At 39.8% G+C, this 144,179-nt stretch overlaps 1 protein-coding gene and 4 pseudogenes across 1 annotated transcript; 3 read left to right on the top strand and 2 right to left on the bottom strand.

Moving 5' to 3' along the window:
- The first annotated feature begins 12,600 nt into the window (after nt 1-12,600).
- LOC121434587 lies at nt 12,601-13,194 on the top strand (annotated as a pseudogene).
- A 51,628-nt stretch (nt 13,195-64,822) lies between these two features.
- Nucleotides 64,823-118,317, top strand: LOC121434586 (annotated as a pseudogene).
- On the bottom strand, nt 70,046-73,374 carry LOC121434567 (zinc finger protein 431-like). Its single transcript, XM_041633509.1, has 3 exons — nt 73,341-73,374; nt 73,081-73,141; nt 70,046-71,690 (listed from the first exon to the last, which is right to left on the bottom strand). Exons 1-3 carry the CDS (start codon nt 73,372-73,374, stop codon nt 70,046-70,048), a joined length of 1,740 nt encoding a protein of 579 aa, XP_041489443.1.
- An 8,488-nt stretch (nt 118,318-126,805) lies between the features above and the next one.
- LOC121434585 lies at nt 126,806-131,450 on the bottom strand (annotated as a pseudogene).
- A 3,962-nt stretch (nt 131,451-135,412) lies between these two features.
- Nucleotides 135,413-136,053, top strand: LOC121434584 (annotated as a pseudogene).
- Nucleotides 136,054-144,179: the final 8,126 nt, after the last annotated feature.

Raw genomic sequence — 144,179 nt, 5'->3', positions numbered from 1 at the left:
ATCTGGGTTAGCCAACAGAAAAAGCATTTTGCCCAGCTGAAAGAGTCCATTTTTTCTACTAAGATTTTGGCTAGTGTTGGCCAGACAGGGGCACTCCTTGTTAGTTATTAGAAGCTGCTTAGCTGAATCAGATAATGCACAGGTTTGAACTGCCTCCAAAAACAGTGCAGGAAGGTGGGGAGCTGTCTGTACTGCTTTTTGATCTGCCTTTTGGCTATATTTAGTATATATGCTGGCTGAGAAATAAACTCAGGCTGTTTTCTATTGACCTTTCATCCTCTAGGTCTAACCTATGATCCTGTCTTCATTTCTCTTAGTCTAACTTTTCCTAAGCCTCAGCATCCCCTCCAAGGGAAGCCCTAGGTGAATTTTGCTAGACTGATTAAATGGGGTATCCTGTCCCTGTAAGTCCTCAGACTGAATGCTGTTTCTACAAAACACTCAATCCTCAGCTCCTCTCTCGTACCACCTTATATTCCTCTCTGTGTCCAGACATGTCACTTCCTATCTGCAAATCCTTAGTGATAGGATTAAAGATATGAGACACCAGCATTTGACTCTACCACAAACTAGTGTGACTACTGGGATTAAAGCTATGTGTCAGCCTTGCCTGTGGTGTAAGGCTGGCCATGGCATCTGTTTCACTTTATGATCATCAGGCAAGCTTTATTATTAAAATATAAATGAAAAAATAAAATTAAATAATTAGAAGCAAGCATCTGAGATCAAGAAGAGAAATGTAGAACTGTTTATCATCCAAGAGTATAAGAAATATTCTGAGTACAAAATGGTGAAGGTCCATCATTTTCAAAGACAATGAATGATATGATTAAATTATAGTTCACAAAATCAGCAATATAGATGATACTATTGACAAAACAAGACACAAACACAAATATATATACACATATATATATGTTTCTTATTTTTTTGTGTGGTTTTTCGAGACAGGGTTTCTCTGTGGTTTTGGAGCATGTCCTGGAACTAACTCTTGTAGACCAGGCTGGTCTCGAACTAACAGAGATCTGCCTGCCTATGCCTCCCAAGTGCTGGGATTAAAGGCATGTGCCACCACTGCCCGGCTCCTCTTCTCTCCTTTACCAATAATAGAAAATGGGTTGTGTATTTCACCAAAATTTATAATATTCTCTTGAAGTCTTCTGATGTTTTTACTTTACAGAAAATAGTTTTGATTACTGAAAGCATCTCATTCTCTTTTGATAAGGAAAATGATGTCTGTTAGGATCACTACCATGTTGTTTCCTAAAATTGGTGATTGAATCCAAGTCTGCACCACAGTGAGGAAATGAAATCTTTTTAAATGGAATTTCAAGAGAACAAATTTTTAAAGAATCAGTGTACATGTAAAGCAACTTGCTTTACTCCAACTGCTCTATAAGTTCCAAGCACTTTTGAAAATAAGGTTACTGATATTTTTGTGTGTTTGTGCATGACAGAGAATATCACATACACACAGACACACACACACATACACACACAAACAGGTGACATACAGAAAGGAAGGTTGCTGAATTGGGAATATTAGAGATTTGTTAACTGTAGGCCCAAATTTCTGTATGGTGTAGCAGCCAAGCATAAAATCCATAGGCCTGGTATGAGCTGATCACATAGCTCATCAGACAGCTGTCTCTGCGTAACAATAGCAAGTATGTATAGTGCCTCTCTTCTTTTGGTAGAAATGTAGATCTCCTGAGGAGAGGTATTGGCTGAAACTGGTCAGAATGTTTGGTGCCTATTTCTTGGTAATTTGGAGTAAGTCTTATAGAGATGCTAATTCATGGCCTGCTAGACAGCTAGCATACACTTAGGTGAGGACCTGACTAAAAGCCCATTCACCTGGTTGCCTAGGAGACAGCCTAATGTGTTTTCCCACTCAATAAGGTGTTTGGATAATAAACAATAAGAGATCTTCGAGAGATCTTGCCCTACCAGGATGACCCTGTAAATTGCGTCTGATCATTCTTTGTGACTCCATTCCAGTCCAGTTAGGGAAAATAATTATCTGTGTTGGACCCACACGGGCTTCAACAATTAACCTATCAACTAGCATGTAGGTATCTGAATTCAGGTCATCCACAAAAAGAATATGTGCTGAGCCACCTGCCCAGACACAAAAAAGCTTTTATCCAGTAAGTCAAGTCTTTCTCAGATTAATAAAAACAAGAAAAACAAAACATAAAAAAGAAAAAGATGACCCTTATGAAGATGATCTATAAAAATTATGATTTTGTGTATGATAAGTTTTTACCATTAAATGAATACAAATAGCTTTGCCAAACAATTTATAACTGGACAACTGATAACAAACCAATATTCACAGTGGAAACACTCAGAAAGCTCAAGGGATTATGTATTGATTATACCAACACTTAAGTAGCAAAGATACAGACATGAAGATAGCAACAACTGGAAAACATAGAAATGGCGGGAAATGGAAAGACGCAGGCATCAAAGATGAATAAAAGCAGTCTTTTAACATAAACTTTCCAAAAAACAATAATGACCTGATGAAATTAGAAATTTTCTGAATAAAATTGATGAAGGTCCATTATTTTATTTTATTTTATTTTTATTTTTTTTAATATAACTTTTTTTATTTTTTTTTAACTTTTTTTTTAATTGAGAAAAGGAGAAAAAAAAACAAGTTTCCTCCTCCTCCCAGCCTCCCATTTCCCTCCCCCTCCTCTCACCCTTCTCCCCCTCCCCCCACTCCTTTCCTCCTCCCTCTCCAGTCCAAAGAGCAGTCAGGGTTCCCTGACCTGTGGTAAGTCCTAGGTCCTTCCCCCTCCGTCCATTTCTAGGAAGGTGAACATCCAAACTGGCTAGGCTCCCACAAAGCCAGCACATTATGTGGTTCAAAACCCCGTGCCATTGTCCTTGGGTTCTCATCAGCCCTCATTGTTCGCCATACTCAGAGAGTCCAGTTTTATCCCATGCTTTTTCAGTCACAGTCCAGCTGGCCTTGGTGAGCTCCCAATAGATCAGCTCCACTGTCTCAGTGGGTGGGGGCTCCCCTCGTGGTCCTGACTTCTTTGTTCATGTTCTCCCTCCTTCTGCTCCTCATTGGGACCTTGGGAGCTCAGTCCAGTGCTCCAGTGTGGGTCTCTGTCTCTGTCTCCATCCATCACCAGATGAAGGTTCCCAATGCTGGGTCTCCTGGCGCCGAGGGTCCATTATTTTAAAGATAACCAATAATATAATTAGATTACAGTCAGATTACAGAAAAAGTAGTATAAAAAATCATGTATAATTACTTCTATACTTTCCACAATTATACATAAATAAAAAATGTGCACAATTTTTGTGAAAGAATTAAGGGGAAGGATAAAAAAAGGCAAAAGCAGATGCAGAAATATAGTCAACTTTTAATAAAAAGACCAAAGAAAACTTAGGCAAAGAAAAGTGTGATCTTGACCAATGTTACCCAGCTACCTTTGATTATATGTGTACAGAAACTAAATAAACACTGGGCTGGAGAGATGGCTCAGAGGTTAAGAGCACTGGCTGCTCTTCCTGAGGTCATGAGTTCAATTCCCAGCAACCACATGGTGGCTCACAACCATCTATAATGAGATCTGGTGCCCTCCTCTGGCATGTGGGCATACATGGAGGCAGAATGTTGTATGCATAATAAATAAATAATTTTTTTAAAAAAAGAAATTAAATAAACACAAACTGCACAACTCTCACAAACTTATCTCAAAGTAACACTTAAAATGTCGTTTCTGGCTGGGCGGTGGTGGCACATGCCTTTTATCCCAGCACTCTGGAGGCAGAGACAGGGGGATCTCTGTGAGTTTTAGGCCACCCTGGTCTAAAGAGCTAGTTCCAGGACAGGCTCCAAAGCCACAGAGAAACCCTGTCTCTAAAAACAAAAAAAAAAAAACAAAAAACAAAAAAAAAAAACCCTGTTGTTTCTGACCTCCAATTACTGATATGTCTTCCAAAGACAGAAACCTCATGATATAGCTGCTCTCTTTGCAAACAGAGGAGATCTATTGTGATGGCTCTCTAGCCCCTTGTGCTTTCTTCTGGTTTCAGATATAAGCTGCTCCACTGATGCCCAATCCCAAACAACCTAGAAAAATGATTTAAGGAGTAGTGGGGGAAGAGGTGGTTGGAGATTCGTGCCTGAGATGTGGGTCTGGGGCCTTTGTGTAGGCTGGGAAGGAGACCAAGGGGCGCAGGGGACCATGGGAACAGCCTTCGCAAAGAGCACTGGTCCTGTGCCCCCGTCTACAGGTTCTGGGCACACCTGGAGACTTAAAACCACTTTTTGACATTCTGCAGGGGAATCCAGACCCAACCTCCTTTCGTGAGTTAACACCTCAAGCAAGGCAATGTATTACTTTAATTGAAGAAAAGCTTGCCTCTGCTCATATTAATTATATTGATTATAGTCAGCCACTGCTGTTGATAATTTTCCCCTCCAAGCATAGTCCTACTGGAGTTTTTTGGCAGCAAGGACCCATCCCTGTGGGTGCATGAACATGTGTCACCTGTAAAAATTGTTATCTCATATCCATCAGCTGTGCTACGTGTTATTCAGAAAGGATATAAGCTTAGTTTGCAAACTTTTGGAATGTTACCTGATAAGGTTATTACACCTTATACCCAGGCAGAAATAACTTGGTTTCAAAATTTTGCTGAAGATTAGACTTTATTTTTATGCACTAATCCCTGCAAGTTAGACAATTATTATCCTTCTGATGAGTTAGTCACCTTCTTTAAAAATCATCCGGTGTGTTTCCCTAAAATTATTTCTTTGCAGCCTCTGGCAGGGGCACGAAATGTGTTTACTGATGGATCTTCCACCAGGAGAGCTGTAGTAGCCTCCCCTCCTGATTTTGATATTCAGTCTGTTAATACTAACTCTGCTCAGGTGGCTGAATTGGATGCTGTCCAGATGGCCCTAGAGAAATATGCTGATATTCCATTTAACCTTTTTACTGACAGTCAGTATGTAAGCAATATTCTTGCACCATTGGAAACTGCAGCTTATGTTGCCTCTGTATCTCGAGTCCAGATGCAGTTATTGGCTATTCAAACTTTGCTTTGGGCAGGATCTGTACCCATTTACGTAGGGCATTTGCGGGCTCATACTGACCTCCCTGGTCCTTTGAGTGAGGGAAACGCTTTGGCTGATCAGCTTACTCGTCAAATTTATGTAGTGAGTCAGGAATATTATGAAGCTACAGAAAAAGCTCATAAACATTTTCATCTCAATGCTGGATCTTTAAGATTTCATTTTAAGATATCTCGAGAGCAATCCACTAATATTGTTAAAAAAAAGTGCTCTCTGTGTACAGAACTTTAAACTGTTCCCCATTTGGGAGTTAATCCTCGTGGGCTTGCCCCTAATCATTTATGGCAAATGGATGTCACCCATATTCCTTCTTTTGGGCACATGCAATATGTACACGTAACCGTGGATACATATTCTCATCTCATTTTTGCCTCAGGTCACACAGGAGAAAGATTACGAGATGTTAAAAGTCATTGTCTCCAGGCTTTTGCCTACATGGGAGTTCCTAAAACTGTAAAAACTGATAATGGACCAGCCTCTACTAGCTTTGCTAAATTTTGTTCTGAGTTTTCTATTTCTCACAAAACGGGTATACCTTATAATCCTCACGGACAAGCTATAGTGGAGGGAGCGCATCATACGCTCAAAGCCTATTTGCATAAAAGTAAAAAGGGGGAATATGGTTCCACCCCCAGAGATCATTTATCTTTTATTTTATACATTTTAAATTTTTTGACTGTTGATGCTCAAACTCATACCACCGCTGACAGGCATTGGTGGCCAGATTCTTCCGGGATGCCTCATGTCAAATGGAAAAATCTATCAGATGACACCTGGCATGGTCCAGATCCTGTACTGGTGTGGGGAAGAGGGGCTGTTTGTGTTTTCCCGCAGGATGCTGACAATCCAATATGGGTACCTGAGCGACTGGTGCGTGCTGTGGATTTTCCTGTCCAGAAGCCTGAAGACAGGACAGAGCGGAGAGATCAAAGAGATTCTGGCTTGTCAACTGAAGAGTTGCTGGTTTCCTGAGGAGCTGGCACGGTGGTCCGAGTGCCAAGGATTGTTCCTCTACCTGTCTACCCATCTACCCATCCCAGTGCCAAGGATTGTTCCTCTACCCGTCTACCCATCTACCCATCCCATGGTATCGGCAGCCACAGCTGTTGCTGCCACAGCAGCTAAGCTGCTGGATTTTTCATTAGTCAGTCAGTTGCTTCCTGCTAGCACAAAGGATACCTTCTCAGGGCAGGTTGCAAATGCCATAGCATTCAAATTGAGCTAAATTTACAAATGAATATTACAGTTAATTTTGCTCTTGGTTGTGGTTAAAGACCACTGCTAGATGATACAGTAATAAGCTTATTGCTGTTATTCACGGACCCTGAGGTGTACAATTTACAAATTGGCTCTTAAAATTATTCTAGTTAGCTATAACAGGGTTATTTTCACCACCGCTGAGACCTTACTTAAAGGGCTCCAATTTGGGCAGAATTATTAAAGATTGAGCAGGCACAGTCTCCTTAAGGGATGCTTACCTGTGCTGGAGCATCATCTTCATGGTTATGATGCCAGAGCCAAAGGCAAGCTCAGGTCAATATTGCCACATGGCAAGTCCTCTTAGCTATTGCCCCAGAGAATCTTTCAGCACAAATCTGGCTGAACTCAGTGATGGATAACTAGTGAGCCAAAGACGGGAAAGACTTTTGGGGGGCTGCCTCAACCTAAGACAGGAAATGTGTTTTGACCTGGATACTTTCCCATGAAGGGTAAGGGGTTTTGCCTGACGTCCAATGCCACCCAAGACAGGCCTAGTCATAATTTATACAAAAGGGGGACCTGTAGAGCCCTGGTCTCCCTTATTCCTGTGGTGCATTTGCGGGGACAGTTTATGATCAACTAACTAAGCTTCCTGTGTGTTTCTGTGCTATGCCTGCCCCACCTGGTGGTTAGCTGCAGGGCATTTACTCCATTGTTAATATGGTAATTTCCCACCTGCCTGGGCGGAGATCCTTGTGCTACAGTCAGGTAGATAAGGACTCCCCCAATGCTGAATAAAGTGGCATTCTGCTGATCTCCTTTCGAATGACCCTGGTCTCTCTGTGTCTTCTTTTCAGTCTCCAGGCCCTTACTGGACTCGCGCTGGGTACAGTGTACCGAGGGTGTAACACCAAATTGGGTGTTACAAGCCTGGTCTACAAGAGCTAGTTCCAGAACAGGAACCAAAAAGCTACTGAGAAACCCTGTCTCGAAAATTCAAAAAAAAAAAAATTGAAATAATAGGAGAAAAATGTAGATTATTGAATCTTCTCTTTAAACCTATAATTTGCTAAGCAATATGGCTATGGATAAAGCCTTGGCTTTGGCAGCTGGATCCACCCAATTCCTTAGATTTCTGAGATTCTAGTCTCATGGCTGAGGTACTGGCAGGAGCCATGTTTATTGCCACAATTCTATGGAGTTTCAAGGTCCTTATCACCACCAAGAAGCATGATGGTGACTGTACATAAGACACCATTTAAGTGTTTGGTGTGGTGCTTCTTAAAAGGGCTGCAAGGTTTTTACAGCTAACGCTGAGTCAGGAAGCTTCTCTTAAATGAGAAATGCTTGCCTCTAGCAAACAGAGCCCAGCTAGGAAAATGCTGATACCAAGAAACCATGCTTAACTCTGTTCCTTTATGTCTAGAATTAATTTCCAAGCCCTCTCAGGTTTAAATTGGATTTAGTTATCCACATTGACAACATTTGTTAACAGAGGTTTCTGTTTCACCTGGTCCAGTAGCCATTCAGTCCCAAAAAAACCAAACAGAGGTCTACATTGATTATAAACTGGTGTGCCTATTAGATCATGCTTCCTATTAACCCTTACATCCTACAATCACCCACAATTCTTGTCTGTGTCAGCCACATGGCTTGGTACCTTTTGTCAGCAAGGCAATCTCATCTTATGTCCTCTGCCTCTGGGTGATAACTACAGGCTGAACCTTTGCTCTTCCCAGAATTCTCCTGCTCTGATCTGCCCTGCCTATACTTCCTGCTTGGTCACCCAGCATATAGTTCCTGCATGGCTAATGGCCAATGAGCATTTTGTTAAAACAATACAATTGACAAATCTTTAAAAAGCCCATGACCATTGCCCCACAGCAAACTTTGTCTAAATTAGAATCAAAGAAATAGGTAAGGAACAGTTCAAAAGGACCCAAATTACATGATCACATACTTGTACCTGATTTCAGTCTGGGAGAAAATATAGCAAGAGAAGTATAAATAATAGTCTCTGATGGAACCTTGTAAATTTCTCATAGTTCTTGATTACAAAGAGATCAGAATTTTGGTTCTTAAACTCTTATTAGTATTTTTGTCTATTATGCTAAAAAAAACACATTTCAAAAAATCAGAATGGAGTCAGGGCCATTGGGAATGTCCATATGTCCCTTTCCATAGATGACAGAGAGTTTTCCCTGAAATTTCCTTTGGAAATGATATGGAAGCTGAGAGGAATTCACCATGGTGATAAAATGAGACAGTGACAGCAAAGACACGAAATGAATGGGAAGTTTGTAAACTCTCTTCAAATCTAGTACCAGTGCATCAACTCTCCCTAGACTTTGTGTTTCATACAGAGTTTAAGAGAACACACTAATTCTAATTCATGCAAAATTACATCTGGAAACGCAGTCAGTAAAACCATGCTCCTTTAATTCAGAATGAATTACTTAGAATAGCTAGTACAACATTGGACCCATTTCTCCTGTGTGGTATGCAAGTGTAAAGATAGTTTCTATTGTATAAAATCACACAATAAAATATTACCATATTTTCACACAAAAAGGGATATAAAGAAATGCAAGTTTGGCCAGGAAATAGTGGTGCATGCTTTAAACTCCTGCACCTGGGAGGAAGAGACAGGCAGATCTCTGTGAGTTTGAGAACAACCTGCTGTATGGTTTGTGTGCCAGCAGAGCCAGATATACACAGAGAAACCCTGTCTTGAAAAACCCACTAAAGCCTTGTTGGCCAGAGAAGGGTGATGTACACCTTTAATCCAAGCACTCGGGAGGCAGAGACAGGTGTATCTCTGTGAGTTTGAGGCCAACCTGGTCTACAAGAGCTAGTTCCATGCCAGGCTCTAAAACAACCTAAAATCCTGTCTTGAAAAAAAAACAACAAAAAAACAAAACCCAAACCAAATCCTGTACCAGAAAACCCATTGGAGAGAGTCTTAGTCCAGCAACAGATGGAGATAGAGACAAAGTCCCTCATCAGAGCACTGGACTGAGCCCCCAAGGTCCAGTTGAAGAGCAGAAGGAGGGAGAAAATGAGCAAGGAAGTCTGGACTGCGAGGGGTTGGTCCACTCACTAAGACAGTCTTCCTGTTCTAATGGGAGCTCACAAAATCCAGCAGAACCAGGACTGAGTGAGCATCCGATCAAACTGGACTCTCTGAATGTGGCTGAAAATGGGGGCTGACTGAGAAGGCATTGATAAAGGCACTGGGACTTGTTTCTACTGCATGTACTGGCTTTTTGGGACCCTAGTTCAATTGTCTATTTGGATGCAAAGCTTCCTAGGACTGGATGGGGGGGGGGGGTGTGCTTGGACTTCCCACAGGGCAGGATTCCCTGCCCTCTCTTAAGGAGGAATGGGGAGGGAAGAGGGGGTGTGGGGGAGCGGGAGGGGAATGGGAGGAGGGGAGGAAGTGAATGGAAAAATAAAAAAAGAAACAAAAAAAAAACCAAACCACCAAAAACAAAAAACAAAAAGACTTCAAAGATACAGAAACCCCAGTCTTGTGAAAGTGAAAAGCAAAGAAACAAGCAATAAGTGAAGAAAATTAAAAACTGAAGTTTAAGAAATATACTCATGATCCATTGGACCCTGAATTCTACAAGTTCCATTCTGCCCTAAATCTCCAATTATACCCCTACAAACCCCTGCCACAACCTCAATGGAACACTGAAACACAACCTGCTACTCCTCAGAGGGGACCAAGAGGTGAGTGACTACCCATGCAGCAGGACACCCCACTCTCTAGGCCCTCCATACCAGAGCAAAACCCCAGGACCTCCCCCAGTGGCCTCAGCTTCCCTAGCCAGCTAGCCTTTGAGTTTCCTGAAAGGAGGCTGCTCCAACACCCCCATCCCATCCATTGAACCTTGAAAGCTACAAGTCCCATTGTGCCCCAAGCCCTCCTATCCATGCACCCGCAACCTAAGTGGAACTCTGCAGCACAGCCTGCTATTACACAGAAAGGACCAAGAGGTGAGTGATGACCCACCTAGCAGGACAACCTCTTTAGGACCTCCATACTGGGGCAAAACTCTGGGCCCAAACACTACCTGCTTCAGTTCACTAGCCAGCCAAATGGTAAGTTTCCTCCAGGTGTGCTGCTCAAACACCTCCACACCATCCATCAGCCACTGAAAGCTACAAGTCTCACTCCACCACCAAAACTTCCCATGCTACCTCCCAGCACCTTGCAACTTCAGAGGAACATTAAAACACAAGATGTAGTTTCACAGGATGGCCTAAGACAGGGACCCTGAAGCACAAGCTGTGACTGCACAGACTGGACCAAGAGTGTGACCCAGGAGTGCAGACCAAAAGAGCAGGCCAAGAAGAGAGAGTACAAAGACAGACCTCAGTGGCATGGCTCTCTGAAACACAGAGTTGGCCAAGAACAGGTCTCAAAGACACAAACCATCACTTTAAGGATTGGAACAAAAGGAAAAGACACTGCTGGCACCAATTGAAGGATGAGATGGATAGGTGCCAATGCAAGAATTCATCCAATAACATAGAAAGCAACATGGTAACACCAGAACCCAGTGGTCATACTACACAAAGACTTAGTCATCCTAAGCCAGGAGAAACAAAAGAAATGATTTTCGATGTAGCTTTGTGAAAATGATGGGGTCCCCAATGTAACTCTAGGAGGATGATGAAGGAAATAAAAATTCCCTTAAAGAAACCAAGGAAAAGACAGACAACAAATTGGAAGACATCAAAGAAACCAAGAAAAAACAATCAAACAGATGAAACAAACAGCTCAAGACTTGAAGACTGAAATAGAGGCAATAAAGAAAACATTAATGCAGGGAATTCTGTATATGGAAAATCTGGTTAAACAAATGGGAACTATAGCAGGAAGTGTAACCAGCAGAATACAAGAGATAGAAGAGAGACTCTCAGATGCTGAAGATACTATAGAAGAAATCAAATCATTGGTCAAAGAAAACAACAAATCCAACAAATTCCTTACACAAAACATCCTGGGAATCTGGGACACCATGAAAAAAATTAAAACCTAAGAATAGTAGGGATAGAAGAAAGAGAACAACACCAACTCAAAAGAACAGAAACTATATTTGACAAAAAAAAAATCATAGAAAAAAACTTTCCCAACCCAAAGAAGAATATCCCTATGAAGGTACAAGAAGCTTAGAGAACACCAAATAGACTAGACCAAAAAAGTCTCCCCCAACATATAATGATCAAAATGCAAAATAGAGAACGAAGAAAGAATATTAAGAGCTGCAAAAGATAATGGCCAAGTATAATATAAAGGCAGACCTATCAGAATAACACCCAAATTCTCCATGGAAACCATGAAACCAAGAAGGCCCTGGACAGATGTGCTGAAGACACCAAGAGACCACAGACACCAGACCTACCAAAGCTTTCAATCACCATAAATGGAAAAAATATGATATTCCAGGGCAAAACCAGATTTAAACAATACCTATCCACAATCCAGTCAAGCAGAAAGTACTAGAGGGAAAACTCCAACCCAAAGAAGCTAACTGTAAACACCGGCAACAGATATCCTAACACCCACAAACCCCAAAGAAGGGAAACACAAACACCGCTACTGAAAAATACCAGGAACTAGCAGTCCCTTGTTATTTACATCTCTTAATATCAATAGACTCAATTAACCTATAAAATGGTACAGGCTAAGAAAATGGATACAAAAGCAGGATCCATCCTTTTGCTTTATAAAAGAAACACACCAAGATGCTCACCTTCCCGGACCTGGGGGGAGCAGGGAGGACCTTGGACTTCCCATAGGGTAGGGAACCCTGACTGCTCCTTGGACTGGAGAAGGAGAGGAAGGGGGTTGTGGGGAGGGGAGGGAAGTAGGAGGAAGGGAGGAGGTGGAAATTTTCAATAAAAAATAAATTAATTAAAAAAAATTAAAACACACCTAAACCTCAAAGACAAACACTGCCAAAGAGTAAAGTGTTGGAAAAAGATTTTCAAATCAAATGGACCTAAGCAGCACACAAGTATAGGTATCCTAATAGCTAACCAAATAGACTTCAAAGTAAAGCCGATCAGAATAGATGAAGGACACTTCATACCCATAACAGAAACAATTCATCAAGATGAAGTCTCAATCCTGAACATCTATGCCCCAAATATTAGAACACCCACTCATGTAAAAGAAACATTACTAAAGCTTAAATTGCACATCAAATCCCATACAAGAATAGTAGGAGGAAGTTGCTTTTTCGTCTCCACACTCCTGTTTCGCTGCCTGCGTCCTCTGGATGGCCTCGCAAAACTGCGACCCAGCTGCTGCCAGCATTCCGGCAGTTCGCAAGGGAGCCGAGCCCAGCGGGGGTGGTCCCGGCCAGTGGGCAAGAGGCTACAACAGGAGCTGATGACCCTCATGATGTCTGGTGACAAAGGGATTTCTGCCTTCCCTGAATCAGACAACCTGTTCAAATGAGAAGGGCCCATCCATGCATGGAGCAGCCGGCACAGCATATGAAGACCTGAGGTATAAACTCTCACTCGCGTTCCCTAGTGGCTACCCTTACAACGCACCCACGGTGAAGTTCCTCACACCCTGCTACCACCCCAACGTAGACACCCAGGGGAACATCTGCCTGGACATCCTCAAGGATAAATGGTCCGCGCTGTATGATGTCAGGACCATCTTGCTGTCTATCCAGAGCCTGCTAGGAGAACCCAACATCGATAGCCCATTGAACACACACGCTGCTGAGCTCTGGAAAACCCCCACAGCATTTAAGAAGTACCTGCAAGAAACCTATTCAAAGCTGGTCTCCAGTCAAGAGCCCTGTCACAAGCTTCTCCTTGTGTCGTCTTTTTTCTTAGATGGTCTGTCCTTTTCTTGATTTCTACGCTGTGGTGTTACTTTTGTTTTATTTGTCTTTTTAACTTAAGTCTGCTTAAGTTCTTACAATGTATATTAAATAAATACATGTTGATTGTTTTTGTATAAAAAAAAGAATAGTAGGAGACTTCAACACCCCACTCTCCCCAGTGGGCAGGTTATACAGAAAAATAAGACAACTAACAAATGTCTTGACTTAAATGGAATCAATGGACATCTACAGAGCATTCCACCCAAACACAAAATATACCTTCTTCTCAGCACCTCAGGGAACCTTCTCTAAAATGGACCACAAACATGGTAACAAAGCAAACCTCAACACACACACAAAAAAATGGAATAACCCCCTGTGTCTTTTCAGATCACCATGTTTTAAATTTAGGATTTAGTAACAACACTAATCACAGAAAACCTAAAAACTCATGGAAATTGAACAGTGCTCTATTAAACCACCCCTAGGTCAAGCAAGAAATAAAGAAAGAAATTAAAGACTTTGTGGAATTCAACAAAAATGATGGCACAGAATACCCAAATCTATGGGAAACTATAAAAGCAGTGCTAAGATGAAAGTTCATAGCACTAAATAAAGAAAGTATAGAAAACTCACACCAGTGACTTAACAGCACACCTGAAAGCTCTAGAACAAAAAGAAGCAGACTCACCCAGGAGTAGAGGATAGGAAATAATCAAATTGAGGGCTAAAGTCAATAAAATACCAAAATTAAATCAACACCAGATGAACAATTCAAATCAGCTTATAACCTGCAAGGAAAGAGAAGAAGTTATCAAAAGCCTTCCAGCCAAAAAAAAAAAAAAAAAAGCCTAGGGCAAGGCAGTTTCAGTTCAGAATTCTGTCAGAACTAAGAACTAATAACTATACTCAAAGGATCCACATAATAGAAATAGAAGTAAGGGCCGGGCGACGGTGGCGCACGCCTTTAATCCCAGCACTTGGGAGGCAGAGGCAGGTGGATCTCTGTGAGTTCGAGACCAGCCTGGTCTACAAGAGCTAGCCAGGACAGGCTCCAAAGCCACAGAGAAACCCTGTCTCAAAAAACCAAAAAAAAAAAAAAAAGAAAGAAAAAGAAATAGAAGTAAGATTGCCAAACCCCTTTTATGATGATACAGTTACTCTTATACCAAACCATACAAAGATTCAACCAAGGAGAATTCCAGACCCATCTTACTGATGAACATAGAGGCAAAAATACTCAATAAAATACTAGAAAATAAAATCCAAGAACACATTAACAAAAAATCATTTACCATGATGAAGTCAGTTTCATCTCAGAGATGCAAGTACGGTTCAACATACAAAAATCTATTAAGAATCCTGCCCTCTAAAATATCCAAGTTATGTTAAAAAAAAATCCTGTCCTCTTTAAGTTCCTCTCCTAACATCTTTTAAGAGTGAACAACAGCCAGGCAGTGGTGGCACACACCTTTAATCCCAGCACTTGGGAGGCAGAGGCAGGCGGATCTTTGTGAGTTCAAGACCAGCCTGGTCTACAAGAGCTAGTTCCAGGACAGGCTACAAAACCACAGAGAAACCCTGTCTCGAAAAACTAAAAAAAAAAAAAAAAAAAAAAAAAAGTGAACAACAATATGGCAGTATAGGCCAAATTAACCCTTTTCTCCTAATCCTGGGTTTTGGTCATGGTATTTCATCACAACAATAGAAACCACAATTAAGACACCATGTGCGGTTGATATGTATGAGAGACCTGCTATTTTCTAAAGGTAAACAAAGAAGAGAGATTTGGGGGAAGGTTGGGACAGAGAACAATGGTGGGAGGAAAGACTGCAGTCAAGATGAAAGAATAAATAAAAGACAAATGAAAGAGAGGAATGAGGAAAACTGAGGGAAGATTGGGTCAAGGAAAGGTGAAAATTTAGCAGGGCAAATGACAAATCTTGTGGCTCTATCTCAGGTACATGGGCTTTATTTCCAAAGGGTTTAGAAAGTTCTGTACCTGCTGAAGCATTAATCTAATTGACATTTAACAATAAGAAATCAGGAGTCAGAGAGCAGGGTAAGAAACTGAAAGATCAGAGAAGCAGTTAACCAGCAAATTGTGACTACCACCTCTTCAGTCTCTCCATGTTAGTAAAGTGCTAATATTCTCCTAGGCCTGCCTTAGGAATCCTGACTCCTATCTGCCCAAAGTCCTCCAAACCTCTATGGTAAATTTTGGTCAGGTAGTGATTAGCTCTGCTGTAATGCTTAGCAGGCTTTATTATCAGAATATAATCAATATATCACACATTTCCCTATTTGTCTTATTAAAAGGTGAAGGTTTTAACTAACACAGTAAAGCTATATACACTAAATACAATAACTATATATAATATATACAGAGGAGAATTATACTAACAATGTCCAATCCATTTGCATTTGGTAAATTTAGAGAAAATGTTTGATCATCTATCCTATCTTAGTAAGCCCAAGGTGTTGTACCTAAAGTACTTTTTATCCTAACTGGTATTACTAACCTTAAATAATGTTTCTGCCGCTTAGCCTTATATACATTATACATTTTTTAATTCATTTTTTTCAATTTGTTAACATGCATAATTACAATTATTGAGCTTTTGGCTCCATCAGAGAACTCAGAGGGATATAATATTCCCTGAGTAAACAGGAAGTATAAAGCAAACAACATTTAAAATGAAGAAACAACACCACCTGTCTATGTAAAATAAATTTTTGTCAGGCTATAGTGGTGCATGCCTTTAATCCCAGCACTTTCATAGCAGAGGCAGATATATCTCACTAAGTTAGAGGCAAGCCTGTTCTACAAAGTGAATTGAGGAAAGCCAGAGGAATCTGTCTTTTAAAAAAAAGGAAACAGGGGCTGGAGAGATGGCTCAGTGGTTAAGAGCGCTGTCTGCTCTTCCAGAGGTCCTGAGTTCAATTCCCAGCAACCACATGGTGGTTCACAACCATCTGTAGTGAGATCTGGCGCCCTCCTCTGGTGTGTGAGCATACATGGAGGCAGAATGTTGTATACATAATAAATAAATAAATCTTTAAAAAAAAAAAAAAGGAAACAAAATGTCTTTTTGTTTCACCTTGAAAACACACCTAACATGATTATAATAAGTGACTGTTAGGCCAATTTATTCTTTTGAAGAGGATATTTTATTTGGATGATGTGTTATTTTTTAGATACCTCGGTTGTCTAGTGGTTCTTAGATTCCTTAGATCAATGTTTTCATACTTTTGTAAAGATAAAACAAAACTCTGCCATAACCCTATCTTTATGAAGATTTATTGTTGGAAATTATATTTAATCAAAAGGAAGACATCTGTTAATCTTACGAATTAGTTAAGATTGAATGGTAATGCTCTCTGATGAACTACTGTTTCTTTTACTCAAGAGATTTTTTATTTATTTATTTATTTACTTATTTATTAAAGATTTCTATCTCCTCCCCGCCACCACCTCCCATTTCCCTCCCCCTCCCCCAGTCAACTCCCCCTCCATCATCAGCCCGAAGAGCAGTCTCAAGAGATCTTTTTGTTTGAAGCTAATCTTTAAGGATTGAAGTGGTATCTATAACTTTATTCCCCAATTTAATACATATCGTGGTTTTTATTCTGAATGCAATGTATCTTTAAAGCATACAGGTTGGTTAATTTAGCAGGGCTTTTTTATTATCTAAGGTCTCCCCACAGCTGTTGTTTCCTTTTTACTAGCATTTAAAACTGTAAAAGTTAATAATCTATTCTGTAACCTATCTTTATGGCCTTAATTACTCCTTTCTGCTAACTGAGCATATATTTTAAGATGCCTGATGAAGTGTTAATCTAATTAATCTTTTTCAATCCCAAAACAACCTAAAAATTGTTTAAAATCTGCTTCCTGCTACATGGCATAGAGCAGAATATGTGGATTGTGCCCTATCTACCTGTCTACCACATTGCACACCTGAGAAATCTCTGCACATCAGAAACTCCTTTTGTCCTCTGGAACTAAGCTTCACTGGATCCCACCATTGCAGCTAGTGGTAACACCATGTTAAAAGCACTCTACTCTACTATTGCTTTACCAGGTCCTAAACAATTTGTAATATTTATAACACAAACCTGAAACTGGAATGCAATATTCAGAACTTCTAGAAACTAAACCTTCAGTTTTCTAATCTCTCTTCCCACTGCACAGCAAAAGCAGTGCCCATGTGTGTACTCTGGACAGAGATACAACCAGCATCATTTCCTTCCATTCCAGGGCTGTAGTATTTATATACAAAAAGAGGCTCAGAGAACAAGGGCCACTGCCAACATGAACCACATGGACCAACATAACTGCAGTCTAGCTCATGGTACTTCCCAGTCTCAGCAGAAATGACATTTCAACAGACCTGCTCTGATACGCCCCACTCATTACAGGATTGCTTATGGTCTTCCTTACCACCCCCTACAGCAGAGACAGAAGAGAATCATGGAAAGAACTGACAAACTGTCTGCCACTAGTACTCTTGATGTCTAACCCTTCCTAGAATCCCTCACTGGCTAGGGCCACTCAGCTAGGCCTCTCAATATTAGCAGCTCCTCTACAGGAGGATCAGAGATCAAATGACTCAGACAGCACAATCCTTCCAGTGCTGCCCTCCCAGCCCAGCAGACAGGGCCCCAGTTTAGACAGTTTGTATTTAGTACACATTTTCCCACTCTACTAGAGCACATCCTCTTCCTCATCTAGAGCACAGGGTCCTTTGTGTGCACATTCCATTACATACCCACTCTCCAGTTCAGCCATCCTACTGCCTCAGAGATGGAAAATCCTGCAGACAAACAGGTCACATTCATAACATAACTAATGTAACTGTGTAACTGTGGTTACTTTGTAACTGTTGTTAAAGAACAGGCAGGGAATTAGAAAACAATCCAGGTATCTTAGGGCTTGGAGGCAGCAAGGAGAATGTAAATATGATGTAGTTGTCATCTCAAAAACGATTTTGAAAACTTGAGACAGACTTTATGGTCATGTACTCCAGAGACTAGGGATTTGTATTAAAGCACATTAAAATTTTTTTCATGTATTTTCTCAAAAGATCAATGTCTTAATAGAGAAAAGTCCTGTTAAGTAGGGCCACAACATTTTACCCTGATTCTTGTAGATGAACTACTGTAAATATAGCAATTAGGTTTAAAGATAAGGTCACTCCCTTTCCCAGATTCCTTTTTGCGCTGGTCTGTGGACTGCAAACAATGGTCAATCAGGACATTCATAGAGCATCTACAATTGACTACCTGATTCCACAGAGCTAATCTCAACGACTTATGAAGGAGGAAAGCTCTCACCCTCAGTCTGACCTTTCCCTTCCTGTGCTGCATCTCCACCAGCTTCACTAAACTCCTCCCCCTATTGTGGTCTGAGGACAGAAAGAATGCTCCATATGCAAATCCTTTCCCTGCAATTGTAATGCATAGTCAACTACATGCCTCACATGCATAATTTTAAAACTGTGAGGTGGTGCGATCCTTTTTGAAAGGAATTTTGAAAGTGTATCATACAGGACAGCAAGGTCATTGCCCTGGACAGCAGCAGACCTAGGGCACCTGAGTCAACATAAGAGAACTTGTCGCAGAAACTATTTTTCAAACAGGGTGGAAATGCAGCTGTTCTAGAATTAATATGCCTTTTTATTAACAAATCACTTCACACATTTAGGGTGCCAACCTGTAATGCCTCCTTGAAAGGCTTGATAGAGGTTGTTCTTTGATATGGAGATATGCCTGGTGTCTGGTTTTAAATCAGTGGTGGCTTCTTTGTTTGTAATGGTTTGGAGCCAAATATCTGGACAATCCAGTTGAGCAATGTGTACCCTAGCAACCTAAACTCTAAGAGCCCTGTTTAAAACACATTTATTTCTGGGTGATGTAGAGGCAGCCCTCCCTCAGCTAATTCTACTTTCTGAGACTGAACTATTTCCAAGGCATTGGAAAATTCTTTACATCAGCAATTATCCTCTTCTACATTGCGGATTAGAAGTGCAGCGCTATCCAACAGGTGAGATGCCTTAATACCGTCCACATAGTTAAATATAAATGGAGATTGTATGTAAGGATGAATGCAAAGTGCTCAATATCGAGAAGATACTTGAGAAAGTAGGCTTCTCCGACTTTAGCACTTTAAAGTTGACAAGAAAGATGTTTGTACACACAGCACCCTGCTCCCAATTCTCTAAGCGGATTAAGCCCAAAGCACAAAGTTATTCAGAGTTCCATACCTAGGTCTAGGAATTAACAAAGACCGCATGGGACTTCACAATGCAGGGAATCTGGTGGTAGGTTCCCACGTGGATCAAAGGAGGACGCACCACGCTGTCTCCCGCACCTCACCCTCTGCTCCTCCCATCTGGAGACAGCATTCCCTCACTCACCATGTTGTGGTTTCTCAGCTTGCCAAATCTCTCAGTTTATCAACTTCCTGCAGCAGCAACTTCACCTCAACACAGGGAACCACCCGTGTGTGCTCCTCTGCAAAATCGAGACTAAATGCGGATGCCCGGAAGAGCCCTGCAGAACATCTGACTGGCAGGTCACCTGGAGGGCCTGATTGGCTTGTGAGACCTGAGTGACAAGAACACCTCCCACAGGACTGAAGAGGACTTAAAGAGACAGCACAGATATTTCAGGCCATTCCATCCACCGGAGTCAAATATCTTTTCTTGATTGGCCAAGATATGCACTTCAATAGCCCTTGCTCCTGGCTATAAAAGCCAACACCATCATAATCTTGCACTCCATAGGAACTTTCCCTTTTGCCTCCAGAATACGACGTGGCCAGTTAGCTTGTACAGTGCACTGTGCTGTGCTTGGTGAGTGTAGGGCTTTCCTGTCCCACGGGGGAAAGAATGCCCAGAATATTAACAGCTAAAGAGAGTTTTTAAGGTCACAAAAGGAGATGTTTGTTCTGTGGCTTCATGCTGAGGTCAGATGAACTGAAGGTACTTTTTACATGGTTTTCACAGGGATTCACACAACAGAAAAGAGAAAAGCAGGAGCCAGATCTCAATCAAGATGATTTGTCTTGTGCTGGAGAGATGGCTCAGTGGTTAAGAGCATTGCCTGCTCTTCCAAAGGTCCTGAGTTCAGTTCCTGGCAAACACATGGTGACTTACAACTATCTGTAATGAGGTCTGGTGCCCTCTTCTGGGATGCATACATACAGACAGACAATTGTATACATAACAAATAAATAAGTAAATATTTTTAAAAAAAGATGATTGGTCTTTCCCCCATCGGAAAGCTGAATGATGACTCCATTGTTTATGGGTTTTATTCCTTAAATTCGAAGCAAACTCCAGGAATATGAATAATAATAAAAAGAGTAGTGTTCATGGAAATGTGAATATGTAGAGAATAATTGAGCTAGAAAAATGTCTTCATGAGCACTATTGTTAGCCAGGACATCTCCCTCCATGGTCAGGTGGATAAAATATACAACTGCAGTATTCAAGATTCTCTACGTGAACAGGACAGGTAGAATGAATCTCAACATGTAAATAAAAAGTGGGACTAGTAGAACGTCTCATGAGCTGTGTTTCAGGTTGTTTTAAAATAGCTACTTATAATAGAAGAATCCAGTAGATTTTGCTTCTCAGCCTTTTCCCAAAGATCAAGTCAAGAATCCAGTAGTTGTTCAGCCCATGAGGCTTGATGTCTCAACTGATTTTAAGTATTCACCAAAATTTCAAAGAAGTAGTCTCTAGTACTAGTAAAGGAATGAGCTTGGTAGCCAGAGCAAGGTGATAAAAAAGAGACTTTTCTACTTCAATATACTTTATATGCAATTGCTGCTACCAGAAGGTGAGAAGGTTAAAATTAGATCATAATCTTGTTTGATTCAGATTTTCTTGCTTTTGTGATTTAAGACAGGATTTTTCTGTGTAGGTGTGGAACACATTCGGTAGGCCAGACTGGTCTCAAACTCAGAAAATCCCAGTGCCTCTTGTTGTGCCCAGATTATGACCACCAGAGAGAGACCACCAGATAGGTTCAGTCTGTAATAAGCAAGGTTTAATCAGCATAATACAAACATGTTTGGAACTCATCTCCATCCCCCTTACAGCAAAGTAGAGAGGAGTTGTAGCTCCTCTGTGGGGTAAGCTTTTAGAGAAATAACTACAAAGAGAATCTTTGACACTGCTTTGGCATGGGTACAAGGACTTTTGCTCCCTCCCATTCTGTTAAGTCAGCTTTCTCCTTGTTCTTAGAGCAAGGCCCCTGTTCTTGAGTTAGGCCATCTTTATCAGTCTGTACCAGGTGGCTGGGTGGGCTGAGCTAAGTGACCTTGTGCTTGGAGTCTCCTGGGTGGGAGAGGGGAATGCCACTATCTTCCTGGGAAAACATTCTGCTGGGAAATTTCTTTTTGCCCCTTTGAGAATAAGGGGTGAGGGTTCCACATACCCCACTCCTTTTGGTCCTAAGCTCAATCATGGGCTGGCTTTGCTAACATTGGCCAAATTGTCTTTTACAATTACAGAATTGTTTTTTATGGTTTTTTTTTTTTTTTTTTTTACTTAGCATTTTAACCAGGGATAATTGGATGATGTATTCTTTTAACTGCTTCTAGCTGGCTTTAGGGCGTTGTTGATAAGGGTTAACAAAGGTGAATGAAATGCTAGTCAAAAAGAGAAAATTTTAGGAACGTTTGGTTTGTGGACTTTGTTGAAGAGGCAGGGAGCACTTACATCGACTAGACTGGTCCACATCAGTTTTTAACAAGTCCATGGTCCACAGTCATTTGGAGCAGGTTGTAGTAAGCAATTGATGCTTGTTTTTATCCACCAACCAAGGCAAAACCTGTTGAAACAAATTTAAACTAGGAACAGAAGTTAATACATTTGAAACTTTTAGGCCCATATTAAAATTCATATTATAGAAATAGCAAATAACAGATATCTATAAAACAGTAAAAATAGACTTATACCTTTGAGTCCCAGCAAAAACACAGAAAATCCTGAGCTTGTAACCTAACTAGTATATAGTCATTGTTTTATTGTTTATGAACTTTTATATCCTCAGATTTTATATATAATGAGCTAACAAGCTGGCTATAGCTTTGTGTAAGTATCTGGATATCCTTTTTGCTCTTAAATTGATATTATAGCTGGCCTAGCCATTAATACAGAAATCTTAGAAGGATAAATAAATTATATTTAAATACAGACAAACGGAAAAATGACAGAGACCAGCCCATATAAAGTCATACCCAGGTCTCCATAGCACTGGAGGCAGACGTATCAGAACAGCAGGCTTTACCAGACCTCTAGGGTGATTGGTTACTGTGGAAGAGTGATGTGGAAAAGACTGACCTTATTTTGTCTAGGCAAAAGTGGTGCAATCAATTCTCCAAGGTTCTACTGTTTGTTCACAGTCTGGGCTGGGTCCTGACAGCCAGTGCTGTACTGGGGGTCATGGTTCCCAGTGGTCAGCATAATTGTTATCCAGGTGGAGACATTGTGGGGTCCCATAGTCTTCTTTGGAGACCTTGGGTCACTGTTAGGATCTCAGGGTCTCTGTCTGACACAACCTTTTTAAATTTTATTTTAAATGCCATTTTTATAGATCTCTGAAGTATTTGGGGCTGCTTAGGTATCTCTCATTAGACAGATTTTATTTTAAATTACTTGTTTTAAGCTTTGGAACATATATAGGGGACTAAATAAGGCTTATCCCTGCATTTATATTAGTACTTTGAGGATGATTGATTATTAACTAGTATTTTTAACAGAGCAGAATTATATACCATATTTTTGTCAGCTTGAACCTTTAAATTAATGATTTTAGCAAAGACAATGAGAATAAAATCTAAATATTAACAATATGAAACATTTTATAAGCATATATGTTTTATAACCTAATTTATTGTAGCTGATGTTTTTGGTGACTATCACTTGGCATTGGTGTTTTTTCTCGTAACTTTTTTTGGGGAGTCTAGTCCCAGCTATTCTGGGTGGTAACTGACAATCTTATATATCAATAAAGAACAGCATAAAACAGTTTCTAACATTATATATATCAAAAAGACATTTAAATTTTTGTGAACCCAAATCTAATGACCAGAGCTCAGAGAAAAATTACAAGTACAAAACTTATAATTATCAAAGGCTAATTTTTTAATAAAACATACAAATGTTCTTAAGAAATAAACATGACGTTTTAACAAAACAAACAGAATTTAAAATAAACAGAATTAAACGTTAAACATTTAGGTACAAGAAAATACAGCAAACATCTATTGGCCTTTTATAATTTTTTTTATATCTTTTGTGACTTTTTATATACCTTTTGTAATTTTTTATAACCCATTTTCCCCCTGTGGAAACAAAAGCATTTTTAGACATAATGTATCTTTGAAATTTATTTTTAAATCAATATTTTTTAAAGTTACAGGTTGATAAAATTTAAAACTTCTTGTAAGCAATATCAGGACAGGAAAGGGTTAAGAGGAGAAACTGCTGGGCAGCAGAAGAACCTTGAGTGTTATCACACTAAAGAACTTGGCTCAGACAAGAAAAGAGGCACAGAGAGTGTCCTTGGCTGCCAAAGCTTTTGTAAAAGAGTTTTTTTTAACCTTTTTTTGACCTTGAACTCAGATTCTCTGTTTTACATTTACCCAGGTTTTTAATTGCAAGCAGTCAATTCCATGTCACGCGCCTGCATGTCCCTCTCTCCTGTCAAAGCAAAGGCCCTCAAGATACAGAGAGAGAACAAGGGAAAGGGGGCTGCCCTGTTCTGCTGCAGCCAGCCTCTCTGGCACTAGCTCCACCTCCTGTCTTCTGAAGAGGCATTCCTCTGCCCTCAGCAGGGTGCTTGACGACTTTGTAGCCTGCTCTGTCCCAGGTGACGCTGCTCCCTGGCCTTGGAGCCCCGCAAGCCCCAAAGATCCTCTGCCACGTAGCATTTTCCAGGCTCAAGGCTTAGCTCTAAGCATCCAGGCAGTGTATTCTCTGCCATCAGACCTGGCTCAGGGCTAGGGATACAGACCCTAGATGGGCTGCTGTCAAGTCAGCTGTATTTTTACATTTAAGTTTTGTCTTATTTTTTCTTTTTAGTCCTCGTCAGTCCAGTCTTAAACATAATAAGCAAAGAGACAACAGTTTTCTGGAACTCCAGGGGATCATCATTAACCGGATGTAGTGGCCCCAAAGACATTCCAAGTCATAGGCATGCACCCCCTACCCTCTCCACACCCAGTTTCTTTCTGGTGCTCTATAAGATTTTGCCTCTCTCTTCTCCATCCCTAGGGTCTGCAGGGGAGGGGGCTGGGGCTCCAGAGGAGCTGAAGGATCCTCTAGGATAGAAGTTGAGAGAAATTAAAAACAAAGCAACAATTACCATAACATAACACAAAGAGATTTTGACAAATTCCTGGGACAAGACACAGTGACACTTTCTCCCACGGTGGAAGAAACCCAAACAGCTTTCTTTGAGGTAGCTGCAAACGACCCAGGGATGGGAGAATGCTGGCCCCTGTCTATTGACCCGGAACTGGGAGAATTCCCATCTGGGAGCAAAACTCCCAGTCTAAAAAAGACCTGGGGCCAGAAAGGCCCCTGTCTGGAAATGGAAGACAAGGCATCCCTTGCTGATCCAGGGTCTCTGTACAAGCGTGTCCGCTTCAGAGAACACCTGTCAATACCAAAATCCCAAATCAGCTGACCGGTACTAAACCAAAGCAACCATAGTCAGACAGACAAGATGACAGAGACAAAGAGACAAGAGACAAAAGACAAAGAGAGCTCTCTCACCGGTAGATGCTAATAAACGTCCAGACTTTCATCATTCCGGTGGAATCCCTGGGGTTCCAGGCCAATGCACTAAATGTTGTGCCCAGATTATGACCCCCAGAGAAAGACCACCAGAGAGGTCCAGTCTGTAATAAGCAAGGTTTAATCAGCATAATACAAACATGTTTGGAACTCATCTCCATCCCCCTTACAGCAAAGTAGAGAGGAGTTGTAGCTCCTCTGTGGGGTAAGCTTTTAGAGAAATAACTACAAAGAGAATCTTTGACACTGCTTTGGCATGGGTACAAGGACTTTTGCTCCCTCCCATTCTGTTAAGTCAGCTTTCTCCTTGTTCTTAGAGCAAGGCCCCTGTTCTTGAGTTAGGCCATCTTTATCAGTCTGTACCAGGTGGCTGGGTGGGCTGAGCTAAGTGACCTTGTGCTTGGAGTCTCCTGGGTGGGAGAGGGGAATGCCACTATCTTCCTGGGAAAACATTCTGCTGGGAAATTTCTTTTTGCCCCTTTGAGAATAAGGGGTGAGGGTTCCACATACCCCACTCCTTTTGGTCCTAAGCTCAATCATGGGCTGGCTTTGCTAACATTGGCCAAATTGTCTTTTACAATTACAGAATTGTTTTTTATGGTTTTTTTTTTTTTTTTTTACTTAGCGTTTTAACCAGGGATAATTGGATGATGTATTCTTTTAACTGCTTCTAGCTGGCTTTAGGGCGTTGTTGATAAGGGTTAACAAAGGTGAATGAAATGCTAGTCAAAAAGAGAAAATTTTAGGAACGTTTGGTTTGTGGACTTTGTTGAAGAGGCAGGGAGCACTTACATCGACTAGACTGGTCCACATCAGTTTTTAACAAGTCCATGGTCCACAGTCATTTGGAGCAGGTTGTAGTAAGCAATTGATGCTTGTTTTTATCCACCAACCAAGGCAAAACCTGTTGAAACAAATTTAAACTAGGAACAGAAGTTAATACATTTGAAACTTTTAGGCCCATATTAAAATTCATATTATAGAAATAGCAAATAACAGATATCTATAAAACAGTAAAAATAGACTTATACCTTTGAGTCCCAGCAAAAACACAGAAAATCCTGAGCTTGTAACCTAACTAGTATATAGTCATTGTTTTATTGTTTATGAACTTTTATATCCTCAGATTTTATATATAATGAGCTAACAAGCTGGCTATAGCTTTGTGTAAGTATCTGGATATCCTTTTTGCTCTTAAATTGATATTATAGCTGGCCTAGCCATTAATACAGAAATCTTAGAAGGATAAATAAATTATATTTAAATACAGACAAACGGAAAAATGACAGAGACCAGCCCATATAAAGTCATACCCAGGTCTCCATAGCACTGGAGGCAGACGTATCAGAACAGCAGGCTTTACCAGACCTCTAGGGTGATTGGTTACTGTGGAAGAGTGATGTGGAAAAGACTGACCTTATTTTGTCTAGGCAAAAGTGGTGCAATCAATTCTCCAAGGTTCTACTGTTTGTTCACAGTCTGGGCTGGGTCCTGACAGCCAGTGCTGTACTGGGGGTCATGGTTCCCAGTGGTCAGCATAATTGTTATCCAGGTGGAGACATTGTGGGGTCCCATAGTCTTCTTTGGAGACCTTGGGTCACTGTTAGGATCTCAGGGTCTCTGTCTGACACAACCTTTTTAAATTTTATTTTAAATGCCATTTTTATAGATCTCTGAAGTATTTGGGGCTGCTTAGGTATCTCTCATTAGACAGATTTTATTTTAAATTACTTGTTTTAAGCTTTGGAACATATATAGGGGACTAAATAAGGCTTATCCCTGCATTTATATTAGTACTTTGAGGATGATTGATTATTAACTAGTATTTTTAACAGAGCAGAATTATATACCATATTTTTGTCAGCTTGAACCTTTAAATTAATGATTTTAGCAAAGACAATGAGAATAAAATCTAAATATTAACAATATGAAACATTTTATAAGCATATATGTTTTATAACCTAATTTATTGTAGCTGATGTTTTTGGTGACTATCACTTGGCATTGGTGTTTTTTCTCGTAACTTTTTTTGGGGAGTCTAGTCCCAGCTATTCTGGGTGGTAACTGACAATCTTATATATCAATAAAGAACAGCATAAAACAGTTTCTAACATTATATATATCAAAAAGACATTTAAATTTTTGTGAACCCAAATCTAATGACCAGAGCTCAGAGAAAAATTACAAGTACAAAACTTATAATTATCAAAGGCTAATTTTTTAATAAAACATACAAATGTTCTTAAGAAATAAACATGACGTTTTAACAAAACAAACAGAATTTAAAATAAACAGAATTAAACGTTAAACATTTAGGTACAAGAAAGTACAGCAAACATCTATTGGCCTTTTATAATTTTTTTTATATCTTTTGTGACTTTTTATATACCTTTTGTAATTTTTTATAACCCATTTTTCCCCTGTGGAAACAAAAGCATTTTTAGACATAATGTATCTTTGAAATTTATTTTTAAATCAATATTTTTTAAAGTTACAGGTTGATAAAATTTAAAACTTCTTGTAAGCAATATCAGGACAGGAAAGGGTTAAGAGGAGAAACTGCTGGGCAGCAGAAGAACCTTGAGTGTTATCACACTAAAGAACTTGGCTCAGACAAGAAAAGAGGCACAGAGAGTGTCCTTGGCTGCCAAAGCTTTTGTAAAAGAGTTTTTTTTAACCTTTTTTTGACCTTGAACTCAGATTCTCTGTTTTACATTTACCCAGGTTTTTAATTGCAAGCAGTCAATTCCATGTCACGCGCCTGCATGTCCCTCTCTCCTGTCAAAGCAAAGGCCCTCAAGATACAGAGAGAGAACAAGGGAAAGGGGGCTGCCCTGTTCTCCTGCAGCCAGCCTCTCTGGCACTAGCTCCACCTCCTGTCTTCTGAAGAGGCATTCCTCTGCCCTCAGCAGGGTGCTTGACGACTTTGTAGCCTGCTCTGTCCCAGGTGACGCTGCTCCCTGGCCTTGGAGCCCCGCAAGCCCCAAAGATCCTCTGCCACGTAGCATTTTCCAGGCTCAAGGCTTAGCTCTAAGCATCCAGGCAGTGTATTCTCTGCCATCAGTCCTGGCTCAGGGCTAGGGATACAGACCCTAGATGGGCTGCTGTCAAGTCAGCTGTATTTTTACATTTAAGTTTTGTCTTATTTTTTCTTTTTAGTCCTCGTCAGTCCAGTCTTAAACATAATAAGCAAAGAGACAACAGTTTTCTGGAACTCCAGGGGATCATCATTAACCGGATGTAGTGGCCCCAAAGACATTCCAAGTCATAGGCATGCACCCCCTACCCTCTCCACACCCAGTTTCTTTCTGGTGCTCTATAAGATTTTGCCTCTCTCTTCTCCATCCCTAGGGTCTGCAGGGGAGGGGGCTGGGGCTCCAGAGGAGCTGAAGGATCCTCTAGGATAGAAGTTGAGAGAAATTAAAAACAAAGCAACAATTACCATAACATAACACAAAGAGATTTTGACAAATTCCTGGGACAAGACACAGTGACACTTTCTCCCACGGTGGAAGAAACCCAAACAGCTTTCTTTGAGGTAGCTGCAAACGACCCAGGGATGGGAGAATGCTGGCCCCTGTCTATTGACCCGGAACTGGGAGAATTCCCATCTGGGAGCAAAACTCCCAGTCTAAAAAAGACCTGGGGCCAGAAAGGCCCCTGTCTGGAAATGGAAGACAAGGCATCCCTTGCTGATCCAGGGTCTCTGTACAAGCGTGTCCGCTTCAGAGAACACCTGTCAATACCAAAATCCCAAATCAGCTGACCGGTACTAAACCAAAGCAACCATAGTCAGACAGACAAGATGACAGAGACAAAGAGACAAGAGACAAAAGACAAAGAGAGCTCTCTCACCGGTAGATGCTAATAAACGTCCAGACTTTCATCATTCCGGTGGAATCCCTGGGGTTCCAGGCCAATGCACTAAATGTTGTGCCCAGATTATGACCCCCAGAGAAAGACCACCAGAGAGGTCCAGTCTGTAATAAGCAAGGTTTAATCAGCATAATACAAACATGTTTGGAACTCATCTCCATCCCCCTTACAGCAAAGTAGAGAGGAGTTGTAGCTCCTCTGTGGGGTAAGCTTTTAGAGAAATAACTACAAAGAGAATCTTTGACACTGCTTTGGCATGGGTACAAGGACTTTTGCTCCCTCCCATTCTGTTAAGTCAGCTTTCTCCTTGTTCTTAGAGCAAGGCCCCTGTTCTTGAGTTAGGCCATCTTTATCAGTCTGTACCAGGTGGCTGGGTGGGCTGAGCTAAGTGACCTTGTGCTTGGAGTCTCCTGGGTGGGAGAGGGGAATGCCACTATCTTCCTGGGAAAACATTCTGCTGGGAAATTTCTTTTTGCCCCTTTGAGAATAAGGGGTGAGGGTTCCACATACCCCACTCCTTTTGGTCCTAAGCTCAATCATGGGCTGGCTTTGCTAACATTGGCCAAATTGTCTTTTACAATTACAGAATTGTTTTTTATGGTTTTTTTTTTTTTTTTTTACTTAGCGTTTTAACCAGGGATAATTGGATGATGTATTCTTTTAACTGCTTCTAGCTGGCTTTAGGGCGTTGTTGATAAGGGTTAACAAAGGTGAATGAAATGCTAGTCAAAAAGAGAAAATTTTAGGAACGTTTGGTTTGTGGACTTTGTTGAAGAGGCAGGGAGCACTTACATCGACTAGACTGGTCCACATCAGTTTTTAACAAGTCCATGGTCCACAGTCATTTGGAGCAGGTTGTAGTAAGCAATTGATGCTTGTTTTTATCCACCAACCAAGGCAAAACCTGTTGAAACAAATTTAAACTAGGAACAGAAGTTAATACATTTGAAACTTTTAGGCCCATATTAAAATTCATATTATAGAAATAGCAAATAACAGATATCTATAAAACAGTAAAAATAGACTTATACCTTTGAGTCCCAGCAAAAACACAGAAAATCCTGAGCTTGTAACCTAACTAGTATATAGTCATTGTTTTATTGTTTATGAACTTTTATATCCTCAGATTTTATATATAATGAGCTAACAAGCTGGCTATAGCTTTGTGTAAGTATCTGGATATCCTTTTTGCTCTTAAATTGATATTATAGCTGGCCTAGCCATTAATACAGAAATCTTAGAAGGATAAATAAATTATATTTAAATACAGACAAACGGAAAAATGACAGAGACCAGCCCATATAAAGTCATACCCAGGTCTCCATAGCACTGGAGGCAGACGTATCAGAACAGCAGGCTTTACCAGACCTCTAGGGTGATTGGTTACTGTGGAAGAGTGATGTGGAAAAGACTGACCTTATTTTGTCTAGGCAAAAGTGGTGCAATCAATTCTCCAAGGTTCTACTGTTTGTTCACAGTCTGGGCTGGGTCCTGACAGCCAGTGCTGTACTGGGGGTCATGGTTCCCAGTGGTCAGCATAATTGTTATCCAGGTGGAGACATTGTGGGGTCCCATAGTCTTCTTTGGAGACCTTGGGTCACTGTTAGGATCTCAGGGTCTCTGTCTGACACAACCTTTTTAAATTTTATTTTAAATGCCATTTTTATAGATCTCTGAAGTATTTGGGGCTGCTTAGGTATCTCTCATTAGACAGATTTTATTTTAAATTACTTGTTTTAAGCTTTGGAACATATATAGGGGACTAAATAAGGCTTATCCCTGCATTTATATTAGTACTTTGAGGATGATTGATTATTAACTAGTATTTTTAACAGAGCAGAATTATATACCATATTTTTGTCAGCTTGAACCTTTAAATTAATGATTTTAGCAAAGACAATGAGAATAAAATCTAAATATTAACAATATGAAACATTTTATAAGCATATATGTTTTATAACCTAATTTATTGTAGCTGATGTTTTTGGTGACTATCACTTGGCATTGGTGTTTTTTCTCGTAACTTTTTTTGGGGAGTCTAGTCCCAGCTATTCTGGGTGGTAACTGACAATCTTATATATCAATAAAGAACAGCATAAAACAGTTTCTAACATTATATATATCAAAAAGACATTTAAATTTTTGTGAACCCAAATCTAATGACCAGAGCTCAGAGAAAAATTACAAGTACAAAACTTATAATTATCAAAGGCTAATTTTTTAATAAAACATACAAATGTTCTTAAGAAATAAACATGACGTTTTAACAAAACAAACAGAATTTAAAATAAACAGAATTAAACGTTAAACATTTAGGTACAAGAAAGTACAGCAAACATCTATTGGCCTTTTATAATTTTTTTTATATCTTTTGTGACTTTTTATATACCTTTTGTAATTTTTTATAACCCATTTTCCCCCTGTGGAAACAAAAGCATTTTTAGACATAATGTATCTTTGAAATTTATTTTTAAATCAATATTTTTTAAAGTTACAGGTTGATAAAATTTAAAACTTCTTGTAAGCAATATCAGGACAGGAAAGGGTTAAGAGGAGAAACTGCTGGGCAGCAGAAGAACCTTGAGTGTTATCACACTAAAGAACTTGGCTCAGACAAGAAAAGAGGCACAGAGAGTGTCCTTGGCTGCCAAAGCTTTTGTAAAAGAGTTTTTTTTAACCTTTTTTTGACCTTGAACTCAGATTCTCTGTTTTACATTTACCCAGGTTTTTAATTGCAAGCAGTCAATTCCATGTCACGCGCCTGCATGTCCCTCTCTCCTGTCAAAGCAAAGGCCCTCAAGATACAGAGAGAGAACAAGGGAAAGGGGGCTGCCCTGTTCTGCTGCAGCCAGCCTCTCTGGCACTAGCTCCACCTCCTGTCTTCTGAAGAGGCATTCCTCTGCCCTCAGCAGGGTGCTTGACGACTTTGTAGCCTGCTCTGTCCCAGGTGACGCTGCTCCCTGGCCTTGGAGCCCCGCAAGCCCCAAAGATCCTCTGCCACGTAGCATTTTCCAGGCTCAAGGCTTAGCTCTAAGCATCCAGGCAGTGTATTCTCTGCCATCAGACCTGGCTCAGGGCTAGGGATACAGACCCTAGATGGGCTGCTGTCAAGTCAGCTGTATTTTTACATTTAAGTTTTGTCTTATTTTTTCTTTTTAGTCCTCGTCAGTCCAGTCTTAAACATAATAAGCAAAGAGACAACAGTTTTCTGGAACTCCAGGGGATCATCATTAACCGGATGTAGTGGCCCCAAAGACATTCCAAGTCATAGGCATGCACCCCCTACCCTCTCCACACCCAGTTTCTTTCTGGTGCTCTATAAGATTTTGCCTCTCTCTTCTCCATCCCTAGGGTCTGCAGGGGAGGGGGCTGGGGCTCCAGAGGAGCTGAAGGATCCTCTAGGATAGAAGTTGAGAGAAATTAAAAACAAAGCAACAATTACCATAACATAACACAAAGAGATTTTGACAAATTCCTGGGACAAGACACAGTGACACTTTCTCCCACGGTGGAAGAAACCCAAACAGCTTTCTTTGAGGTAGCTGCAAACGACCCAGGGATGGGAGAATGCTGGCCCCTGTCTATTGACCCGGAACTGGGAGAATTCCCATCTGGGAGCAAAACTCCCAGTCTAAAAAAGACCTGGGGCCAGAAAGGCCCCTGTCTGGAAATGGAAGACAAGGCATCCCTTGCTGATCCAGGGTCTCTGTACAAGCGTGTCCGCTTCAGAGAACACCTGTCAATACCAAAATCCCAAATCAGCTGACCGGTACTAAACCAAAGCAACCATAGTCAGACAGACAAGATGACAGAGACAAAGAGACAAGAGACAAAAGACAAAGAGAGCTCTCTCACCGGTAGATGCTAATAAACGTCCAGACTTTCATCATTCCGGTGGAATCCCTGGGGTTCCAGGCCAATGCACTAAATGTTGTGCCCAGATTATGACCCCCAGAGAAAGACCACCAGAGAGGTCCAGTCTGTAATAAGCAAGGTTTAATCAGCATAATACAAACATGTTTGGAACTCATCTCCATCCCCCTTACAGCAAAGTAGAGAGGAGTTGTAGCTCCTCTGTGGGGTAAGCTTTTAGAGAAATAACTACAAAGAGAATCTTTGACACTGCTTTGGCATGGGTACAAGGACTTTTGCTCCCTCCCATTCTGTTAAGTCAGCTTTCTCCTTGTTCTTAGAGCAAGGCCCCTGTTCTTGAGTTAGGCCATCTTTATCAGTCTGTACCAGGTGGCTGGGTGGGCTGAGCTAAGTGACCTTGTGCTTGGAGTCTCCTGGGTGGGAGAGGGGAATGCCACTATCTTCCTGGGAAAACATTCTGCTGGGAAATTTCTTTTTGCCCCTTTGAGAATAAGGGGTGAGGGTTCCACATACCCCACTCCTTTTGGTCCTAAGCTCAATCATGGGCTGGCTTTGCTAACATTGGCCAAATTGTCTTTTACAATTACAGAATTGTTTTTTATGGTTTTTTTTTTTTTTTTTTACTTAGCGTTTTAACCAGGGATAATTGGATGATGTATTCTTTTAACTGCTTCTAGCTGGCTTTAGGGCGTTGTTGATAAGGGTTAACAAAGGTGAATGAAATGCTAGTCAAAAAGAGAAAATTTTAGGAACGTTTGGTTTGTGGACTTTGTTGAAGAGGCAGGGAGCACTTACATCGACTAGACTGGTCCACATCAGTTTTTAACAAGTCCATGGTCCACAGTCATTTGGAGCAGGTTGTAGTAAGCAATTGATGCTTGTTTTTATCCACCAACCAAGGCAAAACCTGTTGAAACAAATTTAAACTAGGAACAGAAGTTAATACATTTGAAACTTTTAGGCCCATATTAAAATTCATATTATAGAAATAGCAAATAACAGATATCTATAAAACAGTAAAAATAGACTTATACCTTTGAGTCCCAGCAAAAACACAGAAAATCCTGAGCTTGTAACCTAACTAGTATATAGTCATTGTTTTATTGTTTATGAACTTTTATATCCTCAGATTTTATATATAATGAGCTAACAAGCTGGCTATAGCTTTGTGTAAGTATCTGGATATCCTTTTTGCTCTTAAATTGATATTATAGCTGGCCTAGCCATTAATACAGAAATCTTAGAAGGATAAATAAATTATATTTAAATACAGACAAACGGAAAAATGACAGAGACCAGCCCATATAAAGTCATACCCAGGTCTCCATAGCACTGGAGGCAGACGTATCAGAACAGCAGGCTTTACCAGACCTCTAGGGTGATTGGTTACTGTGGAAGAGTGATGTGGAAAAGACTGACCTTATTTTGTCTAGGCAAAAGTGGTGCAATCAATTCTCCAAGGTTCTACTGTTTGTTCACAGTCTGGGCTGGGTCCTGACAGCCAGTGCTGTACTGGGGGTCATGGTTCCCAGTGGTCAGCATAATTGTTATCCAGGTGGAGACATTGTGGGGTCCCATAGTCTTCTTTGGAGACCTTGGGTCACTGTTAGGATCTCAGGGTCTCTGTCTGACACAACCTTTTTAAATTTTATTTTAAATGCCATTTTTATAGATCTCTGAAGTATTTGGGGCTGCTTAGGTATCTCTCATTAGACAGATTTTATTTTAAATTACTTGTTTTAAGCTTTGGAACATATATAGGGGACTAAATAAGGCTTATCCCTGCATTTATATTAGTACTTTGAGGATGATTGATTATTAACTAGTATTTTTAACAGAGCAGAATTATATACCATATTTTTGTCAGCTTGAACCTTTAAATTAATGATTTTAGCAAAGACAATGAGAATAAAATCTAAATATTAACAATATGAAACATTTTATAAGCATATATGTTTTATAACCTAATTTATTGTAGCTGATGTTTTTGGTGACTATCACTTGGCATTGGTGTTTTTTCTCGTAACTTTTTTTGGGGAGTCTAGTCCCAGCTATTCTGGGTGGTAACTGACAATCTTATATATCAATAAAGAACAGCATAAAACAGTTTCTAACATTATATATATCAAAAAGACATTTAAATTTTTGTGAACCCAAATCTAATGACCAGAGCTCAGAGAAAAATTACAAGTACAAAACTTATAATTATCAAAGGCTAATTTTTTAATAAAACATACAAATGTTCTTAAGAAATAAACATGACGTTTTAACAAAACAAACAGAATTTAAAATAAACAGAATTAAACGTTAAACATTTAGGTACAAGAAAATACAGCAAACATCTATTGGCCTTTTATAATTTTTTTTATATCTTTTGTGACTTTTTATATACCTTTTGTAATTTTTTATAACCCATTTTCCCCCTGTGGAAACAAAAGCATTTTTAGACATAATGTATCTTTGAAATTTATTTTTAAATCAATATTTTTTAAAGTTACAGGTTGATAAAATTTAAAACTTCTTGTAAGCAATATCAGGACAGGAAAGGGTTAAGAGGAGAAACTGCTGGGCAGCAGAAGAACCTTGAGTGTTATCACACTAAAGAACTTGGCTCAGACAAGAAAAGAGGCACAGAGAGTGTCCTTGGCTGCCAAAGCTTTTGTAAAAGAGTTTTTTTTAACCTTTTTTTGACCTTGAACTCAGATTCTCTGTTTTACATTTACCCAGGTTTTTAATTGCAAGCAGTCAATTCCATGTCACGCGCCTGCATGTCCCTCTCTCCTGTCAAAGCAAAGGCCCTCAAGATACAGAGAGAGAACAAGGGAAAGGGGGCTGCCCTGTTCTCCTGCAGCCAGCCTCTCTGGCACTAGCTCCACCTCCTGTCTTCTGAAGAGGCATTCCTCTGCCCTCAGCAGGGTGCTTGACGACTTTGTAGCCTGCTCTGTCCCAGGTGACGCTGCTCCCTGGCCTTGGAGCCCCGCAAGCCCCAAAGATCCTCTGCCACGTAGCATTTTCCAGGCTCAAGGCTTAGCTCTAAGCATCCAGGCAGTGTATTCTCTGCCATCAGTCCTGGCTCAGGGCTAGGGATACAGACCCTAGATGGGCTGCTGTCAAGTCAGCTGTATTTTTACATTTAAGTTTTGTCTTATTTTTTCTTTTTAGTCCTCGTCAGTCCAGTCTTAAACATAATAAGCAAAGAGACAACAGTTTTCTGGAACTCCAGGGGATCATCATTAACCGGATGTAGTGGCCCCAAAGACATTCCAAGTCATAGGCATGCACCCCCTACCCTCTCCACACCCAGTTTCTTTCTGGTGCTCTATAAGATTTTGCCTCTCTCTTCTCCATCCCTAGGGTCTGCAGGGGAGGGGGCTGGGGCTCCAGAGGAGCTGAAGGATCCTCTAGGATAGAAGTTGAGAGAAATTAAAAACAAAGCAACAATTACCATAACATAACACAAAGAGATTTTGACAAATTCCTGGGACAAGACACAGTGACACTTTCTCCCACGGTGGAAGAAACCCAAACAGCTTTCTTTGAGGTAGCTGCAAACGACCCAGGGATGGGAGAATGCTGGCCCCTGTCTATTGACCCGGAACTGGGAGAATTCCCATCTGGGAGCAAAACTCCCAGTCTAAAAAAGACCTGGGGCCAGAAAGGCCCCTGTCTGGAAATGGAAGACAAGGCATCCCTTGCTGATCCAGGGTCTCTGTACAAGCGTGTCCGCTTCAGAGAACACCTGTCAATACCAAAATCCCAAATCAGCTGACCGGTACTAAACCAAAGCAACCATAGTCAGACAGACAAGATGACAGAGACAAAGAGACAAGAGACAAAAGACAAAGAGAGCTCTCTCACCGGTAGATGCTAATAAACGTCCAGACTTTCATCATTCCGGTGGAATCCCTGGGGTTCCAGGCCAATGCACTAAATGTTGTGCCCAGATTATGACCCCCAGAGAAAGACCACCAGAGAGGTCCAGTCTGTAATAAGCAAGGTTTAATCAGCATAATACAAACATGTTTGGAACTCATCTCCATCCCCCTTACAGCAAAGTAGAGAGGAGTTGTAGCTCCTCTGTGGGGTAAGCTTTTAGAGAAATAACTACAAAGAGAATCTTTGACACTGCTTTGGCATGGGTACAAGGACTTTTGCTCCCTCCCATTCTGTTAAGTCAGCTTTCTCCTTGTTCTTAGAGCAAGGCCCCTGTTCTTGAGTTAGGCCATCTTTATCAGTCTGTACCAGGTGGCTGGGTGGGCTGAGCTAAGTGACCTTGTGCTTGGAGTCTCCTGGGTGGGAGAGGGGAATGCCACTATCTTCCTGGGAAAACATTCTGCTGGGAAATTTCTTTTTGCCCCTTTGAGAATAAGGGGTGAGGGTTCCACACACCCCACTCCTTTTGGTCCTAAGCTCAATCATGGGCTGGCTTTGCTAACATTGGCCAAATTGTCTTTTACAATTACAGAATTGTTTTTTATGGTTTTTTTTTTTTTTACTTAGCGTTTTAACCAGGGATAATTGGATGATGTATTCTTTTAACTGCTTCTAGCTGGCTTTAGGGCGTTGTTGATAAGGGTTAACAAAGGTGAATGAAATGCTAGTCAAAAAGAGAAAATTTTAGGAACGTTTGGTTTGTGGACTTTGTTGAAGAGGCAGGGAGCACTTACATCGACTAGACTGGTCCACATCAGTTTTTAACAAGTCCATGGTCCACAGTCATTTGGAGCAGGTTGTAGTAAGCAATTGATGCTTGTTTTTATCCACCAACCAAGGCAAAACCTGTTGAAACAAATTTAAACTAGGAACAGAAGTTAATACATTTGAAACTTTTAGGCCCATATTAAAATTCATATTATAGAAATAGCAAATAACAGTTATCTATAAAACAGTAAAAATAGACTTATACCTTTGAGTCCCAGCAAAAACACAGAAAATCCTGAGCTTGTAACCTAACTAGTATATAGTCATTGTTTTATTGTTTATGAACTTTTATATCCTCAGATTTTATATATAATGAGCTAACAAGCTGGCTATAGCTTTGTGTAAGTATCTGGATATCCTTTTTGCTCTTAAATTGATATTATAGCTGGCCTAGCCATTAATACAGAAATCTTAGAAGGATAAATAAATTATATTTAAATACAGACAAACGGAAAAATGACAGAGACCAGCCCATATAAAGTCATACCCAGGTCTCCATAGCACTGGAGGCAGACGTATCAGAACAGCAGGCTTTACCAGACCTCTAGGGTGATTGGTTACTGTGGAAGAGTGATGTGGAAAAGACTGACCTTATTTTGTCTAGGCAAAAGTGGTGCAATCAATTCTCCAAGGTTCTACTGTTTGTTCACAGTCTGGGCTGGGTCCTGACAGCCAGTGCTGTACTGGGGGTCATGGTTCCCAGTGGTCAGCATAATTGTTATCCAGGTGGAGACATTGTGGGGTCCCATAGTCTTCTTTGGAGACCTTGGGTCACTGTTAGGATCTCAGGGTCTCTGTCTGACACAACCTTTTTAAATTTTATTTTAAATGCCATTTTTATAGATCTCTGAAGTATTTGGGGCTGCTTAGGTATCTCTCATTAGACAGATTTTATTTTAAATTACTTGTTTTAAGCTTTGGAACATATATAGGGGACTAAATAAGGCTTATCCCTGCATTTATATTAGTACTTTGAGGATGATTGATTATTAACTAGTATTTTTAACAGAGCAGAATTATATACCATATTTTTGTCAGCTTGAACCTTTAAATTAATGATTTTAGCAAAGACAATGAGAATAAAATCTAAATATTAACAATATGAAACATTTTATAAGCATATATGTTTTATAACCTAATTTATTGTAGCTGATGTTTTTGGTGACTATCACTTGGCATTGGTGTTTTTTCTCGTAACTTTTTTTGGGGAGTCTAGTCCCAGCTATTCTGGGTGGTAACTGACAATCTTATATATCAATAAAGAACAGCATAAAACAGTTTCTAACATTATATATATCAAAAAGACATTTAAATTTTTGTGAACCCAAATCTAATGACCAGAGCTCAGAGAAAAATTACAAGTACAAAACTTATAATTATCAAAGGCTAATTTTTTAATAAAACATACAAATGTTCTTAAGAAATAAACATGACGTTTTAACAAAACAAACAGAATTTAAAATAAACAGAATTAAACGTTAAACATTTAGGTACAAGAAAGTACAGCAAACATCTATTGGCCTTTTATAATTTTTTTTATATCTTTTGTGACTTTTTATATACCTTTTGTAATTTTTTATAACCCATTTTTCCCCTGTGGAAACAAAAGCATTTTTAGACATAATGTATCTTTGAAATTTATTTTTAAATCAATATTTTTTTAAGTTACAGGTTGATAAAATTTAAAACTTCTTGTAAGCAATATCAGGACAGGAAAGGGTTAAGAGGAGAAACTGCTGGGCAGCAGAAGAACCTTGAGTGTTATCACACTAAAGAACTTGGCTCAGACAAGAAAAGAGGCACAGAGAGTGTCCTTGGCTGCCAAAGCTTTTGTAAAAGAGTTTTTTTTAACCTTTTTTTGACCTTGATCTCAGATTCTCTGTTTTACATTTATCCAGGTTTTTAATTGCAAGCAGTCAATTCCATGTCACGCGCCTGCATGTCCCTCTCTCCTGTCAAATCAAAGGCCCTCAAGATACAGAGAGAGAACAAGGGAAAGGGGGCTGCCCTGTTCTGCTGCAGCCAGCCTCTCTGGCACTAGCTCCACCTCCTGTCTTCTGAAGAGGCATTCCTCTGCCCTCAGCAGGGTGCTTGACGACTTTGTAGCCTGCTCTGTCCCAGGTGACGCTGCTCCCTGGCCTTGGAGCCCTGCAAGCCCCAAAGATCCTCTGCCACGTAGCATTTTCCAGGCTCAAGGCTTAGCTCTAAGCATCCAGGCAGTGTATTCTCTGCCATCAGTCCTGGCTCAGGGCTAGGGATACAGACCCTAGATGGGCTGCTGTCAAGTCAGCTGTATTTTTACATTTAAGTTTTGTCTTATTTTTTCTTTTTAGTCCTCGTCAGTCCAGTCTTAAACATAATAAGCAAAGAGACAACAGTTTTCTGGAACTCCAGGGGATCATCATTAACCGGATGTAGTGGCCCCAAAGACATTCCAAGTCATAGGCATGCACCCCCTACCCTCTCCACACCCAGTTTCTTTCTGGTGCTCTATAAGATTTTGCCTCTCTCTTCTCCATCCCTAGGGTCTGCAGGGGAGGGGGCTGGGGCTCCAGAGGAGATGAAGGATCCTCTAGGATAGAAGTTGAGAGAAATTAAAAACAAAGCAACAATTACCATAACATAACACAAAGAGATTTTGACAAATTCCTGGGACAAGACACAGTGACACTTTCTCCCACGGTGGAAGAAACCCAAACAGCTTTCTTTGAGGTAGCTGCAAACGACCCAGGGATGGGAGAATGCTGGCCCCTGTCTATTGACCCGGAACTGGGAGAATTCCCATCTGGGAGCAAAACTCCCAGTCTAAAAAAGACCTGGGGCCAGAAAGGCCCCTGTCTGGAAATGGAAGACAAGGCATCCCTTGCTGATCCAGGGTCTCTGTACAAGCGTGTCCGCTTCAGAGAACACCTGTCAATACCAAAATCCCAAATCAGCTGACCGGTACTAAACCAAAGCAACCATAGTCAGACAGACAAGATGACAGAGACAAAGAGACAAGAGACAAAAGACAAAGAGAGCTCTCTCACCGGTAGATGCTAATAAACGTCCAGACTTTCATCATTCCGGTGGAATCCCTGGGGTTCCAGGCCAATGCACTAAATGTTGTGCCCAGATTATGACCCCCAGAGAAAGACCACCAGAGAGGTCCAGACTTGAATAAGCAAGGTTTAATCAGCATAATACAAACATGTTTGGAGCTCATTTCCATCCCCCTTACAGCAAGGTAGGGAGGAGTTGTATCTCCTCTGTGGGGTAAGGTTTTAAAGATATAACTACAAAGAGATTCTTTGACACTGCTTTGGCATGGGTACAAGGACTTTTGCTCCCTCCCATTCTGTTAAGTCAATGAAAGACCCCCAGTGCTGGGGAGACTCTCACTCAAGTCTCGGGATAACACGACCCCCCTAGTAACTCACTAGAGACCGTCCTTGCTGCAATCACAGGAGGCTTTAATCGATGAGACGGGAACCAGTGCACTGGGGCCGAGACTCATAACCCACTCAGGGGAAGAGTTCGACCCCGAGTGACCTGGAGAAGGGGTTTTTATAGGAAGAAACCACAGCCCAGTAATCCCAAAGGGGCAGGGAGGGTGTCACGACAACTCCCTGCCTCTCAAGATCACTCAAGGTCATAATCAGCTAGTTCCTGAAACACAGTATTCCAAAAATACCTAATGATAATCACAAGGGGAAAACTCCCTGTTTCTCAAGATTATTCTCAAGATTACAATCGAACTTTATCTTCAGCTAGTTCATGAAACACAGTCATTGAACTGGCTAATGCTAGATTCCTGATTCTTCTCTTCCTGCTTAGATTTTCGGCTATTTTCTTCCTGCTGGGGGGGGGGGGGGGTCTGGATTTATCCAGGTCTTTCATCTCCCCACTTCTGCTAGTACCTAGTTCTAATCATAGAACTAGATTTTAATATCTTCTTGACCTTGTAAAGCACTATATTGGTGGCATAACATCAAAATCTGAACAGCACTTACTCCTTCTCTAATGAAGGTAATTAGTTTTAATTCATTAAAGTACCAAGGGGCCTGTATGAGGGCAACTACCCCGAGGCCCAGGATTTCTTAGCTTTCTCTCAGTCAAAAAATTCAAAGAAAACACAATAATATACATGATCCAGACTCTGTGTATATTCCATCTTTATGTGGCTTACTTATTTTTATTCTTTCTTTTTTTCTTTTTTTAATAATTTATTTAACTTTATTTTATGTGCATGGGTGTGAAGTGTCAGATCCATTGCAACTGGATCTTCACACAGTTGTGAGCTGCCATGTGGGTGCTAGGAATTGAACCCGGGTCCTCTGGAAGAGCAGTCAGTGCTCTTAACCACTGAGCCATCACTCCAGCCCCCTATTTTTATTCTTTCTCTTTAAAAACTTTACCTTTTTAAAAAGCATTAACTTTATTTTATGACTCTCTTTATTTTTTTTCTTCTGTCTTTCAATCCTACACACATCATTTAACACTATGACTTGTCTGCATTTGTCTTTATTGCATACCTATAATTATTTACTGTCCAGGGGTGCTTTTTCAAATGCTAAGCACTTCTTAAAAACTTAAGCTTCATCATTGCTAAGGAAAATACAGCAGAGCCTGCTTTCCCCACCCAGTCCAGCATGGCAGAGCTGCTTGCCACATATAAGCTGCACGCACTGTCCTAATTTCAGGGACACAGCCAGTGCATGCCACCATTAAGCAAGCTGCACCATGCTACTCACAAACCCCATCCAAATACCTGGTCTCCTGAAAAAGCCAGAGCTCATACTGGCAGCACGTCCCAGAAAGCTTTCATTTCAAAACAGTGCAGCTTCTTTTCTGCTGCTGCTGCTGAGTCAGGAAAACCTCTCTTAAAGGAGGTGTGGCATGCCACCAGCAAACGGCAAGAAGCTGTGTTAAAACTCTGCTTGTTTTTTTTTTCTGGAATTCCTTTTCAAGCCCTCTCAGGTTTTACATGGATTTAGTTGGCTATGTGGGCACCAATTTGTTGCAAAAAGAGGATGTATGGTTTAAGACCCCAAGCCAGGGCCAGTGTTTCTTTTTTCCTGCTGTCTAGAGATCTTGACATAGAAATCCCAACTTCTTATGATGCACCATGTCTCCCAGGGTGCTGTCATTCTTCCCTCTATGACAATAATAGACTAAACCTCTGAAATTAAATGTTTCCTTTTATGAGAGTTACCAAGGACCTGGTGTCTCTACAGAAAATAGAACCCTAAGACAAATGGCTATTAAAGGGGTTAAAGATAATCTAAGATAAACTATAATTATTCTCTGAACCTACATCATCCAAACCTCTCCACAATCCCAGAAAAATAATCAATTGATTATTCTTGCTGATGGCCCAGTATAGGTGTGGCACTCTTCTAGGAACTGTTCACAGTTGTTTAGTCCTGTGCTTTTAGGCAGAAAATCACAATGACTGGAAAGGTTACTGAGAAGTTTCTTTATGACATGGGGACTAGAACACAGAGAGAAGGAATACAGGAAAGGCCAGGGAAATATATAACTTGCACGACACATCTCCAGTGACCTACTTCCTCCAACTATACTCTAAAGATCACACTAACTCCAAATGGTGCCACCATCTGGGAAACAAGTCAACAACATATGAACTATGGGCTCATTTCATTTTCAAACTCTAACCATGGCAATGAACTCCTAAACACCAAACCAAGACTTCACAATTGATAGCCATTCTGTCTCATCATATATCAATCTGTTTATATAACATCTATCCATCTGTTCACACTGTTTTCATAACCTGCTTTCAAGGAAATGGCAGTGGGGCATGGGGGGATGTTAAAGTCCTGTGTGTAAGAATTAGATACCTGATTTTGGATTCCCAGAACCCACATAAAATGTCAAGTTCTGGATGCCTATGCCTGTGATCCCATGTAAGGGGAAGAAGCAGACATGAAGATTCCTGGGATTTGTTGATTAGCTAGAGTAGGAGAATAAGAGAGCTCCACTCTGAGATACTGTCTCAAAAAACAAACAAACAAACAAACAGAAAGATAGATTGATGGGTACATAGATAGGTAGGTAGAGAAATAGCAGAGGGAGATTGAGAAAGACTCTTCATATCAACCTCTGGCCTTCACATACACATATTTCACTTGGGGGCCAGTCTCAAGGCTATATGGCCTCAAACTCACTGAGATCGAACCCACCCGCACTCCCATGTTCTGTGATTATAGCCATGTACCTCGAAGTTGAGTTGAAATGTGTGTTTTTAAGGGACTTATCATTGAGTCATAAAAGCATAATGAAAGACTTAAAAGGAAACATCATTGCTTTGATAAATAACAATATTTCTTGAAATTCTATAATTTAAATCACCAAGTCATTTTGTATGTTCATAATCATGAGTCATTTTTATTGCATTGTCAATTCCATCCATTTAAAAATGTTTGAAGTGTGCTTTTGTGAATACACCTGCCATGTTGTGCATGTAGCACAAATAGGAAAACTAACAGGTGTCTATGATGTACTTCCACTTTGTGAGTTTTAGTCCTTAAACCTAGGGAGTCATTTGGCTGCAAATAACCTCAAAGACATTTCTTTGGGTTTAAAAATTATTTGTGAATGAGCTGATGTAGGAGTGTGTAAGTAACTGATGAAGTCAACAAATATGAAAAAAATTTGTAAGAGTATTAGGGTAATCAAGACATAGAAGCCAGGTTATCAGGCTTAGCAGCAATGAATTTTACTAAATGATGGAATTCTCTGGCATACAATTTTGGTTCTGAGAATGTATTACAAATACATGTCTTGTTCTATGAATGTAAAAATTAAAAAAATCTGTGCTGGTAAGAATATTTTCACATGCCAAGAGGATTGACTATTCAAATTATCCCATGTTCCTCTATTCCTGTATGAAATTACATTTCCAATTTGAAAAGAAAAGAATAATTTACTGTTGTAATATTTCTTCTAATTGAATTTGAGCACCAATGATATGACTCAGTGGGAAAGGACTGTTTTGTGCAAGACTAGAAACCTAACCTCGATGGCATCTTGAATTTTGCAGGAAAATAGATGGAGTTAGAAAACATCCTTTTGAGTGACGTAACCAAGACACAGAAAGACAATTATCACATGTACTCAATCATAAGTGGGTTTTAATCATAAAACAAAGAAAACCAGCCTACAACTCATAGTCCCAGAGAACTTAGACAACAATGAGGATACTAAGGAGACATACATAGTTCTAATATACATGGCAAGTAGAAACATTCAAGATCTCCTGAGTGAATTAGGAGCATAGGGACCTTGGGGGAGGATTGAAGGGGAGAGGCGAGGCAGGGAGGGGAGCACAGAAAAGTGTAGGGCTCAAGAAAGATCAATTAAAAAAATAAAAAAATAACATCAAGTTATAGTGTCAGATACACAGTTGATTGCTGATTATCCTACTTTATTATATCTATAAAGGATAAATTAAAATGTTTCTTTGTATACACACAAGGTATTTAATGTTTCATATAATTTATTTATTTTTTTAAAAGATTTATTTATTTATTATGTATACAACATTCCTTCCATGTATGCTTGCCAGAAGAGGGCACCAGATCTCACCATAGATGGCTGTGAGCCACCATGTGGTTGCTGGGAATTGAACTCAGGACCTCTGAAAGAGCAGTCAGTGCTCTTAACCTGTGAGCCATCTCTCCAGCCCCATATAATTTATTTTATCAGTCATTTAACATAAATATTGTCAAATTCTGTTGAAAAAACACACACACACACACATTTGGAGTTCATCATCTACCCTTGGACTTGTATTCAGGAGGCAGACACATGGGCATCATGAATTCAAATTTATCCCTGATTCTTTTCTGACATCCAAGCTAGATTGAATAACAAACAACAAAATCTCAACAGAATTGGTGAAAAGATAAAAATCGAAACCGGAAACAACAACCCACCACATTTACTTGAAAAGTATGTTCCCACATGGCCTGACACTTCAATAACCAATGGGACACAAGTATGATGGGTTTACCATTCTATACATTACAGCAGAATAATACATTTGGTAAAGGCACAATAGAAGACTAACAAACTCCAATGAAGGAATATAAGGACTACAAAATAAAATTCACTAAATGGATTTGCCACATATAGCACACTTTAATACCTACCTCAAATATTTCAAAATAGAAACCAAAATGCCATGATTTCCATCAGTCTTGAGTGAACATGGCATGTAATTTACTTCCTTCAAGGCTATAATAAAAAATAATTTTACTTATAGCTAAACAAAACTGTGATGTCCAAAGACATTAACCAATTGTTTTCATCAATAGAACTTTCTTTTTTTTGAGTTTGTTCCTATTTCCAAACTTCAAAGTGATATAAATAGACTTAAATATTTAAGGCACTAGAGTTAGGCTAGGTGAGTGAAAAATGTTCATTCATAGAACTAAGGTCAGATGTCTGACAGGTTCCTATAATTCCTTCCGCAAGAAGATCCAAGGTATTAACTTTCTGTGGATACAGAATGCATATTCAAATACAGAGACATACACATACATCACATAATTACAATTAAAACAACTTTTAAGATAAATGATTTTTCACTCATGAACACTTTTCTCCTGTAAACATTCATTTCCTGTAAAAGAGGAGCTGAGAGGCATTTTACAGCTTACTTGCACAATGAATTGGTTCATGTGAAGAAAAACCAAAGTTAGATTTGAAGTAAGAGAAATCAATTTTTCTAAGAAAGTTTCCCAGTAGAAATATCTGGTGCTGATCTCCTCCACTCCCCTAAAGGAATATTAGGTAAGATATGTCCATTGTTTCTGTGCTCTTCTGGGCTGTTTCCAAACAGAGGTATCAATTGTCTCTTGGCTCAACTCCAGGAATTTCTCAACTATTCCAGTGAAAGAAGGTATTCACATTGTTAGGAATATTTTCCTAATGCGAGCTCTCCGCTGACACAAATTTCTAATCAAGCCAAATCAAAACAAGCCAAATTGAGAAGTATCCAGGTGTAATGGGAGTTTGGTCTCTTGGGTGGCCCCGAGGGGAAACCGGGAAGCTGCACAAATGAGACCACTGGGAGGGAAAAAAGGAGACCACGTGTTCCTCTTTTTGGGAGATCACTTAAATATTCTTGGGTGTGGTCCTGACCTCCCTCCAGGGAGGGATCAGGATTTGGCCTGCTGGGATTTGGAGTCCAAAGTGCTAACTCTAAGAGTTAGGGGTTTAGGACAGATGCAAAGGGCTGGGGATTCAGCTCCCAACTTAACATTCTAGACTCTTTGCATATAGGGGTGACAGAAAATTGGAGTGGTAATTATGACAAACATTTAGGCTCTCTTTGGAAAAAAGGGCATAGACTCATATCTGGCTACTTCCTATAGGCACGGGGTGATGTGGGAAAGGAGAAAGCTAGGTGTCCGTTCAGTGAGACGTGTGGCTGGAAAGGCAAACAGCAGGTATCTGTTCCTTGGGGGAGATGAGAAGGAAGGTATCTAGGAAATAATTTTTTTTTCGTTTTTTGAGACAGGGTTTCTCTGTGGTTTTGGAGCCTGTCCTGGATCTAGCTCTTGTAGACCAGGACATCTTGAACTCACAGAGATCCACCTGCCTCTGCCTCCCAAGGGCTGGGATTAAAGGCGTGCGCCACCATCGCCTGACTTTAGGAAATAAATTGTTATCACTAAAGACGAGTGTGCCAGAATGAGGAGCAGGTAGGACCTTTATTGTGGCATCATGGAAAACCAGAGATTTACTTGAGAGGGAAGAAAACATGAATATGAACATCTCAGCCAGTGTGGAAAGCGGCAGCTGCATACTGAATGAGCATAGGATTTCTTAGGACCAGACAGCATCAAAGAAGATTTTGAAGGTGAGAATTTGCTGGATTTCAATCCCTGAACCTGAAAAACTCAGAGATAAGCTTGATTTTATGCCAAGGGATTGGTTGTTTTTGTGCTCAATTGGACAAGGGTAGAGTTTGTTTTTATGATTCTGGTTGGAGATCCAAAGTGTATGTCTTTCACTGGCCCTTTTTAATGTTTTGGCTGTTTTCAGGAGGATGTTGTTTCTTTACCTAGTTCAGATTCAGAGACAAAGTGCTTACTGTTGACTCTGGTTTCAGGACCAATGTGTGTTTCTTTGAATACCCTTTCTCCAAACTATAATGCTTCATAAAAGGGTTTGTCCATTAGATTGCTAGTTCAAACTAAAATAAGAAGAGGTATCATGATGCTTGAACAGATTGTTGACACTATCAAATTATTTCTATACAATACAATAGTTAACTGACTGTAAGTGGCTTTAGATTTTAAGGAATAGTTTAAAATAAACCCTCAGGTTTTTTCCTCAGGTCCACAAGATTATGGTAATATGCACACACAAGCTTTATCAGATTGATTACACACAAAAAGTCTTACTAATATATGAAGCACAAAACATTATGACACTGAATTCATTTATAGAGTTTCACTACAGTATGGTTTTCCTCATGTGTTTGAAGAATAAACACATTAAGTTCAGAGTTTCTCTACAGGATGGCTAAATTCTGTTGTAATAGGAGCTGCGGGGCTGTGTCCCCAGCACCCGGAAGCCCCCATGGCTAGCTTTACCCGAAATAATTACACGGAAACTGTATTCTTTTAAACATCGCTTGGGCCATTTCTATCTAGCCTCTTCTAGACTAGCTCTCGCACCTGGACTAGCCCATTTCTAATAATCTGCTGTAGCCCACTAGCTGGCTTACCAGGAATAATCTTAACCTGCGTCTGCCTGGAGTGGGAGAATCATGGCGACTCACTGACTCAGCTTCTTTCTCCCAGCCTTCTGTTCTGTTTACTCCTCCCACCTATGTTTTAACCTATGAGGACCAAGCAGTTTCTTTATTGCTTAACCAATGAAATCAACAGATTGATATATGACACTCCCATCAAAATTCATATGGTTTCTCCCCAGTATGTGTTCTTTTATGCTTTTGAAGATGACTGTGTTGAGCAAAGGCCTTACCACACTGATTACATTCATAGGGTTTCTCTCCAGTATGTGTTCTATTATGCTTTTGAAGATTACTCTTAGCTGCAAAGGCCTTAGCACACTGATTACATTCATAGGGTTTCTCTCCAGTATGTATTCTTTTATGAACATGAAGATTCTTTTGATATGCAAAGGACTTACCACAATGATTACATTCATAGGGTTTCTCTCCAGTATGTGTTCTTTTATGCATTTGAAGATGATCCTTACGTGCAAATGCCATACCACACTGATTACATTCATAAGGTTTCTTTCCAGTATGAGTTCTTTTATGATTTTGAAAATTACAGTTTTGAGCAAAGGCCTTACCACACTGATTACATTCATATGGTTTCTCTCCGGTATGCATTCTTTTATGACTGCGAAGGTTATTTTGATATGCAAAGGCCTTACCACACTGATTACATTCATAGGGTTTCTCTCCAGTATGCATTCTTTTATGCAATTGAAGAAGACTGTGACGTGCAAAGGCCTTATCACACTGATTACATTCATAGGGTTTCTCTCCAGTATGTGTTCTTTTACGCATTTGAAGATGACTGTGATAAGCAAAGGCTTTATCACATTGCTTAATTTCACAGCATTTTTCTCCGGTATGTGTTTTTTCATTCCTTAAAGGATGAGTGTTATAAGACAAGGCTTTAGCACAGTGAGAATATACTAAAAACTTCTCTCCAGTTTGATTTCTTTCAATCCTGAAAGGATAATTGGCACATGTACCTCATATCTATATAAATTAATTTCATATTCTTTCCAATTGTAAAAAGGGATTAAATATTAAGGTTTTATAACTTTGTTTGAAATCATGTTTTGTTCTTTCCTTAGGGGCCATTTTGCATCTGGAAAAATATTTGTGATAAATTCCTTTGTGTCATGGTTTACCATTTCATCTATATCTAGCCCTATATTTTTCTATGATATTTTTCACATTTTTTAAATATTTATTTATTATTATGTTTTACAATATTCTGTCTGTGTGTATGTCTGCAGGCCAGAAGAGGACATCAGACGTCATTACAGATGGTTGTGAGCCACCATGTGGTTGCTGGGAATTGAACTCAGGACCTTTGGAAGAGCAGGCAATGCTCTTAACCACTGAGCCATCTCTCCAGCCCTATTTTTCACATTTTTGAAGAGAACTGCATACTCTGAGTTCTTTACCAACTCAACTTTTCTGCATTCATAAATTTTACTATATTGTGAATTATACATTTCCAATGAACTAAGACACACAGAAGTATTTGCACAGACCAAGAACTCATGGGGGTTTTTGTGATGTGAGTTGGTTTATGTATTAACAATGATGGTAGAAAACCAATTACTTGTATAATTGGACTAAACTCAACAAGTATACTCTGCATGAGAAATACAGTTTATCTTCTAATTGTTCTATAGGAGAGATATGATAAATCTTTCCATATCCCTATGCTCATATGCTTGTGTCAAGAATAACATGATATACATAGGAAAGGAAGAATAGTGGAAGATTTCCACACTGAATTCTCACAATTTGACTTTCTGTTCTTCACAGACTTGCGGTATAGATATTAAGGTTTCTCCACAACATCTGCCCCTTGACCCTTGACTCTAACAGCTGCTTTCACTAAAATTAGCATAGTCACAAAAAGTATATGAGTAATACAAGACTTACCATGGGTTATTGATTTAGTAGAAAGTTTTGCAGCTCTACTCATCATCATTAAAATGTGTACACATTTTTTGTCATGAGTAGCAAGAAACCAATGGACCGGCAGATCAATAACATAGCTCTCGTGGTGCTATGAATCAAATGGTGATAGCTGTATAAATATTGCTTTCTTGACTTTTTCTTAAATGAAAGCCTTGCAAATGCAATTCACATACATGAAATTGAGGTATATGGATTTGTGAGAATTTAATAACCATCAATGCTTTAAAGCTGTGCTTATTTACACTGTTGCTTTTGTTTATGAGTTTATAATGTGTCCTAGGACATTATAAACTCATCAGAGACACATTGTTATGAATTTGCACAAGAAAATTACCTTGCATCTCTTCTAGAACATTGACTATGTTCTTCATTGTTACAGTCTTCCCAAATGTATCCTAAAATACAGTACCAGAATATGTAAGTGATATTATTTAACATTGTGCAACAATTAGCTTATTATCTTAAGTGCACCTAAGAATTATGACTGCATTATATACCTCATTTTCTTCTTTCTAAATCAAATTACAGAACAACATAATAAACCAAGGAAAAGTTGTCTCCTATTTTGAAACATGAAGGAAATTCATTTTTCCCTATAGCAGTGAGGTTCCTGTAGGTCCAGCATCACATCTTTGTAGAGATTCTTCTGGGAAGGATCCAGCAAATCCCACTCTTCCTGAGTGAAGTTTATATGCACATCATCATAGGTCACTGCCTTCAAAAATATACCACACATGTATACAATGTAAGCATGACAGTGACAACATTGGAAATGCATACTTCTTTGAAAGTACAGTTGTGGGCTGGAGAGATGGCTCAGAGGTTAAGAGCATTGCCTGCTCTTCCAAAGGTCCTGATTTCAATTCCCAGCAACCACATGGTGGCTCACAACTATCTGTAATGAGGTCTGGTGCCCTCTTCTGGCCATCAGGCATATACACAAGATAATATTGTATGCATAATAAATAAATAAATATAAAAAAAAGAAAGTATAGTTGTATGATTCTGGTGTTCCTTACTCTTATTCTAAGACGTAGACAGTCACTTTAGAAGGACATTTAAAGGAGAGACAAATCTGTCATTTCTCTACACTTTAAATGGAATTTCACCTTTTAAGAGCAATGTCTATTAACAGGGAGAGACAAGAAAAAAATCAATAGTATATCATATGCATGAGAAAATTGTATGAAAAGTTACTGACTACAGAAGGGAAAAGAAAGATGGACAAACTGGGTATATTGATGCAATGTGCCTTTAATCACAACACTCAGAAAACAGAGGTGGGAATATTTGTCTCTGAGTTGAATGCTAGTCAACTCTATGCAATCAGGTCCAGGAAAGGTGGCAGTACACATTAAGACTCTGTCTCCATTGCAAACCTCAATGTAACAAACAATGGGGTAGAAAAACTGAAAGGCTTTTATTAAGGTTCTTACAAAGAACTGTTTTCACTCCAGTTCTGTGGTCTTCTTCCAGACCCCTGAAGTACCCTAATATAAACTGAAATACAAATAACATTTTGAAGAAAAACAACTTCCTGTATAAAACAGTTACAAGTGGACAGATGAAAACAGTAGAAATATAAATGTTGGTCATAAATAATCAACACAGAGCTGGAGAGAGGGCAGAGTAATACAGCGCTCTTGCTGATCTTGAATGGAAGTGGACACATTTGCCAGTAGTTACATGAGAATCACAACTTTCCATTTTTCCATGGTCAGGATTTTTGAGATCCTTTGATCACTCTGATGACCAGGTATCCATATGGTGCATATTCAGGCAGACATATAAAATACTCATAGTGATTTTAAAAAATCAAAGCAAGCATAACAAGCAGGAAACAGTTCATGCAACTGCAATTTAATGACTCAGAATACTCAAGCAGTATTAATGTTATGAATACATGGCATCCTGGGAATCAGAGTGATACCCTCTGTCAAATTTTAAAATTCAAAATGGACATGAAGCTAAGCATAGTAGCATATACTTGATATGAATAAAACCTACATTCCAGGGCCATCATCCAATAACAAAAAAAAATAGAGCCAGGAATGATGCCTCCCTTTACTTTCAGAAATTTAGAGCCACACAATGACTCAGATAAGAAAACACAACAATTAAAACAGCAGGTTACAAAACTCCTTAGCACTGAATAGTAACTGTTTCTTCTATATCTTATGTGATTTAGAGATTGAGCCTATGATGATGATAAAAGCATTTCAGTATAAGTATGAAGGTGGTTGATTAATATCAAACACAGCAGATATGAATGTCAGGAAATCCATGAGTATTGAGACTCATAGCATATAATCAGGAATTTCATCTAGAAAGGCTTCTCCTACTAAAGATTCACAAAAAGATGAAAGAAAACCCACCAAAGAGAAAAACTTGTTCACATACATGATATTTTCTGGGAGGTTGTTCATTCAGTCAAGTACATTCTGATTCCAGTCACTATTGGCTCATGGTCAACAATGAAAAAACTGCATTTAGTCATTTCAATGACTCACATTTAAAGATCTTTGAAGGACACTTAAAAGAAATTAAACACTAGCTCAGAATTGAAAAATAGATTGTTATTTATTTGGGGGTAGACTCACAAATCACAAGTCTATGCTTGAACAAAGATCAAAAACCGAATTGTGCATCCAGAAAGCGACCAGACTCATGCTCTACATTGGCATATATACTATAAGAGGCCACACCCCAGTGGGCAGGAAACCACTGGCTGTAAGTCTCTCTACAGCACCTCCCCCTTTTGTTTAAATAAGAATTCTAAGCCCAATACAAAATTATATACAATAAGAACAATATATTCAATAATTATCCTATCACCTAACTAGATTAAGTTTTGTATAATAAATAACTTGACCAAGTCATGAGTGGAAATTAACTACAACTATCTAGTCTTCAACCCCACTGAAGATCCAAGAAGGGAAATAATATTACTTGAGTAAGCAGGAAGTGCAATCAAGCAACTTTCAAAATGTGCAACAAATTACAGAGACAACTGGCTACCTGGGCAATCATCCATATTCTCATTTGCAATGTTGAAGCAACCAACTTTGGCTAAGACCTAGAATAACTGACAGACCAATTTCAGAGGTAGGAAATTAACAGTCCTGCTTATTCATTTTCGGATACCATCTATCTTGTCAGTGGTTGAGACATGAACATTTCTTTGCCCAAAGGCCAGTTTATGTCATCATTGAGGTGGCAGTGGTAACAAGTTACGACGTGTTATGGTAAAAAATAAAAACAAAGAAGATTATATTCAGTTATCTTGTTCTGAGAAGAAAAAAAGAAGATATAGAAATTATAGGATAAATGATAGATTACTAAATTGGCTTTAAATCAAAACCAACCATTTTTATTAAATATTTTACATTATTATAGGTTTTTGTATATTAATACATATTTGAGGATATTTTTGTTATACTGTACATGTTTCTAATCTTGTTTAACATATTTTTATATATTTATGCAAATTCAAGGTTATTTTTGATAAAAACATACTGTACATATATTTCTACTCTTGTGTAAGGTTTTGTGCCCAACAAGTCACTTAACGATGTAAAATAAATCTCTAGCCCTGTTGCCAAATAAAGAGGTCCAGGCTCTTTCTAAGAGGGTATCTGACCCCAGAAAAACAGCCTACTGCAGGTTCCCAGGCTTACCGGGTCCTGTGGGGAGGAATTAGCACCAGCTTGGACCCCGCTGGCATGTGTGCCTCCACGGGAGGCCTTAGTTCCGTGACCCTGGCACTAGCACAGGCTACCTCCCCTGGGCAAGGGCCACAGATCTTTGGTGCGAGGCTTCACATGGCACCAGCAGAGGGGAGGCTGCCATTCAGTCCCTAGCACCTTAGTTTCCAGGGAGAACAAGCCTTCTCTTTGGAAAGGAGACCCTCCCCCACTCCGGGAACCCCATTGGGGATCCTCCCAGGACCTGGCTCCAGCCTCAGCTCCATCCACAGTGAGCTCCTAGCTGTATAGCACAAGCTTCCCACACCCCCACCTCAGTACTCACAGCAAGCTAGCAGCTTTTCTCTGAATGGGATTCCAGAGGCCCCACTTGGAACAGAAGTGGATGAAGGGAATCACAGTTGTGCCAAACTGGCACATTCCCAAAAACCCCCAAAGAGAGACTGGGGAGGGTATGATCAATGGCTGACTTGACTGGTGGGCTGGGAGGAAAGCTAGTAAACCATCAGAGGCCCCATGAGGAATCCATTCTAGGGAACTTTTCAGGTCAGGATTGGTGGGCCATCTGGAAGCCTCAACTTAGTTCCTTGGGAAGGCCACATCCTTCACCATGGGAGGCTCCTCTTGAGCCCTCACACTAAGCCCAAGGATTGGGGAGACCAGGCCTGGCTGAGGTGGCGCTGGGAAATGGTAGCTTTTTCACATAGGCAGTGGGCAGAAGTGGAAGAGGAAGGCCCTTGAAGACACTCCTGCTTGTAAAAGCTGGGAAGACCTTGGCATTGGCTGCTATAGGGGGAGGGAACACCCCGGACTGTCTAAGGAAGCCCTCCTCCCCCGAGTCCTCCTGCACCGTGCTGGTGGACTCCAGTCAGCACAGGGACTTCAGGGGCAAGCATTCCCCTCTCGTGCATGCTCCTGCCCCAGTCTCTCCCTGCTGTAGCAGGGAGCTGTGTGCAGAGGTGGGCAGGATTACACAGCCCAAGAGGAGGGATGAGCCATCAGCTGGGCTTATTCCTGAGCAGCGACTAAGGGAGCCAAAGCCTTTGTTTGGTTTTAATACAGCTAAGATGGCTCTCCCGTTAGTGAGCTCCCCTGTGGAGTGGGGTGCGGAGGAGGCTCAGTGCCGTCCCAAGACCGGGCTCTGAAGGAAGAGTAATGCGCCCTGGGCTCGGGAGATGATGCTAGGAGTTCGAGCGTCAGCGCGCTGGCGACAATAGCGGAGGCTGCTTGGCCAGGCAGCATAGCTGGAGCCCTTGGCGAGCCTTCCCGGGCCTGTCTTTTCGCCTATGGTGACAGCGGAGGCAGCAGGGCCGGCAGTCGCAACAGAGAGCAGTGCGGTTCAGCAATGCAGCCCCGGCAAGACAAGGACAGCCAGGGCCTGCCGTGAGGTGCAGGACTCACGCGCTCCCCCCCCCCCACATCGACCCTGGCCTGGGGGCGCTCCCCAGAAGGAGGGTCAAAGAGCAGGCGGTCGGACTGGGTGTCAGGCAGGGGAGGGGCAGACTGCCTTTATCAAAGTCAGAGGGAAGCTGGCACAGTACCTGCCCTGTGCTCTGTGATGTAATGGTTTGACCCAGAGGAGGGGGGATTCTCTGCATAAGCTCTCCCAGGTGACAATATAGGGAACCTGATCCAGTTGGCCATAAGGGTCAGGCTGGAAGATTTTTTCTTTAACCTGCAAAACAGTATCTAGATTGAAGGCCCCGCCCTGTGGCCAGTCCAGTTTAAAAGTGGGCCATTCCAAGGAGCAGACCGCTTCCCAGCGTTACTTTCGTATTTCCAAAGACTCTATCTTTAACCTCCTTCCAATGATCTAAAGTCAGGGTCGATGGGGTGGTCACTTGCTGCCCCATGGTACCAGATTTAGACTCGAGTACAAACAGATATACAAAAGCAGAGATGCTCCATGAAAAAGACATGAAAAGTCAAAACCAAACTCAAAATCAGAAGCTGCTCACCACTACAGATTCAGATGGAGGTAAGCGACAAAAAGTCATGCCTCCTGGGAACTAGAGGAGTGACCTGGTCACTCTTAGCCCCTTCAGATTACTGGAGCATCCTCCAGATTTCATTCAGATACTGGCCCTACATAGGTACAATTTCTCAGAATACCAACGAACGCAAACTACAATAGTCACAGAAACAAAGCAGACAGGCAGACAAAGACAATATGAGCGCTCCTACCTCCATCTGGGCCTGGAATGGGTCTGGAAGCAACTCACTTCTCGGCCAATGCACCAAAATGTTGGACTAGAAGTCCAAACATCAGGGAGGAGTTGCTCCAGACACCACTCACATAACCATAATTGATGCAAAAGCAAGAGGAATTTATGCTGTTATGACAGGGTCCTTCAGGTTCGGGATATAAAGGACATCCGATAGCTGCTACAGCCCATCTTTTAAAGCGAAAAGCCACAGACACAAGGGGGGAACCTGAAGGTTGTTTTCCAAATTATTGGATTGGCTTATTCACAGGGTTACTAACAGTGACTGGTCTATTCCAGGGCAGGAGAATAGCTTCCTGATCAGGCGAGATAAGGAGGAGCATCTGTGAGCCATCCTGACCTTGTCCCAGTGACTAAATCAACACATCAGGAACTGAGTCAACATCTGTGGGTTGTCTTTGCCTCAATTCCCAGAATGGAGTTCTGTTTGAAGATTATTCACAAGGACACTGGAGGATGAGTAGTCAGGATGTGTGTGGGAGACTGTCGGGTTTCCAAATGCTGAGAGGCTTCAGAAAATGTCTTTAGAGCTGAGAGGCCTCAGAAATGCATTTAGAGTCCTTCAGCGATGTGCCTGGTGTCTGGTTTAAATCGGTGGTGGCTTCTTTGTCATGGTTTGGAGCCAAATATCTGGACAATCCAGTTGAACAATGTGTACCCTAGCATCCTAACCTCTAACAGCCCTGATTAAAACACATTTATCATCTGGGTGATGTAGAGGCAGTCCTCCCTCAGCTAATTCTTCTTTGTGAGACTGAACTATTTCCAAGGCATTGGAAAATCCTTTATATCAGCAATTCTACTCTTCTACATTGTGGCTTAGAAGTGCAGCGCTACCCAACAGGTGATATCCCTTGATATCCTCCACATAGTTAAATATAAATGGAGATTTATGTAAAAGTTAAAGGCAAAGTTCTCAATATTGAGAAAATACAGGAGAAATTAGGCTTCTCCGAGTTTGGCATATTGAAATTGACAAGAAAGATGTTTGTACACACACCGCCCTGCTCCCAATTCTCTAAGCCGATTAAGCCCAAAGCACAAGTTATTCAGAGTTCTGTCCCTAGATTTAGGAATTAACAGGACCGCATGGGACTCCATAGTACAGGGAATCTGGCGGCAGGTTCCCACACAGATCCCGGGAGGACGCACCATGCTGTCTCCCGCCCCTCACCCTCTGCTCCTCCCCATCAGGAGACAGCATTCCCTGGCTCACCATGTTGTGGTTCCTCAGCTCGCCAAAGCTCTGTTCATCATCTCCCTGCAACAGCAGATTCACTGCAGCACAGAAGCCACTGGCGCCAGGTCCTCTGCGAAGTCCATTCTGAAAGCGGACGCCCTGAAAAACCCGGCACTACTCCTGACTGGCAGGTCACCCAAAGGGCCTGATTGGCTAGTGAGGTCTGAGTGACAAGAACACCTCCCACAGAGCTGTAGTGTGCTTAAAGACACAGCACAGAGGTTTCTGGTCATTTCTTCCACCCCAGTCAAACATCTTTTCTAGACTAACTAAGGTATGCATTTCAATATTACTTTCCCTGGCTCCAAAAGTAGACACTGTCATAATCTTGCACTCCATAGGAACTTTCCCTTTTTCCTCCAGGACACACTGTGGCTAGCTAGCTTGTACAGTGCACTGTGCTAGGTGGCTGCAGGGATTTCCTGTCCCACAGGGGAAAGAATGCCCAGAATATTAACAACTAAAGAGAGTTTTAAGGTCATAAAAGTAGATGTTTATGCTGTGGCTTCATGCTGAGGTCAGATGAACTGAAGGTACTTTTTACATGGTTTTCACAGATATTTCACACAACAGAAACGAGAAAAGCAGGAACCAGATCTCAAACAAGATGATAGGTCTTTTCCCCATCAGAAGGCTGGATGATGGTTTTATTACTGAAATTTGAAGCAAACTCCAGGAAAATGAATAATAATAAGAAGGGTAGTGTTCATGGAAATGTGAATACACAGAGAATAATGGAGCTAGAAGGAATGACTTCATGAGCACTATTGTTAGCCAGCACATCTTCCTCCATGGGAGGTGAATAAAATATACAACTGCAGTATTCAGGATTCTCCACATGAACAGGACAGGGGGAATGAATTTCACCATGTATGTAAAAAGTGGGCTTATTAGAATGTCTCACAAGCTCTGTTTCAGGTGGTCTAAAAATAGCTACTTATAAATGACAATTAAAGAATTCAGTAGATTGCTTCTCAGCCTTTTCCCAAAGATCAAGTGAAGAATCCAGTGGTTTTTCAGCCCATGAGGCTTGATGTCTCAGCTGGTTTTAAGTATTCACCAAAATTCAAAGAAGTAGTCTCTAGTACTAGTAAAGAAATGAGCTTGGTAGGCAGAGCAAGGTGACAACAAAGAGACTTTTCTACTTCAATATACTTTCTATGTAACTGCTGCTACCAGAAGGTGAGAAGGTTAAAGCTAGATCATAGTCTTGTTTGATTCACATTTTCTTGTTTTTGTGATGTCAAGACAGGATTTTTTCTGTGTATGTTTGGAAATCATTAAGTAGGCCAGACTGGTCTCAAACTCAGAAAATCCCAGTGCCTCTTGTTGTGCCCATATCATGACCCCCATACAGAGACCACCAGAGAGGTCCTTTAAAATCCCTTAGTACAGAAAATAGAACACTAAGACAAATAACTATTAAAGGGACTAAAGATAATCTAAGATAAACTATAATTATGCTCTAAACCTACATCATCCAAACCTCTCCAGAATCACAAAAGTTCTAATCAATTGATTATTCTTGCAGAAGGCCCAGTGTAGGTGTGGCGTTCTTCTGGGAATAACTGTTCACAGTTGTTTAGTCCTGTGCCATTAGGCAGAAATTCACAATGACTGGAAAGGTTACCGAGAAGTTTCTTTATGACATGGGGACTAGACAGCAGAGAGAAGGAATACATGAAAGGCCAGCAAAATGTATAACTTGCACGGCACATCTCCAGTGACCTACTTCCTCCAACTATACTCTAAAGATCACACTAACCCCAAATGGTACCACCATCTGGGAAAAACAAGTCAATAATCATATGAACTATGGGCTCATTTCATTTTCAAACTCTAACCATGGCAATGAACTCCTAAGCACTAAAGCTAGACTTCACAATTGCTAGCCATTCTGTGTCATCTGTTTATCTAACATCTATCCATCTGTTCACACTGTTTTCAAAACCTGCTTTCAAGGAGATGGCAGTGGGGCATGGGGGGGATGTTAAAGTCCTGAGTGCAAGAATTAGATACCTGATTTTGGGTTCCCAGCACCCCCATAAAATGTCAGGTTCTGGATGCCTATGCCTGTAATTCCAGGTCAGGGGAAGAAGCAGACAAGAAGATTGGGATTTATTGATTAGCTAGAGTAGGAGTATTTGAGCGCTCCACTTTGAGATACTATCTCAAAAAAATTAGAAAGACAGATTGACAGGTACATAGATAGGTAGGGAGATAAAGCACTTGGAGTCCAATCTCACGCTACATGGAACTATCTGACAAACTAAACCAAAACTAAACAATGCTGACAGAATATCTGTAGTTGAGAGGGCAGAGAAGACAGGTGAGATTTTCTTGTAAGAAGAAGGAACTCAGTTTGAGCCCAAGAATCCATGCTGAAGAGAAAACGAAAAAGTCACAAGGACTTTTAACACTAGTAATGGGAAAGGGACATGGAGACAAATGAGTACCTGGGGCTTGTTGGTCAGCTAGCCTAGTCTACTTGGAAAGTTACAAAGCAATCAGAGACCCTATCTGAAAAGAAATAGAAAATAAAAGTTTGATCAAATCAAAGGCCTGAAACCAGAGATTCACTTCTGTCTTCCAAATATATACACACACATATATACAATCATGTACTTATATTTCCACAAGTATATATACACAGAATGCCCAAACATACACACACAGATATACAATAGCACATACAAATTCATACAATAGTCCATACAATTCATTGCTAGCTTTGATTGTGTCTTTCTATGGTTATTTATGCTGGTTTATATTTGTAACACACACATTCTCAGCTATTAAGTAGGTCTGATGTAAAAAAGATATCAGCTTCGTGACAGGTTTTGAATATTTTGCAAAGCAAATCCCACGTACAAGGAACATCTGTGGTGGAGTGATTATTCTGTTGTATACTCTGAAGATTTGTCACTCAACTTGCTTTAATAAAACAATGACTGTCCAGCAGATAGGCATGAGACAGAGGGAGCATGTCTAGATTGTGTCATGTTAATAAATGTTCTACTATGTGGAGAATATGTGTTAACTTAAAAATGTCACAGGTAGTTAGTAATAAGCCTGATATATTGGTCAAGTATTTTCAATTATTAAAAGCCTCGATGTAGTTACTTTGAAGTGGTATGTAGGAAAGAAATGACGGTTTAAAAATGGCGTTCCAAGGCAGGCGGATCTCTGTGAGTTCGAGACCAGCCTGGTCTACAAGAGCTAGTTCCAGGACAGGCTCCAAAACCACAGAGAAACCCTGTCTCAAAAAACCAAAAAAAAAAAAAATGTCATTCCAATGTGTGGCTAAAATTATCAGATAAAATCGGAAATACCTTGGAAAAGGAATCTAAACACAAAACTACATAGTCAAATGCAGCTTCTCGGTAACTGCCTTTTCTTTGGTGGGCTTTGCTAGAGATCAGTGATCAGAGGCTTGCCTCCTTTTACAGATGGCATTCTCAATCAGCATTTCCAGAAAATAGGCAGTTCTTTTAAGAGACATCAAGTTTACTCATACAGTGTCGTCTTTCCCTTGCTGATCTGAGAACCTAGGTTAAGAACCTGCTGGCCACACCCCTGTATTTCTGCAAATAAAAAAAAAAATCAAAGAATGTGTGGAGCCCTGACTTGGTTCTCCAGGACAGACATGCTCAGGTGTTAAGGTCATGTGTTTGTGGCTGAAGCCCACCTTTGGTCTTTTATTCGACATGACTGCATCTTGAATAGATTCTAGACAGCATTACTGGGAATTACCTTCAACACCTTCACAGAAATGTCCTTTCTTAGTCAGTACACTGATCTTTGCTACTGTGCACTATATCGTATAGAAATTTACCATAAAGTTCTGTGTTCAAAGATATGATTGCCGGGGAAGAGAAGGAAATCTTTAATAAATAAATAAATTTAAAAAAAAAATTTAAAAAAGATATGATTGCTGACTTCTACTGCGGAATGGTATTTTCCCCATTTTTAGTTCTGTGTCCAATTTCTGGATAGTTCAGAATTTTGAGTTATTTAAATGCATGATGATTATGGTCTATAAACAAAAGTCAGGATAAGAGAAAATTTTAAATTGTGAATACAAAAGTGATGTGTTTGCTGTCATTAGTAGGTGCCACCAATAAATGATAACATGATTGCTCTTTCTGGCTAGCCAAGAATGATCCACAACCTTGTAGAATGAACTTAAGCAAGGGTACACCTGAATAGTGAGTTTTTATGTTCCAATTATGGCCAATTGCTTTGGTTAAATAGCCAACTATCTTTTAAAGACTTACATTTTCAGCTTGTTTCCTGATTATTTGTTTTGTACTTTTCCCTCAGTTGAGGAACATTTGGGCTCAGGAATTCTTTAAGAACAAAGACTAAGTTAGTTTCCAATACTATCAGTCCTTTATTTCTTCTGGGCCAAGATGAGTTAAGATGAACTTAGATCAGCCTTTTATACCTTACTATTATTAATGACATGTTCATGAGGCTGAAAAGAAGGCTCAGCACTTAGAACATTGGTGACTCATCCAGAGAATCTTTGATACCCAGCACCCACAAGACAGCTCACAACTGTCTGTACCTCCGGTCAGAGGAGAGTAGACACTGTTTTCTGGTCATCACTAGTACCTGAGATACACTTGCTACACTCACTGTTCAAACTCCTACATCTAAATTGAATTTCATTCCTTTTTAAGGTAACAGACACATGAAGAAAACCTAGTTAAAATATAGAATCAAATACAGATCTGTCTTTTCAGTATTTGCCCATTTTGTACCCTAAGAGGCCAGAGAATGCACCTGATCTTCAGGACCTCCAATTACAGGGAGTTCTATCCAATAAGATATGGTGCTATGAGTCAAACCTGGGTACCCAAGAGGAGCAGTACTCCTGAGACAACTCTCCAGGTCCCACATGTGTCATAATTCTTAAGGGAGAGGAGTCACACTGCTCCTTCTGTCTCTCATCACTTGAAGGATAAAATCCACTCTAGATGGTTGTCAAAGATTCAATGGATGGAATGTGAATGGAATTTGTATATTATTTTTTATTTTCATTGTTAAGAGAGCTCTCTCTATGTGAGGGAACATTTAAAGGTTGGTTGAAATCCATTTGATTCCAGCTAGATTTTATTAGGAAAACATCTTTAACTTGGGATAGGCTGTCCTTTGTGATCTTTTTGAGATAGGATATGTCCATGTGGCCATTGATGCCAGGTATGCATTATGTGGAACAGGCTGGCCTCAAACTCACTGAGATTAGACCCACAGAGACTCCATGTTCCATAATTAGAGCCATGCATCTTTAAGTTGAGCTGAAATGTTTTTAAAGGACTTACTGAGTCAAAAAACATAATGAAAGACTTAAAAGGGAACATCATTGTTTTGATAAATAACAATATTTCTTCTAATTGAATTTGAGCACCAATGAGATGACTCAGTGGGAAAGGACTCTTACGGGCAAGACTAGAATCCCAATCTCGATTACATCTTGAATTTTTCAGGAAAATGGATGGAGCTAGAAAACATCATTTTGAGGGAGGTAACCCAGACACAGAAGACAATTATCACATGTACTCACTCATTAAGTGGGTTTTAATCATAAAGCAAAGAAACCCAGCCTACAAATCACAGCACCAGAGAACTTAGACAACATGAGGACACTAAAGAGACATACAAAGTTCTAATATACATGGGAATTAGAAAAAGACAAGATCTCCTGAATAAATTGGGAGGATGGGACCTTGTGGGAATACTGAAGGGAAGGGAAGAGGCAGGAGGGGAGCAGCAAAAAAATGTAGAGCTCAATAAAGATCAAAAAAATTTACAAGAAAAGAACATTAAGTTATGGTGTCAGATAAACTGTTGATTGTTGATTATACTACTTTATTACATCTATAAAAGATAAATGAAAATGCTTCTTTGAATAAACATAAGGTATTTAATGCTTCTTATTATTTATTTTATCAGTGAAGACAGATTGATAGGTACATAGATAGGTAGGGAGATAAAGCACTTGGAGTCCAATCTCACGGCTACATGGAACTATCTGACAAACTAAACCAAAACTAAACAATGCTGACAGAATATCTGTAGTTGAGAGGGCCTAAGAAGACAGGTGAGATTTTCTTGTAAGAAGAAGGAACTCAGTTTGAGCCCAAGAATCCATGCTGAAGAGAAAACGAAAAAAGTCACAAGGACTTTTAACACTAGTAATGGGAAAGGTCATGGAGACAAATGAGAACCTGGGGCTTGTTGGTCAGCTAGCCTAGTCTACTTGGAAAGTTACAAAGCAATCAGAGACCCTATCTGAAAAGAAATAGAAAATAAAAGTTTGGGGGCTGGAGAGATGGCTCAGAGGTTAAGAGCACTGACTGTTCTTCCAGAGGTCCTGAGTTCAATTCCCAGCAACCACATGGTGGCTCACAACCATCTGTAATGATACCTGGTGCCCCCTTCTGGCCTGCAGGTGTACATGCAGGCAGAACGCTGTATACATAATTAATATATAAATCTTTAAAAAAAAATAAATAAAAGTTTGGTCAAATCAAAGGCCTGAAACCAGAGATTCACTTCTGTCTTCCAAATATATACACACACATATATATAATCACATACTTATTTTTCCACAAGTATATACACACAGAATGCCCAAACATACACACACAGTTGTACAATAGCACATACAAATTCATACAATAGTACATACAATTCATTGCTAGCTTTGATTGTGTCTTTCTATGGTTATTTATGCTGGTTTATATTTGTAACACACACATTCTCAGCTATTAAGTAGGTCTGATGTAAAAAAGATATCAACTTTGTGACAGGTTTTGAATATTTTGCAAAGCAAATCCCATGTACAAGGAACATCTGTGGTGGAGTGATTATTCTGTTGTATCCTCTGAAGATTTGTCACTCAACTTGCTTTAATAAAACAATGACTGGCCAGCAGATAGGCCTGAGACAGAGGGAGCATGTCTAGATTGTGTCATGCTAATAAATGTTCTACTATGTGGAGAATATGTGTTAACTTAAAAATGTCACAGGTAGTTAGCAATAAGCCTGATATATTGGTCAAGTATTTTCAATTATTAAAAGCCTCGATGTAGTTACTTTGAACTGATATGTAGGAAAGAAATGACTGTTTAAAAATGGCATTCTGGAAGAGCAGAGGCGTTCTGTAGGGCTGGGTTGAAAGTCTCTGTCTAATAGCATCCGCCTGACCCCCAGTTCGGGGGGCACCTAGCCAGTGGCTGTCCTCCCTTACTCTAGCCTTGCATGTACTTGGTATTAACCGAGATGCGGAGAGCTGGTCTCGCTCAGGGATCAGAGAAGGAGGAGAGTGACCGGTCCTGGGCTGTTCCTGCATACCCGGCGGCCACCAGAACTCCAGCCCTAGGGAGTGGGCAGGGCCTCTAGCCGCCTCGCTCCCTGCTTTTCCTCTCCTTCAGCGTTGTCTACTAGCTACTTTTCCTGCTCTCTCTCCCAGGAGACGAACGTTTGAGCCTGAGATGGCAGCCACCCTGCTCATGGCTGGGTCCCAGATCAGACTTAATGCCAATGCCTTCTCGACATTTCTAACCATGTCTCTAATTTCAAGAAGAAAGGCTGGGACTAAACTCCTAGATGCTAAGTAGTGAGGAAGCATTGTGTGATTTCAGGCCCCTGTGACGTTTGAAGATATGGCCATGTACCTCACTCGGGAAGAATGGAGACCTCTGGATCCTGCACAAAGAGACCTTTACAGGGACGTGATGCAGGAGAATCACGGAAATGTTGTCTCACTGGACTTTGAGATCTGGAGCGAGAACAAAACAAATTTGAAAGAGGAGCTTAGTGAAGATGTGGAGTTTGTGACCATGTCCGAAGAGCCTATTGGGGATGCTGAGAAGAACCCGGAAAGCGAAGAAGTCTTTGAAAGTGGGGACAGGTCCGAAAGACAGTGGGGAGAGCTGATCGCAGAGGAGTGGGTCAGCTACCCTCTCCAGCAGGTCACAAAGAAGTTCACACAGGCATCCGCTATCACATGTGTTCTCAGTGTGGGGAGGCCTTTAGTCAGATTTCAGACCTCAATCGACACCAATAAACGCACATGGGACACCGAGCCTACAAGTGTTAAGAATGCGGCAAGGGCTTCAGCCGCAGCTCCCACCTTAACCAGCATCAGAGAACACACACGGGCGAGTATCAAGGTTATGATAAAAATTTTTACTTAAAGCTAAAGAAAACTGTGATGTCTAAAGAAAGTATCCAATTGTTGTCATGAATTGAACTTTCTTTTTTCTATGAGTGTGTTCCTATTTCCAGACTTCAGAAAGATATAAATAGACTAAAAATATATGAGGCACTAGAGTCATGCCTAGGTGAGAACTATTGTTAGATGTTTGACAGCTTCCTGTAATTTCTTCTGCAATAATATCCAAGGTATTATCTTTAAGTGGATACAGAATGCACATTCAAATACACACAAGATGCAGGGCTGGTTCAACATATGAAAATCTATTAATGTAATCCATCATATAAATAAACTGAAAGAAAAAAACCATATGATCATTTCATTAGAAGCTGAAAAAGCATTTGACAAAATTCAACACCCCTTTATGATAAAAGTCTTGGAGAAATTAGGGATACAAGGGTCATACCTAAACATAATAAAAGCTATATACAGCAAGCCGACAGCTAACATTAAGTTAAACGGAGAAAAACTCAAAGCCATCCCACTAAAATCAGGAACACAACAAGGATGTCCACTCTCTCCATACCTCTTCAATATAGTGCTTGAAATTCTAGCAATAGCAATAAGACAACATAAGGGGATCAAGGGGATTCGTATCAGAAAAGAAGAAGTTAAGCTCTCGTTATTTGCAGATGATATGATAGTACACATAAGCGACCCCAAAAACTCTACCAAAGAACTCCTACAGCTGATAAACACCTTTAGGATTGTGGCAGGATACAAGATCAACTCCAAAAAATCAGTGGTCTTCCTATACACTAAGGATAAGGAAACAGAGAGGGAAGTTAGAGAAGCATCACCTTTCACGATAGCCACAAATAGCATAAAATATCTTGGGGTAACTCTGACCAAGGATGTGAAAGATCTATTTGACAAGAACCTTAAGTCTTTGAAGAAAGAAATTGAAGAGGACACCAGAAAATGGAAGGACCTCCCTTGCTCTTGGATTGGGAGGATCAACGTAGTAAAAATGGCAATTTTACAAAAAGCAATCTATAGATTCAATGCAATCCCCATCAAAATCCCATCAAAATTCTTCTCAGATCTGGAGAAGACAATAATCAACTTTATATGGAAAAACAAAAAACCCAGGATAGCCAAAACAATCTTATACAACAAAGGATCGTCTGGAGGCATTACCATCCCTGACTTCAAACTCTACTACAGAGCTGCAGTATTGAAAACAGCTTGGTATTGGAATAAAAACAGAGAAGTCGACCAATGGAATCGAATAGAAGACCCTGACATTAACCCACAAACCTATGAACACCTGATTTTCGATAAAGGAGCTAAAAGTATACAATGGAAAAAAGAGAGCATCTTCAACAAATTGTGCTGGCAAAACTGGATGTCAACTTATAGAAGAATGAAAATAGATCCATATCTATCACCATGCACAAAACTCAAGTCCAAATGGATTAAAGACCTCAACATCAGTCCGAACACACTGAACTTGATAGAAGAGAAAGTGGGAAGTACTCTACAACACATGGGCACAGGAGACCACTTCCTACGTATAACCCCAGTAGCACAGACATTAAGGACTTCATTGAATAAATGGGACCTCCTGAGACTGAGAAGCTTCTGTAAAGCAAAGGATATTGTCGCTAAGAAACAAAGGCAACCCACTGACTGGGAGAAGATCTTCACCAACCCCGCAACTGACAAAGGTCTGATCTCCAAAATATATAAAGATCTCAAGAAACTAGACCGTAAAAGGCTAATCAATCCAATTATAAAATGGGGCACGGAGCTGAACAGAGAATTCTCAACAGAAGTCCAAATGGCCAAAAGACACTTAAGGTCATGCTCAATTTCCTTAGTGATCAGGGAAATGCAAATCAAGACAACTTTAAGATACCATCTTACACCTGTCAGAATGGCTAAAATAAAAAACACCAAGGATAGCCTTTGCTGGAGAGGCTGTGGAGAAAGGGGTACACTCATCCATTGCTGGTGGAAATGCAAACTTGTTCAACCACTTTGGAAAGCAGTGTGGTGGTTTCTCAGGAAATTCGGGATCAACCTACCCCTGGATCCAGCAATACCACTCTTGGGAATATACCCAAGAGAGGCCTTATCATACAACAAAAATATATGATCTACTATGTTCATAGCAGCATTGTTTGTAATAGCCAGAACCTGGAAACAACCTAGATACCCTTCAATAGAAGAATGGATGAAGAAAGTATGGAATATATACATATTAGAGTACTACTCAGCAGTAAAAAAACAAGGACTTCTTGAATTTTGCATGCAAATAAACGGAAATAGAAAACACTATCCTGAGTGAGGTAAGCCAGACCCAAAAAGAGGAGCATGGAATGTACTCACTCATATTTGGTTTCTAGCCATAAACAAAGGACATTGAGCCTATAGTTAGTGATCCTAGAGAAGCTAAATAAGGAGAACCCAAAGAAAAACACATAGGCATCCTCCTGAATATTAACCTTCATCAGGCGATGAAAGGAGACAGAGACAGAGACACACATTGGAGCACGGGACAGAAATCTCAAGGTCCAAATCAGGAGCAGAAGGAGAGAGAGTACGAGCAAGGAACTCAGGACCGCGAGGGGTGCACCCACACACTGAGACAAAGGGGATGTTCTATTGGGAACTCACGAAGGCCAGCTGGCCTGGGTCTGAAAAAGCCTGGGATAAAACTGGACTCACTGAACATAGCGAACAATGAGGACTACTGAGAACTCAAGAACAATGGCAATGGGTTTCTGATCCTACTGCACGTACTGGATTTGTAGGAGCCTAGGCAGTTTGGATGCTCATCTTATTAGAACTGGATGGAGGTGGGGGTTCCTTGGACTTTTTACAGGGCAGGGAAACCTGATTGCTCTTCGGGCTGAGCAGGGAGAGGGACTTGGTTGGGGGAGGGGGAGGGAAATGGGAGGCGGTGGCGGGGAAGACACAGAAATCTTTAATAAATAAATAAATTTAAAAAAAGAAAAAAAAATACACACAAGAGACACACACATACATCACATATCTACAATGAACACAAGTTTTAAGACAGTTTTTCACTCATGAAAACTTTTCTCCTGTAAACATTCATTCATTTCTGTAAAAGAGGAGCTGAGAGTCATCGTACAGCTTACTTACACAATGAATTGGTTCATGTAAAGAAAAAGCAAACTTAGACTTGAAGTAAAAGAAATTAATTCTTCTAAGAAAGCTTTCCAGGCCGGGCAGTGGTGGTGCACATTTTTAATCCCAGCACTTGGGAGGCAGAGGCATTTCCAGGACAGGCCCCAAAGCGACAGAGAAACGCAGTCTCAAAAAACAGAAGAAAAAAAAAAAACAAAAACCAAAAAAAGAAAGTTTCCCAGTAGAAATATCTGGTGCTGATCTCCTCCACTCCCACGGAAATATTTCATAATATATGACCAATTCCTCTGTCATTTTCTGAACTAAGTTCCCAAACAGAGGCATCAATTGTATCTTGGCTCAACTCCAGGAGTTTCTGAAACATTCCAGTAAAAGAGGTATTCACATAAATCTTGAATCAGATTTATTTGAGAAGGAAGAAAACATGAGTATGAATACCTCTGCAAAGTGTGGAAAGGGGTAGCTGCATACTGAATGAGCATAAGACTCAAATAGGACTTCTTAATAACCGAGAGCAAAGGAGATTTTGATGGTGGGAATTTGCTGGATTTCAATCCCTGATCCTGAAAAAGCTCAGGGATGAGCTTGATTTTATGCCAAGGGATTCATTGCTTTTGTGCTCAGTGGACAAGGATAGAGTTTGTTTTTATGGATCTGATTTGAGAGGCAAATTGTGTGTCTTTACTGGCCCCTTTTAATGTTGGCTCTTTTCAGAGAGATGTTGTTTCTTTAACTACTTCTAGATTCAGAGAAAAGGTACTTTCTTTTGGCTCTGGTTTCAGGACAAATGTATGTTTCTTTAAATACCCTTTCTCCAACCAATAATGCTTCATAAAATGTTTGTCCATTAGTTTGCTACTTCAAACTAAAATAATAAGAGGTATCATGATGCTTGAACAAATTGTTGACACTATAAAATTCTTTTCTATACAATAACTGTTTTTGTTTAAAGAATAGTTTACAATAAGCACTCAGTTTTTTCCTCAGGTCCAAAGATTATGGTAATATGCACCACAAACTTAATCAGATTGATTACACACAAAAAGTCTTACTCCTATATGAAGCACAAAACATTCTGACACTGATTTTCATAGAGTATCACTACAGTATGATTTTTCTCATGTTTTTAAAGAACACACATATTAAACTCAGAGTTTCTCTATAGGATGTCTTATTTTACATATTTGGAGATGATTGGGAAAAAGGATTCAGGACAGATTCCATTCACATGTATCTCTCCAGTATGTGTTCTTTTATGCTATTGAAGATGATTGTGACATGCAAAGTCCTTACCACATTGATGGCATTCATAGGGTTTATTGCCAGTATGTGTTCTTTTATGATTTTGAAGAGCACAGTTGTGAGCAAAGACCTTAGCTCATTGATTACATTCAAAGGTTTTCTCTCCAGTATGTGTTCTTTTATGCCTTTGAAGATGACTGTATTGAGCAAAGGCCTTATCACACTGATTACATTCATAGGGTTTCTCTCCAGTATGTGTTCTTTTGTGCCTTTGAAGATGACTGTGTTCAGCAAAGGCCTTACCACACTGATTACATTCATAGGGTTTCTCTCCAGTATGTGTTCTTTTATGCATTTGAAGAGTACCACGTTGAGCAAAGGCCTTATCACACTGATTACATTCATAGGGTTTCTCTCCAGTATGTGTTCTTTTATGCATTGGAAGAGTACCACGTTGAGCAAAGGCCTTATCACACTGATTACATTCATAGGGTTTCTCTCCAGTATGTGTTCTTTTATGGTATTGAAGGTGACTATGACGTGCAAAGGCCTTACCACACTGATTACATTCATAGGGTTTCTCTCCAGTATGTGTTCTTTTATGGTATTGAAGGTGACTAAGATGTGCAAAGGCCTTACCACACTGATTACATTCATAGGGTTTCTCTCCAGTATGTGTTCTTTTATGGTATTGAAGGTGACAAAGATGTGCAAAGGCCTTACCACACTGATTACATTCATAGGGTTTCTCTCCAGTATGTGTTCTTTTATGCATTTGAAGAGTACCGCGTTGAGGAAAGGCCTTACCACACTGATTACATTCATAGGGTTTCTCTCCAGTATGTGTTCTTTTATGCTTTTGAAGATTACTCTGATCTGCAAAGGCCTTACCACACTGATTACATTCATAGGGTTTCTCTCCAGTATGTGTTCTTTTATGGTATTGAAGGTGACAAAGATGTGCAAAGGCCTTACCACACTGATTACATTCATAGGGTTTCTCTCCAGTATGTGTTCTTTTATGCATTTGAAGAGTACCGCGTTGAGGAAAGGCCTTACCACACTGATTACATTCATAGGGTTTCTCTCCAGTATGTGTTCTTTTATGCTTTTGAAGATTACTCTGATCTGCAAAGGCCTTACCACACTGATTACATTCATAGGGTTTCTCTCCAGTATGTGTTCTTTTATGCTTTTGAAGAGTACCGCGTTGAGCAAAGGCCTTACCACACTGATTACATTCATAGGGTTTCTCTCCAGTATGTGTTCTTTTATGCATTTGAAGAGTACTAGGTCGAGCAAAGGCCTTACCACACTGATGACATTCACAGGGTTTCTCTCCAGTATGTGTTCTTTTATGGTATTGAAGCTGACTATGATGTGCAAAGTATTTACCACACTGATTACATTCATAGGGCTTCTCTCCATTATGTGTTCTTTTATGCCTTTGAAGAGTACCACGTTGAGCAAAGGCCTTACCACACTGATTACATTCATAGGGTTTCTCTCCAGTATGTGTTCTTTTGTGCCTTTGAAGATGACCTTGTTGAGCAAAGGCCTTACCACACTGATTACATTCATAGGGTTTCTCTCCAGTATGTGTTCTTTTGTGCCTTTGAAGATGACCTTGTTGAGCAAAGGCCTTACCACACTGATTACATTCATAGGGTTTCTCTCCAGTATGTGCTCTTTTATTCTTTTGAAGATGACTGTGATCAGCAAAGGCCTTACCAAGCAGATTAAGTTCATATGATTTTTCTTCATTATGTGTTCTTTTATGACTTTGATGAGTTTCATAAAGAACAAAGTCTTTATCATCTTGACTATATTCATAGAGTTTCTCTCCAGTGTGTGTTCTTTCATGCATTTGATGATGACTGTGATAATCAAAGGCTTTACCATATTGCTTAATTTCACAGCATTTTTCTCTGGTATGTGTTTTTTCATTCCTTAGAAGGTGAGTGTCAGAAGACAAGGCTTTAGCACAGTGAGAACATACTGAAAATTTCTCTCCAATTTGATTTCTTTCAATCCTGCAAGGATAATTTACACACGTAAAAGCTTTACCACATTCAATACACTGTTGAACCTCAGATCTGTATGAATTAATTTCATAATTTGTTCCAATTGTAAAAATGAATCAAATATTAATGTCTTATAACTTCATTTAAAATCATGTTTTCTTCTTTTATTAGGAAAAATATTTGTGATGATAAATTCCTTTGCGTCATGGTTTACCATTTCATCTATACCTATCCCTATATTTTTTCTATGATATTTTTCACATTTTTAAAAAAAAACTCCATACACTGAGTGCCTTACAAACTTTACTGCATTCATAAATTTTACTATGAATCATTATACATTGGCTAAGTGAACTAAGACACCAAGAAGTATTGGCAGACTTAGAACTCTTTGGGCTTTTTTGTAATGTGAAGTTGTTTATGTATTAACAATCATGGTAGAAAACCAATTACTGTATACTTGGACTTAATTGAACAAGTATACTCTCTATGGGAACTACAGTTTATCTTCTATTTGTTCTTAATGAGATGTATGCTATATCTTTCCATATCCATATTCTCATATGCTTGTATCAAGGGGAACATATGATATACATAGTAAAGGAAGAATAGTAAATAAAAGATTTCCACATTGAATCCTCATGGTTTCACTTGCTGTTCCTCATAGACTTGTGGTATAGATATTAAGGTTTCTCCACAACAACTGCCCCTTGACCCTTGACTCTAATTGCCACTTTCACTAAACTTAGCAAGTCACAAAAAGTATATGAGTAATCCAAGTCTTACCATGAGCTATTGATTTAGGAGAAAGTTTGCAGCTACACTCATCACTGAAATGTGTATACAGTTTTTGTCATGAGTAGCAAGAAAGAAATGGACTGACAGATCGACTACATAGCTCTCACGTTGCTATGATTCAAATGGTGATATCTGTTGAGTCATTGCTTCCTTGACTTTTTCTTAAATGAATGCCTTGCAAATGCAATTCACATATGAGAAATTGAGGAATATGGATTTGTGAGAATTTAATAACCATCAATGCATTTAAAGGTGTGCTTATTTACACTGTTGCTTCTGATTAATTGTTCCAGGACATATTACAAACTCATCCGAGGCACATTGTTATAAACTTGCACAGGAAAATTACCTTTCAGGTCTTCTAGAACATTGACTATGTTCTTCAGTGTTACAGTCCTCCAAAATGTACCCTGAAATACAGTACCAGAATATGTATGTTATATTACTTAATATTGTACAACAATTAGCTCATTATCTTAAGTGCACCTAACAACTATGATTGTGTTATTCATCTCATTTTCTTCTTTCTAAATCAAATTACAGAACAACATTATAAGGCAAGGAAAGGTTGTCTCCATATTTTGAAACATGAAGGAAATTCATTTTTACCTATAGTAGTGAGGTTCCTGTAGGTCTCCAGCATCACATCTTTGTAGAGATTTTTCTGGGAAGGACTCAGCAAATCCCACTCTTCCTGAGTGAAGTTGATATGTAGATCATCATAGGTCACTGCCTTCAAAAATATACCACACATGTATACAATGTAAGCATGACAGTGACATCATTGGAAATGCATACTTCTTTGAAAGTACAGTTGTATGATTCTGGTGCTCCCCATTCTTATTCTGTGATATAGTCAGTTACTTTAGAAGTAAATTGAAAAGGAGAGTCAATTCTGTCATTTCTATACACTTTGAATGGGATTTCACCTTATAAGAACAATATCTATTAACAGGGTGAGACAAGAAAAAAGATCAACAGTAAATTATATGCATGAGAAAATTGTATGAAAAATTACTCATTATAGAAAGAAAAAAAGATACACAAATGTGTGAATTGGTGTATTGTGCCTTTAACCACAACACTCAGAAAACAGAGGTGGGTATATTTGTCTCTGAGTTGAATGCCAGTCAAGTCTATGCAATCAGGTCCAGGAGAGGTGGCAGTACAGACTCTGTCTCCATTGCAAGCCTCAATGTTACAAACAATGGGATAGAAAAACTAACAGGCTTTTATTGAAGTTTCTACAAAGAGTTGTTTTCTCTCCAGTTCTGTAGTCTTCTTCCAGACCCTGAAGTATCCTAATATAAACTGCAATACCAATAACATTTTGAAGAAAAACAACTTCCTGTATAAAACAGTTACAAGTGGACAGATGAAAACAGTAGAAATATAAATGTTGGTCGTAAATTATCAACACAGACCTGGAGAGAGGGCAGATTAATTCAGCACTCTTGCTGATCTTGAATGGAGATGGACAAATTTGCCTGTCCTTACATGGGGATTACAACTATCCATTTTTCCAGGGTCAGGATTTCTGATATCCTTTGATCACTCTCATGGTACATATCCATGCAGGCATATAAAACAGTCATATTGATTTAAAAAATCAAAGCAAGCATAACAAGCAAGAAGATGTTCATACAACTGTAATTTAATAACTAAAAATACTCAGGCAGTATTAATGCTATCAATCCATGGGATGGCATCCTGGGAATCAGAGAGATACCCTCTGTCAAATTTTTTTTAAAGATTTATTTATTTATTATGTATACAACATTCTGCCTCCATGTATGCCCGCACGCCAGAGGAGGGTGCCAGATCTCAGTACAGATGGTTGTGAGCCACCATGTGGTTGCTGGGAATTGAACTCAGGACCTCTGGAAGAGCAGCCAATGCTCTTAACCTCTGAGCCATCTCTCCAGCCCCCTCTGTCAAATTTTAAAATTCAAGATAAGCATGAAGCTCAGCACAGCAGCATATACTTGACATAAAAAATACCTGCATTCCAAGGCCATCATCCAATAACATAGAAACAAATAGAGCCAGGAATGATGCCTCCCTTTAGTTTCAGGAATTTAGAGCCACACAATTACTTAGATAAGCAAAAAAAAAAAAAAAAAAAAAAATTAAAACAGCAGGTTACCAAACTCTTGTGCACTGAATAACAACTGTTTCTGCTCTTTCTTATGTGATTTAGAGATCGAACCTATAATGATGGTAATAGCATTTCAGTATAAGTAGGAAGTTGGCTGATTAATGTCAAGCACAACACAGTATATAAATGTCAGGAAATTACTTTAGGGTATTGAAACTCATAGCATACAATGAGGAATTTCATCTAGAAAGGCTTCTCCTACTAAAGATCCACAGAAAATTGAAATAAAACCAATAAAGAGAGAAAGTTCTTCAAACACATGATGTTTTCTGGGGGGTTGTTCATTCAATCAAGGACATTCTGAACCCAGTCACTACTGGTCCATGGTCAACAACTGAAAGAAATCATTTCATCACATCAAAGCTTCACATTTAATGATCCTTAAAGGACTCTTAGAAGAAATGCAATACTAGCTCAGAAATGAGAAATAGATGTTTATTTATTAGGGATAGACTCACAAATCAGAATCCTATGCTTGAACTGAGTTCAGAAACTGAATCATGCAGCCAGAAAAGAGGCTGGACTCATGCTCTATACTGGCATATATAGTATAAGAGGCCACGCCCCAGTGGTCAGGAAACCACTGGATGTAAAACTTCCTACAGCACATTCTCCTTTTGTTTAAATAAGAGAGTTCTAAGCCCAATACACAATTATATACAATAAATAAGAACAATATATTCATTAATTATCCTATCCTAACTAGTTTATGTCTTGTATAATAACTTGGCCAAGTCATGAGAGGAAAGTAACTTCAACTATCTAGTCTTTAACCCCATCAAAGATCCAAGAAGGGAAATAATATTACTTGAGTAAGCAAGAAGTGCAATCTAGCAACTTTCAAAATGTGCAACAAATTACAGAGACAACTGGCTCCCTGGGCAATCATCCAAAGTCTCATTTGCAATGTTGAAGCAACCAACTTTGGCAAAGACCTAGAATAACTGACTGACCACTTAAGGAGGTAGGAAATTTTTAAGAATCATCTTATCCTGTCTTGGCAAGATTTAACAGTCCTGCTTATCCATTTTTGGATATCATGTATTTTGTCAGTAGTTGAGATATGAACATGTCTTTGCCTAAAGGCCAGTTTTGCCAAGAAGAAAACAAGCTCCAAGTAAAATGACTGGTGCTCAACATTCTCTGGGGAATAGATCCGTGCTACCAGGAGCAATTGTGTCTCACTTCAACAGTACCCTAAGTTATTTAAATGTCATATTCTACAGCTCTTTGAAGTGGTTGAAGATTATTTATCTATGCAGAATATAATCTCTACTTATCTAAAAAACCTGACTAGTCTAACTATAAGTATGACAAACATAGATGACTATTGATCTATAATTCTCAATACCTATATAATTTAAAGACTAAGACTTCATATGAGAATATTATACAATAAACAACTGTGCAACAAATGAAGACAATGAATTCAAAATGTAAACAATGTATAAGTATCTTTATCAGAGGTAGAAATGTACATTGCAAAATGATAAATATATTTCAATATATAAAAATGTTTGAAGCAGAGGTAGAAACATGGATGCATTCAATATTCAATATAATTGAACATTGTATCAATGTACAACAATCTATACCAATGTAATTGCCTGTAAATTATAACTCACAAGCATTCACTCTATTACTCACTATTATTAGTGTGAGTAAGCTCCCACTATTCTATTATGCCATCCAATTTTCCCTTTTTTTTTCAAAGAGATTATTGAGCCTATAAAATTTCCCTTCCAACCCACAACCCTATACCAATTATTATCAACCCTTCAATGATGTCCCTAACCCTGAGGACAACCTTTGTTGGGAGAGGGGATGTCATCTTTTAGAATTACTTCCAGCAGTCATGGGGGTGATATTCTTTCTATGGGAGCCTATGAAAGTAAAATGATGGTTAGGTTCCAAGTTTACTATCTGGTATAATTGCAAATAGTCTCTGAGTACTTGGTAGGGTTATTCTGACTTCCTATTGGGAGGTCTGCCCAGAACGTTGTAAAAAAGTGCACCACTTCAGCTAAACAAGTTGGAGCCATCTTGATGAGCTGCTAGGCAAAACAGGTCTAGTAGTAGTGCTATCATCATCAAGATGTAATATCAAACAGGTTGAGTTGCTGTTCCTGGAAACTTCAAAAATTACTGCAGGAAAATTCATTGTTCATTGCGGAAAACTTAAACTTTATTTATATAGACATATGCAGACATATATATTCAATGACATGTACAATAGAGACAAAAATTAGATATGAAGAAAAGTAAAATTTTTTTCTAAATTCTTTTTTTCTTTCTGTCCCATATTATGGCTCTTAACAGGAGACAGAATCTCTGATTTTTATTTTAACAACATGCTTGGATTTATAGAGGGACAGAGCCAGTGTCAAACTCCAAAGCCAACTCTATAGATTCATAAATATACATCCACCTACAAAAGGCACCCAATGAAATGAGGATAAAAGTGTAGATTATTGATTCTGCTCTTGTTGCGGGAGGTCCTCCCGCTCCTCCAGCCTATAGCTGCTGAGATACCTGCCCATTGGGGCGTGGTCTCTCTCCCTTTAAAAAAGCGGCCACTTCCCTCTCGTCTCTCTCTTCACTTCCTACTCCACTCGTGACTAGACTCCCTTCCTGGTTGCATAGAGGGCTGTTGCCTGGGACAGTGATCTGTAAGTTTTTTCCCCTTTAAATAAATACCACCCTATTAATCATAATTCCAAACTGGTGTGGCATTGTTTGTGACTTACGCCTTCATGATCTAAAAAGAATAAAGGGGCATATATATGTATTCTGATAAGATAAAAGGGTGGATCATTAAAATTAATTTTAAAAAGTAACTACTGATTTATGTATTTTACATTGATATAGATATGGATGCTTCCTTTTGATACTAATTTGACATTATTTTTTGTTAAAACATAATGTCTATAATTTTATATTCTTACTCAAGATATTTACCTAACACAACTCACTTAAACATGTAATGAAAATATCTAGTCCTTGAAAGTTATTATTATCAGCTAGAATATGAAGTACTGCATGTTAGTACATGTTATTGCAATTGAAATTATATTCAAGTTAGGTAGGTTTTCAACATTATACAGAATTTTATTAGCTGATTCATATGTACATACATTAGAGAAAATGTTTGAAGAAGTAGAGCAAACTTTGTCTCATTGGGGATTACAAATTACTTCTGAAAATATACAAAAAATATACAAAAAAATATAAAAAAAATCATTCTAAGTGAGGTAAGCCAGACACAAATGACAGTGGTGTGAACTCCCTTATACATTAATATTAGTTGTAAAGGGTAATCATGCTACAACCCACAGACACAGAGAGGTTAGTTAACAACAAAGGCTCAAGCGGGGATACATGGATCTCCCTCAAAAGGGAAACTAGAATAGGTCTTCTTCTGGATTGATGGGGGTAGGTGGGGATGGGTATAGGAGAAAGCAGGATCAGGAGAGTTGGATGTAGTGAGAATGAAGAAAGTCTACAGGAATTGGAGAACATTTGGAAGTTGGTATGGTACCTAGTACAGTAAATACTCATTAGATTGTGTGAAAATGCCCCTAGCAAGGACTTGTAGGAAAGGGGAATAAGAAGCCTGTGGAGCCTTCTCTAAGCAGGCAAAGTTTTCTATGTTGGGACTGGGACACCAACCCAGCAACAGTATCTTCAATCTACAACTCGTCCTGCTTGCAAGATATATTGAGTTACTTGTTCTTAGAACTTGTAGGAGTAAACAACAAATAACTCGTGAAACTTCAGGCCCATTCCATTAGAGGGAGACAATGCCCATACTAATTGGATGTCCAAGACCTGAGCTCACTACACTACAGGTCTATGATAGAGCCAAACAAGATAGGAAAAAAGTCCAAGAAATGATTTTTCATGATATTCTCCTATTCTCATAGAATGGTGCCTCAGCCAATTGTTATCAGACTGGCCTATTCCAGGAACTGAAAGCACCAGGAGCAGACATGGGCATTCAAACAATAAGAGGAGCTAAGGAGACCCTGCTGGCAATGGGGAGGAAGTACCATAGCAACCACCTCCCACCTTGGTTGAGGACACTAGGTTAACACAGCCCACAGAATCAACTAAGCTGGAGTTATTAGTGCTCAAAGAGACTCGTGATCTTATAGGGGCCTGTGCTAAAAGCTTTGCATATACATTATCAGTACATACTTTGGTGTTTTGTGGGACCTGTAATACTGGGTGTGTATATGTGGGGTGTACTTTAACTCATTTGATAGTTCTTGAGACCCCTTTCCTCATACGGGGTTTTTATATTCAGGCTTGATATGGATTCTGCCTAGTCTTTATTTAACTTGTTGTTCCATGTATATGGGGGTTCCCATGGAGGGGAGGCTGAGGCTGAGGATAAATTAGATTAAGAGAAATGAAGACAGACTCATAGGTTAAATTGAGAGGATGAAAGGTCAGTAGGAAACAGCCCGAGTTTATTTCTCAGCCAGCATATACACTAAACACAGTCAAAAGGCAGATCAAAAGCAGTACAGTCAGCTCCCCACCTCCCTGCACTGTGCTTGGAGGCAGCTCAAACCTGTGCATTATCTGATTCAGCTAAGTAGCTTCTAATCACTAACAAAAAGTGCCTCTGGATGGCCTACACTAGCACAATCTTAAAAGAAAAAAAATGAGCTCTTTCAGCTGGGCAAAATGCTTTTTCTGTTGAGAAACGCAGATGTTACTCACAGCCCTCAAGGTTACTGGAAGAAGCACAGCAGGCATGCTTGAACTCAAAGGCTTTTTTAAGTCTGAAATGATTCCAGATGGAATCTGAGTCACACATGGGCTCCCACATTGGACTGGGAATTTTATAGAGCTAAGAACTAGGGGCTGGATGCTGTGCTTCTCTGATCTTTCAGCTTTCATCCCTACTCTCTGACTACAGGGTTTATAAATAAGATCAATTTGCACAACACCTAAAAACTAATTTTTAAAAAAGGGGTTCTTCTTAATTCCTATTCATGATTTTGGGTCTAAATCTCTACTAGCAAGTAACTAACAATTAAGTTTTTGAATTCTGTATGTAAATAATAAACTATGCTCTTTTAACCTCTTTGAGCTTTACTACATACAGCACTTAAAAGGTTTTCTATAGTAAACCACGATCATTCTTAACAGTGACCATTAAAATCTTGGGGCCCCACACCATTGATTCCTCCTAGAGTGTGGTAATGCCACTAAACTGTCTGCTCCCCCCCCCAAAGGTCAACTTTGGGCTATGAATTATTCAGGAAATTTCCAAGATTACTATCTAAGATGGTCCTCATGCACTACACTAGCCAGAACTTGAGATAATTCCTCCACTTTCCCATTACACAAAGACTGGACAAGAGATAATACAGGCAATTCTCCCATGAATTGAAATTATCTTAGGTTTATTTCAGGGACCCTTATAGATAGATACCATTGCCCACAGACAACAAAAAATAATTTCAAAAGCATGGTTCCCATATTCCCAAGTGTTGGGGTAAGCAGTTTGGTCATCCATTAGGTCATGATTTATGTCATCATTGAGGTGGCGGTGGTAACAGGTTACTACGGGTTACGGTAAAAAATATAAACAAAGAAGATTATATTCAGTTATCTTGTTCTGAGAAGAAAAAGGGAAGGTATAGAAATTATAGGATAAATGATGGATTACTAAATTGGCTTTAAATCAAAACCAACTATTTTTATTAAATATTTTACATTATGATAGGTTTTAGTATATTAATACATGTTTGAGAATATTTTTGTTATACTGTATATATTTCTAATCTTGTTTAACATATTTTTGTATATTTATGCAAATTCAAGGTTATTTTTGATAAAAACATACTGTACATATATTTCTACTCTTATGTAAGGTTTTTGTGCCCAACAAGTCACTTAACGATGCAAAATAAATCTCTAGCCCTGCTGTCAAAATGAAGAGGTCCAGGCTCTTTACGGGACATTTGCTTTCTGACCCCAGTAAAACAGCCTACTGCAGGTTCCCAGGCTTACTGGGTCCTGTGGGGAGGAATTAGCACCAGCTTGGACCCCCGCTGGCATGTGTGCCTCTACAGGAGGACTTAGTTCCATGACCCTGGCACTAGCACGGGCTACCTCCCCTGGGTAAGGGCCACAGATCTTTGGCACAAGGCTTCACATGGCACCTGCAGAGGGGAGGCTGCCATTCAGTCCCTAGCACCTTAGTTTCCAGGGAGAACAAGCTTTCTCTTTGGAAAGGAGACCCTCCCCCACTCCGGGAACCCCATTGGGGATCCTCCCAGGACCTGGCTCCAGCCTCAGCTCCATCCACAGTGAGCTCCTAGCTGTATAGCACAAGCTTCCCACACCCCACCTCAGTACTCACAGCAAGCTAGCAGCTTTTCTCTGAATGGGATTCCAGAAGCCCCGCTTGGAACAGAAGTGGATGAAGGGAATCACAGTTGTGCCAAACTGGCACATTCTCAAAGACCCCTAAAGAGAGACTGGGGAGGAAATGATCAATGGCTGACTTGACTGGTGGGCTGGGAGGAAAGCTAGTAAACCACCAGAGGCCCCATGAGGAATCCATTCTAGGGAACTTTTCAGGTCAGGATTGGTGGGCCATCTGGAAGCCTCAACTTAGTTCCTTGGGAAGGCCACATCCTTCACCATGGGAGGCTCCTCTTGAGCCCTCACACTAAGCCCAAGGATTGGGGAGCACCAGGCCTGGCTAGGTGGCACTGAGAAATGTTAGCTTTTTCACATAGGCAGTGGGCAGAAGTGGAAGAGGAAGGCCCTTGAAGACAGTCCTGCTTGTAAAAGCTGGGAAGACCTTGGCATTGGCTGCTATAGGGGGAGGGAACACCCCGGACTGTTTAAGGAAGCCCTCCTCCCCCGAGTCCTCCTGCACCGTGCTGGTGGACTCCAGTCAGCACAGGGACTTCAGGGGCAAGCATTCCCCTCTCGGGCATGCTCTGGCCCCAGTCTCTACCTGCTGTAGCAGGGAGCTGTGAGCAGAGGTGGGCAGGATTACACAGCCCAAGAGGAGGGATGAGCCATCAGCTGGGTTTATTCCTGAGCAGCGACTAAGGGAGCCAAAGCCTTTGTTTGGTTTTAATACAGCTAAGACGGCTCTCCCGTTAGTGAGCTCCCCTGTGGAGTGGGGTGCGGAGGAGGCTCAGTGCACTGAGGGAAGAGTAATGCGCCCTGGGCTCGGGAGTTGACGCTAGAAGTTTGAGCGTCAGCGCGCCGGCACCAATAGCGGAGGCTCCTTGCCCAGGCAACAGGCCTTGACACCGTCCACATAGTTAAATACAAATGGAGATTGTATGTAAAGGTTAAAGGCAAAGTGGTCCATATTGAGAAAATACTGGAGAAATTAGGCTTCTCCGAGTTTGGCATACTGAAATTGACAAGAAAGATGTTTTTACACACAGCGCCCTGCTCCCAATTCTCTAAGCCGATTAAGCCCAAAGCGCAAGTTATTCAGAGTTCTGTCCCTAGATTTAGAAATTAACAGGACCGCATGGGACTTCACAACACAGCGAATCTGGCGGCAGGTTCCCACACGGATCCCGGGAGAGCGCAGCATGCTGTCTCCCGCCCCTCACCCTCTGCTCCTCCCCTTCAGGAGACAGCATTTCCCCTGCTCACCATGTTGTGGTTTTCCAGATTGCCAAAGCTCTCAGTTCATCATCTCCCTGCAACAGCAAATTCACCGCAGTACAGAAGCCACTGGCGCCAGGTCCTCTGCAAAGTCCGTTCTGAATGGGACGTCCTGAAAAACCAGGCACTACTCCTGACTGGCAGGTCACCCAAAGGGCCTGATTGGCTAGTGAGGTCTGAGTGACAAGAACACCTCCCACAGAGCTGTAGTGTGCTTTAAAGACACAGCACAGAGGTTTCTGGTCATTTCTTCCACCCCAGTCAAACATCTTTTCTAGACTAACCAAGGTATGCATTTCAATATTACTTTCCCTGGCTCCAAAAGTAGACACTGCCATCTTCTTGAACTCCACAGGAACTTTCCCTTTTTCCTCCAGGACACACTGTGGCTAGCTAGCTTGTACAGTGCACTGTGCTAGGTGGGTGCAGGGATTTCCTGTCCCACAGGAGAAAGAATGCCCAGAATATTAACAACTAAAAAGAGTTTTAAGGTCATAAAAGTAGATGTTTATGCTGTGGCTTCATGCTGAGGTCAGATGAACTGAAGGTACTTTTTACATGGTTTTCACAGATATTTCACACAACAGAAAAGTGAAAAGCAGGAACCAGATCTCAAACAAGATGATAGGTCTTTTCCCCATCAGAAGGCTGGATGATGGTTTTATTACTGAAATTTGAAGCAAACTCCAGGAAAATGAATAATAATAAAAAGGGTAGTGTTCATGGAAATGTGAATATGTAGAGAATGTCTTCATGAGCACTATTGTCTGCCAGCACATCTTCCTCCATGGTCAGGTGAATAAAATATTCAACTGCAGCATTCAAGATTCTCCACATGAACAGGAGAGGTAGAATGAATCTCACCATGTACGTAAAAAGTGGGCTTATTAGAATGTCTCACAAGCTGTGTTTCAGGTTGTCTAAAAATAGCTACTTATTAATGACAATTAAAGAATTCAGTAGATTGCTTCTCAGCCTTTTCCCAAAGATGAAGTGAAGAACACAGTGGTTTTTCAGCCCACGAGGCTTGATGCCTCAGCTGGTTTTAAGTATTCACCAAAATTTCAAAGAAGTAGTCTCTAGTACTAGTAAAGGAATGAGTTTGGTCGCCAGAGCAAGGTGATAAAAAAGAGACTTTTCTACTTCAATATACTTTCTATGTAACTGCTGCTACCAGAAGGTGAGAAGGTTAAAGCTAGATCATAGTCTTGTTCGATTCAGATTTTCTTGTTTTGGTGATTTCAAGACAGGATTTTTCTGTGCAGGTGTGGAAATCATTCGGTAGGCCAGACAGGTCTCAAACTCAGAAAATCCCAGTGCCTCTGGCTCTTGAGTCACAGTGTTAACGGTGTGCATGGCCACCAAGCAGCTAAAGGTGTATCCTATTATCTCAGACTATGCAGATTAATGGAGGATTTTCCCATTTAAAAACATTTAAGTAAAATCCCTCTCGGGTATAATTAATTCTTTGTCTACTAGTTAATTCCAGAGGAAGTCCGTTTGACTACCAATAATAGCCATTTCAACAGCCAAGACAGAAGAAATGAGAAAAAAATTCTTGCCTGTAGAAGACATCAACAACTACGAGATTCTTCACTTGATCTTTGGGAAAAGGCTGAGAAGCAATCTACTGGATTCTTCAATTTTTATTGGTAGGCAGCTATTTTTCCCTTATCCCCCTTCCTGTGACCATAGGGCAGTTGCTAAGGCCTGGGCCTGTAGATGTTGTAGCTTTGTCTGTCGGGAAGACTCAGCTGATTCTTCTCAGGCATTAAAAACTTTAAAGGCCATTTTCACTAATTCCCATATAGGAGTTTGGGGACCATCCTCAACTTTTTTCCCCTAATATCTGGTTCTGACTGAGGAAGCAGAATTATTAGTAGAAAAGGAAAGCAGCTACTTTTCTTTTTTTTTAAATATTTATTTATTTATTTATTATGTATACAATATTCTGTGTGTCTGCCTGCAGGCCAGAAGAGGGCATCAAATCTCATTTCAGATGGTTGTGAGCGACCATGTGGTTGCTGGGAATTGAACTCAGGACCTTTGGAAGAGCAGGCAATGCTCTTAACCACTGAGCCATCTCTCCAGCCCAAGCAGCTACTTTTCTACCTGATAGATTTGGAAGAGAAAAGGGAACAGGGGAGGGACTAGCCCAGTGTGCATAAGGGATCCAGGAGTGCAGAGAGGTGGGGGGGGAGGGGAAGGTTGAAATTGACCTTGAACCTCTGAATTGGGAAAGGGAGGGGGAAAGAATGTTGCTCCATGGGAGGGGTTGGGAAGTGTGGGTTTCAGGGAGTTGGAGAGGGGCCAGTGCCTCTGGCACTGTGGTGCTGAGAGACACTGGCTACTAAGTGGGGGAGGGGGGGCAAGAGTGCAGAGGCCAAAAATCATGGACATATATATGTAAGCTCTGTTTATTTGTATCAGACAAGCTCAATTTAAAAAGATCTTTGTAAGAGGCTCATAGGGGCAACAACAGACCTGGCTTTGAACTCTAAGTGTCCATTTTAGTCTATGCCCAACCATGAGGCCTAAGTCCATTTTAGCATGTCCTCAACTGTATATTGGATGCCTGGTGTCCCAGGACAGACAGATCTCCAACTCAGCCAAGCCTGATCCCACGGGATTGACTGCCACCTGACTTGACTTCCCGGTGTGAGTTCATGACTTCAGCGGGAATCCGAAAACGACAAAAATAAGTATGAATGGGTCCCCTAGAACTCTATAGCATCGATAAGAAAAGGGACTCATCAAGACGCCGCTGTGGCCCAGAAGCCATTTGTCAGCGTGGTGTAGAGAGCTCAAACTATAGAGTAGGGGCCTTCCAACACATGGCCTGCGAAGTGGAAAGGGCCTGGCCTAGCTTGGCGGGAACCTCCAAAATGTTAGGAATATTCATTTTTTAAAAAATGTATTTATTTACTTTATTATGTACACAATTGTCTGTGTGTATGCCTGCAGGCCAGAAGAGGGCACCAGACCTCATTACAGGTGGTTGTGAGCCTCCAAGTGATTGCCAGGAATTGAACTCAGGACCTTTGGAAGAGCAGGCAATGCTCTTAACCACTGAGCCATCTCTCCAGCCCCTAGGAATATTTCTTACTACTAGCTCCCTGCCGACGCAAAATTCCCAATCAAGCCAAATCAAAACAAGCCAAATTAATATCCAGGTTTAATGGGCGATCTGTGCTCTCAGGGGGCCCTGAGCGGGAACCAGGAAGCCGCAGAAATGCTACCCCCAGGAGGAAGAGAGGGAGACCACGTGTTCCTCTTTTGGGGAATCACTTAAAGACTCTGCAGAGTGGTCCTGACCCATCCCTGGGGGTGGGGTCAGGACCTGGCCAGCTGGGAATTAGTGTCCAGACCAGGCCTGGGGGCTGGGATAGATGCGAGGAACTGGGGTCTACGCTCCCAACTTGACAGTTGTGTTTTGAGAGTGTGTTTCTTTCACTGGCACATTTTAATGTTTGGGCTGTTTTCAGGGAGATGATGTTTCTTTAACTAGTTCGAGATTCAGAGAAAAAATGCTTTCCTTTGGCTCTGCTTTCAGGTCCAAGGTGTATTTCTTTGACTAGCCATTTCTCTTACCCAAAAGGCTTCAAAAAAAGGTTTTGGCCATTAGTTTGCTGGTTCAAACAAAATAAAGAGATATCATAGTGCTTGAACAGATTTTTACACTATCCATTTTTATCTACACAATAACTGCTATTGGCTAACTGACTATGTGTGTGGGCTTAAGATCTTTAAAAAATAAGTTATAAAAAGCCCTCCGTTTCTTCCACAGGTCCAAATGATTAGGGTAATATGCATAAGCTTTCTCAGATTGATTACACACAAAAGTCTTACTCCTGTATGAAGTACAAAGAACCCTGATTGCTCTTCGAGCAGATGAGGGAGGGGGAATTGATCGGGGGAGGGGGAGGGAAATGGGAAGCGGTTGTGGGGACGAGGCAGAAATCCTTAATAAATAAATAAATTTAAAAAATAAAAATAAAAAAAAATAAAAAAAAAAACATTAAAACACTAAATTCACTTAGAGTTTCACTATAGTATGAGTTTTCTCATATTTTTGAAGAATACACACACTGAGTTCATAGTTTTCTGCAAGATGGTTTATTTTATGCATTTGGAGATGGTTGTGACAAAGGATTTACCACAGACTCCATTCACAGTTATCTCCCCTGTCTGTGTTCTTTTATGCATTTGAAGATAAGATGTGAATAGGCTTTCTCACACTACTATACATTCATAACGTTTTCCTCTACTGTGTGTTCTTTTATTACCTTGAAGAGTACAGTGGTCTCCAAAGGCCTAATCACACTGACTACATTCATAGGGGTTCTATCTAGTCTGTGATGTTTTGTATTTTTGAAGATGGCTGTTTTGCGCAACGGCCTTACCAAAAATATTACAATCATAGGATTTCTCTCTAGAATGTGTTCTTCTATGCAATTGAGGATTACTGTGATGTGCATGGCCTTACAACACTGATTACATTCATAGAGTTTCTTTCTCTCCAGTAGTTTTCTTTTATGCAATTGAAGACTATTTTGATACGCAAAGGCCTTACCACATTCATTACATTCATAGGGTTTCTCTCCAGTATGTGTTCTTTTATGCAAATGAAGATGAGTATGTCGTGCAAAGGCTTTACCACACTGATACATTTATGAGGTTTTTCTCCAGTATGTATTCTTTTATGCTTTTGAAGACTACTGTTGTCAGCAAAGACCTTACCTCACTGATTACATTCATAGGGTTTCTCTCCACTATGTATTCTTTTATGCTTTTGAAGATTACTCTGATCTGCAAAGGCCTTACCACACTGATTACATTCATAGGGTTTCTCTCCAGTATGTGTTCTTTTATGCTTGTGAAGAGTACCATTTTCAGCAAAGGCCTTACCACACTGATTACATTCATAGGGTTTCTCTCCTGCATGTGTTTTCTTCTGCTTTTGAAGATCAGTTTGACATGCATAGGCCTTACCACACTGATTGCATTCATAGGGTTTCTCTCCAGTATCTGTTCTCTTATGCTTTTGAAAATCAGTTTGACATGCATAGGCCTTACCACCCTGATTGCATTCATAGTCTTTCTCTCCCGTATGTATTCTTTTATGACTTTGATGAGTCTCATAAAGAACAAAGTCTTTATCACCTTGACGATATTCATAGGGTTTTTTTCCAGTGTGTTTTCTAAGCACTTGAATATGACTGTGATAAGCAAAGGCTTTACTGCATTGCTTACTTTTAGAGGGTTTTGCTCCATTATATGGGTTTCATTCCTTAGCAGGTCAGTGTCATAAGACAAGACTTTAACACCGTGAGTATACACTGAAAGTTTCTTCTCTCCATTTTGATTTTCTTCAATCCTACAAGGATAATTGGCACATTTAAAAGCTTTGCTACATTCAATACACTGCTGAACCTTGGTATTTGTATGAATTAATTTTATAACTTGTTCCAATTCTAAAATGGAATTAGTTATTAAGGTTTTATAACTCTGTATAAAATCATGCTTTCTTTTTAATTAGGGTTCAGTTTGCATCTAGGAAAATAAGTATTATGATAAATTCCTTTGTTTCATGGTTTACCTTTTGACATTTACAAAAACATTTTATATGTTATTATTCATATTTTAGAAGACAACTGATTAAACTGAGAGCTTTAAAAACTTTACTGCATTCATAAATTTTACTATACTTGAATCATATTATATTTGCTAAGTGAACTAGGACATTCAGAAGTATTTGCACAGACCTATAATTCATGGGGAATTTTTGTAATGTTTATATATTAATAATGATGGTAGAAAACCTTCATTATTGCATACTTGAATGAAATTCAACAAGTATACTCTACATGGGAACTACTGCTTATCTTCTTTTTGTTCTTAAGGAGAGGTATGTTAAATCTTTCCATATCCCTATGCTCATAAGCTTATATCAAGGGTACTGTATGATACACCTAGTAAAGGAAGAATAATTCACATACATGAAATGGAGGTATATGGATTTGTGAGGATTTAATAACCATCTATGCACTTAGCTGTGCTTATTTGCACTGCTGCTTTTGTTTAAAAGTTCTAGGAGAAAGTGCGATCTCATCAGAGGCACATTGTTATCAACTTGCACATGAAAATTACCTTGCATGTCTTCTAGAACATTGCCAATGTTCTTCAGTGTAATGGTCTTCCCCAATGTATCCTAAAATACAGGACCAGAATATATGTTATATCATTGAACAATATGCACGATTTAGCTTATTATCTTAAGTGCACCTAAGAACTATGACTGCTGTATTCACCTCATTCTTTTTCTAAATGAAATTGCAGAACAAAATCCTTAACCAAGGAAAAGTTGCTTCCATATTTTATTTTATTTTTTATTTTTTGGTTTTTTGAGACAGGGTTTCTCTGTGGTTTTGGAGCCTGTCCTGGAACTAGCTCTTGTAGACCAGGCTGGTCTCAAACTCACAGAGATCCACCTGCCTCTGCCTCCCGAGTGCTGGGATTAAAGGCGTGCACCACCACTGCCCGGATGCTTCCATATTTTAAAACATGAAGGAAATTCATTTTTACCTATAGAAATGAGGTTCTTGTAGGTTTCCAGCATTACATCTTTATAGAGATTCTTCTGGGAAGGATTGAGCAAATTCCACTCTTCCCGGGTGAAGTTGATATGCACATCATCATAGGTCACTGTCTCCTAAAATATACCATAAATGTTCAAAATGGAAAGCATGACAGTGACAATGTTAGAAACATACTTCTTTTACAGTATAGTCATATGATTCTCGTGTTCCCCACTCTTATTCCATGACTTAGACAGTCACTTTAGAGGAAAATTGAAAAGCAGAGTGAACTCTGTCATTTCTGTACCCTTTGTATGGGATACCACCCCATAAGAGCAACATCTATTGAGAGGAAGAGGTATTGAAAAAGATCAACAGAAAAAAAAAAAAAAGATCAACTGTATATAGTATGCATGAGAAAATTGCATAAAGAGTTACAGACCACACAAAAAAAGTAATATGGACACACTGGGTGTATTGGTGTATTGTGCCTTTAACCACAACACTCAGAAAACAGAGGTGGGTATATTTCTCTCTGAGTTGAATGCCAGTCAAGTCTAAGCAATCAGGTCCAGGACAGGTAGAAGTACACATTAAATTGTCTCCATTGCAAAAAACAGTGAAACAAAAAAACAAATGGGATAGAAATAACTTAAAGGTTGTTACTGAAGTTCTTACAAGTAATTTTGCATTTACTCCCGTTCTGTATTCATCTTCCAGACATCTGAAGTGCCATAATTTAAACTGTCATACCAATAACCAAAGCAGTTAAAATGGACAGATGAAAACACTAGAAATATAAATGTTGGTCACAAATAATCAACAGAGAGCTGGAGAAAAGGCAGAGGAATTCAGAGATCTTGCTGGTCATGAATGGAGGTGGGCACATTTTCCAGTACTTACATGGGGATCACAACTTTCCTTTGTTCCATGAACAGGAATTCTGAGATCTTTTGATCACTTCGGTGACTAGATACCCATGTAATGAATATCCATGCAGACATATAAAATAGTCATATTTGATTTAAGAAAAATCAAATCAAGCATAACCATCCAGAAGAAATTCATGCACCTCCAATAACTGACTCAGAATTCTAAGGCAGTGTTAATGCCATAAATACATGGTATCCTGGGAATCAGAGTGAAACCCTCTTTCAAATTTTAAAATCCAAGATATGCATGAGGCACTGCACAGCAGCATATAGTTGACATATAAAAAAACCTATATTACAAGGCTATCACCCAATAATATAAAAATGTATAGAGCCAGAAATGATGCCCCTCTCTACTTTCAGGAATTTGGAGCCACACAGTAAGGGCTACTTCAACAAGCAAAGAAAAAAATTAAAGTAGCAGGTTGCCAAACTCCTTAATAGCAACTGTTTCTGCTATATCTTATTTTAACCTATAGAATATAGGTAATATATAGAATATAGAAATCAAGCCTATAATCATGGCAAAAATATTTTAGTATAAGACGGAAATTGTCTAATTAATGACAAGCACAAAACAGTAGATACAAATATCAGGAAATTAGTTGAGTTTATTGAGACTCATCACATACAAAGAGGAATTTCATCTAGACAGGCTTCTCTTACTAAAGATCCACAGGAAATTGAAAGGAAGCCACAAAGGAAAGAAACTTTTTCAAATACATGATCTTTTCTGGGAGGTTGTTCATTCAATCAAGTATATTCTGACCCCGGCCACTATTGGCTCAAGGTCAACAATGGAAAAATTGCAGTTAGTCATTTCAAGGATAGACATTTAATGATCCTCATCTGCAATGGTCCCTACACTGTCCAAATGTGTAATGTCTCCTCTGGCACTCAAGGCAATCTGTTGACAGCAACATCTTATAAAACCTGAAAACACATTACCTCTTTCTAACATCAGTGGCACAAAATACCATTAACATCCCAAAAGAGAAAAATAAAGACACAGTAAGGGAAGTTTGAACCAAGACTGAAGCAGAGCAGGATAAACATCAAATCCTGTAGCTCTCTTGTCAGATGTATGGCTTCAGTTTCAAATGACTTAAATGGCCCTATCCTTGCAACTTCTCATGCATTTCTCTCTTTGGTAACTTCCACTCACTATAAGCAGCTAGGTCTCCATGGAAGTTGTGTCATAACTTAGGTATCTTAACATCTTTGGGCTCAAAATGTAACCCAGTATGTTGTGAAATAACATTTTAAGTGTGTTTTATTTATTTAAGCTGTGGAAAATTGTTTTAATGATGCAAGGAATTGCTGCATTGGTTTAGCTCTGTGAAGTTTTGATGCTTTGCCTATTTAAAATACCTGGTTGGTATAAAAAAAAAAGATTGAATGACCAATCGCATGGCAAGAAAGGACAAGCAGGGCTGCCAGGAAAAGAGAATACATGGGAAGGGAAATCTGGGAGGAAAACAGAAAGAAGAGGCAACAGGAGGAGAAAACAACAGGAACCTTTAATCCAACTACACAGCAAGCCATGGAGTAAGAAACAAAGAGAGGAATACAGAATAAAGATAAAGGCCAGGGGGAAATTGTAGAGAGAACAATTAAGTTAAATCAACATGCCTTGAAACAAATCAAAGTCAAGCATTTATAAGAAAAAAAATAAGCCTCCATGTGTGAAATTTAATTGAGAACTGGGTGGCAGGCCCTAAAGGAACAAGAGAGGAAAAGATACCACACCACACCCAGCTTCGATCCTCACAGCTTCGTGCAATGAACTCTCACTGTCTCCTCATTGGGCTTCTGACTCTGCCAAACACAGATGCCTGCAACAATGGTAAACTGTAACCATAAACTAAAAATCCATGATCTTAAATTGTGATTCTCTCATGTTCCCAAGACCAATACATTACTGGTGATGCTGAGAAATTAGATCTCTTAATTGCAAAGAACACTAACGAGCTTGGACCACAAGTGCAGACAGTTTTGAATGAAGTAGCTTCCTGAGACTATGAGTCACATTGCTACCCTAAAGTGAAGGTTTAAGTGTATGGAGTCTTACCCTTAGGGCACCTTGATAAGCTTCCACTGCAGAGTAATGGCTTTTCTTTAATGATAATTAACTCTTGGAAAATTCCTGCCTGCTTTAACACAAAATGCCCTTTGAAACTATCTTTTTATTTTCTTTTATTTCTGCCCTACTTGGATTTTTTTACTGTGCACCTAAATGAGTCATGAATGATAACCATTGAACAGCTTCAATATTCCGTTTAAGACATTAACCCATTACTTTTGAATTTGGCATTACTAAAGTTCTAGTGCATAGGCAGAAGAAGAAAAATTGTGGAGCCAAAATATCACACAAAAGTCTGGATGGTCATGACACACGCCTTTAATCCCAGCACTGGGGAGGCAGAAGCAGGTGAATCCCTCTGAATTTGAGGCCAGCCTGGTCTACAAGAGCTAGTTCCAGAACAATAGGACTGTTTCACTGGGAAACCCTGTCTTGAAAAACCAAAAAGAAAAAAAATCAGACAAAAGTCCTCAGGATTGGTTTTTTTTTATCAAGTTTATTTTCAACTGAAATCCTATGATCTCAATACCCACTCTCTGCCATTACATTTTAATTTTCCTGGTCCTATAAGAACAGTTAATTATGTTCATGTTTCTTTTTTGTGTCACATAAAAATCTTGATATCTTCCACATTGTGGCAAAAGTCATCATTCCTATATTCTACTGACAAACAAAATCAACTTTTGTGTTGTAATTGTTTGTGCTGCCTGCTTTTATGCTACTGTGATTAAATACTCCAACTGAAAGCATCTCAGGCAGTAAATGGGATTATTTCATTGATTGTGTCAAATCACACTCAATCATTTTGGAAATGTAGGAGAAACTGCACGCTAACAATTGAAGGCAAAACACATTTGCAAAGACTGTTTACAGCCTTTCTCTTTTGCCTAGTCTCTACCTCATGCTCAGAATGCTCCATATCCCAGCACAGGTCCACCTTCTTAGGGGCTTCCTACATCAATCATCAATCAACACCATCTCTCACGGACACAGCAGTTTCTGGCTATTATGAACAGAGTCGAGCAAATGTCCTTGTGCTGGGATGGAAGAGCGAGTTTTGGGAATATGCGCAAGAGGGGGATACCTGAGTCATGGGGTAGATTGACTCTCAATATTCTGAGGATTTTTGCATATTGATTTTCACAGTGGCTGGATTTTTACAATTTTGCACCGCAAGAGCAATGAGTCCCCTTGCTCCACATCCTTGAAGCCTTAGCTGTCACTTGTGTTGTTGAACTTATCCTTTCTGTCAGGTTTATGATGAAATCTCCTGATGGCTAATGATACTGAACATATTTTAAATGTGTCTCATCTATTTTAGATTCCTCTACTGAAAATTCCATTTAGAGGTGTACCACACCGTATCTGAATTATTTGGTTGCTGTGTTGTTGCACGACTATTTTTTACCCTGAGTGAGGCAACCCAGAAGCACATAAATCAAAATGGTTTACTCAGTTATAAGTGGATATGAGCAGGTAAGTAAAGTACAACCATAGTAATCACAGTCAATCACAGTACAAGCCATAGATGCAGAAAGGCTAAGTAACAAGAACTGCTCTGGGGGACATGCATGGATTTCTCTGGGAAGACAGAATAGAATAGATTTTGTGGGTGCACTGGAGGCAGGTGGGGATGGGAACAAGAAAGATCAAGTAAGCAAGGGACAGAGATGACGTATAGGAGGGAGAGATGATAGGAATAATGGAGCTTTTTGCAGGAGGTATGGAAAGAGTACACTGCAAACTTCCAGAACTACAAGAAAGACACTATTGAAGATTCCTAGTAGTGAGGAATACAGAGGCTGAACCAGCCTTATTCTGTAATACATACGGCTCCCATTGGTGGGATTGGGACACAAAGTCAGTCACTAAACTGAGAACTATACTTGTTCTGCTAGCAAGATTCACTGGGGAAAAAGTGGCTTAGAGTTTGTGAAGTGAACAACCAATGACTGATCTTTTAGTCCAAGCTGTGAGAGGAAGCCAATGTCTGATACTGCCAGGATGGCCAGGAACCAGAGCTTGATGGCTTCCAGAATTAGGGTAGAACCAAATACAACTAAACAAGAAAAAAAATAAAATGATTCATATCTAAAATCATAGATAGATTCCCAGGAAAAATGCCACCAGAGAGAATTCTTCCAGCAGCTGATGGTTACACATGCACAGATCCCTACCCAAACATTACCTTGAGTTCTTGGAATCCTGTGGAAGGAAGGGGTAAAAAATGTAGGATCTGGGGGGTTTGTGGATCCCAGGAAAACCAAAGCTACAGAATCAACAAAACAAGTCTCATAGGGTCTCAGACAAAATGAAGTGAGAATCATGGAACATGAACAGCTCTGTGCATGCCCTGTGCATGCATGCTTTGGTTGTTAGCTTGGGGTGTTTGTGTGATTACTAACTGTAGAACTCTTGGTATCTCTTACTCTTGCCAATTTTTGTGACCTTTCATTCCTATTCACTTGCTTTGTCCAGTTTTAATAAGGGATTTTTACCTAATTTTCTTGAACATTTTTTTTAAAGATTTATTTATTTATTATGTATACAACATTCTGCCTCGATGTATGCCCGCACACCAGAGGAGGGTGCCAGATCTCAGTACAGATGGTTGTGAGCCACCATATGGTTGCTGGGAATTGAACTCAGGACCTCTGGAAGAGCAGCCAGTGCTCCTAACCTCTGAGCCATCTCTCCAGCCCTTTCTTGAACATTTTTATGAAGGGTTTCTTTGATATCCCTTGGAGGCCTTCTATTTTATGACAGATGAAAAAGGAGCAATGGACCTGGGGGAATGAGTACTGTGGAAAACTGGAAGTGGTGGAGGAACTGGACGCAGCAGTCAATATGTATTGTATGAGAAAAGAATAAATAAAAGAGAAAATAAAAAAATTAAATGCATTTAGTCTGAGTTTTTTAGCTTCATAATCTGTAATAACCCAAAAAGCACAAATGTCTATAAACTCTTCTGGAATTCCAGCCAACCTCTTGTCTGACACAATTTGAAATTTCAAGTAACAAATTAAGGATTTCCAACATGCAATGGCATAGGATAAACTCCCATTCAGGAAAAGGAATATAGTTGTGCTTCAGCCCCAAACTCAAGCAGAAAATCCTTGCTCATGTGCACATCATCCCAGCCAGAAGAACAGGTAGGCAGTCCACCAATCTATGAAACTAACACACTCACTAAATTCCCAGATACAATCCCCAACAAGCTAGGGCTTGTTTGTCTGGAGGAGATTATATATAGTGGAATCATAATTCCATGAGTATGTGAACTTAGAGATAATATTAATAAAGCTCAAAATATGCCTGTCTAGGGCTGTAGAGCTGGCTCAGTAGTTTGGAGCACTGACTGCTCTTCCAGAGGGCCTGGGTTCAATTCCCAGCATTCATGTGGCAGCTCACAACTGTCTGAAGTTCCAGTTGCAGGGGATCTGACACCTTCACACCAATGCACATAAAATAAAGTTAAATAAACCATAAAAAAACTTTAAATGCCTATTAAGTTTGACATGCAAGCAGGAGAAGGTGATTGTAAAGACTTAGATCATCAGTTGAAATTTGACATGGCAGTATATGCTCAACTTAATATTACAGCAAAAAAAGGCCTGGTACAAATTACCTTGCACTGGAAAGAAAACAAAAAAATTGTCTAAGATGAAACAGAAACCTGATGAATTGTTTCAAGATTTTGTTTCTCAATTGATGACAACTGTAGGGAGACAATTAAGAGATTCAGAGACTGAACATTACTTGAAAACAGTATATATGCTGTCCGAGAAATAAACTCGGAGCTGTTTGGTACTGGCCTTCAGTCCTATGGCCTTCAGTGGTTTAACCTATGTTTGTGTCTTCATTTCTCTTGATCTAAATTTTCCTCAGTCTCAGTGTCCTTTCCCAGGGAACCCTAACTGAATTCTGCTGGACAGACCATATGGAGTATTCTACCAAGCTTGAACAAAATTGACTACAGGTTCTGTATGATGTTGCCCTGAGATAAGGAATTTTGTTGCATATGCCTTCTATAAATAAAGAGATTAGCTAGATACATTCTACACTGTAAGGTACATTGCTTGGCTTTCAATGCAGAGCAAGGGTCTTCCATTTAATGGTGTAAAATCCTTGAAAATCTCTCTTTTTCACCACTGGACTGTCATCTGAAATTACCTAATGCTTTTCTTTCTTTTCATTCCTTTCTATGTGTTTCTTTTTGACTGTAGACCTAATGCAGTCAGCAGTAATAACTATCCAACAGAAATAATATTTTTCTAAGATATCAGTCTATTACTCTTTAATTGTGCCTTAATAACCTTCTTGGCATATAAAAATGTTAAGAAAGATTTGGGGCCAAAGAATCACAAAAATAATCTCTAGGAAAATTTTTATAAAGTCTTCTAAGCACCTGTAGTTACTTACCAGAACAATATCACCTAATAAACCCACAAGGAAAGAGGACAGACTTGGGCTGGAGGGACCAGAGCTAGATGATGCTAAGAAGCTTATTGACAGCAATCTGAATTTTTATATATTTATCAAGAACTGAAGTTAATGGCAATTTCTGGGCTCAAGACATTTGTGGTTCCCCAGATGCCATGAAGATTGTAAGCTATACAGGGAATACAAGTTCATTGTCTCAGACCAGTTGCCCTATAAAGCTTCTGAGCTTCCTTGACTACTAAGGGATTATAAAGAGAAACACAAATTAGCCTGAATGCCTCTGTGAGTGAGTCCATCAATCTGTCAGGAACTGGAAGTCACGCTGTGCCCCAGTAGCCATTGACTTAACCTGAAATCCCTGAGACACAGATCTCTCAGGACTGATAGTCCAGATCAACTCCTTTTTGCCCATTAAAATCCTATGACCCTGCCCTCCACTGCCTGCCAGCACTGTCAACGTTCCAGGCTTCCAGGTCCTACAAGAACAGTCAGTTACGCTCTGTGTAGAGCTTTCCTTGACTTTTGGATTTTTGCCACCTAAAGTCTCGATATCTTCAAAATTCTTCCTAAGTCCATATTTCCAAGTCCATTGCAGCAACAAAATCCCTGTTGAGGCACCATTTTTTGTTGCTACTTTCATCTCTGTTGCTATAATTAAATTATCTAACCAAAAGAACTGTGGAAATGAACGGGTTTATTGGGTTGTTATGCCTAAGTCAGAGTACACCACTGTGGGAGTTTAGTATCAAAACTCAAGTTAATCACTGAAGGCAAAACATGCAGAACCATTGTTGCCTAATTTTCTCTTTTGCCTTGTCACTGTCTTGTGCTCAGCTAGCTCTCTTCATCAGACCAGGCCCACTTGCTTAGAGACATTGCCAACTCAGTGGAAGATCTTCCAACATCAATTGTCAATCGACACAGTGTATATCAGACACAGATCAGACATTCTGATCTGAGCACATGCCTAATTGATGTGCCCTCAGGGGAACCTTGGCTTTGTCATGTTGACAGCTGAGGCTGATAAGCACACAGACACAATATATGAGAAGGTTTTAGAGAACCAAAGACAATGTATTAGTCTAGTCAATGAGCTAAACAGCAAAGACTCAAACATGAAGACAGCAGCAACTAGAAAGCACAGACATGCCAGGAAATGGAAAGGGGTTAGCATCTAAGATCAATAAGAGAAAACTAAAACTGTTTATCCCAGAAACTATTATAAATGAACAATTAAGGATCAAATAGCATAAGCAATATTCTGAATACAAATTGGTGAAGGTCTATAATTTTCAAGAAAATGAATGATGTAATAAGTTTACGGTTCAAAAAAATAAAAAAATATAGATGACACCATTATAAAATACAATACAAGCACAGATCTACAAATATATATGTTATGTCCATTAAACATGAACTACAAGATATTCATCAAAATCAACCTCCAAGAAATCACTGGCATCCTATAGACTCCAGTTCTCTCCTTTAGCAATGATAGAAAATGGCTTGGGTGAGAAGGGCTGTTCTAAAAAAGTCAGAAGCTTCACTTGAAGTCTTCTGATGGTTTTACTTTGTAAAAAATAGTTTTGCTTATTAAAACATTTCATTCTCTTATGATAAAAAAATAATGTGTCTCAGGATAACTTAGATAACATTTTGTTACCTACAATTGGTGAATGAATGTAAGTCTGCATCCCAGTGAGGAAATAAAAACTTTTTAATAGAAATTTCAAGAGAACAGATTTTTGAAGAATCAGGGTACATGTAAAGCAAATTCCTTTGCCCTGACTTTAAGACACAAGCACCTTTGCAAACAAGGTTATTGCTATTTCTTGTGTATGTTTGTGTATGGGAGACAATGTCTTGCATATGTATACAGGTGACACACAGAAAAGGAGGTTGTCAGATCTGCTGGATTGGGAATAGTAGAGATTTATTAACCTCCCATCTTGAGTGTAACTATCTGAACTCAGGTTACTCACAAAAAGAATATGTGCTGAGCCACTTGCCAAGACACATGAAATCTTATATCCAATAAGTCAAGTCTATTAATATTGATAAAAACAAGAAAAACAAATCATAAATAAAGAAATAAAAAATGATCCTTAGGCAGATGATGCATCAAAATTAAGATTTTGTGTCTGGTAAATTTTCACAATTAAATGAATGGAATCCAATGAGTTTGTCCAACAATTTACAGCAGGAAAGCTGAATACAAAGCTACATCCACAGTGGAAACACAAAGAACACCCAAAGAGATTATGTATTGTTCATACCAACACTTAGGTAGCAAAGACTCAAATATGAAGATAGCAACATCTATAAAACACAGATACACCAGGAAATGGAAAGAGGCAAGCATCTAAGATAAAAAAAAAAATGAGCCTCTCCAGGTAAACTATTCCCAAAACCAAAACTTAAGACTGATCACAGAAAATACTTTCTGAATAAAATTGGTGAAGGTCTACCATTTTAAAGAAAATGAATAATATAGTTAAATTACAGTCATACATTACAGAAAAAAACAGGTTCATATGACTTCTTTACTTTCCACAAATTCACATCAATCAAGAATGTTTATAAAATTTGTGAAAGAATAAGAGGGTTGGAGAGAAACAAAGAACAGAAGCAGTGAAATATTGTCAAGTTTAAATCAAAAGACCAAGGAAAACTTAGGTAAGGAAAAGTGTGAACTTGACCAATGTTACCCAGCTGCCTTTGATAAGAAGTGAACAGAAATTAAATAATCACAAACTTCACAACTTTCACAAAGGTTTTTCAAAGTGATCCTTAAACTGTTATTTCTGACCCCTAAGTTACTGATGTCTTCCAAAGAAAGAAGCCTCATGATATAAATGCTGTATTTCCAATGGGGGAGATTTCTTTCAATGGCTCTCCTGCCCATCATGCTTTCTTCTGTGTGGCGGACCTCTCGACCGGCGATGAAGAATGACCACCACACCAGGATTCCACTCAGATCACGCTTTTACTGGAGTGCCCTTGATTGATGGGGAGCATGGAATGAGGGGCGGGAAAACGAGGAACAGGGAGCAGATGGGAGAGGCAGCAGGAAGCGAAGGGACCGGGGTGCACTAAGGCAGCCGCTTAAATAGGGAATTGGCACACGGGTAGCCCTGTGATTGGCTGCCAACAACAGCTGACACCAGACCGCATCGGGATAGGCTCAAGGATCCTCATCCTCTGCGCATGCGGGAAGCGGGGACGCGCAGCTCTCAAAGCCATAGCCAAATATGGAGTTGTATATAACCAACAAGACAGGATGTCGGCGCCATCTTGTAATGGCGATCCTGTCCGGCTCACTACACTTCTGGTTTCTGGGAAAGGCAGCCCTACTGATGACCAATCCCAAAACAAGCATAAAATGATTTAAAATGGATTCCTGCTACATGGAATATGGCAGGAGATGTGGATTGTGTACTATCTAATTGTCTAACACGATGCACACCTGAGAAGTTTCTGCACATCAGAAATTCCTTTTGTCTTCTGGAACTAAGCTTCACTGTATGGTACATCATTGTGGCTAGTAGCAACATCATGTTAAAAGCCTACAATACACGTATCGCTGTAAAATGTTTAATATCATCCTTTTCCTAGCAGGTACCAAAATATTTAAAACCTTTATAACACAAACCTGAAATTAGAATTAGATGAAAACTTCTGGAATCTAGACATTCAGTTTTTTAATCTCACTTCCCACTGCACAACAAAAGCAGTGACTATGTGGATACTCTGGAGAGTGATACAACCTGCATCATATTCTTCATTTCCAGGGCTCCAGAGTCTCCCTTTACCCTGTAAATCTCTAAAAAGGGAGGCTCAGAGAACAAGGGCCCCTTCCACCATGAACCACATGGACCAACATGACTACAGTCTGTCTCATGGTCCATTCAAGTCACAGCAGAAATGACAGTTCAACAGACCTGCTCTGAACACCTTCCACTCAACATGGTATAGCTTTTGGTCTTCCTACAACAGAGGCAGAAGAGAAACATGGAAAGAACCCAAACCTGCCACTAGTACTCCTGATTGCTAACCCTTCTCAGAATTCCTAATTGGCTAGGGTCAACTAACTGGGCCTCAGGATACTAGCAGCTCCAGTACAGGATGACTAGAGATTAAATGACTCAGACAGCACAGTTTTTTCAGTTCTGCCCTCCCAGCCCAGAAGACAGTTCCCTAGTTCACTTTGTATTTTAGTACACATTATTCCCCTCTCCTAGAGCAAATTCTGTTCCTCATCCAAAGTAGAAGATCTGGGTAAAATGTTTTGGTCCCTCCAAACAGAACTGTTACTTTTCTGGATTAAGATTTTCATCTTTAGAGAAAATATATAGGACATCTTTAATGGGCTGTAATAAAAATCCCTAGTTTCTGGAACATATGGCCAAAATGTCGGTTTCAACTTTTGAAAATGAGTTTTGAGATTAAACCTGTATCATATTCACATTGTCTTTGCTCCCTCCAAGCCCTAACATGACCCCAATTGTTTTCTAATTCATGGTCTGCTCTTTAACAACAGTTACACATTAATAGTAGTTATTTTATGAATGTGATACTATAGATATAGCAATTAGGTTTAAAATAAGGTCTGTAACTTACCCAGATTCTTGATTGCCATGGTCTGTGCACATCAAACAATGGTCAATCAGAATAATCATACCGCATCTACAACGGACTGCTGATTCCACATAGGTAATCTCAACTACTGTTGAAGGAGGAAAGCTCTAACCCTCCATCTCTCCTCTGCCTTTCTGCACTGTGTCTCCACAGCTTCACAGTTGGTCAATGAGCTCAATCCTTGCACAGGTCCCTCTTCTTCTTAGTCCCCAATAAAAGTCAGAAAGATCAGCAGACACTCATTAACTCTTCTATTTTTCTTTCTCATTGCTAGTCAAGGCCAAACCTGGAAGAAGTTGCAGGTTTGTTTTCCCAGCACCAGGCAGCAGAGGCAGGATTACATGTTCAAAATGATTCTCAGTTACCTAACATGAGGCAAGCCTAAACTATAGGAGACATTTATCTACAAAGAAATCCAGTCAACATCATGAGAGAAATGAAATGAAACTAGTCATGACTTAGAAACATTGGAGAACAGAAACAAACAGAGATAAGAGCAGCAATACACTGAAATTAAATATTTGAAAATGATTCCAATAAGTGATTTCTAAATTGATAAAAATATTACACTTTTAAGATTAAAAAATCTTTGTATATTGACTTTGAAAAAGAGTAGGCCCTTCCCTAAGAGAGAACATCATTAATAAGAGATAGATTGATGTTGCCCATATGTAGGTGTTGGCTGCTGAGATAGGAAACCTTGACAAGAAGAGTTACAATAGTCACAATCAATGGCTTCTTTTCCAAATCTCTGAGCAGAAACAACTGTGTCAAGCAAGATCATTCATGTCTTCATAGGATTGTTTCCTAATTGCAAATTCAATGTTCATTGGCTCATGATAACCTTCCCAAAATGTTCACCACTCACCATCTGTTCTGTATACATTAACATGGCATTAATTAAAATAAACCATACTGGGAAATTACAAAATCACTCCCTGTACCACAGTCCAGTCCTTTTTCATAATGGTGGCACCAACACCTGATTGCCTATGCTGTGTCCCCTGCAGTATACAGAATAATCTATTCCTCCTATTGTGGTCTGAAGACAGAAGGAGTGCTCCATATGCAAATCCTTTTCCTGTGACTGCATAGAATAGTCAACTACATGACTCAAATGGATAATTTTAAAACTGTGAGGTGGTACAGTCTTTTTATTTAAGAATTTTGAAAATGTAATACAGAGAACAGCAAGTTCATTGGGCTGGACAGCAACAGACCAAGGCCACCTAAGTCAATATAGCAGAAGTTGTCTCAGAAACAATTTTTCTAACAAGATGGAAATGCAGCTGTTCCATAGGACTGATATGCCTTTGCATTGAGAAACCACTTCACTCATTTAGGAAATTAATAAAGAAAAATCCGTTTAATGATGGCATGCATCCATCACTGGCTAATGCTCAAAGAGGAGCAAACTAAGAGAGATTTTGAGTTCCACATATGCTATTATCCTTGAGTGTCCTTTAGGTTCAGGCTCCAGGTTACACCTTGAACAACTGAAATAAAAACAGAAAACTTGCCAGGCTAGACATTTAGGCAGACAGGAGAGCTACACGACATGGTTATTCTCAGAATAATTTCTTAAGTACAAGGGTGACCTGAGACAGCAGGGAATTCTTCACTGACAGTGTTCTGATGTGAAGGTCACAGGGGATGAGAAAGACAGGACAAGTACAATGTAAAAAGGATAGAAGCTAGGTTAAGGTGGACTTGGAGAAGATATGGCCTATGCTTTGTAAGCTTCTTAAGAAAAGTAGTATCTTCCCAGGCAATGGTGGCACAGGCCTTTAATCCCAAGACTCAGGAGGCAGAACCAAGTAATCTCTGTGACGTTAAAGCAAGCCTGGTCTACAGAGATTGTTCTAGAATAGTCAAGACAGTCTAGGATAGTCAGGTCAGACCTACAGAGAAACTCTGTCCTAAAAAACAAAAAAACAAAAACAAAATAAAAAAGAGAGAAGAAGAAAAGCATCCTGTATCTCGTATACTTCCAGGGAGTAAATGGAAAGAAATGGAAGAATTTTATGAAGTCAGTAGAAACTATTACACAATGGGAAAAATTTAGGAGGAGGCTAGTCAAACAATTCTACACAACAGGAATACAGGGCATCTCAAGAACTTTCCTACGTGCAGAGTTGGCTTGGGGACTGAAAATCATAGCTCCATATGCTAGGAAGAGTTGGTTTCTAAGAACCAGAAGAAACTTCTCCACAAAGGGCTTATCGCCAGACCATTACCAGTGCTTCCAAACATATTCCTGGTTTTAGATAAGGGGCTTTGTTTTATTATCAATACATCGGGCCCTAAGGGAAGGCTTCCAAGAATGTTCTTTCTCTCTGCCTGAGGTCCTAAATGAAAGCCTTGATTGACCAGGTCAGTCCGTACCAAACAGTATTTTGCTTTTCAAATATTTGTCAGCTGATGTCATTTTGCCCATCTGGTAGAACTATGCTTTTCTTACAAAGAAAGGGGAACTTTAAGGCACACCAGGCCTTAAGGTTGGTTGTGACCCTCTAATGCCTCCTTGAACAGCTTGTTAGAGGCCTGTTTTTTGACATGAGGAAGAACCAAGAAGTTTAAATGGCTTCTTTGAAATATACCTTCTTCTCAGTACCTCACAGATCCTTTCTAACATGGACCACAAACATGTTAACAAAGCAAACCTTGACACACAAAAAATGGAATAACCCCCTGTGTCTTACCAGATCACTATGTTTTAAAGTTAGGATTTAACAACACTAATCATAGAAAGCCTAAAACCTCATGGAAATTGAACAGTGATCTATTAAACCACCCCTAGGTCAAGGAAGAAATAAAGAAAGAAATTAAATACTTTGTAGAATTCAACAAAAATGATGGGACAGAATACCCAAATCTATGGACACTATGAAAGCAGTGCTAAGATGAAAGGTCATAGCGCTAAGTGCCTACATAAAGAAAGTGGAGAAAACTCACACCAGTTACTTACCAGCACACCTGAAAGCTCTAGAACAAAAAGAAGCAGACTCACCCAGGAGGAGTAGAGGATAGGAAATAATCAAATTGAGGGCTGAAGTCAATAAAATACCAAAATTAAATCAAGACCAGATGAACAATTCAAGTGAGCTTATAACCTGCAAGGAAAGAGAAGAAGTCATCAAAAGCCTTCCAACCAAAAAGAGCCCATGGAAAGACAGTTTCAGTTCAGAATTCTGTCAGAACCAAGAAGTAATAACTATACTCCTCAAAGGGTTCCACATAATAGAAACAGAAATAAGATTGCCAAACCCTTTTTATGAAGCTACAGTTACCCTTATACCAAACCACACAAAGATTCAAACAAGGAGAATTCCAGACCCATCTCACTGATGAACATACATGCAAAACTACTCAATAAAATACTAGCAAATCAAATCCAAGGACACATCAAAAAAATCGTCTACCATGATGAAGTCATCCTTCATCTCACAGATGCAAGGATGGTTCAACATACAAAAATCTATTCAGGGTCCTGCCCTCTTTAAGTTCCTACCATGACATCCTTTAATAGTGAACAACAATATGGCAGTATAAGCCAAATTATCTCTTTTCTCCCAATCTTGCATTTTGGTCATCGTGTTTCATCACAACAGAAACCCTAATTAAGACACCACATTCGGTTGATATGTATGAGAGACCTGCTCTTCTCTAAAGTTAAACAAAGAAGAGAGATTTGGGGGAAGGTTGGGACAGAGAGCAATGGTGGGAGGAAACACTGCAATCAAGATGAAAGAAGAATAAATAAAAGACAAATGAAAGAGAGGAATGAGGAAAACTGAGGGAAGATTGGGTCAAGGAAAGATGAAAACTTAGCAGGGCAAATGACAAATCTTGTGGCTCTATCTCAGGTATATGGGCTTTATTTCCGAAGGGTTTAGAAAGTTCTGTACCTGCTGAAGCATTAGTCTAATTGACATTTAACAATAAGAAATCAGGAGTCAGAGAGCAGGGTAAGAAACTGAAAGATCAGAGAAGCAGTTAACCAGCAACTTGTGACTACCACCTCTTCAGTCTCTCCATGTTAGTAAAGTGCTAATATTCTCTTAGGCCTGCCTTAGGAATCCTGACTCCTATCTGTCCAGAGTCCTCCAAACCTCTATGGTAAATTTTGGTCAGGTAGTGATTAGCTCTGCTGTAATGCTAAGCAAGCTTTATTATCAGAATATAATCAAAATATCACGCATTTCCCTATTTGTCTAATTAAAAATGAAGGTTTTAACTAACACAGTAAAGCTATATACACTAAATACATTAACTATATATAAGATATAAAGGGGAGAATTATACTAACAATGTCCAATCCATTTGCATTTGGTAAATTTAGAGAAAATGTTTGATCATCTATCCTATCCTAAAGTACTTTTTATCCTAACTGGTATTACTAACCTTAAATAATGTTTCTGCCTCTTAGCCTTATATGCATTATACATTTTTTAATTCTTTTTTTTCAATTTGTTAACATGCATAATTACAATTATTGAGCTTTTAGCTCCATCAGAGAACTCAGAGGGATATAATATTCCCTGAGTAAACAGGAAGTATAAAGCAAACAACATTTAAAATGAAGAAACAACACCACCTGTGTTTGTAAAATAAATTTTTGTCAGGCTATAGTGGTGCATGCCTTTAATTCCAGCACTTTCACAGCAGAGGCAGATATATCTCACTAAGTTAGAGGCCAGCCTGTTCTACAAAGTGAATTCCAGGAAAGCCAGAGGAATGTGTCTTTAAAAAAAAAAAAGGAAACAAAATGTCTTTTTGTTTCACCTTGAAAACACACCTAACATGATTATAATAAGTGACTGTTAGGCCAATTTATTCTTTTGAAGAGGATATTTTATTTGGATGATGTGTTATTATTTAGATACCTCGGTTGTCTAGTGGTTTTTAGATTCCTTAGTTCAATGTTTTCATACTTTTGTAAAGACAAAACAAAACTCTGCCGGAACCCTACCTTTATGAAGATTTATTGTTGGAAATTATATTTAATCAAAAGGAAGACATCTGTTAATCTTACGAATTAGTTAAGATTGAATGGTAATGCTCTCTGATGAACTACTGTTTCTTTTACTCAAGGGATTTTTTATTTATTTATTTATTTACTTAATTATTAAAGATTTCTGTCTCCTCCCTGCCACCACCTCCCATTTCCCTCCCCCTTCCCCCAGTCAACTCCCCCTCCATCATCAGCCCGAAGAGCAGTCTCAAGAGATCTTTTTGTTTGAAGCTAATCTTTAAGGATTGAAGTGGTATCTATAACTTTATTCCCCAATTTAATACATATCTTGGTTTTTATTCTGAATGCAATGTATCTTTAAACCATACAGGTTGGTTTAATTTAGCAGGGCTTTTTTATTATCTAATGTCTCCCCACAGCTGTTGTTTCCTTTTTACTAGCATTTAAAACTGTAAAAATTAATAATCTATTCTGTAACCTATCTTTATGGCCTTAATTCCTCCTTTCTGCTAACTGAGCATATATTTTAAGATGCCTGATGAAGTGTTAATCTAATTAATCTTTTCAATCCCAAAACAACCTAAAAATTGTTTAAAATCTGCTTTCTGCTACATGGCATAGAGCAGAATATGTGGATTGTGCCCTATCTACCTGTCTACCACACTGCACACCTGAGAAATCTCTGCACATCAGAAACTCCTTTTGTCCCCTGGAACTAAGCTTCACTGGATCCCACCATTGCAGCTAGTGGTAACACCATGTTAAAAGCACTCTACTCTACTATTGCTCTACCAGGTCCTAAACAATTTGTAATCTTTATAACACAAACCTGAAACTGGAATGCAATATTCAGAACTTCTAGAAACTAAACCTTCAGTTTTCTAATCTCTCTTCCCACTGCACAGCAAAAGCAGTGCCCATGTGTGTACTCTGGACAGAGATACAACCAGCATCATTTCCTTCCATTCCAGGGCTGCAGTATTTCTATACACAAAGAGGCTCAGAGAACAAGCACCACTGCCTACATGAACCACATGGACCAACATAACTGCAGTCTAGCTCATGGTACTTCCCAGTCTCAGCAGAAATGACATTTCAACAGAACTGCTCTGAACATGCCCCACTCATTACAGGATTGCTTATGGTCTTCCTTACCACCCCCTACAGCAGAGACAGAAGAGAATCATGGAAAGAACTGACAAACTGTCTGCCCACTAGTACTCTTGATGTCTAACCCTGCTCAGAATTCCTCACTGGATAGGGCCACCTAGCCTAGCCTCTCACTATTAGCAGCTCCTCTACAGGAGGATCAGAGATCAAATGACTCAGACAGCACAATCCTTCCATCCAGTTCTGCCCTCCCAGCCCAGCAGACAGGGCCCCAGTTTAGACAGTTTGTATTAAGTACACATTTTTCCACTCTACTAGAGCACATCCTCTTTCTCATCTAAAGCACAGGGTCCTTTGTGTGCACATTCCATTACATATCCACTTTCCAGTTCAGCATCCCATTGGCTCAGAGATGGAAAATCCTACAGACAAACAGGTCACATTCATAACGTAACTACTGTTAGAGTGTAACTGTGGTTACTCTATAACTGTTGTTAAAATAGAACAGACCAGGAATTAAAAAACAATCCAGGGATCTTAGGGCTTGGAGGCAGCAAGGAGAATGTAAATATGATGTAGTTGTCATCTCAAAAACTATTTTGAAATCTTGGGACAGACTTTATGGTCATATACTGCAGAGACTAGGGATTTGTATTAGAGCACAGTAAAAATTTTTCATGTATTTTCTCTAAAGATCAATGTCTTAATAGAGAAAAGTCCTGTTAAGTAGGGCCACAACATTTTGCCCAGATCTTCTATTGTAGATGAACTACTGTAAGTATAGCAATTAGGTTTAAAGATAAGGTCACTCCCTTTCCCAGTTTCCTTTTGGCACTGGTCTGTGGACTGCAAACAATGGTCAATCAGGACATTCATAGAGCATCTACAGTTGACTACCTGATTTCACATAGCTAACCTCAACTACTTATGAAGGAGGAAAGTTTTCACCCTCAGTCTAGCCTCTCCTTTTCTGCACTGTGTCTCCACCAGCTTCAATAAACTCTTCCTCCTACTGTAGTCTGAGGACAGAAGGAATGCTCCACATGCAAATCCTTTCCCTGCAACTGCAATGCATAGTCAACTACATGACTCTCATTTATAATTTTAAAACTGTGAGGTGGTGCAATCATTTTTAAAGGAGTTTTGAAAGTCTAGTGTACAGGACAGCAAGGTCATTGCCCTGGACAGCAGCAGACCAAGGCCACCTGCATCAACATAAGAGAACTTGTTTCAGAAACTATTTTTCTAACAGGGTGGAAATGCAGCTGTTCTAGAATTAATATAACTTTCATTGAGAAATCACTTCACACACTGACAGTGGCAAACTGTAATGCCTCCTTGAAAGGCTTGATAAAGGTTGTTCTTTGATATGTGGAATCAACAGTGGATTCTTTGTAATAGTTTGGAGCCAAATATCTGGACAACCCAGTTGAACAAAGTGTACCCTAGCATCCTAAACTCTAACAGCCCTGAATAAAACACATTTATCTTTTGGGTTATTAAGAGGCAGTCCTCCCTCAGCTAATTCTACTTTGTGAGACTGAACTATTTCCAAGGCATTGGCAAATCCTTTATATCACCAATTCTCCTCTTCTACGTTGCAGCTAAAAGTGCTGCGCTACCCAACTGGTGAGATGCCTTGATACCATCCACATACTTAAACTTAAATGGAGATTGTATGTAAAGTTAAATGCAAAGTGCGCAATATCGAGAAGATTCTGAAGAACCTAGGCTTCACTGACTTTGGCATATTGAAGTTGACAAGATGTTTGTACACACAGCACCCTGCTCCCAATTCTTTAAGCGGATTAAACCCAAAGCGTAAAGTTATTCAGAGGTCTGTCCCTAGGTCTAGGAATTAACAGGACCACGTGGGACTTCACAATGCAGAGAATCTGGCGGCAGGTTCCCACGCGTATCCTGGGAGGATGCACCATGCTGTCTCCCGCACCTCACCCTCTGCTCCTCCCCATCTGGAGACAGCGTTCCCCTGCTCACCATGTTGTGGTTTCTCAGCTCGCCAAAGCTCTCAGTTTATCAACTTCCTGCAGCAGTAACTTCACCGGAACACAGAAAACAAATGGCGCCAGCTCCTCTGCAAAATCGAGACCGAATGCGGTGCCCGGAAGAGCCCTGCACAACATCTGACTGGCAGGTCACCTGGAGGGCCTGATTGGCTAGTGAGGGAGGCCTGAGTGACAAGAACACCTCCCACAGGACTGAAGTGCGCTTCACAAGACAGCACAGAGACTTTGGGCCTCTCCAGCCACCTGAGTCAAAGATCTTTTCTTGATTGGCCGAGATATGCATTTCAATAGCACTTGCCCTGGCTATGGAAGCCGACACCATCATGATCTTGCACTCCACAGGAACTTTCCCTTTTACCTCTAGAATACGACCTGGCCAGTTAGCTTGTACAGTGCATATGCATTTCAATAGCACTTGCCCCGGTTATAAAAGCCGACACCATCATAATCTTGCACTCCACAGGAACTTTCCCTTTTACCTCCAGAATACGACCTGGCCAGTTAGCTTGTACAGTGCACTGTGCTGTGCTAGGTGGGTGTAGGGATTCCCTGTCCCACAGGGGAAAGATGCCCAGAACATTAACAGCTAAAGAGAGTTTTAAGGTCACAAAAGGAGATGTTAGTTCTGTGGCTTCATGCTGAGGTCAGATGAACTGAAGATATTTTTTACATGGTTTTCACAGGGATTCACACAACGGAAAAGAGAAAAGGAGGAACCAGATCTCAAACAAGATGACTGATCTTTCCCCCATCAGAAGGCTGGATGATGGCTCCATTGCTTTATGGGTTTTATTACTGGAATTTGAAGCAAACTTCAGGAAAATGAATAATAATAAAAAGAGTAGTGTTCATGGAAATGGGAATATGTAGAGAATAATGGCGCTAGAAGGAACTGCAGTATTCAAGATTCTCTACATGAACAGGATTGGTAGAATGAATCTCAACATGTATGTAAAAAGTGGGCTTAGTATAATGTTTCACAAGCTGTGTTTCAGGTTGTCTAAAAATAGCTACTTAAAAATGACAATTAAAGAATTCCGTAGATTGCTTCTCAGCCTTTTCCCAAAGATCAAGTGAAGAATCCAGTAGTTGTTCAGCCCATGAGGCTTGATGTCTCAACTGATTTTAAGTATTCACCGAAATTTCAAAGAAGTAGTCTCTAGTACTAGTAAAGGAATGAGCTTGGTAGCCAGAGCAAGTTGATAAAAAAGAGACTTTTCTACTTCAATGTACTTTATATGCAATTGCTGCTACCAGAAGGTGAGAAGGTTAAAATTAGATCATAATCTTGTTTGATTCAGATTTTCTTGCTTTTGTGATTTCAAGACAGGATTTTTCTGTGTAGGTGTGGAACTCATTCGGTAGGCCAGACTGGTCTCAAACTCAGAAAATCCCAGTGCCTCTTGTTGTGCCCAGATTATGACCACCAGAGAGAGACCACCAGATAGGTCCAGACTGTAATAAGCAAGGTTTAATCAGCATAATGCAAACATGTTTGGAACTCATCTCCACCCCCATTACAGCAAGGTAGAGAGGAGTTGTATCTCCTCTGTGGGGTAAGCTTTTAAAGCCTTAACTACAAAGAGAATCTTTGATGTTGCCTTGGCAAGGGTACAAGGACTTTTGCTCCCTCCCATTCTGTAAAGTCAGCTTACTCCTTGTTCTTAGAGCAAGGCCACTGTCCTTGAGTTAGGCCATCTTTAACAGCCTGTACCAGGTGGCTGGCTGGGCTGACCTAGGTGACCTTCTGCTTGGAATCTTGCAGGTGGGAGAGGGGAATTCCACTATCTTCCTGAGAAAACATTCTGCTAGGAAATTTCTTCTCTTCCCTTTGATAAGAAGGGGTGAGGGTCCCACACCTCTTGCTCCTGTGTCAAGGTGTTAAAGGTGTGCATGCCCACCAAGCAGCTAAAGGTGGGTCCTATTATTTCAAGCTATCCAGATTAGTGGAGGATTTTCCCATTCCAAAATCTTTAAGTAAAATCTCCCTCAGGTATAATTAATTCTTTGTGTATTGATTAATTCCAGAGGTAGTCAGTTTGACCACCAAAAATAGCCATTTCTACAGCCAAGACAAAAGAAATGAAAACAAAATTATTCTTGCTGGAGGCACAAAGTGCAAGGGAGTTATTTTCAAAACAGTGTTTTTCCTCAACAAAGGAAGAATGGGGATTTTCCTTAGGATGTCTGAACAAACTCATGATATGTTCTCCCTTTTCTTAAGCATGCTAAATTAACAAATCCACTAGTGAACATGATTCCAATGTAAAAACAGATATTTAGGAAATCTTAGCACGAAGTCTTGTAGGAACATACGTAAATTAGACAAATGATGGAAAGAACTGACTCTGGCATGTTTATATTTTACCATAAGGTCTTAGTTGAAAATCAAGTAGATGACATTGTGAAAAGTAGATTGTCAATCTTGATGATCAATCTAAAAGATAACTGTACCAACACCGTATATCTCACAGACACAAAAGATAGAGAACACAAAACCAGAAAACTTCAAGGAAAAGTCACCTAAAAGCCCTCTATACAGTGCTCCTGGATGAACGGTTATGATGATCTCTGTTACTCTCAGAGCAAAGCTGGTTTTGCTCTGAGCAGGGTGGCAAGACAGAAGGCCACAGCTGCTTCCATGCAAGGTAAGAAGGAGTCCATTTTAACTAGACCTGGCTTGCTGTCTGTCTCAGGGTCAGGACATCACTGTAGAGAATTTCATTTTTTCTTTTCTCTAACCTTAAAGAAATCTTTAGTTATACAGTGTTTTGCTTGCATGTGCCTATGCACAGTACCTACAGAGGGCAGAAGAAGGGATGAGATACCTGGGACTTGAATCAGAACAAATGGTGTGCTAGCATGCAGGGTCCAGGAATGGAATCAGGGTCCTCTGTGAAAACACCCAGTGATGAGCCATCTATCTAGCCCCTCTTTTTAATTTAAAATTAATCTTTAAAATTTGTTAATCAAAAGAAAATACATCATTTTTTTTATTTCTTTATTCCATCCCTGCCACAATTCCCTTCCAACTTCATCCTTGTTAAGTGTGGGTAAATATGTATGCTGAAATACATAAATATGTTATACCCAAATCTGCAAAGTCTCCAAAAAGCCAACAAGGAGATCACGTCCTATACATAAAAGCAAAGAGCCTTTATTTTATGCAAGTTTGCAAACTCGGTCTCTCTGCATGTCCTGTGTATTGGAATAACTGGAGAGCTCTGAACTGAGTTAGAGTTTGGTTTTGATAGTAGTCAAGGTGGGGGTGAGGAGTTTCTAAGGTTCAGGACCCCTGATTGGTTGACATTTGCCTAGGGGTGTCCTGGTGAGTGTGTGCTGGCAGGTGATCCTATCTAAAATGGTTGGAATGTTAAGCATTTCCTTTGGATGGTCTATTTTTGGGTGGTGCTTGGGTAATCTCAGTTTATATTGATATAGATTTTTGTAAATTGATACAAATTTACAGTTGTTTTGTTAGAAAATTATATATATATACATATATTTGTTTTTAATCTCAATCAAAGTATTGTACCTATATACCTTATATAACAATTCAATGCAAATGTGTAGGCCTTTAAAGTTATTATATCAACTAATTAGAATATCATGAAATATAAATTAGTAGTCATCAATTATAATCCATCTTGTAGTTATATTAGGTATATTTTCAAGGTCAAGCTGAGATATATTTTAGATAGTCTATGACAATTGGGCATGACTTACCATGGGTATGTTTTTCTCTGTAAATATGACCAAAAAAAGGGAGTAGAAGTTTATGTTCTCTCTTTGTTAGTCAGAACTGGTGCAATCCTGGCTGTTGGTCATCATAGCTCTTGGGAGAATTACAGGACAGGAGCATCTAGAACAGTGGCATCTACCTAGTTCTCTATTTCTGAGTTTATTTTTCCTTTGAACCCTGAATAGTTAAATACACTTTTGTGGTTTCTCACTTCAATAGGTAGCATGGTGGTGTGCACGCAGACTTGGTACTAAAGAAAGAGCTGAGAGCGCTACATACAAATCACCAGGCAGCAGGTAGTGAAAAATACTTATATGTCCCTTGACCCAAGAATGAACAAGGAAAGGGGGCTACATTTACATAACTGAGTACTTCACAGTAAAATAATGACATCTTGAAATTTGCAGGCAAATGGATGGATCTAGAACACACTATATTGATTGAGGTAACCCAGACCCAGAAAGAAATATTGTATGTATTCACTCATAAGTAACATTTAGACATAAAGCGAAGAAACACCAGCCTAAAATTCACAATTCCAGAGAACCTAGACAACATGAGGACCCTAAAGAGGCATACATGAATCTAATATACAGGGGAAGTAGAAAAAGACAAAGTCATGACATCTGTTAGTTCTCAAACACAGTGGTGTTTGTTATACAGCTTGTTCCCACGCAATAGAAAAGAACTTTTTCTTTTTTTAATATTTATTTATTTATTATGTATACAATGTTCTGTCTATGTGTATGCCGGCAGGCCAGAAGAGGGCACCAGACCTCATTCCAGATGGTTGTGAGCCACCATGTGGTTGCTGGGAATTGAAATCACGACCTTTGGAAGAGCAGGCAATGCTCTTAACCTCTGAGCCATCTCTCCAGCTCCTGGAAAAGAACTTTTTCAATCCTGCTATTGACATGATATTTTTATGAATTCTGATGTCATCATCACATTTCCAAACAATAATTATTTAGTTTCTACATTTCCTTATGCTAGAGGACCTGACAGACCCATATGGGATCTAATGTGTGCTATATATATATAAGACAAAGCCTATTCCTGATTATATCTTGAACCTGAAAAAACAATGGAGTCAATTCTACATCATCTGGTATTAATTATGTGGTTTCAATATCCAAAGTTACTTTTTCTGCATATTGCAAATCAATAACTTTGTTGAGAAGTCCTTTAAAATCCCTTAGTACAGAAAATAGAACGCTAAGACAAATAACTATTAAAGGGACTAAAGATAATCTAAGATAAACTATAATTATGCTCTAAACCTACATCATCCAAACCTCTCCAGAATCACAAAAGTTCTAATCAATTGATTATTCTTGCAGAAGGCCCAGTGTAGGTGTGGCATTCTTCTGGGAACAACTGTTCACAGTTGTTTAGTCCTGTGCCATTAGGCAGAAATTCACAATGACTGGAAAGGTTACCGAGAAGTTTCTTTATGTCATGGGGACTAGAAAGCAGAGAGAAGGAATACACGAAAGGCCAGGGAAATATATAACTTGCACGGCACATCTCCAGTGACCTACTTCCTCCAACTATACTCTAAAGATCACACTAACCCCAAATGGTACCACCATCTGGGAAAAACAAGTCAATAAGCATGTGAACTATGGGCTCAATTCAATTTCAAACTCTAACCATGGCAATGAACTCCTAAGCACTAAAGCTAGACTTCACAATTGCTAGCCATTCTGTGTCATCAGTTTATCTAACATCTATCCATCTGTTCACATTGTTTTCATAATCTGCTTTCTAGGAGATCGCAGTGGGGCATGGGGGGATGTTAAAGTCCGTAGTGCAAGAATTAGATACCTGATTTTGGGTTCCCAGCACCCAAATAAAATGTCAGGTTCTGGATGCCTATGCCTGTAATTCCAGGTCAGGGGAAGAAGCAGACAAGAAGATTCCTGGAATTTATTGATTAATTAGAGTAGGAGAATTTGAGCGCTCCACTTTGAGATACTGTCTCAAAAAAATTAGAAAGACAGATTGATAGGTACATAGATAGGTAGGGAGATAAAGCACTTGGAGTCCAATCTCACGGCTACATGGAACTATCTGACAAACTAAACCAAAACTAAACAATGCTGACAGAATATCTGTAGTTGAGAGGCCTGAGAAGACAGGTGAGATTTTCTTGTAAGAAGAAGGAACTCAGTTTGAGCCCAAGAATCCATGCTGAAGAGAAAACGAAAAAAGTCACAAGGACTTTTAACACTAGTAATGGGAAAGGGACATGGAGACAAATGAGTACCTGGGGCTTGTTGGTCAGCTAGCCTAGTCTACTTGGAAAGTTACAAAGCAATCAGAGACCCTATCTGAAAAGAAATAGAAAATAAAAGTTTGATCAAATCAAAGGCCTGAAACCAGAGATTCACTTCTGTCTTCCAAATATATACACACACATATATACAATCACATACTTATATTTCCACAAGTATATACACACAGAATGCCCAAACATACACACACAGTTGTACAATAGCACATACAAATTCATACAATAGTACATACAATTCATTGCTAGCTCTGACTGTGTCTTTCTATGGTTATTTATGCTGGTTTATATTTGTAACACACATGCTCAGCTTTGAGTAGGTCTGATGTAAAAAAGATATCAGCTTCATGACAGGTTTTGAATATTTTGCAAAGCAAATCTCATGTACAAGGAACATCTGTGGTGGGGTGATTATTCTGTTGTATACTCTGAAGAATTGTCACTCAATTTGCTTAAATAAAGCAATGACTGGCCAGCAGATAGGCATGAGACAGAGGGAGCATGTCTAGATTGTGTCATGCTAATAAATGTTTTACTATGTGGAGAATATGTGTTAACTTAAAAATGTGACAGGTAGTTAGTAATAAGCCTGATATATTGGTCAAGAATTTTCAATTATTAAAAGCCTTAATGTAGTTACTTTGAACTGGTATGTAGGAAAGAAAAGACTGTGAAGGCGTAAGTCACAAACAATGCCACACCAATTCGGGGTTATGATTATTAGGGTGGTATTTATTTAAAGGGGAAAAAACTTACAGATCACTGTCCCAGGCAACAGCCCTCTACGCAACCAGGAAAGGAGTCTAGTCACAGGCGGAGCAGGAAGTGAAGAGAGAGAGGAGAGGGAAGTGGCCGCTTTTTTAAAGGGAGAGAAACCACGCCCCAGTGGGCTGGTACCTCAGCGGTGATAGGCTGGAGGAGTGGGAGGACCTCCCGCAACAAGACTGTTTAAAAATGGCATTCGGGAAGAGCAGAGGCGTTCTGTAGGGCTGGGTTGAAAGCCTCTGTCTAATAGCATCCGCCTGACCCCCAGTTGGGGGGCACCTAGCCAGGGGCTGTCCTCCCTTACTCTAGCCTTGCATGTACTTGGTATTAACCTAGACGCGGAGAGCGGGTCTCGCTCGGGGGTCAGAGAAGGAGGAGAGTGACCAGTCCTGGGCCCTTCCTGCATACCTGGTGGCGACCTGAACTCCAGCCCTGGGGAGTGGGCAGGACCTCTAGCCACGCCTCGCTCCCTGCTTTTCCTCTCCTTCAGCGTTGTCTACTAGCTACTTTTCCTGCTCTCTGTCCCAGGAGACGAACGTTTGAGCCTGAGATGGCAGCCACCCTGCTCATGGCTGGGTCCCAGATCAGACTTAATGCCAATGCCTTCTCGACATTTCTAACCATGTCTCTAATTTCAAGAAGAAAGGCTGGGACTAAACTCCTAGATGCTAAGTAGTGAGGAAGCATTGTGTGATTTCAGGCCCCTGTGACATTTGAAGATATGGCCATGTACTTCACTCAGGAAGAATGGAGACCTCTGGATCCTACACAAAGAGACCTTTACAGGGACGTGATGCAGGAGAATTAAGGAAATGTTGTCTCACTGGACTGTCAGATCAGGAATGAGAACGAAACAACCCGAAAGAAGAGCTTAGTGAAGATGTGGAGTTTGTGACCATGTCCGAAGAGCCTATTGGGGATGCTGAGAAGAACCTGGAAAGCGAAGAAGTCTTTGAAAGTGGGGACAGGTCCGAAAGACAGTGGGGAGAGCTGACCGCAGAGGAGTGGGTCAGCTACCCTCTCCAGCAGGTCACTGACCTGCTGGCCCACAAAGAAGTTCACACAGGCATCCGCTATCACATATGTTCTCTGATGGAGGAAGGTCATTGGTTAAATAAAAAGAAACTGCTTGGCTCTCATTGGTTAGAAGATAGGTGAGAGGAGTAAACATAACAGAACGCAGGGAGTAAGAGGAAGTGAGCTCAGACTCCACAGCTCTCCTCTCAAGAGCAGACGCCTCAGAGAGACGCCATGCTCCCAGCTCCCGGGAAGATGGATGTGATGAAGCTCAGACCCAGGATGGACGTAGGCTAGAATCTTCCCGGTAAGCGCACCTAGCTGTGCTACATAGAATATTAGAAATGGGCTAGTCCAGGTGCGAGAGTTAGCCTAGAAGAGGCTAGATAGAAATGGGCCAAGCAGTGATTAAAAGAATACAGTGTCCGTGTAATTATTTCGGGGCATAAGCTAACCAATCAGGCTGCCGGGGTGCTGGGAACGCAGCCCCGCTGCTCTTTTTACTACAGTTCTCAGTGTGGGGAGGCCTTCAGTCAGATTTCAGACCTCAATCGACACCAAAAGCGCACACGGGACACAGACCCTACAAGTGTTACAAATGCGGCAAGGGCTTCAGCCGCAGCTCCCACCTTATCCAGCATCAGAGAACACACACGGGCGAGCGACCCTATGACGGCAACGAGTGGGGGAAGAGCTTTGGAAGGAGCTCTCACCTCATTCAGCACCAGACAATCCACACCGGGGAAAAGCCGTACCACTGCAACAAGTGCGGGGAGAACTTCAGCCGCATCTCGCACTTGGTCCAGCACCAGCAGAGGCACAGGGGAGAGAAGCCCTACGAGTGCATGGCCTGTGGGAAAAGCTTCAGCCACAGCTCCCATCTGATCACACACCAGAAAATTCACACCGGGGAGAAGCCCTATGAGTGTAAGGAGTGCTGGCGAAGCTTCGGGGAGAGGTCAGATCTGATTAAGCACCAGAGGACTCACGCGGGAGAAAAGCCCTACGAGTGTGTGCAGTGTGGAAAGGGGTTTACACAAAGCTCCAACCTCATCACCCATCAAAGAATTCACAGGGGAGTGAAGCCTTACGAATGTACCAAGTGTGACAAGAGTTTCAGCCGGAGCTCAGCTCTTATTAAACACAACAGAGTCCATACCGACTAAGTCCTATATTCCTGAGTAAGAAATGACTCGTGGAGGTAGTTATATTTGATTTGATATCAGTGAGCTTCCTTTAGATTGACTTTCCTTATTGTTGGCCACGTTTTCAAACATGGTAGAATACGACCCCTTTGAAATTCCGACCCACAGCGTTGGGGAAGTTTTCCCCTTCTCCAAAATAGTTAGTTTTCTTCACTGGTTTTATTACAAGAATCGCTTCATCAGAAGCAGCCCCCGTTCCTAGTAACTTGAAAGCTGAAGACCATAGGACAAGATGCTGGTGGATGCTTAGTCCTGGAAATGGAGTAGGTTTTTAAAAAGTTGTTTTTTCCTCTCGTATCTTTGGCCCCAAAAGACTGTAGTGGGAATGTAGAACTGGACTAGGGTGGCCGCAGCTGCTCTGGAAGAAGGCATGCGGACTTGTCCTGGGTAGCCACTGTTCACACACCGCAGTGGCCGGGCTCATGCACTTCCCTTCCAAAGGGCTTTTTCCTTGAGTAGCTCATATTGGTACCTTGCCTTCTTGTGCACAGGATTCTGCACGCTGAAAGCAGTGACTGAATCACTTCCCTTGTTTCTCACTTGTATATAGCTTGCACGCTTTTGAAAGCTACCCGAAGACACAGTGTGAAAGGAGAAGGGTACAAGGTTGAGGACCAAGGGCCCTTGGATGGTGGTGACCTTAGCAAGAGATACCCATTGATGCTGTCATTAATCAGGTTTATGAATTGTCTTCAGAAATCACTTTAGAGATCGCAGTGTGGAAACTGCCTTTAGGAAAGGACAGGACCGCAGGTGATGATGGAAGGAGTAGAAGTGGGTTGACTCCTTCAGGGAAGGGAGCACCGAGCCCTTCCCAGGGAGCGACAGTCCTTTCTGTGTCCTTTGCCATCTAACTTTAACAGTTAGGTCACTCGCCCTTGTACTGCTAACTCTAGGGTTTGATAGGGCCACGCCCCAGTCTTTATCATAGCTCGCTTAAAGGAATGTGTATGTATAGTGAAGTGTGTATTCTAATAGCAGAGACCGAATTCCTAAGAATCAGCATGTTCTTACGTGATGTAGACCATAAGATAGAACTGTAGGCATACTCCATGTGAGAGAATTCCTTTACTTTTCTTGTGTTATGGGAAAGAATTTGAACACTGGTGCGCAGGCGTGCACTCTCCTGTAAGGCTTGGTTTTGTACAGAACTAAACTCTTGCTCGTATGTGTCCATCAGTTGTGAGACAATGACTGGACAGTTAGGTCCTTTGCCCTTTCTCAGACTGAGTTATCTTCTCCTGTGATGAAACCTCTTTGGCCTCATCAGAAGAAATGAATAAGCCTAAAGAGGAGTGTGTTTCCCGCCTCCAGGTACAAAGAGTTACAGTGAGAGTTGCCCAGTGTCGCCCAGTACCTCAGTTCTCTTTATCTCAGCCCAGGCAGGAATTATGAGTAGCCCGGATATTGGTGCTTACTCCGTCCCCTGGGGATGGAAGGGGATGGGGCCCAGTGCATTTTATGGTGCTTAGTGCAGACTTGCAAATGTTAACATGTTTTTTTTTTCAAGAAACCTTTTTTTTTGCAGGGGTGGGGATTGGGGGTGGCACATGCCTTTAATCCCAGCACTTGGAAGGCAGAGGCTGGCAGATCTCTGTGAGTTCAAGGCCAGCCTGGTTTACAGGATAGAGTTCCAGGACAGCCAGGGCTACACAGAGAGTCCTTGTCTTGGAAAAAACAAAAAAATTTTTTGTTGAAGTTCTTTGGGATTTGGCATTTAGTGCTTTCACTACAGAGTCATTGTGAGTGAAGCTGGGTGACACCTACCGTGTCATTCACTAGTGACAGCCTCAAAAGCAACCAAATGAAAAGCACTCCGATTGGCCCCTCCCATTTGAGCATGAACTTGGGGCAGGCACGTGGTTTCTATTCTGTACGACATCTAGCCTGCTGTGGGTATTCACATTTTAACCGTTAGGTGACTTATGTATTCTTGGTAACTAAACTCAGATATGGCATCTGTATGTAGCCAATGACTTGGTTGAGTCATTGTAAGTGTCTGCTTGGGAGTAGCTTTTAGAAGACAGCACCTCTGATCCAACTTCATTTTACCCCTTTCTCTACCCGGTCCCCATCCCCCCAGCCCTGCAACACCACCTCCAGCCTAAAGGTTTTGCTAGTATGCCATTTGCTGCTTTTGCCTTGTAGACGAAAGGCTCAGGGAGGGTCTCTGATTGCCTTCCCATCTCCCCATACCTGTCTGCGCCAGCTGAGTGCCCTCCCTCCTGCAGTCATCCGCGGCCCACTCCCAGTGCTGAGCTCTGTGGAAGTCATGCCTTTGTCACACTTCACCAATGCTGTTTGCATGACTGCTGTTTGCAGGCCCCTGGCTGCTCCTGCACATATCCAGACACTCTGTGCCTGTGTTCTGTGGTTGTGGAGAGCGGATCCCGTTGGTATTGGTCAGTTATCCTAGTGTCTTGTCTATGGCTGTATTATCCTAACAATATTCTATAATTAAAGGTATAATTTTTAAAGTAAAAAAAATAAAAATGGCATTCCAATGTGTGGCCAAAAATTTCAGATAAAATCTGAAATACCTTGGAAAAGGAATCTAAACACAAAACTACATAGACAAATGCAGCTTCTCGGTAACTGCCTTTATTTGGTGGGCTATGCTGGAGATCTGTGATCAGAGGCTCGCCTCCTATTACAGATGGCTTTCTAAATCAGCATTTGCAGAAAATAGGCAGTTCTTTAAAGAGACATCAAGTTTACTCATATGGTGTCTTCTTTCTCTTTCTGACCTGAGAGCCTAGGTTATGAACCTGCTGGCCACACCCCTGTATTTCTGCAAATCAAAGAATGTGTGGATCCCTGACTTGATTCTCCAGGACAGACATGCTCAGGAGTTAAGGTCATGTGTTTGTGGCTGAAGCCCACCTTTAGTCTTTTATTCAACATGACTGCATCTTGAATAGTTTCTAGATAGCATTATTGGGAATTACCTTCAACACCTTCACAGAAATGTCCTTTCTTAGTCACTGCACTGATCTTCTTTGCTACTGTGCACTATATCATACAGAAATTTACCATACAGTTCTGTGTTCAAAGATATGATTGCTGACTTCTACTGCAGAATGGTATTTTCCCCATTTTTAATTCTGTGTCCAATTTCTTGATAGTTCAGAATTTTGAGTTATTTAAATGCATGATGATTGATTATGGTCTATAAACAAAAGTCAGGATAAGAGAAAATTTTTTTTTTTTAAACATTTTATTTTTTATTTATTTATTTAACTTTTTATTATGTTCATTGGTGTGAAGGTGTCAGATCTCGTGGAACTACATTTTCAGACAGTTGTGAGCTGCCATGTGGGTGCTGGGAATCGAACCCGGGTCCTCTGGAAGAGCAGTCAGTGCTCTTAACCGCTGAGCCATCTCACCAGCCCCAAGAGAAAATTTTAAACTTTGAATATAAAAGTGATGTGTTTACTGTCATTAATAGGTGCCACCAATAAATGATAACAACATGATTGCTCTTTCTGGCCAGCCAAGAATGATCTACAACCTCGTAGAATGAACTTAAGCATGGGTACACCTGAATAGTAAGTATTTATGTTCCAATTATGGCCAATTGCTTTGGTTAAATAGCCAACTATCTTTTATTTATATTTATTTATTTGTTTGTTTGTTTGTTTGTTTTTCGAGACAGTGTTTCTCTTTGGCTTTGAAGCCTGTCCTGGAACTAGCTCTGTAGACCAAGCTGGTCTCGAACTCACAGAGATCCGCCTGCCTCTGCCTCCCGAGTGCTGGGATTAAAGGCATGCACCACCATCGTCCGGCCGCCAACTATCTTTTAAAGACTTACATTTTCAGCTTGTTTCCTGATTATTTGTTTTGTTTTGTACTTTTCCCTCAGTTGAGGAATATTTGGGCTCAGAAATTCTTTAAGAAGAAAGACTGCCAGGCGATGGTGGCGCACGCCTTTCATCCCAGCACTCGGGAGGCAGAGGTGAGTTCGAGACCAGCCTGGTCTACAAGAGCTAGTTCCAGGACAGGCTCCAACACCACAGGGAAACCCTGTCTCAAAAAAAACCAAAAAAAAGAACAAAGACTAAATTAGTTTCCAATACTATCAGTCCTTTATTTCTTTTGGGCAAAGGATGAGTTAAGATGAACTTCGATCAGCCTTTTATACCTTACTGTTATAAATGACATGTTCATGAGGCTGAAAAGAAGGCTCAGCTCTTAGAACATTGGTGACTCATCCAGAGAATCTTTGATACCCAGCACCCATAAGACAGCTCACAACTGTCTGTTCCTCCAGTCACAGGAGAGTAGACACTGTCTTCTGGTCATCACTAGTACCTGAGATACACTTGCTACACTCACTGGTCAAACTCCTACATCTAAGTTGAATTTCATTCCTTTTTAAGGTAACAGGCACATAAAGAAAACCTATTTAAAATATAGAATCAAATACACATCTGTCTTTTCAGTATTTGCCCATTTTGTACCCTAAGAGGCCAGAAGAATGCACCCGATCTCCAGGACCTCCAATTACAGGGAGTTCTATCCAATCAGATATGGTGCTATGAGTCAAACCTGGGTACCCAAGAGGAGCAGTACTCTTGAGACAACTCTCCAGGTCCCACATGTGTCATTATAATTCTTAAGGTAGAGGAGTCACATTGTTCCTTCTGTCTCTTATCACTTGAAGGATAAAGTCCACTATAGATGGTTGTCAAAGATTCAATGGAAGGAATGTGAATGGAATTTGTATATTGCTTCTTATTTTCATTGTTAAGAGACTTCTCTTTATGTGAGGGAATATTTAAAATGTTGGTTGAAATCAGTCTGACTCCAGGCAGATTTTATTAGGAAAACTTCCATAATTTGGGAGTCTTTGTCTTTTGTGATGTTTTTGAGATAGGATATGTCCACATAGCCATTGATGCCAGGTATGCATTATGTGGAACAAGCTGGCATCAAACTCACTGAGATTGGACCCACCCACACTCCTGTGTTCTGTGATTAGAGCCATGCACCTCTATGTTGAGCTGAAATGTTTGTAAAGGACTTATTGAGTAAAAAAAAAAAAACACATAATGAAAGACTTAAAAGGGAACATCATTGTTTTGATAAATAACAATATTTCTTCAAATTGTATTATTTAAATGGCCAAATAATTTCATATGTTCAAAATAATGAGTCATTGTTATTGCATTGTCAATTCCATCCATTTAAAAATGTTTGAAGTGTGCTTTTGTGACTACACCTGCGACATGATGTGCATGTAGCACAGATAGGAAAACTAACAGGGGTCTATGATCTACGTCCACGTTGTGAGTTTTAGTCCTTAAACCTTGGGAGTCATTTGACTGCAAATACACTGAAAGAAACTTCTTTTGGTTTAAAAATTATTTGTGAATGAGATGATGTAGGAGTGTGTATAAGTAACTGATGAAGTCAACAAATATGAAAAAATTCGTAAGAGTATTAGGGTAAACAAGATATAGAAGCCAGGTTATCAGACTTAGAGGCAATGAACTTTAATAAATGATGCAATTTTCTGGCATGTAATTTTGGTTTTGAGAAAGTATAAATACATGTCTTGTTCTCAGAATGAAGAAATTAAAAAAATCTGTGCTGGTAAGAATATTTTCACATGCATAGCAGATTGACTATTCAAATTGTCCCATGGTCCTCTCTTGTTGTATGAAATTGCATTTACAATTTGAAAAGAAAATAAGACTCTACTGTTGTAATATTTCTTCTAATTGAATTTGAGCACCAATGAGATGACTCAGTGGGAAAGGACTCTTATGGGCAAGACTAGAATCCCAACCTCGATTACATGTTGAATTTTTCAGGAAAATGGATGGAGCGAGAAAACATCATTTTGAGAGAGCTAACCCAGACACAGAAGACAATTATCACATGTAGTCAGTCATTAAGTGGATTTTAGTCATAAAGCAAAGAAACCCAGCCTACAAATCACAGTCCCAGAGAACTTAGACAACATGAGGACACTAAAGAGACATACAAAGTTCTAATATACATGTGAATTAGAAAAAGACAAGATCTCCCGAGTAAATTGGGAGGATGGGACCTTGTGAGAGTACTGAAGGGAAGGGAAGAGGCAGGAGGGGAGCAGCAAAAAAATGTAGAGCTCAATAAAGATCAAAAAAATTTACAAGAAAAGAACATTAAGTTATGGTGTCAGATAAACAGATGATTGCTGATTAGACTACGTTATTACATCTATAAAACATGAATGAAAATACTTCTTTAAATACACATAAGGTATTTAACATTTCTTATTATTTATTTTATCAGTCATTTTAATGTGAATACTGTCAAATTCTGTTGAAAAACCACATACATTTGGAGTTCATCATCGACCCTTGGACTTGTATACAGGGGGCAGACATATGAGCATCATGAATTCAAAATAATCCCTGAATTTTTCCTGACATCCAAGCTAGGATTAATAACAAACAAAAGCTGAAGGGAATTTCTGAAAAGATAAAAATCTAAACCAGAAACAACCCAAAACATTTACTCAAAAAGTATGTTCCCACATGGCCTGACACTTCAATAACCAATGGGAAACAAGTATGATGGGTTTACCATTCTATACATTATAGCAAAAAAATACCCATCACTTGGTAAAGGCACAAAAAAAGATGAACAAAATCCATAGAAGTAATATAAAGACTACAAAATAGAATTCACTAAATGGATTTGCCACACATATAGCTCACTTTAGTACATACTTCAAATATTTCAATGTAGAAACCATAATGCAATGATCTCCACCAGTCTTGATTAAACATGGTATGTAATTTACTTCCCTCAAGGTTATGATAAAAATTTTTACTTAAAGCTAGAGAAAACTGTGATTTCTAAAGAAATTAACCAATTGTTGTCATGAATTGAACTTCCTTTTTTCTAAGAGTGTGTTCCTATTTCCAGACTTCAAAAAGATATAAATAGACTAAAAATAGATGAGGCACTAGAGTCATGCCTAGGTGAGAACTAATGTCAGATGTTTGACAGCTTCCTGTAATTTCTTCTGCAATAATATCCAAGGTATTATCTTTATGTGGATACAGAATGCACATTCAAATACACACAAATACACACACATACATCACATAACTACAATGAACAAAACTTTTAAGACAGTTTTTCACTCATGAAAACATTTCTCCTGTAAACATTCATTCATTTCTGTAAAAGAGGAGCTGAGAGTCATCGTACAGCTTACTTACACAATGAATTGGTTCATGTAAAGAAAAAGCAAACTTAGACTTGAAGTAAAAGAAATTAATTCTTCTAAGAAAGCTTTCCAGGCCGGGCAGTGGTGGTGCACAACATTAATCCCAGCACTTGGGAGGCAGAGGCTTTTCTAGGACAGGCCCCAAAGCTACAGAGAAACCCAGTCTCAAAAAACAGAAGAAAAAAAAACAAAAACAAAAAAAGAAGAAAGTTTCCCAGTAGAAATATCTGGTTCTGATCTCCTCTACTCTCAAGGGAATATTTCATAATATATGTCCAATTACTCTGTCATCTTCTGAACTAAGTTCCCAAACAGAGGCATCAATTGTATCTTGGCTCAACTCCAGGAGTTTCTGAAACATTCCAGTAAAAGAGGTATTCACATAAATCTTGAATCAGATTTATTTGAGAAGGAAGAAAACATGAGTATGAATACCTCTGCAAAGTGTGGAAAGGGACAGCTGCATGCTTAATGAGCATAAGGCTCAAATAGGACTTCTTAATAACCGAGAGCAAAGGAGATTTTGATGGTGGGAATTTGCTGGATTTCAATACCTGATCCTGAAAAAGCTCCGGGATGGGCTTGATTTTATGCCGAGGGATTCATTGCTTTTGTGCGCAGTGGACAAGGGTAGAGTTTGTTTTTATGGATCTGATTTGAGAGCCAAATTGTGTTTCTTTACTGGCCCCTTTTAACGTTGGCTGTTTTCAGAGAGATGTTGTTTCTTTAACTACTTCTAGATTCAGAGACAAGGTACTTTCTTTTGGCTCTGGTTTCAGGACCAATGTATGTTTCTTTAAATACCCTTTCTCCAACCAATAATGCTTCATAAAATGTTTGTCCATTAGTTTGCTACTTCAAACTAAAATAATAAGAGGTATCATGATACTTGAACAAATTGTTGACACTATAAAATTCTTTTCTATACAATAACTGTTTTTGTTTAAAGAATAATTTACAATAAGCCCTCAGTTTTTTCCTCAGGTCCTAAGATTATGGTAATATGCACCACAAACTTAATCAGATTGATTACACACAAAAAGTCTTACTCCTATATGAAGCACAAATCATTCTGACACTGATTTTCATAGAGTATCACTACAGTATGATTTTTCTCATGTTTTTAAAGAACACACATATTAAACTCAGGGTTTCTCTATAAGATGTCTTATTTTACATATTTGGAGATGATTGGGAAAAAGGATTCAGGACAGATTTCATTCACATGTATCTCTCCAGTATGTGTTCTTTTATGCAATTGAAGATGATTGTGACATGCAAGTCCTTACCACATTGATGGCATTTATAGGGTTTCTCTCCAGTATGGGTTCTTTTATGATTTTGAAGAGCACAGTTGTGAGCAAAGACCTTACTTCATTGATTACATTTAAAGGATTTCACTCCAGTATGTGTTCTTTTATGCCTTTGAAGATGACTGTGTTGAGCAAAGGCCTTACCACACTGATTACATTCATAGGGTTTTTCTCCAGTATGTGTTCTTTTATGTTTTTGAAGATGACTAAGATATGCAAAGGCCTTACCACACTGATTACATTCATAGGGTTTCTCACCAGTATGTGTTTTTTCATGGTATTGAAGGTGACTATGATGGGCAAAGGCCTTACCACACTGAATACATACATAGGGGTTCTCTCCAGTATGTGTTCTTTTATGCATTTGAAGAGTACCACGGTGAGCAAAGGCCTTACCACACTGATGACATTCATAGGGTTTCTCTCCAGTATGTGTTTTTTTATGACTTTGAAGAGTACTAGGTCGAGCAAAGGCCTTACCACACTGATTACATTCATAGGGTTTCTCCCCAGTATGTGTTCTTTTATGCATTTGAAGAGTACCACGGTGAGCAAAGGCCTTACCACACTGATGACATTCATAGGGTTTCTCTCCAGTATGTGTTTTTTTATGACTTTGAAGAGTACTAGGTCGAGCAAAGGCCTTACCACACTGATTACATTCATAGGGTTTCTCTCCAGTGTGTGTTCTTTTATGCGTTTGAAGATGACTGTGTTGAGCAAAGGCCTTACCACACTGATTACATTCATAGGGTTTCTCTCCAGAATGTGTTCTTTTATGCTCTTGAAGATTACTAAGATATGCAAAGGCCTTACCACACTGATTACATTCATAGGGTTTCTCTCCAGTATGTGTTCTTTTATGGTATTGAAGGTGACGATGATGTGCAAAGGCCTTACCACACTGACTACATTTATAGGGTTTCTCTCCAGTATGTGTTCTTTTATGCATTTGAAGACTACCATGTTGAGCAAAGGCCTTACCACACTGATTACATTCATAGGGTTTCTCTCCAGTATGTGTTCTTTTATGCATTTGAAGAGTACTAGGTCGAGCAAAGGCCTTACCACACTGATGACATTCACAGGGTTTCTCTCCAGTATGTGTTCTTTTATGACTTTGAAGAGTACTAGGTCGAGCAAAGGCCTTACCACACTGATTACATTCATAGGGTTTCTCTCCAGAATGTGTTCTTTTATGACTTTGAAGAGTACTAGGTCGAGCAAAGGCCTTACCACACTGATTACATTCATAGGGTTTCTCTCCAGAATGTGTTCTTTCATGCAATTGAAGGTAATCCAGACGTGCAAAGTATTTACCACACTGACTACATTCATAAGGCTTCTCTCCATTATGTGCTCTTTTATGCATTTGAAGATTACTTTTCTGAGCAAAGGCCTTACCACACTGATTACATTCATAGGGTTTCTCTCCAGTACGTGTTCTTTTATGTGTTTGAAGATTATCCTGACATGCAAAGCATTTACCACATTGAAAACATTCATAGGGTTTCTCTCTAGTATGTGTTCTTTTATTCTTTTGAAGATGACTGTGATCAGCAAAGGCCTTACCAAGCGCATTAAATTTATATGATTTTTCTTCATTATGTGTTCTTTTATGACTTTGATGAGTTTCATAATGAACACAGTCTTTACCATCTTGACTATATTCATAGGGTTTCTCTCCAGTGGGTGTTCTTTCATGCATTTGATGATGACTGTGATAATCAAAGGCTTTACCACATTGCTTAATTTCACAGCATTTTTCTCTGGTATGTGTTTTTTCATTCCTTAGAAGGTGAGTGTCATAAGACAAGGTTTTAGCATAGTGAGAACATACTGAAAATTTCTCTCCAATTTGATTTCTTTCAATCCTGCAAGGATAATTTACACATGTAAAAGCTTTACCACATTCAATATACTGTTGAACCTCAGATCTGTATGAATTAATTTCATAATTTGTTCCAGTTGTAAAAATGAATCAAATATTAATGTCTTATAACTTCATTTAAAATCATGTTTTCTTCTTTCATTAGGAAAAATATTTGTGATGATAATTCCTTTGTGTCATGGTTTACCATTTCATCTATACCTATCTCTATATTTTTCTATGATTTTTTCACATTTTTTAAAAGAAATGCATACACTGAGTGCCTTACGATCTTTACTGCATTCATAAATTTTACTGTGAATCCTTATACATTGACTAAGTGAACTAAGACACTAAGAAGTATTGGCAGACTTAGAACTCATGGGGCTTTTTTTTTAATGTGAAGTTGTTTATGTATTAACAATGATGGTAAAATACCAATTACTGTATACTTGCACTTAATTGAACAAGTATACTCTCCATGGGAACTACAGTTTATCTTCTAATTGTTCTTAATGAGTCGTATGCTACATCTTTCCATATCCATATTCTCATATGCTTGTATCAAGAGTTCACATATGATATACATAGTAAGGAAGAATAGTAAATAAAAGATTTCCACATTGAATCCTCATGGTTTCACTTGCTGTTCCTCATAGACTTGTGGTATAGATATTAAGGTTTCTCCACAACAACTGCCCATTGACCCTTGACTCTAACTGCCACTTTCACTAAACTTAACAAGTCACAAAAAGTCTATGAGTAATCCAAGTCTTACCATGAGCTATTGATTTAGGAGAAAGTTTGCAGCTACACTCATCACTGAAATGTGTATAAAGTTATTGTCATAAGTAGCAAGAAAGAAATGGACTGGCAGATCTACTACATAGCCCTCACGTTGCTATGATTCAAATGGTGATTATCTGTTTAGTCATTGCTTCCTTGACTTTTTCTTTTTCTTTTTTTTTAGTTTTTTTCGAAACACGGTTTCTCTGTGGTTTTGGAGCCCATCCTGGAACTAGCTCTGTAGACCAGGCTGGTCTCAAACTCCCAGAGATCCGCCTGCCTCTGCCTCCCGAGTGCTGTTGACGTTTTCTTAAATGAATGCCTTGCACATGCAATTCACCTATGAGAAATTGAGGAATATGGATTTGTGAGAATTTAATAACCATCAATGCATTTAAAGCTGTGCTTATTTACAATGCTGCTTTTGATTCATTGTTCCAGGACATATTAGAAACTCATCAGAGGCACATTGTTATAAACTTGCACAGGAAAATTACCTTGTAGGTCTTCTAGAGCATTGACTATGTTCTTCAGTGTTACAGACCTCCAAAATGTACCCTGAAATACAGTACCAGAATATGTATGTTATATTATTTAATATTGTACAACAATTAGGTCATTCTCTTTTTTTAATTATTATTATTTTTTTTGTTTTTCGAGACAGGGTTTCTCTGTGGTTTTGAAGTCTGTCCTGGAACTAGCTCTTGTAGACCAGGCTGGTCTCGAACTCACAGAGATCCACCTGCCTCTGCCTCCAGAGTGCTGGAATTAAAGGCGTGTGCCACATCTGCCCAGCTAGCTCATTATCTTAAGTGCACCTAAGAACTATGATTGTGTTACTCATCTCATTTTCTTCTTTCTAAATCAAATTACAGAACAACATTATAAGGCAAGGAAAGGTTGTCTCCATATTTTGAAACATGAAGGAAATTCATTTTTACCTGTAGTAGTGAGGTTCCTGAAGGTCTCCAGCATCACATCTTTGTAGAGATTTTTCTGGGAAGGACTCAGCAAATCCCACTCTTCCTGAGTGAAGTTGATATGTAGATCATCATAGGTCACTGCCTTCAAAAATATACCATACGTGTGTACATGTAAGCATGACAGTGACATCATTGGAAATGCATACTTCTTTGAAAGTACAGTTGTATGATTCTGGTGCTCCCCATTCTTATTCTGTGATATAGTCAGTTACTTTAGAAGTAAATTGAAAATTAGAGTCAATTCTGTCATTTCTATACAATCTGAATGGGATTTCACCTTATAAGAACAATATCTATTAACAGGGTGAGACAAGAAAAAAGATCAACAGTAAATTGTATGCATGAGAAAATTGTATGAAAAATTCCTCATTATAGAAAGAAAAAAAGATACACAAATGGGTGTATTGGTTTATTGTGCCTTTAACCACAACACTGAGAAAACAGAGGTGGGTATATTTGTCTCTGAGTTGAATGCCAGTCAAGTCAATGCAATCAGGTCCAGGAAAAGTGGCAGTACACATTAAGACTCTGTCTCCATTGCAAACCTCAATAAAACAAACAATGGGATAGAAAAACTAACAGGCTTTTATTGAAGTTTCTACAAAGAGTTGTTTTCACTCCAGTTCTGTAGTCTTCTTCCAGACCCTGAAGTACCCTAATATAAACTTCAATACCAATAACATTTTGTAGAAAAAGAACTTCCTGTATAAAACAGTTAAAAGTGGACAGATGAAAACAGTAGAAATATATATGTTGGTCATAAATAATCAACACAGACCTGGAGAGGGGGCAGATTAATTCAGCACTCTTGCTGATCTGGAATGGAGATGGACAAATTTGCCTGTACTTACATGGGGATTATAACTATCCATTTTCCAGGGTAAGGATTTCTGATATTCTTTGATCACTTTCATGGTACATATCCATGCAGGCATATAAAACAGTCATATTGATTTAAAAAAATCAAAGCAAGCATAACAAGCAAGAAGATGTTCATACAGCTGCAATTTAATGACTCAAAATACTCAGGCAGTATTAATGCTATCAATCCATGGGATGGTATCCTGGGAATCAGAGAGATACCCTCTGTCAAATTTTAAAATTCAAGATAAGCATGAAGCTCAGCACAGCAGCATATACTTGACATAAAAAATACCTGCATTCCAGGGCCATCATCCAATAACATCACAACAAATAGAGCGAGGAATGATGCCTCCCTTTACTTTCAGGAATTTAGAGCCACACAATGACTCAGATAAAACAGCAGGTTACCAAACACTTGAGCACTGAATAAGAACTCTTTCTGCTATATCTTATGTGATTTAGAGATTGAGCCCATAATGATGGTAAACACATTTCAGTATAAATAGGAATTTGGCTGATTAATGTCAAGCACAACACAGTAGATATAAATGTCAGGAAATTACTTTAGGGTATTGAAACTCATAGCATACAATGAGGAATTTTATCTAGAAAGGCTTCTCCTGGTAAGGATCCACAGAAAATTGAAATAAAACCAATAAGGAGAGAAAGTTCTTCAAATACATGATATTTTCTGGTGGGTTGTTTATTTAATCAAGTACATTCTGAACCCAGTCACTATTGGTCCATGGTCAACAAATGAAAGAAATCATTTCATCACTTAGAAGATTCACATTTAATGATCCTTAAAGAAGGACTCTTAGAAGAAATGCAATACTAGCTCAGAATTGAGAAATAGATGTTTATTTATTAGGGATAGACTCACAAATCAGAATCCTATGCTCAAACTGAGATCAGAAACCGAATCATGCAGCCAGAAAGAGGCTGGACTCATGCTCTATACTGGCCTATATAAGAGGCCATGCCTTAGTGGTCAGGAAACCACTGGCTGTAAGATTTCCTACAGCGCCTTCTCCTTTTGTTTAAATAAGAGAGTTCTAAGCCCAATACACAATTCTATACTATGAATAAGAACAATATATTCATTAATTATCCTATCCTAACTAGTTTATGTCTTGTATAAAAACTTAGCCAAGTCATGAGAGGAAAGTAACTTCAACTATCTAGTCTTCAACCCCATCGAAGATCCAAGAAGGGAAATAATATTACTTGAGTAAGCAGGAAGTGCAATCAAGCAACTTTCAAAATGTGTAACAAATTACAGAGACAACTGGCTCCCTGGGCAATCATCCAAAGTCTCATTTGCAATGTTGAAGCAACCAACTTTGGCAAAGACCTAGAATAACTGACCGACAACTTAAGGAGGTAGGAAAATTTTAAAAACCATCTTATCCTATCTTGGCAAGATTTAACAATCCTGCTTATCCATTTTGGATATCATGTATCTTGTCAGTAGTTGAGACATGAACATGTCTTTGCCTAAAGGCCAGTTTTGGTAAGAAGAAAACAAGCTCCAAGTGAAGTGACCGGTGTTCAACATTCTCTTGGAAATAGAATGATGCTACTAGGAGCAATTTTGTCTCACTTAAACATAATTCAAAGTTATTTAAATGCCATAATCTACAGCTCTTTGAAGTGGTTGAAGATTACCTATATATGAATATAATCTCTACGTATCTAAAGAACCTGATTATTCCAACTATAAAAACCATAAATGACTATTGATCTATAATTCTTAATACCTATAAACTTAAAAACTAAGGCTCATATTAGAATATTATACAAGGGGACTGGAGAGATGGCTCAGTGGTTAAGAGCATTGCCTGTTCTTCCAAAGGTCCTGGGTTCAATTCCCAGCAACCACATGGTGGTTCACAACCATCTGTAAAGAGGTCTGGTGCCCTCTTCTGGCCTGCAGGCATACACACAGACAGAATATTGTATACATAATAAATAAATAAATATTAGAATATTATACAATAAACAACTGAAACAAATGAGGACAATGACTTCAAAATGTAAACAATGTATAAGTATCTTGATCAGAGGTAGAAATGTATGTTGCAATATGATAAATATATATTAATCCATAAAAATGTTTTTAAGCAGAGGTAGAAGCATGAATGCATACAATATTCAATATAATATCACATTATATTAATATACAATAATCTATACCAATGCAATTGCCTATAAATAATAACTCACAATATTCACTCTATTTACTCACTATTATTATTAGTGTGAGTAAGCTCACACTAATCTATTATCCCATCCAATTTTCCCATTTTTTTTCAAAGTGATCCCTCAGCCTCTAAAATTTTCTCTCCATCTTGCAACCCTATACCAATTATAATCAACCCCTAAATGATATCCCTAATTCTGAGAACAAACTTTGTTGGGAGAGGAGACCTTGTCTTTTAGAATTACTTCCAGCTGTCATGGGGGGGAATTTTCTTTCTATGGGATCCTGTGAAAGTAAAATGATGGTTAAGTTCCAAGATTACTGTCTGGTATAATTGCAAATAGTCTCTGCATATTTGGTAAGGTTTTTCTGAGCTTCCTATTAGGAGGTCTGTCCAGAACATTGTAAAAAGTGCACCATTTCAGCTAACCAAGTTGGAACCACCTTGAGTAGCTGGTTCTCAAAACAGATCTTGTAGTAGCGCTATCATCATCATGACGTCATATCAACCAGGTTGAGTTGATGTTCTGGGGCCCCATCTTCTTCCTGGAAATTTCAAAATTCACTGCAGGAAAATTTATTGTTCATTGTGCAAACCTTCAACATTAATTATATAGACATATACAGACAAATATATTCAGTGACATGGACAATAGAGACAAAAATAGATATAAAGAAAAGTAATTTTTTTCTAAATTCTTTTTTCTTTCTGTCACATGCTCCTGGCATGAGACAGAAACTCTGAATTTTTCTTTTAACGTGTTTGGATTTATAGAGGGACAGAGCCAGTGTCCAACTCCAAAGCCAACTCTATATATTCATAAACATTTATCCACCTACAAAAGGCACCCAAGGTAATGATAGAAAAAAAGTGTAGATTATTGAATCTACTCTTAAAAAAATCAAGAGGCATATATATGTATGATGAGATAAAAGGGTAGATCATTAAAATTAATTTAAAAAGTAACTACTTATTTAAATATTTTACAATGATATAGATATGTATGCTTCCTTTTGATAGTAATTTGATATTATTTTTGTTAAAACATACTGTCTATGATGTTATATATATATACTCAAGATATTTTACCTAAAACAACTAACTTAAACATGTAGTGAAAATGGTTGCCAGGCAGTGGTGGCGCACGCCTTTAATCCCAGCACTCTGGAGGCAGAGGCAGGCAGATCTCTGTGAGTTCGAGACCAGCCTGGTCTACAAGAGCTAGTTTCAGGACAGGCTCCAAAATCAGAGAGAAACCCTGTCTCGAAAAAGCAAAAAAAAAAAAAAAAAAAAAAAAAAAAGAAAAGAAAAGAAAATATTTAGTCCTTGAAAGTTATTATTATTAAAGTACTGCATATTAGTAGTTTGTTACTTATTACAGTTGAAAGTATAATCATATTAGGTATGTTTTAACATTATACAGAATTTTATTATGCCTGCTGTTCTTCTTCCAGGAACCTTGATGGTGGTGAATAACATCTGTGTTAGCCAACAGAAAAAGCAGTTATCTCAAAGTGACCCTTAAACTGTTGTTTCTGACCTCTAATTACTGATCTATCTTCCAACGACAGAAGTCTCATGATATGGATATTCTCTTAGCAAACAAAAGAGATCTCTTGTGATGGCTCTCCCGGCCCTAGTGCTTTCTTCTGGTTTAGATAAATGCTGCTCCACTATTACCCAATCCCAAACAACCTAGAGAAATGATTTGAAGAAAAGTGGGGGAAGCAGGTGGTTGGGGATCCCTGCCTGAGAAGTGGGCTTTTGGGGAGACTGGGAATGAGGATCCTTCAGCTACAGGTTCTGGGATGAGTTGGGGAGTCCCCAGAAGCCAGAAGGAACACTTCAAGGACAGCATCATTGAGGACCCAGAGCTAGAAGGTGATCAAAGCTTCAGGGAGTCAGGGAGATAGAGGAAGAGGATGAGAAATTAAAGGAGCTACAAAATGAGGTAGAGAAGCAGATGAATAAGAATACAACCCCAAAATAAGAGTACAACCCCAGGCAATGCTGGCTCAGTGATCTCATCTCTTGAGGAGAAGATGGAGGCTGATGCCAGTTCCATCTATGTTGGCAATGTGGACTATGGTGCAACAGCAGAAGAGTTGGAAGCTCACTTTCGTGGCTGTGGTTCAGTCAACCATGTTACTAATTTGTCAGTCTGTGACAAATTCAGTGGCCTTGGCAAAGGGTTTGAAGATGTAGAATTCATAGACAAAGAGTCAGTGAGGACTCCCTGGCTTTAGGTGAGTCCCTGTTTAGAATGAGACAAATCAAGATGATTCTCATCACTACAACAGACAGGGGTTTCCCACAAATCCAATACCATGCCCAGACTACTAATTACAACATCTCCCTGTCTTGATTCTACAGTGGTATTAACAGCAGGCCCTGGGATCAAGTCTACAGGGGCCAGGCTAGAGTGATATCATGGTATTCCCCTTACTAAAAAAAGTATTGGAAAAAGAGAGGGGGAAAAAAGAGGAAAGAAGGGAAAAAAGAATGTAAAAAGATAGAAAACAAACGATGACCTCGATGGGAAAAAATCTTTTTAAAAAAGGTATACTGGGGGGCTGAGAGATGGCTCAGAGGTTAAGAGTAATGACTGTTCTTCCAGCGATCCTGAGTTCAATTCCCAGCAACCACATGGTGGCTCACAACCAATTATAATGACATCTGGTGCCCTCTGCTGGCCTGCAGGGCTAAATAAATAAATAAATAAATAAATAAATAAATAAATGAATCTTTAAAAAAAGTTATACTGTGGAAGGGGGAGAATCCCAAAATTAACTGTAGGGACCTGCTCTGGGCAGTAGGAGAGGCCCAGGGAATGGGGCAGGTGTGACATATTTCCTATGGAGATTCAACATGGACACTTCTCAAATGTGCAAACTGTTTCCTGTTTCTCTGCTCCACTTCACTCTCTTTAGGACTGCTCAAGGGTAGGTGGGTACGGGTGGTAGAAGAACTTCTTTTACACAGAGTTCTGGAAGGGCACCAATCTGTTCAGCTTATTTTCTTCCCTCATCTTCTCTCTGTCTTTTGCAGTCCCTGCCTGCTTCTGATTTACCAGGTCTAGGCACACGCCTAGGGCTCCAGCCTCTCCAGTTTTTTTTGGTGAACTATTTTGTTTGCTTTTTTGTTTATTTTTCTGTCTTGAGTGTCTTTCTTTGCAGGTTTTTGTACCAGAAAGAACTCACTCCCAGTGGATTCAGTGTGAATTCTACTTACCTTAGAGGAATACAGTACTTTGTTTTGTGAAGTTTTGCAGTGTTTTTTTTTAATTTATTCATCAGGTGTTCTGGTTTTATTTTATCTTTACATTTTCCCCTTTTATTTAAAAGGAATGGGAAGAAGTGGGAATAAGGAGGTGGGAGCTGGATTTTGTTTATTTTCTTAAACTCATTTAAAAGGGATGGGTTTTTTAAAATAATGTGTCATGGAGAATGTTGTTTATGGAAAACAAAAAAAATGGTTTAAATTTATTTTCTGCTACATGGATGATGGTCCAAGATGTGGATTAAGCTCTATCTACCTGTCCAATACAATGCACACCTGAGAAATCTCTGCAGATCAGAAAATCCTTATTCCCCTGGAAGTAAGCTTCACTGGATCACACCATTGCAGCAAGTGGCAGGATCACAATAAAAGCATTCTGATCATGCATTGCTAGAAGGTCAATATCATCATTTCCTACCAGTTCCTAAACTATTTGTAATCCTTATAACACAAACCTGAAATTGGAATGCAATATTGAGAAATTCTGGAATCTAGACGTTCAGTTTTCTAATCTCTCTTCCCACTGCACACCAAGAGCAGTGTCCACGTGTGTACTCTGGACAATCACGATCATATGCTGAATTTCCAGAGACTCCTCTGCCCCAATAAATTCATATACAGGGAGGCTCAGAGAACACGGGCCACTGCCAACATGAACCACATGGACCAACATAACTACATGCTGGCTCATGATCAGGCGAAGTCACAGCAGAAATGACAGTTCAACAGACCTGAACACCTAACACTCACGATGGTATAGCTTGTGATCTTCCTTCCAACTCCAACTGCAGAGGCAGAATAGAAACATGGAAAGAACCCACACACTGTCTGCTACTAGTATTCCCTATTTCTAACCCTTCCCAGAATTCCTTACTGGTTAGGGCCACGTGGCTGAGCCTCAAAATATTAGCCGCCTCTCTATAGAAGATTCAGATATCAAAAGACTCCAGTTCTGCCCACCCAGCCCAGAAGACAGGGGCCTAGATTTTTTTTTTTTTGGTTTTTCAAGACAGGGTTTCTCTGTGGTTATGGAGCCTGTCCTGGAACTAGCTCTTGTAGACCAGGCTGGCCTCGAACGCACAGAGATCTGCCTGCCTCTGCCTCCCAATTGCTGGGATTAAAGGCGTGTGCCACCACCGCCCAGCCAGGGGCCTAGATTAGAACATTTGTCTTTAGTACACATTATTCCACTCCCCTATAGCACATCCTATTCTTCATCCAAAGCACAGGGTCCTTTGTGTGCACATTGCCTTGCACACTCACTTTCCAGTGCAGCCATTCCATTCCCTCAGAGATGGGAAATCCTGAAGACAAACACAGGTCACAGTTATAAAGGAATCACTGTTCCTGTGTAACTGTGGTTACTTTGTAACTGTTGTTAAACAAAAACAGACCATGAATTAAAAAACAATCAGGATATGTTACGGCTTGGAGTGAGCAAAGACAATGTGGACATGATGAAGTTTTAATCTCAAAAATTATTTTGAAAACTTGAAACACACTGTATGGTCATGTGCTCCAGAGACGAAGGATTTGTATTAGAGCACAATAAATATTTCTCATGTATTTTCCCTAAATATGAAGATCGTATTCCAGAAAAGTAATGGTCCTGTTAAGCAGGGACACAACATTTTACCCAGATCATCTATTTTGGATAACTACTGTAAATATCACACATTAGGTTTCAAGATAAGGTCAGTCCATATCCAGATTGCCATTGTCTGTGGACTGCAAACAATGGTCAATCAGGATAATAATACAGCATCACAATTGACTACCTGATTCCACATAAGTAATCTCAGTCGAAAGAGGAAAGCTCTCACCCTCAGGCTAACCTCTCACTTCCTGTACTGTGTCTCCACCAGCTTCAAAGTTGGTCAATGAGTTCAATTCTTATAACAATCCCTCTATATTTCTATGTTCCCAGTAAAAGTCAGAAAGATCAACAGACACTCATTAACTGCTCTATTTTTCTTTCTATCTGACTAGTGAAGGACAAACCTGGAAGGAATTGCAGGACTGTCGTCCCAGAACTGGGCAGCAGAGGCAGAATTAGGTGTTCAAAATAATTCTCAATTTTTTTTTTCGAGACAGGGTTTCTCTGTAGATTTGGTGACTGTCTTGGAACTAGCTCTTGTAGACCAGGCTGGCCTCGAAGTCCCAGAGATCTGCCTGCCTCTGCCTCCTGAGGGCTGGGATTAAAGGTGTGCGCCACCACCGCCCAGCAAAATAATTCTCAATTACACAGCATGAGGCAAGCCTAAAATATAGGAGACATTGATCTACATAGAAATCTACATAACTGGAAAGAAATGAAATGAAACTATTAATGACTTAGAAACAATGGATAACAGAAACAAATAGAGATAAGAGCAGCAATACACTTAAAGAAAGTGTTTGAGCAGGGCAGTGGTGGCGCATAATTCTATAAAAAATGGAGTAAAGACCTAAACAGAGAACTCAACAGAGGAATCTAAAATGGCTGAAAGACACTTAAGGAAATATTCAATATCCTTAGTCATCAGAGAAATGCAAATCAAAACAACTCTGAGATTATAACTGACACCTGAATATATGGCTAAGATCAAAAATACTGATGACAACTTATGCTGGAGAGGTTGTGGGGAAAAGGGAACATTTCTGCATTGCTGGTATGAATGCAAGCTGGTACAGCCCCTTCAGATGTCAGGGTGGCAATTTCTCAGAAAATTAGGAAACTACCTTTCTCAAGACCAAGAAATACCACTTTGGGGTATATATCCAAAGGATGCTCAATCGTGCCACAAGGACATGTGCTCAACTATGTTCATAGCAGCTTTGTTTGTCCTAGCCAGAACCTGGAAACAACCTAAATGCTGCTCAGCTGAAGAATGGATAAGAAAAATGTGGTACATTTACACCATGGAGTGCTACACAGCAGAAAAAATAATGACATCTTGAAACTTGCAGGGAAATGGATAGAACTTGCAAACATTATTTTGCATGAGGTAACCCAGACCCAAAAGACAATTATCACATGTACTCACTCATAAGTGGTTTTAAAGCACAAAGCAAAGAAAGCTAGCCTACAGACTGCAAATCCCAGATCTTAGACAAAAATGAGGATGCTAAGAGAGACTTACAGAGCTCTAATCTACATGGGAAGTATAAAGTATAAAAAGACAAGATCTCCTGAGTAAACTGAGTGCATGTGGACCGTGGGAGGGGTTGAATAGGGGAGTGGAGAGGCAGGGAGTGAAGAAAAGAAAATTGTAGAGCTCAATAAATACCAATAAAAAAATAGATCATATCTGCAAGGGATAGTTATCTAATTGCAAATTCAATGTTTCTTCACTCAAGATAACCTTCCTAATCTGGACACCCACACAATCTGGTCTGTGTTCATTCACATGACATTAATTTACACATGCTGGGCAATTACAAACCACTCCTGCTACCACAGTCAGGCCCTTTTACATAGTGGTGGCTCCAACAGCTGATTGCCTATGCTGTGCCCCCTGCAGTGCACACAATAATCTATTCTTCCTATTGTGATCTGAGGACAGAAGAAATGCTCCATATGCAAATCCTTTTCCTGCGACTGCATTAGGCAGTCAACTACACGCCTTGAATGCATTATTTTACTTCACTGGGTTTTTTTTATTTTGATACAAGGTATCTCTGTAGCTTTGGTGACTGTCCTGGAACTAGCTCTTATAGACCAGCCAGGCTTCAAACTCACAGAGATCTGCATGCATCTGCCTCCCAAGTGCTTGGATTAAAGGCATGCATCACCACTGCCCAGCAAATACATAATTTTAATACTGTGAATTGGTACAGTCATTTAAGAACTTTGAAGGAGTAATATAGAGGACACTCAAGGTTGCCCAGGAAAGCAACAAAGAGGGACCAAAGCCACCTGAGTCAACATAACAGAAGTTGTCTCAGAAGCAATATTTCTATCGGGACAGAAATGCAGCTCTTCTAGAATTAATATGTCTTCCCTCTGAGAAATCACATCACACACTTAGGAGATTAATAAAGAAAGTATCTTTAATGATGTTATGCCTTGATCTCTGTCCAATGCTCAAGGGACAGAAGTTAGATAGATTGTGCATTCAATATATACTGTTAGTCATAAGTATCCCATAGGATAATGGTCCAGATTATACTCTGAACAATTGAAATAGAAACAGGCAACTTGCCAGTCTAAATATATAGGCAAAAATATTCTCAGAATATTTTCTTAAGTATGCCCGTGACCTGTTACAGCAGGTCATTCTTCACTGACAGGGTTCTAAGGTGAAGATCACAAGGGAGGAGAAAGACTGGACTGGACAAGTAAAAGATAAAAAAGATAGGGTGGGGAGGTGTTGCAGAAGATACGTCCCAGCCAAGTAAGCTTCTTAAGAAAAATAGCATCTTAGCTGAGCAGTGGTGGGGCATGCCTTTAATTCCTGCCAGCAGATCTCTGTGAGTTCAAGGCCAGCCTAGTCTATAAAAGCTTGTTCCAGGATGGGCTCCAAAGCTACAGAGAAACTTGAAAAACCAAAAAAAAAAATGAAAAAAGAAAAATAGCAACTTGTCAGGTGGTGGTGGCCTATACTTTTAATCCCAACACAGGAAGAAGAACCCTGTGCCTCTCTGTGAGTTCAAAGCCAGCCTGGACTATTACTTCCTAGGGGGAAATGAAGGAATTACATGAAGTCAGCAGAAACTATGATACAATGAGACAAATTTAGGGAGAGGCTAGTCCAACAATTCTACACAAAGAGTATACAGGTTATTTCGAAATCTTTGCTACGTCCAGAATGGCCTTGTTACTGAGAACCATAGCTCCATATGGTGGGAAAGGTTGAGTTGTCAAGATCTGAAGCAACCCCTCCACAAAGGCCTGGGCACCAAACCATTATGGGCTCTCCAATACACAGTCCTGTGATGGAGGAAGATCATTGGCTAATGAAGGAACTGCCTTGGCCCATTTTATTGGTTGAAAGATAGGTGGGAGGAGTAGGCAGAACAGGACGCTGGGAGGAAGAGGAAGTGAGGTCAGTCTAGACAGCTCTCCTCTCGGGAGCAGATGCCTGAGAGACACAATGCCCTGCTCCCGGGATGAAGCTCCGACCCAGGATGGACATAGGCTAGTATCTTCCTGGTAAGTGCACCTTGGGGTGCCATACACAGATGATTAGAAATGGGCTAAATTAATATGTGAGAATTAGCCTAGAAGAGAATGGGCCAAGCAGTGTTTAAATGAATACAGTTTGTGTGTTGTTATTTCGGGCATAAGCTAGCTGAGCAGGCGGCTGGGGTGCTGGGAACGCAGCCCCGCCGCCCTTATTACTACAGTCCTGGTTTTAGAGAAAGAGCTCTGTTTTAGTATCAATACATCAGATCCTTAGGGAAACTCACAGGCTTATGTACCAGGCTGTTGCTAGGTCAGCAAGAATGTCCCTCCTCCCTGCCTGAGGTCCTAAAGGAAAGCCTTGATTGCTCAGGCTAGTCCTTCACACAACACTGTTTTACATTTCAAATATATGTCACCGGTAATATTGGTCTTCTGACAGAACTATGCCTCTCTCAAAAAGAAAACTGGAACTTTATGGCATGCCAGGTCTTAAGGTTGGTTGTGACCTGTAATGTCTCCTTGAGCAGCTTGTTAACAGGTCTATTCTTTGATATTTGGGTGGGTCTAGTAATTTTTTTTTATTTTTCAAGACAGAGTTTCTCTGTATCTTTGGAGCCTGTCCTGGAACTCACTCTTGTAGATCAGGCTGCCCTTGAACTCATAGAAATCCACCGGCCTCTGCCTCAAGCGTATTGGAATTAAAGGTGTGCACCACCACCACCCAGCAGTGACTTTTTATTTTTAACTCAGTGATGGCTTCTTTGAAATGGTTTGGAGTCAAATATCTGGACAATCCCGATAAACAATGTATACCCAGGTATTCTAATCTCTACCAGCCCTCATTAGCATAGACTCACAGTTTGGGTGTTTTAGACGCATTTCTCCCTCTGATAAATTCTACTGTGTGAGAGTTAAATAATTTTTAAGCATTGGTAAATCTATTGTATCACCAATTCTACTCTTCTCCATTATGACACAGTAGTGGAGAGCTACACGACATGTAAGATGCCTTTGATAACATCCACAAATTTAAATATAAATTCAAATTATAGTTAAAGCTTAAATGCAAAGTGCTCGATATCGAGAAGATACTGGAGAAACGAGGCTTCCCTGAGTTTGGCAACTTGTTTCCATGAATGCAGGAAACGTGTTGAAGTTGACTAGGAAGGTGTTTTTACACGCAGCTTTCCACTCCCAAGACTCAAATGAGATGAAGCCACAGAGCAAAGTTATTCAGAGGCCTGCCCCTAGGTCCAGGAGTTAGCAGGGCCCATGAGGGACTTCACAATACAGGCAATATGGCGGCAGGTTCCCACCCAGGCCCATGGAGTTCACACCATAGTGTTTTCCGCACCTCACCCTCTGCTCCTCCCCATCAGGAGACATCATTCCCTCACTCACCATGTTGTGCTTCTCCATTTTCCCAAAGTTCTCAGCTCATCATCTCCCTGCAACAGCAACTGCACCCGAGAACAGGAATCCACTGGCTCCAGCTCCTCTTCAAAGCCAAGACTGAAGGCGGCTGCCAGGAAGAGACCTGCACTGCTTCTGACTGGCAGGTCATCTGGAGTGCTGATTGGCTAGTGAGTCCTGAGTGGCTAGAGCCCCGCCCATATAGGGTACAGTGTGCTTAAAGAGACAGAATACTAGCTCCTGTCCATTCCATTCACCCCAAGAGAGAACTTTCCAGATCTGAGAATACATGCATTTTAATAGCACTGGCCCCTGGCTACTAAAGCAATCAATGTCATCTTCTTGCACTCCTAGCAACTTTCCCTTTTTCTTCTAGCATTCTGTGTGACTTATACGGTGCACTGTGCTAGGTGGGTGGAGCAATTTCCTGTCTCACAGATGTAAGGATGCCTAGAATACTAACAACTAAAGAGAGTTTTAAAGTTACAAAATGAAATATTTGTTCTGTGGTCAGGACCTCTCCCACAGCATATTTAGGTGGGATCCTAGAGGCGAAACACATGGCTCCCAGTTTGCATGGGCTCCCCCGTCCTGATTCCCTGATTCCCAACATGGGATCAACCACTAGAGGGTGCTGTACTTAATAAAATGATGGATATTTTGATTTGTTTTCATTTCACCTAATTGAACTTCTATGTGCTAGCAGAGCTGCGCAATCTTAGGATTTTTTCTTACCAAGAAGGAAGCACAAAACACACAAGAAACACTCTTAGGAG

Source organism: Microtus oregoni, unplaced genomic scaffold (genome assembly GCF_018167655.1).
Source record: "Microtus oregoni isolate MIOR12 unplaced genomic scaffold, Mior012 000044F_000, whole genome shotgun sequence".
NCBI classification, from domain to species: Eukaryota; Metazoa; Chordata; class Mammalia; order Rodentia; family Cricetidae; genus Microtus; species Microtus oregoni.
The sequence above is the reverse complement of the archived record's forward strand: the minus strand, read 5'-3'. Positions and strand labels throughout refer to the sequence as shown.

Excerpts from the sequence above, each read along its gene's own strand:
- LOC121434567 (XM_041633509.1), bottom strand. The coding sequence starts at position 73,374 with ATGCTGGAGACCTACAGGAACCTCACTACTATAG. Across the intron at positions 73,142-73,340 it reads CAGGAACCTCACTACTATAG|GGTACATTTTGGAGGACTGT; the intron begins GTAAAAATGAAT and ends ACTGTATTTCAG. Across the intron at positions 71,691-73,080 it reads TGTTCTAGAAGACCTGAAAG|TCATAAAAGAACACATAATG; the intron begins GTAATTTTCCTG and ends AACTCATCAAAG.